The sequence below is a fragment of the Oncorhynchus clarkii genome, chromosome 32 (assembly GCF_045791955.1).
Source record: "Oncorhynchus clarkii lewisi isolate Uvic-CL-2024 chromosome 32, UVic_Ocla_1.0, whole genome shotgun sequence".
In the NCBI taxonomy this organism is placed as follows: domain Eukaryota; kingdom Metazoa; phylum Chordata; class Actinopteri; order Salmoniformes; family Salmonidae; genus Oncorhynchus; species Oncorhynchus clarkii.
This window is the reverse complement of record NC_092178.1, coordinates 37,842,978-37,981,772: the sequence shown is the minus strand read 5'-3', so window position 1 is coordinate 37,981,772 and position 138,795 is coordinate 37,842,978. Positions and strand designations below refer to the sequence as shown.

Genomic DNA, 138,795 nt, shown 5'->3' with positions numbered 1-138,795 from the left:
ACCCCTTGACTTTTTCCAAATGTTGTTATGTTACAGCCTTATTCTAAAATGTATTAAATTGAATGGGGGGGGGGGGGGGATTTTTAGAAATGTTTTTTTTTTAAGATATACCATTTACATAAGTAGCTGGGCGAGTTGCTGCACCATCCAACCTGGCAGAGTGTGAGAGGATCTGCAGAGAAGAATGGGAGAAACTCCCCAAATACAGATGTGCCAAGCTTGTAGCGTCATACCCAAGAAGACTTGATGCTGTAATCGCTGCCAAAGGTGCTTCAACAAAGTACTGAGTAAAGGGTCCGAATACTTATGTAAATGGTATATCTTTAAAAAAAAAAATCTAAAAATCTGTTTTTGCTTTGTCATTGTGATATCGTGTGTAGGTTGAAGTTGAAGAAACATCAAGGATGATCGTTGCAAACAAGATGCACCTGAGCTCAATTTCGAGTCTCATAGCAAAGGGTCTGAATACTTACGTAAATATAAGGTATTTCTGTTGTTTTATTTTTTTTGCTTTGTCATGATGGGGTATTGTGTGTATATTGCTGAGGATTTTTTTTAAAAGTAATACATTTTAGAATAAGCCTGTATCATAACAAAATGTGGAACAAGTCAAGGGGTCTGAATAGTTTCTGAAGGCACTCTAGATACTTTTAGGATGTTTTGAACATGGAGCGTGAAAGAGCTAATATACAGTGCCTTCAGAAATTCACACCTCTGGACTTTTCCACATTTTGTTTCAGCCTGAATTTAAAAATGTATTAAAGTGCAAATTATTATTTCTTATTGTTTTGTTCACTGGCCTACACATAGTACCCCCATAATGTCAAAGTGGAATGATGTTTTTAGAAATGTTTACAAATTAAAAATTAAGCTGAAATGTTTTGAGTCAATAAGTATTTAAGCCCTTTATTATGGCAAGCCTAAATAAGTTCAGGAGTAAAAATGTGCTTAACAAGTCACATAATAAGCTGCATGGACTCACTCTGTGTAATAATAGTGTTTAACGTGATTTTTTAAATTACTACCTCATCTCTGTATCCCACACATACAATTAACTGTAAGGGCCCTCCATTGAGCAGTCAATTTCAAGTGCAGATTCAACCTCAAAAACCAAGGAGATTTTCCAATGCCTCACAAAGAAGGGTACCCACTGTATTGGTAGATGGTTACAAAAAAAAAACAGCATTGAAAATCCCTTTGAGAATGGTGAAGTTGCCGGAGAGGAAGGAAATCGCTCAGGAATTTCACCACGAGGCCAATGGTGAGTTTTTAATGGCTGTAAGAGGAGAAAACTGGGGATGGATCAACAACATTGTAGTTACTCCACAGTACTAACCTAATTGACAGAGTGAAAAGGAAGCCTGTACAGAATAAAAAATATTCCAAAACATGCATCCTGTTTACAACAAGGCACTAAAGTAATACTGCAAAAAATGTGGCAAAGAAATTAACTTTTTGTCCTGAGTACTAAGTGTTATATTTGAGGCAAATCCAATACAACACATTACTGAGTACCACTCTCCATATTTTCAAGCATAGTGGTGGCTGCATCATGTTATGGAAATGCTTATAATCTATCAGGACTGTGGAGGTTTTCAGGATAAAAAAGAAACAGAATGGAAAAGCTGGTTACGTCTGCTTTCCACCAGACACTGGGAGATGAATTCACCTTTCAGTAGGACAATAACATAAAACACAAGGCCAAATCGACAACGGAGTTGTCCAAGAAGACAGTGAATGTTTCTTAAGTGGCTGAGTTACAGTTTTGACTTAACCAATTTGTCAGAGCTTGAAGAATTTTGAAAAGAATAATGGGCAAATGTTGCACAATCCAGGTGTGGAAAGCTCTTCGACTTACCCCAGGAAGACTTACAGCTGTAATCGCAGACGAAGGTGATTCTAACATGTATTGACTCAGGGGGTTGAATACTCATCTAATCATGATATATACGTAGTGTTTTATTTTTCATGAATTATTTACAAACGTTTGAATTTTTTCTTCCACTTTGACAGTATTTTGTGTTGATTGTTGACAAAACATCACAATTAAATCAATTTTACTACCACTTTGTAACAACAACATGTGGAATAAGTTAAGTATGAATACTTTCAGAAGGCACTGTAGACACCATTGACTTGCATTAGATTTGTGCCACCAATTATAAGAAGTTAGCATTTGAAGCCGTGGCCAACAAAACCAATGCATAGGTTGCCGTCATACCTTGTCAATAGACTGCTTACTAAAGAAACCAAGTGAATTTTGTAATTTGTGTGAACTATCCCTTCATCGAGGTGAGTGGGGATTCCTCATGTTTTTTTGTTTTTTTTACCTGATAGCAGCAACAGCACCTGGTAGCATCGGGATGTAGGATGGGACATAAACTTCAATGACTAATTTCTCTGAACAGGAAAAAGTAAAAACCTCAGCCAATTCTTTGGGAATACATTACACAGGATGAAGAAACAAAGCTTTAGAACTAAAGCTCCGTACTACTTGTCAGACACAGAGAACTGATACTATATACTTGTTGTTGACCTGGGATTGGCGTGGGGGGTTCCATTGGGGGCGTTTGACCATTCCTATGGATTCCTCATGTCTGTCTTATTGTTATAAAAAAACGTTTGGTCCAAGCTGGATGTTAGATACTATATTTATTGAATATTCTATGAAATCTATACATTAAAATGGCCAATTTAGATGCAATCAATTACCTTAGTTTTTCAGAGATCAAATTATATTTCAATAAAATAACGTTGCTGGAATGCTAATCTTATATGTTTCGAACAACAGAAACGATTCCAGAACAATCTGAGATGGTGGGTGTCGAAATCCTATTTTTTTTTGCTTTTTGGAGGTGGAACGATGCAAGACACAATTTAAGGATTATTGTAATGAGGAGGGGGGAGGGGGGGTATACAACACTGAGAGTCCCATTGCCCCTAGACCTAGCCTATCCATATCGAACCTCCAGGGTTATAGCTAAACTATATTGAACAAAACTATAAACGCAACATGCAACAATTTCAATTATCATACTGAGTTACAGTTCATATGAGGAAATCAGTAATGTTATATACATTCATTAGGCCCTAATCTATGGATTTCACATGACTGGGAATACAGATATGCATCTGTTGGTCACAGATAACTTTTAAAAAATGGGCCTCACAATGGGACCTTGTCACAGTATTTTTGTTCATTCAAATTGCCATCAATAAAATGCAATTGTGTTCATTGTCTGTAGCTTATGTCTGCCCATACCATAACCCCACTGCCACCATGGGGCACTCTGCTCACAATGCTGACACCAGCAAACCGCTCCCCAACACAACGCCATACACACGGTCTGCGGTTGTGAGGCCGGTTGGACGTACTGCCAAATTCTATAAAATTATGTTGGAGGTGGCTTATGGTAGAGAAATGAACATTCAATTAACTCGCAACAGCTCTGGTGGACATTCCTGCAGTCAGCATGCCAATTGCACACTCCCTCAAAACTTGAGATATCTGTGACATTGTGTTGTGTGACAAAACTGCACATTTTAGAGTGGCCTTTTATTGTCCCCAGTACAAGGTGCACCTGTGTAAAGATCATGCTGCCAGGTGGATGGATTATATTGGAAAAGGAGAAATGCTCACTAACGGGTGGAAACAAATTTGTGCACAACATTTTAGAGAATTACGTTTTTTGTGCATATGGAAACATTTCGGAGATCTTTTATTTCAACTCATGGAACATGGTACCAACACTTTACATGTTGCGTTTATATTTTTGTTCAGTGAAGTTTGTACTAGAGGTCGATGTGCTGGTCCAATGAAAGCATGGTAAACTTATTTTCAACCAACCATTACCTGGCAATACTTCATTCTTGATTTGGAAGGCACCGGTGTCTTATAAACATTTGTTTATAGTTCCAGGTGGAACTCCAAAAAAACAATATTAAATCAAATATGAAATTAACTTTTTGCACTGTGTGAGGAGGTTCCTCACCATCTTAGCTGCTAGACATCTTGCCTTTCCCAACATCTTTGCTGGAACTAGTCGTTTCTAAGCAACAATGTCACGTGTAGGAGAAGATAACAGCTAGTCACAGTGTGACGCAAACAACACAAACAAGATCTACACACATGCAGGAAGCATTTCTCAGACAGTACAAAAAGTGAATTTAGTATACTTCCTTGTTATTGGGGTTCCACCTGCTACTGGGAAAAAATAAGTTTATAAGATACCGATGCCTTCCAAGTTGAGAAATAAGGAAGTATCGTCAAGTAAAGTTTAACATTTTCCCCCTATCCATAACCCATCCTAAGCTAAACCCTGTACATAGTAGGCCTACGGGGATCTAACTAACTTTATCGCTCCTAATGCAGCCTAGATAATAGGCTACAATTTTGTTTAAAAATTTGAATAATTTTAGCTCTAACCCCAACAATTTGTTCTATAGTGATTTCTTTCAGGTCAGCCCCATAGACTCTCAGCAGATCTGCAGATAACATTAACACAGTTCAGTGAACTGGGACTATTTCAGCCACCATCACTCACTGAGCTAGGGCTTGGCAGACGTATCCTAACCAATAACTTATATAAACCCCAGATGACTGATAGGGTGCACTGTGTTGAAGCCATTGTGCCTCCATCTTGGCGTGCCTCCATCTTGGCACTCCCCCATTGTTCTAAAACATATTTTGGAAGCTACAGAAATGAACGTATTAACGTCTACATTCGTTTTGCCACATTTATTATATCACAGACACCTTAATGCATACTTTGAAATTATATTATGTGAGCTTAGCAAAAAAATAATAATGAAGAAATATGAAAAAAAATTATTGTCTTTTTAAAAATTATTACTAATGTGATATATTCTGATGTATTATTGTCTCTACCTTTTTACCCTTCGTGCTGTTGTCTGTGCCTAACAATGTTTGTACCATTGTTACTGCTTCTACCATGTTGTGCTGCTGCCATGTTGTGTTGCTACTATTCTGTGTTGACATGTGTTGCTGCCATGTTGTGTTGTCTCTCTTTATGTAGTGTTGTGGTGTGTCTCTTGTCATGATGTGTGTTTTGTCCTACATTTTTATTTTGAATCCCATCCCCCGTCCCCGCAGGAGGCCTTTTGCCTCTTGGTAGGCAGGCTGTCATTGTAAATAATAATTTGTTCTTAATTGACTTGCTTAGTAAAATAAAGGTTCAATAAAAAATGTACTGTCCCCACTACAACGCAAATACTTAAATACATGTAATTATGACCTTGAAACATTTAATTGAAGTACTGTAGAATTCCATTCATTCCTGTTCTCTATAGGAATTAATGGAATTCTACAGTATTTCAATTTAAATGTTTCAGTGGGGACAGTAACATCATGTGTGGTCAGACCTTGCATCCATAGCTCTGTCTGTGAATTTCCGAATGATTAGATTTCTCTAGCCGCATCCCTCAGCTTTTTACTTAAACAGTGGCAGTGAAGCAATTTGTTCTTGTTTCAACTGCTGATTGGCCCTTAAACGATTTTTTAATTTTTTAATCTTCATTTATATTTTTATGTATAGCTCACATATAATGTAAAAGTATGCATTAAGATGTCTGTAATAAAATGAACGTGTGAAAAACGAATGTAGACATTAATAAATGCATTTCTATAATAGCTTCCAAAATAAAAATGTTTACAAAGGAGGAGTACCAAGATGGCTGCGGGTAGCTTCAAAACAGTCATCCATGGATTATGATACAGGGTTTATACACATTGGTTCCAACACGCCCGAGCCTTTTCACACGGCGTAAAACGTCACTTAACAGTTTGATCCCCTCCCACTCTACCATCTTCTACTTCCATTCGGTTTGGCCAACTAAGAAACCGGGATAACAGACGCCTATTCCCGGCAAACATTTGTCATATTGCTCTGAGCAAACGGAAAAGTAAAATTACTGGTTGTGTTATATGCGGGCCCTCATCCCAACGAAAAGTAAGTCTTTCAGACGGGGGTAAGTGCTACAAGGGGAAGTATTACATTTCCCTCGAAAATGCAGAGAATTGGTGGAGATCGAGAGGCCGGATAATAATATTCAAATCAGACTGCAGCCCATTTTCATCAACATACTGGATTCTCTCAGGTGGCGTCTTCGGTATAGAGCAGAAGTGATTATTCTACAAGGGGACATACAGAACTCTTCAATATTCCAGGGACTGTAGGAGTTTCCACCTTTTCACACCGCGCGGTGAACAGGCCTACCTGTGTGTAAGATCAGAAGGTAAATTTGCCCACCGTTATATTTAATTAGATGTGATACCGGTTTTTGTTTCAGTTTTACAATTGACATTTCAAAACAGGCAATGTTATCACTTCGCCTTGTTTAGTATTTACAGATTCACTCAACCTTGGATAGCTAGTGGTCACGGAAGATGCGCCTATATTCACCCATCCTCAAGCGGAGCAAAGCGGATGTAGGCTAAATTAATAAGTGAAATCAGAGATCTGGTCCAACTGGATCGGCTTGTGCAACACACATATTTGAACGTTTTCACAAACTATTCAGAATGACGACCGAAACTCCAATCAATTCAAGTTTCCCCGAATAGGTGTAGGTTGATCTTGTCTAATCTCACGGTGATGCCGTTTGTTTAGGAATACGGCAATATATGAAGGTCATGGTTTGAAACAAAACCATGAACAATCGCACAATAACACCGATTGGAAACAAGAAGGCGTCTAAACGAATGTTTTGGATGTCCTTCGTTTGAGCTTTCATGGTTTCGGAGTAAATAGCCTAACATTACTGATGATGAAACGTAAAAAGTTCCACACCCCCAGAGAAAGTTTACGGAAATCTTGTTGAGATGGATGTGATTGTGGGCGTTCCACCCAAACCACTAATTCTTATGATTTACCGTGTTAAATAACAATAATATGTGAAAATAATATTTTTTTGTGAACAAATGTCATTTTGTCTTTATAACAAGCAGTAGCATTGCGTGGGTAAAATCACTGTCATACAGTACATGCTTTTATTTTTTGTTTTGCTAGGCTACCTAACTAACTTCAAATCCAACTCAAATTGTATTTGTCACATGCGCTGAATACAACAGGAAGAAGGCCAGCATCACGCAGTGGCCTCTTCACTGTTGAAGTTGAGACTGGTGTTTTGCGAGTATTATTTAATGAAGCTGCCTGTTGAGAACTTGTGAGGTGTCTTTCTCAAACTAGACCCTCTAATGTACTTGTCCTCTTGCTCAGTTCTGCACTGGGGCCTCCCACTCCTCTTTCTATTCTGGTTAGAGCCAGTTTGCGCTCTTCTGCAAAGGGAGTAGTACACAGTGCTGTACGAGATCTTCAGTTTCTTGGCAATTTCTTGCATGGAATAGCCTTAATATATAAATAAATAATAAATATGCCATGGTGGCGAAGTAATTACAATACAGCAATTAAACACTGGAATGGTAGATGTGCAGAAGATGAATGTGCAAGTAGAGATACTGGGGTGCAAAGGAGCAAGATAAATAAATACAGAATGGGAATGAGGTAGGTAGATAGCTCATCTGTAAACAGCCCATCTATGTACAGGTGCAGTGATCTGTGAGCTGCTCTGACAGCTGGTACTTAAAGCTAGTGAGGGAGATATGAGTCTCCAGCTTCAGAGATTTTTGCAGTTCGTTCCAGTCATTGGCAGCAGAGAACTGGAAGGAAAGACGACCAAAGGAGGAATTAGCTTTGGGGGTCACCAGTGAGATATACCTGCTGGAGTGCGTGCTACGAGTGGGTGCTGCTATGGCGACCAGTGAGCTGAGATAAGGCGGGGCTTTACCTAGCAGAGACTTGTAGATGACCTGGAGCCAGTGGGTTTGGTGATGAGTATGAAGCGAGGGCCAACCAACGAGAGCGTACAGGTCGCAATGGTGGGTAGTGTATGGGGCTTTGGTGACAAAACGGATGGCACTGTGATAGACTGCATCCAGTTTGTTGAGTAGAGTGTTGGAGGCTATTTTATAGATGACATCACTGAAGTCAAGGATCGGTAGGATGGTCAGTTTTACGAGGGTATGTTTGGCAGAATGAGTGAATGATGCTTTGTTGCGATACAGGAAGCCGATTCTAGATTTAATTTTGTATTGGAGATGCTTAATGTGAGTCTGGAAGGAGAGTTTACAATCTAACCAGACACCTAGGCATTTGTAGTTGTCCACGTATTCTAAGTCAGAGCCTCAACTAGTTTGAAGAAGGCCAGTTTTATTGCTTATTTAATCAGAACAACAGTTTTCAACTGTGCTAACATAATTGCAAAAGGAGTTTCTAATGATCAAATAGCCAATTCAAGTTTATTATTTTAAAAGGCTAACGTAACGTGTCATTCGAACACAGAAGTAATGGTTGCTGATAATGAGCCTCTGATTTTTCATAAAAAATCTGCTGTTTCCAGCTACAATAGTAATTTACAACATTAACAGCAAGTCTACACTGTATTTCTGATCAATTTGATGGACAAAAAATGTGCTTTTGTTTCAAAAAACGAGGACATTTCTAAGTGACCCCCACACTTTTGAACAGTAGTGCATGTCCCCATTACAAAACCTATTTCTTTCACTTACTTGCAGTTGTTGTTCATTTGTTCAGTCATTTCATTCTCAACCAGGATTTCATCAGTGAAGTTTCAGCCCTGTCCGTCCGTGACCTCTTTTGTCGTGGGTCCTCTTCTTCAGTGCGCACAGTCACGGTGTCTGTTTTATCTTTTCCAGCTGTGTGTAACATTTCACGTAAACCCTGTTTCTTGTCTGCATCAAAGTAGCGGTCATTGTACCTAGCATCGAGCATGGTGGCAACACAGTAAAGAGGCTCAGAGAGAATGCCACCAAACTGCTTGTTCACAACCTCTAGTAGAGTACTTTTACAAGTTTTAACCCCTGTCTGCAGTTCTGTTGAGCAGGCGTTTCAATGCCATGACAGAGGGTATCACGTCTGCTGCAGATGCAGTTGATAAGTTTATTTCTCGAGTCAGTTGTGTTCATGTTTTCAAGCACTAATTTTTGTTCCAGCAGGCTCTCAATCATGTAAAAAGTGCTGTTCCGGCCTCCCGGGTGGCGCAGTGGTCTAAGGCACTGCATCTCAGTGCTAGCTGTGCCACCAGAGACTCTGGGTTCGAGTCCAGGCTCTGTCGCAGCCGGCCGTGACCGGGAGGTCCATGGGGCGATGCACAATTGGCCTAGCGTCGTCCGGGTTAGGGAGGGTTTGGCCGGTAGGGATATTCTTGTCTCATCGCGCACTAGCGACTCCTGTGGCGGGCCGGGCGCAGTGCGACCTTCGTCTCTCCCGAGCCTGTACGGGAGTTGTAGCGATGAGACAAGATAGTAACTACTAACAACTGGATACCACGGAATTGTGGAGAAAAGGGGGGGTCAATGATTTATTATTTTAAAGTGCTGTTCCATCTGGTGGAAACGTTTTGCTTAAGCATTTTCGTCTTCACTCCAAGCTGCTCCTGTATTGCTTGCAGGCGGCTGTCTGCTAGCTGTCTGCTAGCTGTCTGCTAGCTGTGAGTGTTTATGACTTACAATCTTCCTACCTGTTGCCACTGTGTCAGATATGCTGCGTTGGGCCAAAACACCTTTGTTCACAGCCAGTTGCAGCGTGTGTGCCATGCATGGCAAACTGGCGACTCCACATTCTCCCAAAGCCTTTGTCATGTTACCACATAGCACAGCATGTACTTTGTTCTTGGGGATTTTCCAAGTTTCAAACATTTTCTGAAATACCATTGAAATGGCAGCAGCGGTATGAGAACCAGCACATTCTTGAGAAAGCAATATGGCTTTCCTCAGTACGAAATCCTCGTTGACCGAATGTGCTGTCAGACTCCGCATGCACATAGGGCTGATGTTGCTGATCCAAATGTCAGTCGTGAAGCTAATAGCAGCGACGCCCATATCAAATAGCTCGTTGATATGCGAAACATTAATACTGTCTAACTCTGGTAGGGCAACATCTGAAAAATAGCACCTACTTGGTAGTGTGTACCTGGGCTCGACCAGTCAGTGAAAGCCAACATCATCCACAACAGAGAACGTGTTTTTGTTTTTTTTCAGAGTTAGACAGCAGGTGCGGTGGAGTGAGCTCAGCAGAGAAAGGGAGGTTGAGAGTAGAGGTCAACCGATTAATTAGGGCAGATTTCAAATTTTCATAACAATCGGAAATCGGTATATTTTTGGGCGCCAATTTGCAGATGAAAAAATATATATATATTTTTTTATATATATATATGTATACCTTTATTTAACTAGGCAAGTCAGTTAAGAACACGTTCTTATTTTCAATGACGGCCTAGGAACAGTGGGTTAACTGGCTGTTCAGGGGCAGCACGACAGATTTGTACCTTGTCAGCTCGGGGGTTTGAACTTGCAACCTTCCAGTTACTAGTCCAACACTAACCACTAGGCTACCCTGTCAAGGGCAATGAATTCCATTATCTTGGCGTTAATGGATTTCGCCTTTTGAGTTGTCTCACTTAAATTTTCTTACTGCTCGACTTGAACTTCTTTAGTTGTTGGAAGTGTGCGCTTAGTTTTTTTTCTGCTATTGTTCTAAGTAGTAGCTGAACGTCTGTCTGTAATGCACTTTCAAATTAGTAATTAGGTTTGTGGTATTGAAAGATATCACTTTCTCCCCTCGGGAAATAATAGCAGCACAAATGTTGCATACGGCCTTTTTGTTATCTAGAGATTACGTGGCAGGCTGACCACCTGTTACGCAAGTGCAGCAAGGAGGCAAGGTAAGTTGCTAGCTAGCATTAAACTTGTAAAAAAAAAACAATCAGTCTTCACATAATCACTAGTTAACTACACATGTTTGATATTACTAGTTTAACAAGCTTGTCCTGCGTTGCATATAATCAATGTGGTGCCTGTTAATCACAGCCTACTTAGCCAAACGGGTGACGATTTAACAAAAGCGCATTCGTGAAAAATTGCACAATCGTTGCACCAATGTACCTAACCATAAACATCAATGTCTTTCTTAAAATCAATACACAAGTCTATTTTTTTTTTTTAAACCTGCATATTTAGTTAAAATAAATGCATGTTAGCAGGCAATATTAACTCGGGAAATTGTCACTTCCGAGATTAGGCTGGCATTACTAAAGTGCCTATAAGAATGTCCAATAGTCAAAGGTATATGAAATACAAATAGTATAGAGATAAATACTCCTATAATATCTACAACCTAAAACTTCTTAACTGGGAATATTGAAGACTCATGTTAAAAGGGACCACCAGCTTTCGTATGTTCTCATGTTCTGAGCAAGGAACTTAAACGTTAGCTTTTTTACATGGCACATATTGCACTTTTACTTTCTTCTCCAACACTGTTTTTTCATTATTTAAACCAAATTGAACATGTTTAATTATTTGCGGGCTGAAAGAGGGGTGCTGTCACACAGTGACTGGTTTGTTTGGAGTATCTCTAGTATAGCTGGCACTGAGGCTTCCCTGTGCAAATACTCTTTTACCCTTTTGTACCAAGAACTGTCATCGTAAGTGAAAAATACAAAGGTGCCACAGTAAATTGAGAATCAGGCCTTCTTGTTCACATGCCGTCTCTAACAAAACTAGCGTCCACAGGTGACAAAAGAAAACGCATTCAAAACCTGCCAGTAATGAGTAGCAGTGATGTCGTAGTGGCTCTGAGAGCCTTTCACAGCAGATCTCATTGCCTGTGTTGTAATTAAGCCTACACTGCATGTTGCCCACTCAACCAGTATCAATGCCTGCATCTCTGCCACAAGAGCTGCTCTGCACTGTCAAAGCTTGTAATTCAGCTAGCTAATGGATTCATCTGGGGAATGTCAGGAAGTCCTGCAGTAGGTGTTTGAAGCATCTATATATTCTTCTTTGTGTTCGAAGTTCTTACACACCAGGTCATTGCATTGTTGGATGTGTTGATGCTCATGTTTTCATGGCTATGTAAATCTGGATGGACGCACCTGCACACCAAGATCAACATGGCATAATAATCGCATCACAAATAGTCACATACAAATTATGGATGCAAATAGTAGTCCTCTTTGACCTATTGTCTAATGATATTTAACCTCTGCAATTTAAAGTAGCAATATGTCATTTTTTTCGCCAACCTGGCCAAGTTCATATTGAGATGTGAAATCATTGTACTTGAAAGCAAGTCTAAGAAGCTGTAGATCTGTTCTATGTGAGCTACTTCTATTCTATGTGAGCTACTTCGTTTCTTTAATTGAATAATTTTTGACATTTTCATTTTGGTATGGGATCTACCAAAGAAATGTCCTGTCAGACTGTACAAGGCTTTGGCCTTCACCCCATTTGTCTGAATGTTTCTTACATGTTTATCTCTCTTTTCCTTTTCTTTTTTCTCAGAATGTTGACCTGGCTCAGGGAGCTCAGTGACTGGGTCTGGCAGGACCGGCTGTGGTTCCCTGCTGGTCTGGGTTGGGCCGACCTCAAGGACCGGGATGGCCTAGTCTTCGCTAAAGGAAGTGATCTCTGGGTCATCTTCCCTATTGCAGTATGCTTCCTGATTATCCGACAGATATTTGAGAGGTCAGTACTCCAGGCCCAAGACGATATGTGCGTCCCGAAATGTTGAGGACAAAACCAATACCTCCCTCTCTTCACATTGCAGTGGCCTCGCTATGTTTCATTAGCTTGCTGTTGTTGTTGTTTTTTTAACCTGTATTGCTCAAATCTCATTTGCTTGTTCATCTAGCCTTGTTGACTTGTGTTCACTGCAACAACAACAACCAGACCTGATTTACAGTCCCTAACCACAATTTCCTCTCCTCCTTTGCCTCCTCTATGACTATCCAGGACCGTGGCTGTTAAACTTGCCTCTTTACTTAGAGTGAGGGAGAAACCTCGTGTCAGAGCTGCTCCCAACACCACACTGGAATTTTATTTCTGCAATGCGTCGAAGTTCCCCTCACAGGTAATTGGACAGCATCGCTATAATGCTGCATAAAGTTGTTTTAACGTCAACTCCTTCCTAATCCTCCACGTAGGAAACTACCATACAATTCCATTGACCAAATCCGAGTGACCATTCAGTTCACACAACTCCTTAAGTAGTTCAAATCCCTGCACAATTGCTACATTAAATCAACCATTATTTAAAATTGCAACACATTTGACAGTAATACAATTAAAGATACATTAGCGCTATATTGCCCTATAACCCCTGTCTCTCTCTGTCAGAGTTCAGTGGAGGAGTTAACTAAGCAGTCAGGTTGCTCGGTGCGGCAGGTCCAGAGGTGGTTCCGGCGGCGGAGGAACCAGGAACGGCCCAGCCAGATCAAGAAGTTCCGGGAAGCCAGGTACCCACAGCAGCCAAGTGGAAACCCACAATACTTTTGTGCTTTTACAATCCGAGATGTAGGCTACACTCATTTCTGTATTGAATATAGTTGAAATATATTGTCTTAAGCAAAGAAAGTAGAGTACTGCGAACTGAAATGAATCGTAGCAGAGCTGTTAGCAACAGCAGATAGGAGCAGGTGAACATGGTTGAATGGAACTTGCACCTGCCGACACGTAATTAATGAATGTCAAAACAACCCTTTATTTCCGACGTGGGCATATTTCTACTGTGGGTGTCGTGTGCCTTCTGTAAAATATTATTGTGATCTGCCTGTTGTTTTCATATTCACCTGCTCAAAATACAACCACCTATAGTTTACAGGTGGCTGTAGCTTATACTTTACTTTGTCTTTGAAGGAGCCCTCGTTTGTATTTTTGTGTGTGTGTGTATATGTGACATTGTTGTAAGCTGTGTGAAATTGTGTTCTGTTCATATGGGGTTTCTGTGCGTTCTCTTACAGTTGGAGATTTACCTTTTACCTTCTTGCTTTCATTGCTGGCCTGGGTGCCCTAATTGACGTGAGTACCGTGATTTACCGTCGGTATATATTTTCTCTAGCAATGCTTTGCCTCTGTTTTTGTACCTTTTGCTCTGGCGTTGTGCCATTTTGTGCTTTGTGTTTTGGTTTGAGACTGAAATCCTCACCTATGTGAATCTCTCCCCAGAAGCCATGGTTCTATGACATGGAGGAGATGTGGAATGGCTTCCCCACGCTGGTATGTACACTGTAAGACTGTCGGTCTCTAAATCATAGTTGTTTTTAAATGTTTAGTTGGTCTACAAATCTTTACAAAGTCCGTGTCTGACACATTTCGGGACAATCCCAAACATGAAGGTTTCCAGTACATGATTACAGCTTGGCATTTCTAGACACCTTTTTTTTATAAATGTCACAAATGTTTGCATGCACTACTTTAAGATGCTTTGGATAGAAGGATCTGCTAAATAGAATATATATATATATTTTTTAAATCAAATGTTTGTTCTTCCCTCTTACAGCCACTGCTGCCTTCTCAGTACTGGTACTACATGATCGAGCTGGGATTCTACATATCGCTGCTCTTCAGTGTGGCAACAGATGTCAAGCGTAAAGTAAGTGGAGCCAAATTCAGAAACAATGTCAATTTTACATGCGTACCATTAGAATGGCAACTGGATAGACCTTATCTTTGTGCGGAGGCCAGAGAGAGAGAGAGATATAAGCGACAGAGCTAACCACATCTCGGCAGATGTCAGTTTGGGTATCACAACTAAATTATATGACCTTTGGTTCACCACAAAAATTATTGTAGTTTCAGTTGCAAGCAATTTCTCTTCCCTGTTGTGTGCATGTCTCAGGCAGGGAGGGGTGTTCATGTGGTTTCTCAAGCTCTGTGCACGTTTTGTTTTTTTGCCCCTAGCACTACACAGCTGATTCAAATAATCAACTAGTCATTAAGCTTTGAATCGTCTATGTAGTGTTAGGGCAAAAAAATATATATTTGGGTCTCCCGAGGACCGAGTTTTGAAATGTTGGTCTCGGGCATTTGTGGGTTAATGTGTGACCGGCATATTGTGGAAAGGTATCGCAGTGGAGACTGATTGACCATGTTCTCCAGCCGTATTTATTTTCCAGCTGGTGAGCCCAAATGGAAAGTGGCAACTCTTCAAACAGTCAGCAGACAAGACTGAAATCCAGTCCTGTTTGTCGGTTGTTTTGACAGACACAAGGAATGAATAGGGCTGATCCAAAAACAATGGTTTTAGAGACTTGGTTGGCAGAACATTTGTGTCATTACGTTAGCTGTAATTGCTGTGGAACTCCAAATTGGACTTGTTAGTTTTTGTGTCCGCCTCAAGCTTATGGCTAGGGTGACGCTTTAGTTCAGTTGTAAGTAGGAAAAGTACACATGGATACATGCACGCATTAGCTATGTTTCCAGTAAGTTGGCCAGGGATTTTTTTGTTGTTGTCGACATTTGAAAAGGTTTCATAGAAAATACATTCTACAATTGCCTGCTACGGTGCGTTTCCATTGAACCGTCTCTTGTGTCAATAAAAACAGCTGGATGTCATGATGTCACAACTCCACCCCAAAAAAAAATGGTTGAATAAAAACGAAGTGGTTTAAGAGTTTCCATGATCAATTTAGGCAAATTGCACTTTAATAAATTGGCGACAGCCTGTATGCCCTTCCCCCAACTGTTTCATGTCTCAGGTAGCCCGCAAAAGCCAGCATTGTTAGAATGCAATTTGCCATATTCAAATAATGATCATGTGCCAACATACCAACGCGGTCCATTGCCATGGTGAAACTTGCACTCCTTTTTAGATCTGAAATAATTGGCTGGTGGAACTTGCTTCCGGCCAACTAGAAAGCAAGGCGAAGCGATACAGGCATTCTTGAAAGTCAAAGACAATCCTTGTCCTGACTTGAGTTTTGTAGTTGGAATTGTTGTTGTTGTTGACAACAGTAGGCATTTAGAATTAAATGTGGAGTGGAGCTTTAGCGATGTCACTTGCCCTGCGTAGGCCTACCTTAAGGTATTCGGCAATCCTCATTTATTTGAAAAGCACAGTTTCCATCATTAGTCACAAAGAAAGTTAGACCAAACGGTAATCCACCCGTTGAACAGTAACATTTTGTCGATCTTTAGAACACTTCTCCTATAGATGGCGTTTCCATTAAACATGTCGCAACGTTTTTTTGTTGTTTTTTTTGCGACCAGTTTTTATCGAATAAACCTGGGTCAATGATCCTGACACCTGCCACTCATTTGTGAGTACTGGATGAATCGGTATGCACACACTCTTACGCCGTCATTAATCAATAAGTGGTGAAACCAGGCGTCTGTAACAGTAGCTTAGAGGTGTCCCTACAGACATTTGAAGCTATGAACGTTTTGCTGATATTCAGCGGTGTTAAAGCTCTAATTTAAAACAACTGTCGTTCAGAACAACGCATCCAAAAGAAACTTGATAATCAAAGATGCGAGTGAGGAATGTCATGTCCCTGATGCCATATCCATCAGAACTAGAACACATTTCAGCAAGATTTTAAAGTGAACAACTACCCCCCCCCCCTCCCCCCTCCTGTTATTGACTGACTCAAGCTGATATTCAGTGCACAAAGTAAACACAACATTTGCGTAACTGACAAACTCCCCCTTACTCTCTTCCAGGATTTTAAGGAGCAGATTGTTCACCATGTGGCCACTATTCTGCTGATCAGTTTTTCGTGGTTGGTCAACTACATCCGTGCCGGGACTTTGATCATGCTGGTGCACGATGCCTCAGACTACCTACTGGAGGTACAGCCCCCCCCCCCCCCATACCCAATCTTATTACTCCTACAATACAATGTCACCATTACAAACCTAAAGAAACGATACCCATTCCATAATAAGTATAGAGGAATGTTATTACTATATGGACAGTCAAGGCCATTACAATTGTATTATAGTCATAAATGGTGCTCTACTCTCACTGGTCATAGTGTTGAGCCTGCCATCCAGAGGAGAATATAGGAAACGGCAACTAAATACTTAACTCACCCCCCCCCCCCCCCTCCCTTTCTGCTGTTCCTTTTAGTCAGCAAAGATGTTCAACTATGCAGAATGGAGAAAGACCTGCAACTACATCTTCATTCTGTTTGCAGCTGTGTTCATCCTTACCCGCCTCGTCATACTCCCTTTCTGGTAAGATGCTCAGATCTTGGATGACACTTCTCTGCATCCTAGGGGAGGGTTTCCCGGACATGCATTATGCCTAAACCTGGATTAAAAAGCATTTTCAACTGAGCTTTTCCATTGCGCTTGCCTTGTAGTCCAGCAGTAGGCTGAATCTGTGTCTGGGGAAACTGCCTCCGTATGTCTAAAGCACCCATAACTTTAGTGTAAAGTATTATTTTCTGGCATTTTTTTTCAATGATCAATTGTACAGGATGCAATGCATTCTAGTGATTTACTTAAGTCTTTGTCAAAATGCTTTTGACTTGCCCATGCAGATCTCTCTTGACTGGATCTGTCTTTCTTCCCCCAGGATCCTACATACTACGTGGGTGTACCCATTGACCATCTATCCCCCTTTCTTTGGGTTCTACTTCTTCAACGGGCTGTTGTTAGTGCTGCAGTGTCTGCACATCTTCTGGGCTGTCCTCATCCTGCGCATGGCCATCAAGTTTCTGCCTGGAAACGTACGTATTCACAAGCCTAAACACTCACTAAACCCTAAACCTCAACTAAATCTTGTAATAAATCATGTGGAAATTGAGCAAGTTGAGATGACTAAACTGCTTGGAGTAACCCTGGATTGTAAACTGTCATGGTCAAAACATATTGATGCAGGAGTAGCTAAGATGGGGAGAAGTCTGTCTATAATAAAGCGATGCTCTGCAGCCTTAACAACACTATCAACTAGGGCCTGTAGGACCTGCCTTGTTTTGTTACACCTTGACTTTTCAGTCATGTGGTCAGGTGCCACAAAAAAGGAAAATTGCAATTGGCTCAGAACAGCGCAGCACGGCTGGCCCTTGGATGTACACAGAGAGCTAATATTAATAATATGCATGTCAATCTCTCCTGGCTCAAAGTGGAGGGATTGACTTCATCACTACTTGTATTTATGAGAAGTATTGACATGTTGAATGCACTGAGCTGTCTGTCTAAATTACTGGCACACAGCTTGGACACCCATGCATACCCCACAAGACATGCCTCAAGAGGTCTCTTCACAGTCCCCATAGAGCCATGACTACATGGAACTCTATTCCAATTCAAGTAACTGAGGCAAGCAGTAAAATTAGATTTTAAAAAACACCTTATGGAACAGCGGGGACTGTGAAGCAACACAAACATTGGCATACACACACTATACTATACATACACATGGATTTAGTACTGTAGATACAGTGGGGAGAACAAGTATTTGATACACTGCCAATTTTGCAGGTTTTCCTACTTACAAAGCATGTAGAGGTCTGTCAATTATCATAGGTACACTTCAACTGTGAGAGACGGAATCTAAAACAAAAATCCAGAAAATCACATTGTATGATTTTTAAGTAATTAATTTGCATTTTATTGCACGACATAAGTATTACAGTATAAAAATGACAGTATAATTCATGTGGAATAAGCACACGGTTGTGTATTTATTTGGGATCCCCAGGGCAGCAGTTACTCTTCCTGGGGTCCAAACACATTAAGACACTTACATCGCACATAAATCAAAAGATAAAACAGTCCATCCTATAACGTTTATTACAACACTACATATCTACAATGTATAATACCACCATGCAACAATATTACAATGTGTCTGTACCTGTGTCTCTCTTCATAGTCCCCGCTGTTCCAAGATGTATTTTTATGTTTTTTAAATCTGATTCTACTGCTTACATCAGTTACCTGATGTGGAATAGAATTCCATGTAGTACTGTGCACTTCCTATAGTCTGTTCTGGAACTGGGGGTTATGAAGAGACCTCTGGTGGCATGTCTCGTGGGGTATGCATGGGGTGTCCGAGCTGTGTGCTAGTTTCAACAAACAGCTCGGTACATTCAGCTTGTCAACACTTCTTACAAAAACAAGTCAATGAAGAAGTCAATCATTTTGATCCATGAGAGATTGACATGCATATTATTGTTTGCTCTCCGTGTACATTTTAAGTGCCAGCCGTACTGCCCTTTTCTGAGCCAATTGGAATTTTCCTAAATCATCTTTCTTTACCTTTATCTTCACCTGAACACACGACTGAACAGTAGTCCATGTGCGACAAAACCAGGGCCTGTAGGACCTGCCTTGTTGATAGTGTTGTTAAGAAGGCAGAACTTTTATTATGGACAGACTTCTCCCCATCTTAGCTGCGTTTGTATGTTTTGACCATGACAGTTTACAATCCAGGGTTACTCCAAGCAGTTTAGTCACCTCAACTTGCTCAATTTCCACATAATTCATTACAAGATTTAGTTGAGGTTTAGGGTTTAGTGAATGATTTGTCCCAAATACAATGCTTTTAGTTTTAGAAATATTTAGGACTAACTTATTCCTTGCCATCCGATTTTCATTTGTCACTTCCTTACAAGCCTTTACCTTAACCAACAATGCAGTTCAAGAAATAGATTTACCAAATAAACTCAAGTTTAAAAAATAGAAGTATACAATCAAAAAGTAACACAAGAAAATGTCAACAATAACGATGCTATACACAGAGGGTACAGAGTAAATGTGCGGGGGTACAGGTTAGTCGAGGTCATTTGTAAAGTGACTATGCATAGAGGTGGATCAGAGAATCACCAGCAGCAAGAGCGACATCATTGATATATACAGAGAAAAGAGTCAGCCCGAGAATTTAACCCTGTGGCTCCCCCATAGACTGCCAGAGGTCCGGACAACAGGCCCTCCGATTTGACACAAATGAGTAGAACAGAGTGTGCGCAAAGTAAAGAATCCCACACATGTGCAGAACCCCCGGGATCCCCAGTTCCAGAAAAGTCTGATCCTCGACCTTAACTTAAATTCACTGGTTTGTAAGTCGCTCTGGATAAGAGCGTCTGCTAAATTATACATTTAAATGTACTCTCTCTCCTATCAGGATATCGTTGAAGATGAGAGGAGCGACAGGGAAGAGACTGATTCAGACGAGGAGGAAGAAGACCATGAGAAAACAAAAAATGGCTTTGTACAGAATGGCAATGGCCACACAGTGCTTAACAACAACCACCACCACAGCAAAACTGATTGATTTGTTACAGAGACACCAAGGAGGATGTGTCTGCAGCGGTGGCCTAGTCCAAGAGGCTACAGCAAGGCAGAATTGCTGGTGGAAAGGCCACACACACACACTCCGCTGAATAATATATACACAAATAATGCTAAAGATCACATGGACACACTCCTTACATGGGCCGGATGGGTTTCACTGCTCTGTAGATCACACTAGTTGGAGGGAGAGGATGGGGAGTACAGGAAAGACGGCAATAGAGCCAAACACATGGTTAAACTGTGCCTTAGCAACAAACTGTTATTCCCCATTTTATTTCTATCCGCCCCTCTAGTCCTTATATTGCTAATCATTCAATAAGGTGCCTAGCCCTACTCGCGGCTTCCCATCCTGCGTTATGGATAGCGCAATTACAAATTGTTGTTCACGGGGCATTCCTTTCTTGCATGCTTGGTTAACGCTCGGCGTACTGCTCGACTGTTCAAACGCTGCCTTCTCTGTACGCTGACTCCCGTCCCAAATAGTAAGCGCGCGACCACCTGACACTGCCAAGAGAGATGAGGTTCTCTTAATGACCACAGCTTGGTACAGGTCTGTGAAAGTGTTCAAGTCACCATGTCAGACCACTAAAGCATACAGTAGTGATAACGGAAAATGTATCGTTTTTTCTTTTCACCTGCCATTTTGTTATTGGATTGCAGTGGAGCAGTCGCTACAGTTATTGCCATGGCATTCCTATTCAACCTGGAATGTGCTAGTGTTAATGTTTTTGGTTTAAATGTTGTTGGGGGGGGGGGGGGGGAATATGGTGGTTAATTAAGTTTTAACTGTCTAAAGAAAATCGGTTTGCATTGTGTGAATATTTTGTTTTCGTTTATGCCGGTCACCAAATTCAATGGCCTTTTGGGGAGCAGAAATCACATGGATTTAAATAATACTTTTTAAAAATGTTTTCAAAATAACTTTTTAGTTATCGGATTTTATTTTGTTAATTTTTTTTTAGAGGTCCAGACACTAATCCAGACAACCAGAAACCTACCGAAACCAGTCCAACCCTTAATTCAATCGGACTGGAGGAGAATTCATTCCTTCAAATCAGTATTTTTTCCTGCCCATTCGTCCAAAGATGCACTTTATGGGTCGGCATAGACCCAATATAAAGAAAGATGAACGTCCAGGTCATACTGTGTTTATTTGAGTGAATTGGATTATGATTGGGGTTTACAATTACACTACAGTTAGTTTCCTATTTATTTCATTATGTTCACAAGTGCAAAGGAGCCCTTTTCAATTTATTTTTAACGCTTCTGATTCAATTCATTAAATTTATTGAAGCTTTAATAAAACGGGACACCAAAGTATGTTTTGCATGTTTTAGTTTCGCAAGTGCCTTAGCTATCTGTTACTTGAAAAAATAATAATAATCACCACGTCTCTTTGCTTTTCATTTTCTGTCTACCATCTTGCACTTTTTGTGAATTTCTTCACCTTCCTTTTGTCAAACTCTCCAACTACTTGACCCTGGTCTAAGGTAGTGCACTACACAGGAAATGGTGTACCATTTGGCATGCAACTTGACCTACCTACAGTGCTGTAACATGGTCTTTGTTCCCATTTACTTCTTCACGTCTCAACGTAAAGACCACTCCCTATAATGATCTTGTATGTTGCATATATAGTCCCCCTTCCCAAAAAAATGCTTTTCTCCTACTGCAGTGTTTTTATTTTGTCATGTTGCAAAGATATAAGATAAAGGTTATTGTTGATTTAAATGGTTGTTTCCTATGATTATTTCTTTATGAATAGCTTTGTGTGCTGCCTGGTTCAAAGTACAAACATTGAAAAGTATTTTTTTAAGTGGTAGATGATTGAATGCTCCCATCCAGCAGTCTCAATGGGAGAATCTCAATATCATACTACTCTGGTCCTCTCTCCTCGCCTCCCCAAAACCCATTGGAGGAAAGATCAGGGACCTCTGGCTTTCTCATCCAATGGGTTTTGGGAAAGAGGGGATGTGAAGAGTATGCAATTGAGATTCCCACAGAGTCTATTGGCAGTAAAAGACACAATAATCTTTAAGCGCTAATTTATGCTTGGTCCAAAAGTGTTGTCTGAGGCGCCGTATGGATCGTGCGACGCAATTGTGGCGACTCAAGGGGCACAAATTGCTGTGCGCCTTTCAAATGTTGTAACAATGTGGAGGGCGCCATAGAGCTCCGCATTGACATGATTTGTTGACAGTAGGTGAGGGGCGGGAGGTCCTGTATAAACACACTCACTGCCTTTACAACTTCCTTCACAACAGCTATGCACTGCTCGGCGAAGCGCAAGAAGAATTTACAGTGATAGGGCATTCATATTTCTTGCGCTTCGTGGAGCAGTGCAAAGCTGTTGTGAAGGTAGTTGTCAAGGAAGTGAGTTTGTGTTAATACAGGACCTTCTGCCCTCACCTACCGTCAACCAAGCATGTTAATGCGGACCTAACGTTGTCCTCCGCATCATTCAAAATTTGAGAGGCGCACAGCGATGCAGTACGGAGCTCAATTTGGCATTTGAGCGCTTCGGGAGACGCCGCACTTGCATCACACCATCCATACGGCACTTCCAACCACATTTTCGGATCAAGCATAAATTGGCTCTTAGTGAACGATTACTGCTGCATCTAGCATCCCCATCTTCTTTTACTCATCCTCCATACGGCTTTGTGGATGACAGGATCTTTTTCACTCATTTTGTCCTCCAGCCGGCTCTCGTTTTCTGTCGAACTTGCGTGCTCAATTGAGCCTGGGGACGAGGTCACTTATTCGCCAACATTACTGCCACTTTTGGGGCTTCTCCCTTTTCTACCTACTATATTTGTACTTTTGATATTTCAGGCATATGAATGAATATGCCTTTGGCCATGTTATTCATGGTTTGTTTACATGACCAAATGTTACTTCTCCTTTAGGGAGGAGAAGAGTAACGTGTCTCTCTGGTGGTGGTGGCTCCAGCAGTCTTTGGTTTAAGTACGCACATAAATGGTGTAAAGACAAGCTGTTGGGCGGATACTGTAAGATACGTTTTGGATCCTCAGGCTTGCCTAACAATGGTACAGTCAAGTTTGAAAAGCTTGTCAGCATTTGAGTGGCAGATTGTGTAGATGCAGATCCAGCCAAGAGATAGTGGTTGAACTATTGAAGAATATCGTTTTTCAATTATTTTCTTATCCATACGTCAATGAAACTATACTGAACAAAAAAAATGTTAACGCAACATGCAATAACTTCATTGATTTTACTGAGTCACAGTTCATATCCAGAAATCAGTCAATTGAAATAAATTCATTTGGCCCTAATCTATGGACTTGACATGACTGGGAACACATACAGTGCCAGTCAAAAGTTTGGACACAAACTCATTTTAGGGTTTTTCTGCATTTGTACTATTTTCTACATTGTATAATAATAGTGAAGACATCAAAACAACACATATGGAATCATGTAGAAACCAAAAAAGTGTTAAACAAATCAAAATGTATTATTTCAGATTCTTCAAAGTAGTGTAAGAATATTTTAAGATAACACACAACGCAGAGGACTAGAGGTCAATAGGGAATTGACGATCAATGGAAATAGTTGTTTTTCAGTTCAACATCTGTTTAGAATCTGTGTAGGGGTTTCAGTCCTGGACTCATAGCTACATGTGGCAAGTTTTCATTTGAATTGTCTACATTGGGCCTGAAACAGGATACTATTTGTCCAATTTTACTGCAAGGAATTCTAATTGGTCAATCACAGGCTAGGGTTGGGGGTTATAAATTATATCCTGTCCCTTTGGTGAAAAACTCATCAACTGTGTGTTGATCCAGGGGAAAGAGAGGGGGCTGAGCGCAACCCACCACGGGCGTCAACTCTTAATCTCCTGATTTATGGCATATCATATTCCTGGGTGAGTCTAGACCTATGTCATTTAACAGAGCCAAATCAAGTTCAAATTAGTGCATGCTTTGAGTGATACGTACAGTTGAAGTCGGAAGTTTACATACACTAAGGTTGGAGTCATTAAAACTTGTTTTTCAACCACTCCACAAATTTCTTGTTAACAAACTATAGTTTTGGCAAGTCGGTTAAGACATCTACTTTATGCATGACACAAGTAATTTTCCAAACAATTGTTTACAGACTACACTATATCACAATTCCAGTGGGTCAGGCGTTTACATACACTAAGTTGACTGTGCCTTTAAACAGCTTGGAAAATTCCAGAAAATGATGTCATGGCTTTAGAAGCTCCTGATAGGCTAATTGACACAATTTGAGTCAATTGGAAGTGTACCTGTGGATGTATTTCAAGGCCTACCTTCAAACTCAGTGTCTCTTTGCTTGACATCATGGGAAAATCAAAAATAAATCAGCCAAGACCTCAGAAAAATAATTGTAGACTTCCACAAGTCTGGTTCATCCTTGGGAGCAATTTCCAAACGCCTGAAGGTACCATGGTCATCTGTACAAACAATAGTACGCAAGTATAAACACCATGGGACTACACAGCCGTCATCCTGCTCAGGAAGGAGACGCGTTCTGTCTCTTAGAGATGAACGTACTTTGGTGCGAAAAGTGCAAATCAATCCCAGAACAACAGCAAAGGACCTTGTGAAGATGCTGGAGGAAACAAGTACAAAAGTATTTATATCCAGAGTAAAACGAGTCCTATATCAACATAACCTGAAAGGCCGTTCTTCAAGGAAGAAACCACTGCCTCAAAACTGACATAAAAAAGCCAGACTACAGTTTGCAACTGCACACGGGGTCAAAGATTGTATTTTTATGAGAAATGTCCTCTGGTCTGATGAAACAAAAATATAACTGTTTGGCCTTAATTACCATCATTATGTTTGGAGGAAAAAAGGGGGAGGCTTGCAAGCCAAAGAACGCCATCCCAATTGTGAAGCACGGGGGTGGCAGCATCATGTTGTGGGGGTGCTTTGCTGCAGGAAAATAGATGGCAAAATGAGGAGGAAAATTTTGTGGATACATTGAAGCAACAAAGGGCGGAACAGCTGCTCCGTATGTGAACATAAAAAATATTTTAAATTCACTGTCTAGGGATGTGAAGAACCATTACAAAGTAGTGGAGTGTAGGCAAGAGATAATAAAGAAATATTCTGTCATTGTTGACAAATATGGAACCTGTCTGATATACAAAAAGCTTGGGGACAAATACAAAGAACGTCTAACTCATTGACATTGCAGAGAGATAAAGAGAGTTTGAGAGCTCTTAGTGAACAGATAGAATCCTTAAAAGGAGAAATTCAACTATTGCAGGAGACACAGGTGAAAAAGTCAGACCTGTGGGCTCTCTGTTCCTTCCATCTATCCTCACACTGAATTGCGCAAGGCAGATCAGGTTTCAAGCATCTGGTCAGCACAGCCTGGCTTTGAGTCGACCGATTCTGACAGCGGTGACGAACTTTGTCTTAGGCCAACCAGAACACAGGCTGTTAAAGGAAGTAAAGCCAGACCTCCAGTGACAGTAATCACACATAAATCAGCATCTCCAAAACAGTTGGATGAATGGTCAAAGACTTTGAAGACGACATTTGAAGCGATATAAGAAACTCTACAATCTACATCCTTATGATGGGTTACAGTTATTAGCCTTTTTTTTGAACAACCGTGAACATGGCGTACTTGAAGAAAAGGTTTATGGAGCTGTGGGTGGTGAAGAGCAAGATGTGGCCGATGGATGGAGAGCCCTACATGTTTTCCTTAAGGTTCTGACCAATGCAACCACCAACTGGGGAGAGATAACCAAATGTGTCCAAAAACCAAAATAACTGTTTTTTGAATTTGAAGAAAGGTTTAGAGCCGAGGTGGTCAGACACAGTGGGTTACCTGACATGGAAGATGAAGATGCACTCAATTCCTCCAAAAATGGGGCAATCACCCATCAGTTGATACAATCTATACATGATGATTTGTTTCCACAACTACTGATTGGGAGAGACAAAACTACGGTGACATCATCGACAGGTTGTCACAGCTGGACAGAGACATCAATCAACATGATAAACCGGCTGTTATCAGAGTTGTGCAGGTTCCGAGTGAAACCAAACAACATGATTCGTTCAGCAGAAGAGAAACCTGGTGTATATCATCTTTGCGGGATTTCTGGTCAATTTCTGGTATTTTCTTTACTATCAAATGAGGAGAGACAAACTTATCACACAAGTCAGAGTTATACTTAAATCTTTCTTCACTTATTAATAAGGGAGCAGGTCAATACAATGCACACACATAAAATCAATCGATTGAGTGCTCTACGATAACGATGGCTGGTCGACAAATCACCCTCAGATGATTCGTTGAGAGCCCCGAGACAAAAGTACGTAGGTCTTTTATAGCCAAAATACCCCCCTTTCAACCTACATGACGAACAACAGATGTATAGAATGGGTCACAAGGTTAAGATTTGTATGAAAAATAGGTTGAGATTTGTATGGTTGAGATTTCTGCTGTAAAAACAGTACTCTTTGTGTAGAGACCAAGGTCTGGCCCTGGGGTCATCTCTTCCTGGTACCATATAGAACTTAAACATTAAATCATGCTCTGGAATGCGGTCTCTTTAGGTTTTATCACCCAAAAGAAATCATAAATCTCCTGTCAGTGTTATCTCCCAGAGGCCCATCCTCAGTAGAACACACACAGATGAGCATTCTAACAACCCCTTATTCTGTTGCATAAAACAACCATTTGATGAACTAATAGTATTATAACATAATCTAGTAATTTCCACCATAACCTGCAGGAACATCAGCACAGGTTGCGGAATTGGTGGCTTTGACAGAAGCATGCAAACAGGCTGAAGGAAAAACAGCTAATATCTACACAGACTCAAGGTATGCTTTCGGTGTTACCCATGATGGTAAACAAAATATGTACCAGACACATTAGGACTAAAATGGGAAGGTCCTTATCAAATTTTGCTCATAACGAGGTCAGCAGTAAAAGTCAAGGGAAAATCACGATGGATAAATGTCACTCTTTGCAAGGTTGTCCATGTTGATGACAAAGCGGAGCCTGGAGAATAGAGAACTTATTGATTAGCAATCGGGGGCCAATCTCGGGTGAAGAAGCATAGTAAGAGGGTCTGATAAGCTTCTATGTTGTACACCTCAGTCATCATATTAGGGATATCCAGGTGAAATGTCAAACTTTTTCCTGAAAATCGGGACATGCTTACTTAGAATACAACCTTACAGTGAAATGCTTACTTACTAGCCCCTAACCAACAGGGCAGTTTAAAAAAAATAAGAATAAGAGATAAAAGCAACAAGTAATTAAAGAGCAGCAGTAAAAAATAGCAATATATACAGGGGGGTGCAACTCAGACCCGCTACTCTGCGTCTCACAAAGACACAGCGGTTGGAACCAAAAATCTAAAATTTGGATTCATCAGACCAAAGGACAGATTTACACCGGTCTAATGTCCCTTGCTCTTGTTTCTTGGCCCAAGCAAGTCTCTTCTTATTATTTGGTGTCCTTTTGTAGTGGTTTCGTTGCAGCAATTCGACCATGAAGGCCTGATTCACACAGTCTCCTCTCAACAGTTGATGTTGAGATGTGTCTGTTACTTGAACTCTATGAAGCATTTATTTGGGCTGCAATCTGAGGTGCAGTTAACTCTAATGAACGTATCCTCTGCAGCAGAGGTAACTCTGGGTCTTCCTTTCCTGTGGCGGTCCTCATGGGAGCCAGTTTCATCATAGCGCCTGATGTTTTTTGCGACTGCTCTTGAAGAAACTCTCAAAGTTCTTGAAATGTTCCTGGATTGCCTGACTATTTCATAGTTTTGATGACTTCACTATTATTCTACAATGTTGAAAACAGTAAAAATAAAGAAACTCTGGAATGAACAGGCGTGTCCAAACTTTTAACTGGTACTGTGTATGCATCTGTAGGTCAAAGATACCTTTTAAAAAAATCGGCCTCACAATGGGCGTCACGGTATTTTCGTGCTTTCAAATTGCCATCGATAAAATGCAATTGCGTTTGTTGTAGCTTATACCTGGCACATACCATAACCCCACCACCACCATGGGGCACTCTGTTAACAACATTGACATCAGCAAACCGCTTGCCCACACGACGTCATACACGTGATCTGCGGTTGTGAGATTGGTTGGACATACTGACAAATTCTCTAAAATTATGTTGAAAGGCTGCTTATGGTAGAGAAATTCAAATTACATTCTCTGGCAACAGCTCTGGTGAACATCCTGCAGTCAGCATGCCAATTGCATGTTCTCCCAACACTTGAGACATCTGTGGCATTGTGTTGTGTGACAAAACGGCACATTTTAGAGTGGCCTTTTATTGTCCCCAGCACAAGCTGCACCTGTGTAATATTAATGCTGTTTAATCAGCTTCTTGATATGCCACACCTGTCAGGTGGATGGATTATCTTGGCAAAGGAGAAATGCTGACCAACAGGGATATAAACACATTTGTGCCAAAAAATTGAGAGAAGTAAGCTTTTTGTGCATATGGAAACATTCTGGGATCTTTTATTTCAGCTCATGGATTTTTTTGAAACATGTTTTATTTATTTAACTTTTATTTAACTAGGAAAGTCAGTTAAGAACAAATTCTTATTTACAATGACAGCCTACTGGGGAACAGTGGGTTAACTGCCTTGTTCAGGGGCAGAATGACAGATTTTTACCTTGTCACCTGGGGGATTCGATCTAGCAATCTTTCGGTTACTGGCCCAACGCTCTAACTATTAGGCTACCTGCCGCCCCAAAACATGGGACCAACCCTTTACAAGTTGTGTTTATATCTTTGTTCAATGTAGATACCATACTCTGTCTCTTTCCTCTCTCTCCCTCTGTTTGGCTGCAGCCTAAAGGCCTCAGTTAATTGCATAGGATCGGGATCACTTTACGCCTGCACCCTCAGCCTCTACTGTATATCATTCCTCTTGACTGGCAGCCTAACTGAAACAATCTCCATCGCTTCCACTGAAGCAATCTCAATTTCATCCTGGTCATGCCCCCTTGGCTACAGAATTTAATTGCTCATGTGTATCGTCTTTCTCTCTAGCGCATTTCCAACGCCAGGCCTCTTGTCTCTTGCTCCTCCTCAATCTTTGCCTTCATTCAAGTCAAGCTTTCCCTGCCTCATTAGTAACCCTTCAATCTTCCATGATGAAGCCACATGCGTTGACTCTTGATGTGGCTGGAGTTATTGAGGTGTCGAGTCTAGCAGGTAAACCAGGCTTAAGGTCTTTCTGACAGGGAAACAAAGGGCGGGGGTGTTTGATTCACATGTGAACTGCAGCGACTGTTATTCAACTCCTGTTAAACTATTTATGAAGACTTTAGCGCCAAGGGGAGGTCGCATGTGCCCACGGATGTGTGTGTGTGTCTGCATGTGTATGTGTAGAGAAGCATTTTGTGGGGTGCTCATTTTTCCTCTGATCGTGGCAGGATGGGAGGATGAAGATATTTGTAATAGAGGACTCAGGACTGTGTTATGTAAGAAAAAGCAATAAGAGAACTTAAGAGGGGAGCTCAAAGGGAGCGATACATGAGGGCGCTTGACGGTGGGGGTGGTTCATGTTAAAAGGGGTGCAGACAGGTAGGGAAAGGTTATGTGAAACAACAGGGAGATCGATAAAACTGTAATTTCTTCCTCCATGTGAAAGACAAGCAAGGACGGTGAGTTTTAAATCATTAGCACGGTTTGAAATACTCATACAGTAGTGAACAATGTGTACGTAATAATCAATGTTTTATGTTATTCAGATTCATAGGGAGTTATGCTCTTTCATTTGAATTCAATTGGGAGATTGTATTTGTTTTACCAAAAGTATGTGGACACCTCATTCCAAAATCATGGGCATGAATATGGAGTTGGTCCCCACTTTGCTGCTATAACAGCCTCCACTCTTCTGAGAAGGCTTTCCACTAGATGAACACTGCTGCGGGGACTTGCTTTCATTCAGCCACAAGAGCACTAGTGAGGTCGGGCATTGATACGGGCGATTGGGCCTGGGTCGCAGTCGGCATTCCAATTCACTCGCTTTGTGCATGGGGGCATTGTCATGCTGAAACAGGAAAGTGTCTTCCCTAAACTATTGCCACAAAGTTAGAAGGACAGAATCGTCTAGAATGTCATTCATGCTGTAGCGTTAAGATTTCCATTAACGCTAATCAACAGGAACTAAGGGGCTTAGCCCGAACCATGAAAAACAGCCCCAGACCATTACTCTCATCCGCCAAACTTTACAGTTGGCACTATGCATTGGGGTAGGTAGCCTTCTCCTGGCATCCACCAAACCCAGATTCGTCCGATGGTGAAGCATGATTCATAATTCCAGAGAATGTGTTTACACTGTTCCAGAGTCCAATGGCGGCAAGTTTACACCACTCCAGCTGACACTTGGCATTGCACATGGTGATCTTGGGCGTGCGGCTGCTCGGCCATGGAAACCCATTTCATGAAGCTCCCGGCAGTTATTGCAGTTCTGGTGCTAACTTTGCTACCAGAGGCAGTTTGGAACTTGATAGAGAGTGTTGCAACCGAGGACAGACGATTTTTACTTTTATGCACTTCAACACTTGGCGGTTCCGTTCTGTGAGGCCTACCTGTGTGGCCTACCACTTCGAGACTGAGCCGTTGTTGCTCCTAGTCGTTTCTACGAAGTGAAGTGTCTTCAAGCAGGGCCGAAATTAGACAAACAGACAAACTGTTGGAAAGGTGGCATCCTATGACGGTGCCACATGGAAAGTCACTGAACTCTTCAGTAAGGCCATTCTACTGCCAATGTTTGTTTACAGAGATTGCATGACTGTGCTCGATTTTATAAACCTCCCAGCAACGGGTGTGGCTGAAATAGCCGCATCCACTCATTTGAAGGGGTGTCCACATACTTTTGTATATATACTTTTGTATGTGCGTAGCTTAGTCTGTTGTTTAATTGAGTCCATTCGAGTGCTCTTTTGCCACAGTTAGAGATTTTCATATGTGTGCATTTTTATTCTAAGACTACTGCTAAGTACTTTTACTGTTTTGTGTAAATCAGTGCTTGACATGGGTAAGAGCTCACTGGAGCTGAGTACCGTCACCTCAAATGTTCTACTGCTTGAGCTCCTGTTCCTCTTATAGAACAGTAGTTCCCAAACTGTGGGGTGCACCCCCCCCCACCATTTTTTTTATTTTGTATTTTAAAAAATGAAGGAACTTAGTCCGGATTAGGTAGTGCATCATCAGTTCCTCTTGTCATGTTAGTCATTGCATACCTTTAGAGAGATATTTATAACTCCAGATCATATAGCTCATGTCAGTTAACGTTTATTTATTTTGTTTTTTTTAGCCCGTAGAGAGTTGTAATTTTTTTGTCACTCAAATATCACATGAATACATTAGACATGAAAAAATGTATAGAATTACAAGAAAATATGCTTTAAAACTGCAAAATGCAGGATGTTCCCATATGCTGGAAGGGTCCCGAGTGAAAAAGTTTGGGAACCCCTGTTAAAGAATATTAGCTCAAAAGTATTGTGGAGCTCCTACACCTAAATATAAACAGTACCGGCACCTATTTCAGTCCATGTCAAGCACGGATGAAAACACAAACTAAACGTATTAACAGCTATGAACTTTCATATGAAATGTATTCAAATTGTGTGATGTATAACCCACAAATATGCTAAAATAAACAATACTTGTCTTAAACGTGTATGCAAAATATTGAAAAGAGAAACACATTTAAGCATTATTTGGATTTTGGGAATACCTAGGGGTGCTCGTAAATACAAAGTGCTGTACTGGCCAGTTTTCTTTTTTTGTTGTTGTCTATTTCTTCTCCGTCAGAGCAACATTTTTGTATGAGTGTATGTATGTCTTCTTTGTTTATTCTCTGAGCAATATGTTAACAAGGGTACATGTACACCTCAGAGCTTGGTTAAGTTTAGGCTGATAATGATATTTCCTCTCTCACAGGAGGACACACGCTGGGCTGGGGCCCAATGTGGCGTTCACTTATGCTGCAAGTGACTCACTTTACAAGACTTAACTTGGATCTTTAATGAGATATCATACAATCATATGATTTACATTGCAATTTCATGACAAGACATTATCTACCTGAGAAGACTTTAACTTACCTGGCAACTGATCTCGTAGATTGGAAGACAAGTCATAGGAAAAGCAGCTAAGTCTCTGTTGTCTTCATTTATCCTGTTCATCCAGGATCTGCAACACAAGCTTACGAGCATCTCTCAAGCTACTACTGAGCCTTACCTTGATCAGCCACATGGACCAGCACCAGCCAGCTCCTTCTCTGTCCACGCTGGAGGTGGACGTGGACCTGGGCTTTGCTCTCTTCTTTCTTGCCCTCCTCTGCTTCTTCCTGCTGCTGACGGTGGTGCGCTGCGCTCAGACAGTGGTGGACCCTTATGGTGCCATCTCAACCTCCACCTATCAAGAGGAACAGATAACCAATTAAGACAAGAGTACCACGCAAAAAAAGAGGCACTCACAAACCATGTGCTGGAGAGAGTTAACATTCTGCTACTCACCATGCTGAAGATATACAGCAGGAATCCCTAAGCTTTATGACAAGATAGCCTAAATGAGGGATGTCATTTGACTTAGCAACAAACTTTGGTTTATTTGGGAGATGCATCAGAAATAGCTAATACCGTAGGGCAGGCCAGTGTATAATCCAAGATTATCACCGGGGAAAGAATACAAATCATTTCCACAATGGCAGCTGAGTTGCACTGTTCCTTTCTATCCTTTTGTAAATAAAGTTTTTGCATGACTTGTACTGTATCTATTTCTCTAGTCTGTACATTCCTTGATAAGTGATGAATGTTTAATGCATTTGTCACGTTCTGACCTTAGTTCCTTTGTTATGTCTTTGTTTTAGTATGGTCAGGGCGTGAGTTGGGTGGGTTGTCTATGTTCGTTTTTCTATGATTTGCTATTTCTGTGTTTGGCCTGGTATGGTTCTCAATCAGAGGCAGCTGTCAATCGTTGTCCCTGATTGAGAACCATATTTAGGGAGCCTGTTTTCTATTGTGTTTCGTGGGTGATTATTTTCTGTCTTTGTGTATGTCACCAGACAGGACTGTTTCGTATCATTCTCGTTGTTATTTTTGTTTTAGTGTTCTGAGTTGAATAAATATCGTCATGAACACGTACCACGCTGCGCTTTGGTCCGATCCTTGCTACTCCTCGTCAGAAGAAGAGGACGAGCGTGACAGAATCACCCACCACCAAAGGACCAAGCAGCGTGGTAACGGGCAGCAGCAGCAGCAGCAGCAGCAGCGATCTCAGGACTCCTGGACATGGGAGGAGATCCTGTACGGCAAAGGACCCTGGGCACAGGCTGGGGAATATCGGCGCCCCAAGGCAAAGCTGGAGGCAGCGAAAGCTGAGAGGCGGCGGTATGAGGAGGCAGCACGGCAGCGCGGCTGGAAGCCAGAGAGGCAGCCCAAAAATTTATTGGGGGGGCACACGGGGAGTGTGGCGAAGTCAGGTAGGAGACCTGCGCCAACTCCCCGTGCTTACCGTGGAGAGAGAGGGACCGGGCAGGCACCGTGTTATGCCGTGAGGCGCACGGTGTCCCTGGTGCGCAGGCATAGCCTGGTGCAGTACATAGTAGCGCCTCGTATAGGCCGGGCTAGGTTGGGCATCGTGCCATAAAGCCGGCTCAGTGCATCTGGTCTCCAGTGCATCTCCTCAGGCCGGGATACATGGCACAAGCCCTACGCATGGTGTCCCCGGTTCGCCAGCACAGCCCAGTGCGGGCTATTCCACCTCGCCGCACTGGCATGGCCACGGGGAGCATTCAGCCAGGTAGGGTTTTGCAGGCTCGGTGCTCGAGACCTCCAGTCCGCCTTCACGGTCCGGTCTATCCGGTGCCACCTCCACGCACCAGCCCTCCGGTGGCAGCCCGCCGCACCAGGCTGTCTCTCCGTTTCCTCCCTACAGGTGCTCCCGCCTGTCCAGCACTGCCAGATTCTTCCTCCTGCCCAGCGCTGCCAGAGCATTCCTCCTGCCCAGCACTGCCAGAGCATTCCTCCTGCCCAGCGCTGCCAGAGTCTCCCGTCTGTCCGGTGCTGCCGGAGTCTCCCGTCTGTCAGGAGCTGCCGGAGTCTCCCGTCTGTCCGGAGCTGCCGGAGTCTCCCGTCTGTCCGGAGCTGCCGGAGTCTCCCGTCTGTCCGGAGCTGCCGGAGTCTCCCGTCTGTCCGGAGCTGCCGGAGTCTCCCGTCTGTCCGGAGCTGCCGGAGTCTCCCGTCTGTCCGGAGCTGCCGGAGTCTCCCGTCTGTCCGGAGCTGCCGGAGTCTCCCGTCTGTCCGTAGCCGCCGAAGTCGCCCGTCTGTCCAGAGCCGCCCGTCCGCCAGGAGCCGCCGGAGCCGTCCGTCAGCCAGGAGCCGCCGGAGCCGTTCGTCAGCCAGGAGCCGCCGGAGCCGTCCGTCAGCCAGGAGCCGCCGGAGCCGCCCGTCACTCCGGTACTGCCGGAGTCATCCTTCACGCCTGCACTGCTGGAGTCTCCCGCCTGTCTGGTGCAGCCGGAATCTCCTGTCCATTCGGGACCCATTGCTAGGGTCCCCAGTCCGAGGTCAGCGGCGAGGGTCGCCGCTCGAAAGAGGCCACGGAGGCGGTTGAGGAGGTGGACAAAGACTATGGTGGAGTGGGGTCCACGTCCCGCGCCAGAGCCGCCAACGCGGACAGACACCCACCCAGACCCTCCCCTATAGGTTCAGGTTTTGCGGCCGGAGTCCGCACCTTTGGGGGGTTACTGTCACGTTCTGACCTTAGTTCTTTTGTTATGTCTTTGTTTTAGTATGGTCAGGGCGTGAGTTGGGTGGGTTGTCTATGTTCGTTTTTTTGTGATTTGCTATTTCTGTGTTTGGCCTGGTATGGTTCTCAATCAGAGGCAGCTGTCAATCATTGTCCCCTATTTAGGGAGCCTGTTTTCTATTGTGTTTCGTGGGTGATTATTTTCTGTCCTTGTGTATGTCACCAGACAGGAAGGACTGTTTCGTTTCGTATCATTCTCGTTGTTATTTTTGTTTTAGTGTTCTGAGTTGAATAAATATCGTCATGAACACATACCACGCTGTGCTTTGGTCCGATCCTTGCTACTCCTCGTCAGAAGAAGAGGACGAGCATGACAGCATTGACTGTATAGGGTTTAATGCCAGACAACCTTATCAGATTATGCAACATTTACTGTATTTAGAGTGGGTTGATACTCTTATTTTGTTTTACCAAAAATGTGGGAATCAGAACATGTGGAATTGTGACAATGTAGACAGAGATGCCCTCTACACTGTCCTATATACATTGAGTGTACAAAAAATCCATGATACACTGACCAGGTGAATTTAGGTGCAAGCTATGATTCCCTTATTCATGTCACTGGTTAAATCCACTTCAAATCAGTGTAAATGAAGGGGAGGAGACAGGTTCAAGAAGGATTTTTGAAGCCTTTAAACATGGATTGGGTTTACGTGCCATTTAAAGGGCAAACGGGCAAGACAAAAGATTGAAGTGCCTTTGAACGGGGTATGGTAGTAGGTGCCAGGCCTACCGGTTTGAGTGGGTCAAGAACTGCAACGCTGCTGGGTTTTTCACACTCAACAGTTTCCCCGTGTGTATCAAGAATGTTCCACCACCCAAAGGACATCCAGCCAACTTGACACAACTGTGGGAAGCATCAGAGTCAACATTGGCCAACATCCCTGTGGAATGCTTTCTGACACCTCGTAGAGTCGATGCCCTGACGAATTGACGAGGTTCTGCGGGTGAAATGGGGTGCAACTCAATATTAGGAAGGTGTCCCTAATGTTTTGTACACTCAGTATAGAAACGTATTGAAAGGGGCATCTCCTCCTCATGGACTGCACCAGATTGTTCCGTTTTTGCTGTGAGATGTTACCCCACTCTTCCAACAAGGCACCTGCAAGTTCCCAGACATTTCTGGGGGGAATGGCCCTAGCCCTCACCCTCCGATCCAACAGGTTCCAGACGTGCTCCATGGGATTGAGATCCCGGGTCTTCGCTGGCCATGGCAGAACACTGACATTCCTGTCTTGCAGGAAATCACGCACAGAATGAGCAGTATGGCTGGTGGAATTGTCATGCTGGAGGGTCATGTCAAGATGAGCCTGCAGGAAGGGTACCACATGAGGGATTAGGATGTCTTCCCTGTGACTCACAGCATGGAGATTGCCTGCAATGACAACAAGCTCAGTTTGATTGATGCTGTGACACACCGCCCCAGACCATGACGGACCCTCCACTTCCAAATCGATCCCGCTCCAGAGTACCTCGGTGTAACGCTCATTCCTTCGACGATAAACGTGAATCCGACCATCGCCCCTGGTGAGACAAAACCGCGACTCGTCAGCAAATTGCAGTCCTGTCTAGTCCAGCGACGGTGGGTTTGTGCCCATAGGCAACGGTGTTGCCGGTGATGTCTGGTGAGGACCTGCGTTACAACAGGCCAACAAGCCCTCAGTCCAACCTCTCTCAGCCTTTTGCGGACAGTCTGAGCACTGATGGAGGAATTGTCTGTTCCTGGTGTAACTCGGGCAGTTGTTGTTGCCATTCTGTACTTGTCCGGCTGGTGTGATTTTCAGATGTACCGATGCTGAGCAGGTGTTGTTACACGTGGTCTGCCACTGAGAGGACGATCAGCTGTCCGTGATGTCTCCCTGTAGCTCTGTCTTAGGCATCTCATTAGTACGGACATTGCAATTTATTGCCCTGGCCACATCTGCAGTCCTCATGCGTCATTACAGCATGCCTAAGGCACGTTCACGCAGATGAGCAGGGACCCTGGGCATCTTTATTTTGGTGTTTTTCAGAGTCAGTAGAAAGGCCTCTTTTAGTGTCCTAAGTTTTCATAACTGTGACCTTAATTGCCTACCATCTGTAAGCTGTTAGTGTCTTAATGACCATTCCACAGGTGCATGTTCATGCATCTTTTTAATGGTTCATTGAACAACCATGGAAAACAGTGGTTTTTTTTTAAACCCTTTACAATGAAGATATGTGAAGTTATTTGGATTTTTACGAATTCTCTTTGAAAGACAGGATCCTGAAAAAGGGACGTTTATTTTTATGCTGAGTTTAGCATGATTATTAGACAGGTGTACCTTCAGCTCGGCCTGGGGACAATAAAATTACACTCTAAAATGTGCCGTTTTGTCACACAACACCATGCCACAGATGTCTCAAGTTTTGAGGGAGTGTGCAATTTTTATTTTTATTTTACCTTTAACTAGGCAAGTCAGTTGAGAACAAATTCTTATTTTCAATGTGGGTTAACTGCCTTGTTCAGGGGCAGAACAATAGATTTTTACCTTGTCAGCTCGGGGATGGACCACAGAGTGAACAAAAAGCAGCCAATAAGTGCTCAGCATATGTGGGAACTCCTTCAAGACCTGTTTCCATCTCACCTCAAAGATGCTCTTGAGTTTGGTCAGCAACAATGTTCAGATATGCTGCTGCATTCAATCGTTGCTCAATTGGTATCAAGGGACCTAACGTGTGCCAGGAAAACATTCCTCACACCAGTACACTATTGCCACCAGCCTGTACCGTTAACACCAGGCAGGATGGATGCATACTGCAACAGGAATCAGGATTCGTCCGACCAGGCGATGATTTTCCACTCCTCAGATGTCCAGTGTTGATCGTGTGCCCACTGGAGCCGCTTCTTGTTTTAAGCTGATTGGAGTGGAATCTGGTGTGGTCGTCTGCTGCAATCGCCTATCTGTGACAAGGATCGACGAGTTGTGGTTTCCGACACCACAACACCACTGTTGCACTGTTATTTGTCCGTTTGTGGCCCTCCTGTTAGCTTGCATGATACTTGCCATTCTCCTTCGACCTTTCATCAATGAGCAATGGAAGACCAAAAAGATCATCAAGGACAACCACCACCCGAGCCACTGCCTGTTCACATCACCACTGTTCACCCCACTATTATCCAGAAGGCGAGGTCAGTACAGATGCTTCAAAGCTGGGACAGAGAGACTGGAAAAACAGCTTATATCTCAAGACCATCAGACTGTTAAATAGCCATCACTGGCACACTGGCTACTTTAGTACAGGTATATACTCTATTCTATTCTACTATATCTTAGTCTATGCGGATCCGACATTGCTCATCCAAATATTTATATATTCTTAATTCCATTCCTTTACTTTATATTTGTGTGGAGTGTTGTGAAATTGTTAGATATTACTGCACTGTGGAGCTAGAAACACAAGCATTTAGCTACACCCGCAATAACATCTGATAAACACATATGTGACCAATAAAATTTGATTTGATAAGCTGTTTTTGCCCCTCAGAACTCCGCTGACTGGATGTTTTTTGTTTGTCGCACCATTCTCTGTAAACCCAAGACACTGTTGTCATGACGTGGCCCTCTTTGGGTATAGCGAGTACCCTCCCCCGCTCTGTCACCACCTCTCTCTTCCCCCTACACCCAGGTTCTGTTGTCTTAGGTCATAAATTCCATGAGGAGACTCTCCTCAGGGTCAGGCAGTATAGAGAGAGGGTTTCACAGTAGAACAAAGGAACTTCTTCTACATCACAGAACTTGAGAACTGAACAATATCCTTGTTTTGGAGAATGTGTAAATGGTCGGTGGAGAAATCAGCTACGACCGGTCCGTTTTGTTTTATGATTGTGACCTCAGGAAAGACGATACAGCCACATTACCATAACTCTGTTTATACAGGAGCCTCCATTATGAGGCTTGCATCTAATTATTGTATAAAATGAATGAGTAAAGATTAAACTATTTGTGAAATTGTGCCATGTGATTTTAAACCGTTAATGTGAGAGAATTGTATCCACTATAAATGTTAGTCATTGGCCCTTCCCATGAGCACAGACATTGATCTGGCGTCATGGGACATCCCTTTTCTACTGTTACGAATACAACCCCCACCTGAAGGAATTCCCTTTAGACCATGCCTACCTCGGTCAGCTGAAGGAGCTAAGGTTGAGTAGAGACCACAAGAATCTCAGTATAAGCTAAGGTTGTAATGGTTGTTGTTAACTCTGAGACTATCGATTCCGACAGAATAAGAGCAACTCTTCGATACTAATTACTAGTCAGCAGCTAGGAATTATGTACCATTGAATGTGAAGACGGACAACTGCTGAAACATGTATTCTATAAGAACATTTCTGAATGGGACTCTGAAGTATCCATTCTAACCACGTAAGACTCCTTGGAAGCAGATGGAGAGACAAGCGGATGAACTTTCCAACAGAAAGACGGACGATTCCAATAGAGCTCACGACGACACACTTAGCGTAAAATATATATTGATTGCAATTATTCCCAAATGAGTGAGCGTTCATGTGCAAAGGATTAGCATTTCAATCAATATAATTATCAACTGTGTAGTGACTCTTGTCTTTCGCACCCTTTTCAGTCCACACCCACTTCCCTTTGTCTACCAAGTCGCCATATCGGCTTAGCCCACTAGGAAACATCCCCTATAATTTCCTTGTAACCATATGTTTGGTGATGCATTTCTGTGCTTAGTTAGTTAGTAAATAAATGATTAAGACAATTGATGTGTGGATGATTCATAGTGAAGGCTGGGTTCGTGCAGATAACCAACAATTTACGACGTTTGGAATGAGACTAACGTGAGGTAAAGAATAATTCATTAATTAGAAGACTAATTGATCAGACATTAAAATAATCTGAAGAGTTATATTAGGAAAATTATAACTTTGTCATCTGAAGATTTTCCTTGGGGCCCCGACTTCCTAGTTAACTACATTTACATGATTAGTTTAATCACGTAATTTTAATTACAGAGAATTGCTTTGATAAGATAAGTCTTCAATTTAATGATGCCAAAGACACGACACTATCGTGTGTGAAAAGCCCAGGAGGGTGGCCGTTTCTGATATACTGTATCCGGCGCACATGGCAACAACAACCATGCCACGCTCAGTAGCTTAGGTCACTCGTTTTGCCCATTCTACTGTTCAATAAAACAGTAACTGAATGCCTGTCTGCCTGCTTTAGATAGTGAGTCACGTGGCTGGCTGTCTGCAGGAGTTGATTTTAGAGCAAAAATATTTGAGTGATAGGCTCTTTTAAAATTCTGCACCTGCAATTTACCTGCAAATGTTTTATCATTACACAAAAATGAATGTGACCCCCTCCAAAAGCCAGACGGAGATTAGTAAATTAGACACACATTCGGTCCTTTATATAACTGTAGCAGTGGAGGCTGCCTCTTAATGTCTGGAGTGAATGGAATGGTATCAAACACAAGGAAATCATGTTTGATGTATTTGATACCATTCCACTGATTCTGCTACAGCCACGTCCTCTCCAATTAAGGTGCCACCAGCCTCCTGTGAACTACAGCATAGGCTAGCCTACCTGTCACAAGACAAATCTTGCCATGAAGATGTTGCATGCATTGTGAACTGCACTCCGTACTGAGATGCGCTGTCTGTCCCCACCCTGAGTGTTGATGATTGATCATGCAGGTATTTATTTATTTTTTATTTTACCTTTATTTAACTAGGCATGTCAGTTAAGAACAAATTCTTATTTTCAATGACGGCCTAGTTCAGGGGAAGAATGATAGATTTGTACCTTGTCAGCTCGGTGGTTTGAACTTGCAACCTTCCGGTTACTAGTCCAACGCTCTAACCACTAGGCTACCCTGCCGCCCGGTAATAGAAAGGTCCTAGAGATGCCAGGTTTACACATCGCATATTATTTACCAGTTCCATTTCATGTCATGCTGTTCACATAAATAATTGACTCATTACTCAGTTATTTATCCCGGGAAAAGGCAGTGAGTTTGGCCGGTAAACCTCGTTAACCTGGCTCCCGCTATTCCCAAACTCTATCCTGGGGCCTCCTGGGGCCTCCCCCTGGGTACACGTTCTGTCTTTCGCCCTAGCACTATACAGCTGATTCAAATAGTCAAAGCTTGATGATGAGTTGTTTATTTGAATTGGCTGTGTAGTGCTAACGCAAAAGACAGAAGGGAAAGCAAGGGTAAGCAAAACGGATTGGGATTGAGGGAGATGTTGTTTGAATGGGAACAGTCTTTGGCGTGACCCTCAATCCCAATCCGTTTTGCTTTATTCTTTCCTCCACCTCTTATCTTTTTCTCAGTTGCTGCTCCTGAAGAAGGCACAGCTACAGACAGTGACACAGAAGATGTGAGAACTAAGCCAGATAGGATTCAAATGTGCTCACACACACACACACACACACACACACACACACACACACACACACACACACACACACTTCTACGTGTGTGGTCTCGGCCATGCTCCTGACATGCTCTTCTCTCATTCTTCCTTAGTACAATGACATGGCAGATGACACGGAGAGCATGCCATCTTCTTTAGCTGTGACCACCCCTACTGTAACTGTTGTCCCAAGTGAAGCCTCAGGCTCTAGTGATACCCCAGCAACTCGCCTTGCACAGTCAGAGTTTGAACCACCAAGTCCACAAGAAGACGACGACGATAATACTCCTCCATCAAAATCCAAAAAGGTTTCAACAAAACATCCAGAGGCCAGCAAATGTGGACGGCTGAGAAAAGGTGAAAAGAGGAGAGAATCTCCCCAAGCCAAACACAAATTTGGGTGCTACATTGAAGACTTGGCTCCTGCCCCTACAAATCCTTCTGTGCCAATGAAACCACAAAAACCCAGAACAGGTGACTCCTCTGCATCAACAAAACAGCTGAACTCGAGCAAAGCTGGCACAGCTTCCCCACCAAAATCACAAGAGCCCAGCAAGAGTGACAAATCTGCTCCCAAACTACAAGAGGCCAGCAAAAGTGGTTCCACTGCCCCATCAAAACCACAAGCGGCCAGAAAAGGTGAGTTATGCTTTGCATTAATGGACTGACCTTGTTTTACATTGATCTTCTCTAAATTGCTTTCTACCTCATGTCAATGATATCGTTAATGATGATCTTTAGTGCTCATGGTGATCTTCTCGCTCCCTGATTTAGAAACAGCCACTCTGTTTGTGGTGACCAGCGTGTCGCAAGCTCTGACCCATGCACCCAACCCTGCGACTCAGCCACCCCCTTGTCCTCATAGAGGAGGAGATCAAGATTGACACGATGGTCCTGGCCAGGAGGAGGACCAAGACCTGGCACCACGGCAGGATTACAGAAATCAAACCAACAGGTAAGAACTCACCCAACCACCGGTTAGTCCTGTTATTGTATATCATTAAATGTCCTTTACAGATTTCTTAGTTTTCTCCATGCTCTCTATATCTCAACCATTGATGCTCCACAGAAAATGGAGGTGGACTTTAGCGAGAAGCATGCTGTCAGGGACACCACATAGCCTTTGACCACACCGCTTCGCTGGAGCAGCTGTACGTGGACGTGCGATTGGTGGCCAAGTTCAAGGATGTCCACCAGTCCTTGTTCTGCTCTGGCATTCTGGCTGAACTCCCCAACCGAAAGAACCGCATGAGGTATGAGCGTAAAGATAGTGTGTGACTGTGTGTGCAGGGCCGCCTGCTCATTAGGCAGGATTAGGCGACCGCCCATTATGGTAGCTTGACGAGGGCAGTATTTTCTGAGCTAAACTGACCAAGACGCACCTCGCAACAACACATGATTCTGTCCAAAAACAACAACAATTTCTCTCAACCAGTGGCATATGGGCTTTTTAGGTGAGCGCTGATGCCGCCCTTTGACGAGCAGTACCCACTTAGGCAGGGACACAATATTGAACTTGTCCGTTCGCAGCGCGCCTCTCCAGGGTGCTCTTGGAGAAACGCATCGCTACAGTGCTCCACCAACATTCCGTGAAAAAACCTATTGTGTATCCGTTGTAGCATGTGATATATAGCATGTGATAAGAGTATTGCCCAGCACTGCCAGAGCATTCCTCCTGCCCAGCGCTGCCAGAGTCTCCCGTCTGTCCGGTGCTGCCGGAGTCTCCCGTCTGTCAGGAGCTGCCGGAGTCTCCCGTCTGTCCGGAGCTGCCGGAGTCTCCCGTCTGTCCGGAGCTGCCGGAGTCTCCCGTCTGTCCGGAGCTGCCGGAGTCTCCCGTCTGTCCGGAGCTGCCGGAGTCTCCCGTCTGTCCGGAGCTGCCGGAGTCTCCCGTCTGTCCGGAGCTGCCGGAGTCTCCCGTCTGTCCGGAGCTGCCGGAGTCTCCCGTCTGTCCGTAGCCGCCGAAGTCGCCCGTCTGTCCAGAGCCGCCCGTCCGCCAGGAGCCGCCGGAGCCGTCCGTCAGCCAGGAGCCGCCGGAGCCGTTCGTCAGCCAGGAGCCGCCGGAGCCGTCCGTCAGCCAGGAGCCGCCGGAGCCGCCCGTCACTCCGGTACTGCCGGAGTCATCCTTCACGCCTGCACTGCTGGAGTCTCCCGCCTGTCTGGTGCAGCCGGAATCTCCTGTCCATTCGGGACCCATTGCTAGGGTCCCCAGTCCGAGGTCAGCGGCGAGGGTCGCCGCTCGAAAGAGGCCACGGAGGCGGTTGAGGAGGTGGACAAAGACTATGGTGGAGTGGGGTCCACGTCCCGCGCCAGAGCCGCCAACGCGGACAGACACCCACCCAGACCCTCCCCTATAGGTTCAGGTTTTGCGGCCGGAGTCCGCACCTTTGGGGGGTTACTGTCACGTTCTGACCTTAGTTCTTTTGTTATGTCTTTGTTTTAGTATGGTCAGGGCGTGAGTTGGGTGGGTTGTCTATGTTCGTTTTTTTGTGATTTGCTATTTCTGTGTTTGGCCTGGTATGGTTCTCAATCAGAGGCAGCTGTCAATCATTGTCCCCTATTTAGGGAGCCTGTTTTCTATTGTGTTTCGTGGGTGATTATTTTCTGTCCTTGTGTATGTCACCAGACAGGAAGGACTGTTTCGTTTCGTATCATTCTCGTTGTTATTTTTGTTTTAGTGTTCTGAGTTGAATAAATATCGTCATGAACACATACCACGCTGTGCTTTGGTCCGATCCTTGCTACTCCTCGTCAGAAGAAGAGGACGAGCATGACAGCATTGACTGTATAGGGTTTAATGCCAGACAACCTTATCAGATTATGCAACATTTACTGTATTTAGAGTGGGTTGATACTCTTATTTTGTTTTACCAAAAATGTGGGAATCAGAACATGTGGAATTGTGACAATGTAGACAGAGATGCCCTCTACACTGTCCTATATACATTGAGTGTACAAAAAATCCATGATACACTGACCAGGTGAATTTAGGTGCAAGCTATGATTCCCTTATTCATGTCACTGGTTAAATCCACTTCAAATCAGTGTAAATGAAGGGGAGGAGACAGGTTCAAGAAGGATTTTTGAAGCCTTTAAACATGGATTGGGTTTACGTGCCATTTAAAGGGCAAACGGGCAAGACAAAAGATTGAAGTGCCTTTGAACGGGGTATGGTAGTAGGTGCCAGGCCTACCGGTTTGAGTGGGTCAAGAACTGCAACGCTGCTGGGTTTTTCACACTCAACAGTTTCCCCGTGTGTATCAAGAATGTTCCACCACCCAAAGGACATCCAGCCAACTTGACACAACTGTGGGAAGCATCAGAGTCAACATTGGCCAACATCCCTGTGGAATGCTTTCTGACACCTCGTAGAGTCGATGCCCTGACGAATTGACGAGGTTCTGCGGGTGAAATGGGGTGCAACTCAATATTAGGAAGGTGTCCCTAATGTTTTGTACACTCAGTATAGAAACGTATTGAAAGGGGCATCTCCTCCTCATGGACTGCACCAGATTGTTCCGTTTTTGCTGTGAGATGTTACCCCACTCTTCCAACAAGGCACCTGCAAGTTCCCAGACATTTCTGGGGGGAATGGCCCTAGCCCTCACCCTCCGATCCAACAGGTTCCAGACGTGCTCCATGGGATTGAGATCCCGGGTCTTCGCTGGCCATGGCAGAACACTGACATTCCTGTCTTGCAGGAAATCACGCACAGAATGAGCAGTATGGCTGGTGGAATTGTCATGCTGGAGGGTCATGTCAAGATGAGCCTGCAGGAAGGGTACCACATGAGGGATTAGGATGTCTTCCCTGTGACTCACAGCATGGAGATTGCCTGCAATGACAACAAGCTCAGTTTGATTGATGCTGTGACACACCGCCCCAGACCATGACGGACCCTCCACTTCCAAATCGATCCCGCTCCAGAGTACCTCGGTGTAACGCTCATTCCTTCGACGATAAACGTGAATCCGACCATCGCCCCTGGTGAGACAAAACCGCGACTCGTCAGCAAATTGCAGTCCTGTCTAGTCCAGCGACGGTGGGTTTGTGCCCATAGGCAACGGTGTTGCCGGTGATGTCTGGTGAGGACCTGCGTTACAACAGGCCAACAAGCCCTCAGTCCAACCTCTCTCAGCCTTTTGCGGACAGTCTGAGCACTGATGGAGGAATTGTCTGTTCCTGGTGTAACTCGGGCAGTTGTTGTTGCCATTCTGTACTTGTCCGGCTGGTGTGATTTTCAGATGTACCGATGCTGAGCAGGTGTTGTTACACGTGGTCTGCCACTGAGAGGACGATCAGCTGTCCGTGATGTCTCCCTGTAGCTCTGTCTTAGGCATCTCATTAGTACGGACATTGCAATTTATTGCCCTGGCCACATCTGCAGTCCTCATGCGTCATTACAGCATGCCTAAGGCACGTTCACGCAGATGAGCAGGGACCCTGGGCATCTTTATTTTGGTGTTTTTCAGAGTCAGTAGAAAGGCCTCTTTTAGTGTCCTAAGTTTTCATAACTGTGACCTTAATTGCCTACCATCTGTAAGCTGTTAGTGTCTTAATGACCATTCCACAGGTGCATGTTCATGCATCTTTTTAATGGTTCATTGAACAACCATGGAAAACAGTGGTTTTTTTTTAAACCCTTTACAATGAAGATATGTGAAGTTATTTGGATTTTTACGAATTCTCTTTGAAAGACAGGATCCTGAAAAAGGGACGTTTATTTTTATGCTGAGTTTAGCATGATTATTAGACAGGTGTACCTTCAGCTCGGCCTGGGGACAATAAAATTACACTCTAAAATGTGCCGTTTTGTCACACAACACCATGCCACAGATGTCTCAAGTTTTGAGGGAGTGTGCAATTTTTATTTTTATTTTACCTTTAACTAGGCAAGTCAGTTGAGAACAAATTCTTATTTTCAATGTGGGTTAACTGCCTTGTTCAGGGGCAGAACAATAGATTTTTACCTTGTCAGCTCGGGGATGGACCACAGAGTGAACAAAAAGCAGCCAATAAGTGCTCAGCATATGTGGGAACTCCTTCAAGACCTGTTTCCATCTCACCTCAAAGATGCTCTTGAGTTTGGTCAGCAACAATGTTCAGATATGCTGCTGCATTCAATCGTTGCTCAATTGGTATCAAGGGACCTAACGTGTGCCAGGAAAACATTCCTCACACCAGTACACTATTGCCACCAGCCTGTACCGTTAACACCAGGCAGGATGGATGCATACTGCAACAGGAATCAGGATTCGTCCGACCAGGCGATGATTTTCCACTCCTCAGATGTCCAGTGTTGATCGTGTGCCCACTGGAGCCGCTTCTTGTTTTAAGCTGATTGGAGTGGAATCTGGTGTGGTCGTCTGCTGCAATCGCCTATCTGTGACAAGGATCGACGAGTTGTGGTTTCCGACACCACAACACCACTGTTGCACTGTTATTTGTCCGTTTGTGGCCCTCCTGTTAGCTTGCATGATACTTGCCATTCTCCTTCGACCTTTCATCAATGAGCAATGGAAGACCAAAAAGATCATCAAGGACAACCACCACCCGAGCCACTGCCTGTTCACATCACCACTGTTCACCCCACTATTATCCAGAAGGCGAGGTCAGTACAGATGCTTCAAAGCTGGGACAGAGAGACTGGAAAAACAGCTTATATCTCAAGACCATCAGACTGTTAAATAGCCATCACTGGCACACTGGCTACTTTAGTACAGGTATATACTCTATTCTATTCTACTATATCTTAGTCTATGCGGATCCGACATTGCTCATCCAAATATTTATATATTCTTAATTCCATTCCTTTACTTTATATTTGTGTGGAGTGTTGTGAAATTGTTAGATATTACTGCACTGTGGAGCTAGAAACACAAGCATTTAGCTACACCCGCAATAACATCTGATAAACACATATGTGACCAATAAAATTTGATTTGATAAGCTGTTTTTGCCCCTCAGAACTCCGCTGACTGGATGTTTTTTGTTTGTCGCACCATTCTCTGTAAACCCAAGACACTGTTGTCATGACGTGGCCCTCTTTGGGTATAGCGAGTACCCTCCCCCGCTCTGTCACCACCTCTCTCTTCCCCCTACACCCAGGTTCTGTTGTCTTAGGTCATAAATTCCATGAGGAGACTCTCCTCAGGGTCAGGCAGTATAGAGAGAGGGTTTCACAGTAGAACAAAGGAACTTCTTCTACATCACAGAACTTGAGAACTGAACAATATCCTTGTTTTGGAGAATGTGTAAATGGTCGGTGGAGAAATCAGCTACGACCGGTCCGTTTTGTTTTATGATTGTGACCTCAGGAAAGACGATACAGCCACATTACCATAACTCTGTTTATACAGGAGCCTCCATTATGAGGCTTGCATCTAATTATTGTATAAAATGAATGAGTAAAGATTAAACTATTTGTGAAATTGTGCCATGTGATTTTAAACCGTTAATGTGAGAGAATTGTATCCACTATAAATGTTAGTCATTGGCCCTTCCCATGAGCACAGACATTGATCTGGCGTCATGGGACATCCCTTTTCTACTGTTACGAATACAACCCCCACCTGAAGGAATTCCCTTTAGACCATGCCTACCTCGGTCAGCTGAAGGAGCTAAGGTTGAGTAGAGACCACAAGAATCTCAGTATAAGCTAAGGTTGTAATGGTTGTTGTTAACTCTGAGACTATCGATTCCGACAGAATAAGAGCAACTCTTCGATACTAATTACTAGTCAGCAGCTAGGAATTATGTACCATTGAATGTGAAGACGGACAACTGCTGAAACATGTATTCTATAAGAACATTTCTGAATGGGACTCTGAAGTATCCATTCTAACCACGTAAGACTCCTTGGAAGCAGATGGAGAGACAAGCGGATGAACTTTCCAACAGAAAGACGGACGATTCCAATAGAGCTCACGACGACACACTTAGCGTAAAATATATATTGATTGCAATTATTCCCAAATGAGTGAGCGTTCATGTGCAAAGGATTAGCATTTCAATCAATATAATTATCAACTGTGTAGTGACTCTTGTCTTTCGCACCCTTTTCAGTCCACACCCACTTCCCTTTGTCTACCAAGTCGCCATATCGGCTTAGCCCACTAGGAAACATCCCCTATAATTTCCTTGTAACCATATGTTTGGTGATGCATTTCTGTGCTTAGTTAGTTAGTAAATAAATGATTAAGACAATTGATGTGTGGATGATTCATAGTGAAGGCTGGGTTCGTGCAGATAACCAACAATTTACGACGTTTGGAATGAGACTAACGTGAGGTAAAGAATAATTCATTAATTAGAAGACTAATTGATCAGACATTAAAATAATCTGAAGAGTTATATTAGGAAAATTATAACTTTGTCATCTGAAGATTTTCCTTGGGGCCCCGACTTCCTAGTTAACTACATTTACATGATTAGTTTAATCACGTAATTTTAATTACAGAGAATTGCTTTGATAAGATAAGTCTTCAATTTAATGATGCCAAAGACACGACACTATCGTGTGTGAAAAGCCCAGGAGGGTGGCCGTTTCTGATATACTGTATCCGGCGCACATGGCAACAACAACCATGCCACGCTCAGTAGCTTAGGTCACTCGTTTTGCCCATTCTACTGTTCAATAAAACAGTAACTGAATGCCTGTCTGCCTGCTTTAGATAGTGAGTCACGTGGCTGGCTGTCTGCAGGAGTTGATTTTAGAGCAAAAATATTTGAGTGATAGGCTCTTTTAAAATTCTGCACCTGCAATTTACCTGCAAATGTTTTATCATTACACAAAAATGAATGTGACCCCCTCCAAAAGCCAGACGGAGATTAGTAAATTAGACACACATTCGGTCCTTTATATAACTGTAGCAGTGGAGGCTGCCTCTTAATGTCTGGAGTGAATGGAATGGTATCAAACACAAGGAAATCATGTTTGATGTATTTGATACCATTCCACTGATTCTGCTACAGCCACGTCCTCTCCAATTAAGGTGCCACCAGCCTCCTGTGAACTACAGCATAGGCTAGCCTACCTGTCACAAGACAAATCTTGCCATGAAGATGTTGCATGCATTGTGAACTGCACTCCGTACTGAGATGCGCTGTCTGTCCCCACCCTGAGTGTTGATGATTGATCATGCAGGTATTTATTTATTTTTTATTTTACCTTTATTTAACTAGGCATGTCAGTTAAGAACAAATTCTTATTTTCAATGACGGCCTAGTTCAGGGGAAGAATGATAGATTTGTACCTTGTCAGCTCGGTGGTTTGAACTTGCAACCTTCCGGTTACTAGTCCAACGCTCTAACCACTAGGCTACCCTGCCGCCCGGTAATAGAAAGGTCCTAGAGATGCCAGGTTTACACATCGCATATTATTTACCAGTTCCATTTCATGTCATGCTGTTCACATAAATAATTGACTCATTACTCAGTTATTTATCCCGGGAAAAGGCAGTGAGTTTGGCCGGTAAACCTCGTTAACCTGGCTCCCGCTATTCCCAAACTCTATCCTGGGGCCTCCTGGGGCCTCCCCCTGGGTACACGTTCTGTCTTTCGCCCTAGCACTATACAGCTGATTCAAATAGTCAAAGCTTGATGATGAGTTGTTTATTTGAATTGGCTGTGTAGTGCTAACGCAAAAGACAGAAGGGAAAGCAAGGGTAAGCAAAACGGATTGGGATTGAGGGAGATGTTGTTTGAATGGGAACAGTCTTTGGCGTGACCCTCAATCCCAATCCGTTTTGCTTTATTCTTTCCTCCACCTCTTATCTTTTTCTCAGTTGCTGCTCCTGAAGAAGGCACAGCTACAGACAGTGACACAGAAGATGTGAGAACTAAGCCAGATAGGATTCAAATGTGCTCACACACACACACACACACACACACACACACACACACACACACACACACACACACACACACTTCTACGTGTGTGGTCTCGGCCATGCTCCTGACATGCTCTTCTCTCATTCTTCCTTAGTACAATGACATGGCAGATGACACGGAGAGCATGCCATCTTCTTTAGCTGTGACCACCCCTACTGTAACTGTTGTCCCAAGTGAAGCCTCAGGCTCTAGTGATACCCCAGCAACTCGCCTTGCACAGTCAGAGTTTGAACCACCAAGTCCACAAGAAGACGACGACGATAATACTCCTCCATCAAAATCCAAAAAGGTTTCAACAAAACATCCAGAGGCCAGCAAATGTGGACGGCTGAGAAAAGGTGAAAAGAGGAGAGAATCTCCCCAAGCCAAACACAAATTTGGGTGCTACATTGAAGACTTGGCTCCTGCCCCTACAAATCCTTCTGTGCCAATGAAACCACAAAAACCCAGAACAGGTGACTCCTCTGCATCAACAAAACAGCTGAACTCGAGCAAAGCTGGCACAGCTTCCCCACCAAAATCACAAGAGCCCAGCAAGAGTGACAAATCTGCTCCCAAACTACAAGAGGCCAGCAAAAGTGGTTCCACTGCCCCATCAAAACCACAAGCGGCCAGAAAAGGTGAGTTATGCTTTGCATTAATGGACTGACCTTGTTTTACATTGATCTTCTCTAAATTGCTTTCTACCTCATGTCAATGATATCGTTAATGATGATCTTTAGTGCTCATGGTGATCTTCTCGCTCCCTGATTTAGAAACAGCCACTCTGTTTGTGGTGACCAGCGTGTCGCAAGCTCTGACCCATGCACCCAACCCTGCGACTCAGCCACCCCCTTGTCCTCATAGAGGAGGAGATCAAGATTGACACGATGGTCCTGGCCAGGAGGAGGACCAAGACCTGGCACCACGGCAGGATTACAGAAATCAAACCAACAGGTAAGAACTCACCCAACCACCGGTTAGTCCTGTTATTGTATATCATTAAATGTCCTTTACAGATTTCTTAGTTTTCTCCATGCTCTCTATATCTCAACCATTGATGCTCCACAGAAAATGGAGGTGGACTTTAGCGAGAAGCATGCTGTCAGGGACACCACATAGCCTTTGACCACACCGCTTCGCTGGAGCAGCTGTACGTGGACGTGCGATTGGTGGCCAAGTTCAAGGATGTCCACCAGTCCTTGTTCTGCTCTGGCATTCTGGCTGAACTCCCCAACCGAAAGAACCGCATGAGGTATGAGCGTAAAGATAGTGTGTGACTGTGTGTGCAGGGCCGCCTGCTCATTAGGCAGGATTAGGCGACCGCCCATTATGGTAGCTTGACGAGGGCAGTATTTTCTGAGCTAAACTGACCAAGACGCACCTCGCAACAACACATGATTCTGTCCAAAAACAACAACAATTTCTCTCAACCAGTGGCATATGGGCTTTTTAGGTGAGCGCTGATGCCGCCCTTTGACGAGCAGTACCCACTTAGGCAGGGACACAATATTGAACTTGTCCGTTCGCAGCGCGCCTCTCCAGGGTGCTCTTGGAGAAACGCATCGCTACAGTGCTCCACCAACATTCCGTGAAAAAACCTATTGTGTATCCGTTGTAGCATGTGATATATAGCATGTGATAAGAGTATTTGACCTTTTTCTGTAGCCTACGGGCTGGGCTGTCACACATTTGATCTCCAATGTAATGAGACGGAAACTTTTTACATCATGCATGTTTCCCCGATCAAATAGCCTAACCTAAATGACACCAAAGCGAATAGAACATGTGCTGACATGTTAACAAACATATCCTTAAAAACAGGACATGTGAAAGTAAAATGGACAATAAGGTTTCATCCCATGGGCTAAATTGTCATGATCAGTGGTTTCAAGTTTGTATCCATGAGCTGGTCATAGCTAAAAAATTAAATACTTCTGCATTTCCCGCTGTGTAAACACATTGCAAATAGGCTCAGGATAACTCCTGATCAAGTTGGGTTGCTGATATTCAGAGCTAAAATAGCCAAATGGATTCATCGTGGGATTCAGGAATAATAAAGCCAATACAACGGCCTGTTTTTGTCAAACGGTGGGCCCAGGGTCATTGCCAGGATTTTGGGGCTGCTTGGAAAGGCTGTTCAACCTGTCTCGGCATGTAGAAATTGGCCAGGTCGCAGTTGTAAATGAGAACTTGTTCTCAACTAGCCTACCTGGTTAAATAAAGGTCAAATAAAAAAAAGATCTTAGTTCTTTAAGTTTCAGTTTACTGAAGGCACGTTCACCTCCAGCAACTGTTATAGGCATTGTACAGAAGATTCACACCTCTCCAAAAACACCCTGTAGCTGCATCTTGTGGATGGCATTTAGGAACTCTACAGGAGGAAGACCATCTGGAAAAAGTGGCAGCGTATATCGTCTTTAGATCTCGCACTTCATTTTCAAATCCATCTGAGATCTTTGGAGTACTTGTTTCTCAATTTGTGGCAAGCTACACATTTGGTTTCCAGTCATTTTCCTAAATGTACACATTGGTTAAAGTCCTCACATATAGCTGCCATCGTGTGGAATCTCTTGTCCAAATGACTGATTATACTATCCAGGGCTATATAAAACACTGTGTTGCAAAATCCATTGTCTGACTTCTGTTCCTTTGCTATGTCATCTTCGGTCTCATCGGGGAAATGCTTTCTTTTTTTTTATTTTCTGGCGGCTCCTTTGTTCACTGTGAAACTGAGCATTTGCACCCATTTCATTTGCCACCGTGGAGGCTTCTGCCAGAAGAGCGTCACCATTGATTACGCAGAGCCTGTATTTCTTCCTGTAGCGCCTTAATGTGAGCTGCTTCAGTGTCCAGAGGAATATTTCCTGACGGAAGAATTAGGCTTCTATTCTCAATACACTGCAAAACTTTTTCCCAGAAAGTGAGCAGGAGGATTGCCTTGAAAGACATAAAGTAGCTTTTTCAGACCTTTTGCCTCTGATTTGGCTTCGTTTGTCAGGCTGCAGGTAGCAAGAAGCATGTCTAGGGCCATCTGTCAAGATGGTAAATGAGTTGCCGCTGGTCGGACCGCAGCAATACGTGCACTCCATCAAATAGTGTCTGAAAGGCGGTTATGACAGCAGCCAGTCTTTTCCTTGAATGGCCCATCGCTCTGGGCTGGCACTGAACAGATGGTTCACACAGCCCCCCAAAAAGTTGATACTTCTGGGCACGGCTGAGCTGCATGTACACCCACAAGATTAGGAGTATGGTAGGCACAAGGTATGTGGCCAGTGGATTCTTCAGTGGTTTTATACTGTGTGCTTGCACTCAATCATTTTAGAAATGCTCTGGTAGTTTGTCATACAGTCTCCTCCATTTCACTGATGATATCTTATAGCCATCCGTACTATTCAGAGAACTGGGTGATTGTTTACTTTGCTCATGAGAAAAATAAACACATGGAATGCAATATTATGCCTTTACACTCTTACTATAAATAAGCCAGTCTCTCTGTACCTTTTCTCTTCTGTTTGCGGACTTACTGTACTGTAAATAGTTGGGGAATGGCTTGTCATCTGTGTCTGGGGGCATGATTTTGTACAGTTCTGTCTCCTCACCAAACCTGTTGGCTAGTCTGCGAACAATAGCTTATTTTTCATGGTATTGTACTTTCTCTGGCCACAGTGCTGGGTAATCTAAAACCTCATCTTCCTCACTTCAAATCTGTCCACACTCTTCATTTCCCTTATTGCTTGTTCAGTCTCTTCTTGTCACTCCTTCACTGGCCCTTCTGCTACTCTTTAACTCCTCTTCCTCCTCCCTGCTCTCCTCTGCATCAGTCTGTCTGACAGCTTTCTGCTGAGATTGTGCCAACCTGGGGCTCTCTGGGCACTAGGAGGTGAGTAAACAAAGGGAATGTTAGGGTTAATGTTCGCTCCTACAAAGGTTACCATACAAAAAAATCTACTACTAAAAGTAAAAATGTTTTCATTATAGTATCCATATCAAATAGAATACGTATTTAAGTGTGTCTAAGTCATCATGTGCCTAACTTTACAATAAAAAATTGGTCTAGTTATGCTGCTGCTGCTACAAAACAACTTCCTCACCCCCAAGGTCCGTTATACGTTATATATGGTTATATGTTTTAATTTATCCAATTTTTTTTTTTTTTTTTGTCTAACATTTTTTAAATGATAAACAAATAATTTTCTAAACATTTAGGGGCCCCTACCAGGATAGGGCCCCATGAATCATGTTTCCCCCCCTTAATGGCCTCCCACATAGATGGACATTCCTAAAATTCAAATTCAGGCGACACTGTAGGATATACCTCAGTAAGGATGGACCGACGCTGATGCCCTTTGGGTGTCTTTTTTTGATGTTCACGGACAATTCATTTTGTCCGGTTTGGAACAGCCTTGATTTGGACCAGAACATAGACGTCTCTAAATGACGTCTTTTCAACTTCATTCATTCAGAACCCAAAAAGGATTTCAAAGTCTGGAAAAATAAGTATTTTAGTTGTCTTTTTAACGTCAATTTTCTTTGGTCTCGCTTGTAGACGACGCACAACAAGCTGCAGTCGATCTGCTCTACCTCGACCCTCCTCCGGACTCCCCTCAAACCCCACGTTGATGGGCTGGCCTGGTCTGTACCGGGCCATGGGCGGGTTGGGGGTACACCTTGATGTAATCCTTGATGAACTCCCTGTTGGCCTCATCCTCTATGTCCTCCCACAACCTCCGGCAGAACGGCAAGGACCGGCCCCGTGTTTGTTTGTGTGTGATTTAGCTATTGTGGGTGTGGTTGGATGATGATATATGGAAACATAATGCTAAATATGATTCATCATTGCCTTAGTAAAGCTCTGTTGCGCTTCCCCTTGTGTTTCAGGTTCCGGATCTTTTTTGATGACGGCACACCTTCCTATGTAGGCTTGCCGGATCTTCACATTGTTTGCAGACCACGTAAGAACAGCCTCGGACAATTGTTTTCTATCTTTAACGTATACTCAATACTTCTTGGCTCAATTCTGTTTGATCCTCCTACCAAATGTAAGATGTCTAATTCAGATCCAACTGTTCTCTCCTAGTTGTTAACTCCACCTGTGTGACAATACATGTATATTCCAATGTAATACTCTTTTGAGTTATATACATTTTTCAATTTGTTGGCTTGTATGGAGCAACAAAACTCATACTGTGGCTGTTGTCATACAACAAGTTTAATCTGCAAATGTAGGTGTTGGTGAGACACTTGCAGGGAAACGCACATACATACCCACACAAACTAAGCCTATTGTTTCTCTCTATCGTCTTAAGTGCCAAAGGTTGTGGGAGGACATAGAGGATGAGGCCAACAGGGAGTTCATCAAGGATTACATCAAGGTGTACCCCCAACCCGCCCATGGCCCGGTACAGACCAGGCCAGCCCATCAACGTGGGGTTTGAGGGGGGTCCGGAGGAGGGTCGAGGTAGTATACAAGGTGAGAATCTGTAACCGCTTACGCTGTAACCATTTAGTGAAGTGATAGTGATTGACTTGCAGTATATTGTGCTTGGTATTCTGGTTATGCTTACCTAACTAAAGTCTAGTTCTTCACTGACGCACATATAATGCCAATCCTTTTTTCCTGTGTGTGTGTGTGTGTTCTCAGGATGACGAACATAAGGAATGGTTGTATCGAGGCTCTTTACGCCTGGAGCATATGGCCAACATGAAGAAACGTGTTGAGGAGTCAAAGGATAAACCAACAGTGACATGGCCCAACGCTGGCAAATATCTGTCTATCAGTCTCTCTTTACCCCGCTGTCTCTGTGTTAGTGTGTCCTGTAGATAAATATGAACACGTCTACAGCCTTGTCTGTCTGACTGAATGGGCATCGAAGTCAGCCGTCTGTTTCCTTACATGGTGTGCACGGTACTTTGAATCATTCCTGTATTTGGATTCGTATAGTGGACAACGTGTTTATTTCGCGAGTGCACGCTCTCTTTGTCCACCACCCAGGGGGGACCAGTTTCGACTGCTAATACTATCCACACGACCAGCACGGCCGCTGCCAGCAAACCTCACGTCACCGCCTCAGCACCCTTAGGGTGAGTACAATTTATGTCTCTGTGTTTATACTGTGTTGCTGTACTATTTTAAAAAGAGAGTCTTGCACAAATTTCATGAATATGTATTTCCTGCATGCATTTATAATGAGGTTTTATTAGGGCTGGCAGGTGGCCTAGCGATTAGAGCATCGGGCCAGTAACCGAAGGGTTGCTAGTTCGAATATGTGACGGCTCGGGATTCGGGAGTTTAGGGAGTTTTTCCAAAACCACCGTGCTTCTACACCTGCATTGATTGCTGTTTTGGGGTTTTAGGCTGGGTTTCTGTACAGCACTTTGTGACATCAGCTGATGTAAGAGGGGCTTTATAAATAAATTTGATTGAAAGCACTTAACCATAATTGCTCCTGGGTCACCGTCAATAATGGCTGATCCTGCTCTTGGGGGGGGGGGGGGGGGGGGGATATGCAGAAAACAAATTCCCATTTCACACCACACGCTTGTCTAGGTTACACACTTGTACATGTGTGAAACAGGACAAATATAAGCACTCCCTATTTGACCTTTAGTCCTTTAGTCCATCCTTGTTTCAGAACGGCAACATTTCCTAGTTCGTTCATTCTCCCTCAAACCCATGTCATCTTCTCCCTGATCACGTCAGGAGGCCCTATGGCCAGAACCGTTCAACCGACTGTTATCACAGCTAAAGGTTCAGTCACCTTCACCCTCCACCGTTGCTGCCCAGCCTGCCTGGAATGCATCCGGTCAAAGGTTGAGGCCAAGCACCGTGGACTCAACCCGCTGCTCATCCCCCTGCTCTGCGAGTTCCACCGCATGAAGTGCCACCGCCGGGTCAATAACAAGGTGGGGGTGGGTTGAAGTTTCCCTAGATGTTGATCTTAGGTCAGTTTAGCATTTTCCTCTCTAACGGTTAAGGTTAGCATGGGGTGAGGGGGCTGATCCAAGATCTGTGCCTAGGGGTAAACTTCTCCCCAGGTCAATTAGGTGAGCACCGAGATGACTGGTCTATCTGGAATGTCATACTTCATGATACAGAACTCTGCCATTACCTATAGTGATGACTCCGCTGCTGGTGCTACATCGTGCCAGACACTGCTATTTTTAACTGGAGAGTTGGGAGCAGAGCAAATGACACATTTCCAATGTAACAGATGGAAAATTATGCATTCTGTTGTCATCCTATAGTCATACTGCTTGTAGTTATTAAAAACTCTGGTGTGGTTATGTTCTCTTTGTGTTTTCTCACCTTCCTCCGTCTTTCTCAGACGTATTTCCACATCTTCTACCAGTCGCCGTGTGGCCTCTTACTTACACTGGTGAGCCGGAACTAGGAACCCAACCTAACCTGACAGACAGACTGCTGTTAAGGTTGACTTCTGTTGATTACATACACTACTAGTCTTTTGTCTGTTGGGCATCCTTTTAGTGCTCAATGCCCAAGACCTCTTCTAGTGTTACTCTCTTCCATTCTCTCCTTCTACTATTGCAATGTCTTTCTTCCGGTTGTACTGCACACAATGCTCACAACTTTTCCCTTTGCCATCTCTCCCCTTAGGGATAACTTAGGGATAATCATGAACAAGAAGAGTTTGGGGACAGAGGGCAACGTGTACGTGGTCAACCTGAACCACATAGAGGGAGCTGAGAGCAAGGAGGGTTACGAGAGTGAGACGTGCTGCTCCGACAATGAGTCAGGTACAGACACGCAGAGAGCCTGGACTCACCGGCAACTATAGGATAGATTTTATGTTATCTGTGTATTATCTTTTTTTTGAATGCAAAAAAAGAAATTGGGTTTCCATTTCGATTCATGAGTTGTAAATGCACATACCCAGTGGACACACAGGGAGTGCAAAGAGAAGCAACAGAACTGAGCATCTCTAATGTTGCGGCCTCTGTTCCCCATCAGGTTCAGAAGAAGAGTCCATAGAAGGCGTCAACAGTGAGCATGATGACTGTGATGACGAGGGCAAGGATGAGGAAGAGGGAAACCCCGAGAAAGAGAGGCGACGTATGATGATGAAGAACTCTGATGACGAAGCTGAAGAAGAACCCGATGATGATGAAAATTATGAGGACAAGGACTACGATGTCAGTGAAGATGATGGCGACTCTGACTTCAGGCACAATGTCTCCTCTATGGAGAGGAGCTACGTCACACGCAGGCATGCCAAAATACTACAGGAGGGTAAGAGGAAACTACAGTATATACAGAGAAGTATATATACGGAATGAAAAACAAACATTGAGGGCAACGAAAAGGTTACTGAGGTTTAGTAGAGTATTCATTCTTATTTGGTTTGATAAATGTTGGTTTCTCAAAATACTGTCGGAAGGTAGAAAAATAAAGCACAGACACAAATATAGACGGAAATGTGTTCATGAACTCTCCACTTTTATTTCTGAATTTTTAAAATAAGTTATAGGACTTTGGTTCCCAGACTCATCAAATGACTCACAAAATGACTCTCTAGACCCAGCGAAGAAATCGGGCTCTGACGCCAAGTCTTCTGACCTGCAGGACGGTACAGCAGAGGGAAATGACAAGCAGGCCTCAAACGCCACAAGGCGTTTCTTTGATGGCGAAAAGTCATGCTACATCATTGACGCAAATCTGGAGGGGAATGTGGGTCGCTACCTCAATGTGAGTCATGAGGAGGAATAATCAGAGGGTATCGTGTTGGATAGTATGCCGACTGTATGATTTGCCCTATACCCATACTTATCAGAGATCCGTCAACTCAGCATCTTACCCAGGTTACAATAAAGGGCAGGACTAAACAACGAATTTCATCCTCCAATTTCATCCTCCTACTCGTCATGAATGGGGATAAAAATTGTCATGAAGCTCACATCCACTGTGTCTCTCTCCCTACAGCATAGCTGCCACCCAAACCTGTTTACGCAGAATGTTTTTGTGGACACACATGACCTTCGATTCCCCTGGGTGGCCTTCTTCACCAGCAAGATTGTGACCTTCTGTTATGACTCATGGGATATTATATATTGCTTGTGCTAATGGTTGGTCTTTTGAGAGGCAAAGCCAGGATTAATACGGGTTCTGCTCATGTCTGTGGCTCTATAACAAATGCCCAGGGGGACTAAAGCATGTGCATTCTAATATGCACTTCTGTATATTGATCATAATATTGTCTCTGTGTTTTTCAGGCGCATCAGAGCTGGTACAGAACTGCCGTGGGATTATAAATGTGAGCTTGGTGTGAAAAGGTCGTCAAGAATCCTAAATTGTCGCTGTGATCGAGTGTAGGGAAAAGTTAAGAATGCCCTTTACATCTTCTTCCAGCTTCACCCCTGAAGTAAATTTAGGAATATACTGTAGGAGATGGTCTAGTTGTTGTATTTTAAACCATGCAGAGGTTTTTGTTCATATTACGATTCTTAAATTGTGCTTGAATAAATTAATTCTGAAGTATTGTCTCCTAGTTAAATAAAAAATATTGAAATGTCCTTTTCAGCATTCCTAATTTATTCTGCCCCAAATAATATTTCGTTAAACTATATTCTCACATTTTCCTTAAATGTTTCCAAAGAAAATGTTTTGTAAATGTATTAAACCATCAAGCAGTTGTGGAGGTCTGAACAAAGACAGTTGTGAGAGAGAAATTACATATTTACCTGATTTGTTTGATATTCATAGTTAACGATTTATATAGTTAACAAATAGTAAGACATTTCTGTTCTGTTAATGCTGTGTTTCTGTAAAGGGATGGTTTCCACTCTAGCTTCCTCCAGTTAGTCTGGGCGTATTGTCAAGAAATGGGTTTTGCGAGAGATCGCTTGAGCTGACAGTGACTTGGTGATAACCTACAGCTGGCATTCCATAGACAATATGTGGTGTGTGTGACCCGAGATGGAGATAGCCTGGAAGTGTTTAGAACCATCCCTCATTGTCTCATCTTCATCCTTGCATCTGGGAAACTAAGCCGGGTTGGGAGTAAAACAACATCCCGTGCAGATAACCAGGAGATGAACCCAAGGTGGCTTGTGGTGCCCCCCACCTGATCAGCATGGGAGGGATGGAACCAGCCATGACTAAGCAATTTTAGTGTCAGCTATATAAGAACTCTGCATTGTCTGTAAAGGTTAAGCTCTCGGCAACACACCTTCGTGTGCGGTCGACTGCTTCATTATTGCAATAATTAATAGATATTAAATAAAGATGATTGTTTGAAGAAATGACAATGTGTCTCTCAGTATACATGAATTTCCACAACACAGTACAGTAAGTCTTTGGTCTGGCTGCGGCTGGAAGAGTGGGGTTGTTTCAGTAGCTATGTTTCCAATAACTTGTCCATTTATTTTGTTGAAGACATTTAGAAAGTTTGCATAGAAAATAGAAAATAGACAACTGCCTGGTAGGATGTGTTTCCAACAGGGTAGTGGTAAAAATACTGCAGTCCAGACAGATCATAAAGTAATAGGGCTGACTGTAAAAATGTGCAGTGATGAGAAGTTCCCACTGATGGTTATTAGAAATTGAATAATTAATTGTTATTGCATGATTAAAAATGTTTAAAGACTATAAATTCTGTTTATTGGAATTTAGCTACCTCTAACAGAGAATATGGGAAATATTGGGAACTGACATTTTAAATCTGTACAGCCTGTATTACTTATGGGGAGCAGCTTCCTTTTAAGGTGTGAGGTAACTGAGCTCTCTGATATCACCGATATTGAGCATCTTGATCTTAATGAGAAGGCTAAATTGAATGCTTTTACAGCAGTGGTTCCCAAACTTTATAGTCCTGTACCTCTTCAAACATTCAACCTCCAGCTGCGTACCCCATCTAGCACCAGGATCAACACACTCTCAAATGTTGTTTTTTGACATTATTGTAAGCTTGCCACACACACTATACGATACATTTATTAAACATAAGTGTGAGCTTTTGTCAACCTGGCTCATGGGAAGTGACAAAGAGCTCGTATAGGACCAGGGCACAAAAAATAATAATCAATAATGATGCTCTTTATTTAGCCATCTTACATATAAAACCTTATTTGTTCATCAAAAATGGTTAATAACTCACCACAGGTTAATGAGAAAGGTGTGCTTGCAAGGATGCCAATAACTCTGCAATGTTGGGTTGTATTGGAGAGAGTCTCAGTCTTAAATCATTTTCCACACACAGTCTGTGCCTGTATTTAGTTTTCATGCTAGTGAGGGGCTGAGAATCCACTCTCACATAGGTCTCACATAGGTACTAAGTATTTAGTCAGCCACCAATTGTGCAAGTTCTCCCACTTAAAAAGATGAGAGAGGCCTGTAATTTTAATCATAGGTACACTTCAACTATGACAGACAAAATGAGAAAAAAAATCCAGAAAATCACATTGTAGGATTTTAAATTAATTTATTTGCAAAGAGGGAGAACTTGCACAATTGGTGGCTGACTAAATACTTTTTTGCCCCACTGTATGTGGTTGCAAAGGGCATCAGTGTCTTATCAGCGCGATTTGCCAAGGCAAGAAACTCTGGGCACAGCCCTATCCAGAAATCTGGCATTGGCTTCTGATTAAGTGGACTGGAGGCAGGGCATGAAAGGGATAACGAATCCAGTTGTTTGTGTGGTCTGTTTTGGGAAAGATCTAGAAGAAAAAGAAACGCACACCTATTAAGACGAGGTGCTGGCTAGCGGAGTGGAAACTTGAAAATAAAAGAGAGCCGCACACTCTTGGAGCTCAGATGCAAAAATGTAATACCAACGTTTCGACAGCCAAGCTGTCTTCATCAGGGTATGGATGACTCGTTTATATAGTGTCAAAAGACACAGGTGTCTGTAATCATGGCCAGGAGTGGCCTAATATCATTGGTTAATAATCAAATATTAAAATGTCATACAAAGAACTGCATACAAACAAATGGATAGCATACGATCATAGATTAATTTGACTATACAAGTTTACACACAATTACAATGGCAAAGTCACAGTAATCACAAGAATGGCTTCAGATCAAAGTCTACGTTGAGACCGAAGGGCGCAATGGTCTTTAAATTAAAGATCCAGGCAGCCTCTCGTTTTAACAATAAATTATCAAGGTCACCCCCTCTCCTAGGGAGGGTGACATGTTCGATGCCAATATAACGCAGAGACGAAATCGAGTGGCCTGCCTCCAAGAAGTGGGCCGCAACTGGATAAGTAAAGTTTTTACACCTAATGGTGCTACGATGCTCTGAGATACTACTTTTAATTCGCGCTTTGTTTTACCTACATAATTTTTACCACAAGGACAAGTTATAAGATAAATAACTGCCTTTAGTGGAGCACGTAATAACACCTTTTATTGGGATCGATTTCCCTGTTTGTGGGTGTTTGAAGGATCTACATTTATAAGTGCCATTGCATTGAGCACAGCCATTACATTTGTAATTTCCATCCAGTAGGGGCGCAAATAGACGTTGTTTAGGAATATCTTGGGGTGGTAAATCAGAGTTTACCAATTGGTCTCTGAGATTTCTGCCCCGCGAGAATACGACCAAGGGAAGGTCCAAAAACACATTACTGAGACTATCATCGGATTTTAGGATGTGCCAATGTTTGTGAACAATTCCCTTAATTTGTTCAGAGCACTTTGAATAGCGGGTAGTTAGAACGCAAGAATGCGTCTTTTTGCGAGACTGACCTTGAAAAAGGTCATGTCTCGTTTTGTTTTGAATTTTCTCAATGGCAATATTAATCTGATAATTCTTGTAGCCCCTCTCCTTGAACTTTCTTTGCATCTCAGCCATATTTCTGTCGAAATCGGACTGTTTTTTGCAAATTCTTTTGATTCGACAGAATTGGCTGTAGGGCAAACTGTTTTTCAAGGGAAGTGGGTGACAACTGTTTTGGGAAAGAACCTGCGTAATTGCGTACCCAGGTCACCCAGGTGCTTCGCTATATCACATTTGTCCGTAAGCTTGAGTTCATTTGCACACAAAAAAATCATACAATGATGGAAAGACCTGTGTGCTTTCCTTGTTAATGCAGACAGAAAAGAGCTCCAAATTCTTAATCATAGCCTAATTTTTGTCCTGCACATTGAATATAGTTGCGGAGAGTCAATCCTGGATTCAGATCATTCAGGCAAGAAAAAACATCACCCAGATAGGGCAGTCGTGTGAGAAACTCGTCATCATGCAAGCGGTCAGACAAGTGAAAATTATGGACAGTAGAGTGAACTTTAAGCTCGTCTCTCAATTCCAAAAAATGTGTCAATACCTTGCCCTTTGATAACCAGCGCGTATGTTGTAAAAGCGTTACATGATCGCTGCCCATATCATTGCATAATGCAGAAAATACACGAGAGTTCAGGGGCCTTGCTTTAACAAAGTTAACCATTTTCACTGTAGTGTCCAAAACCTCTTTCAAGCTGTCAGGCATTCCCTTGGCAGCAAGAGCCTCTCGTGGATGCTGCAGTGTACCCAAGTGGCGTCGGGAGCAACTGCTTGCACGTGAGTTACCACTTCACTATGTCTGCCTGTCATGGCTTTGCGCCATCAGTACAGATACCAATACATCTTGACCACCAAAGTCTGTTCGATGTTACAAAGCTGTCCCGTACTTAAAAAATATCCTCTCATGTTGTCCTTGTTTCCAGTGGTTTGCAGAAGAGGATGTCTTCCTTAATTGACCCCCCATAAACATAACGGACATACAGTTGAAGTCGGAAGTTTACATACACTTAGGTTGGAGTCATTAAAACTAGAGGTCGACCGATTATGATTTTTCAACGCCGATACCAATACCGATTATTGGAGGACCAAAAAAAAGCTGATTTTTAAAATGTATTTGTAATAATGACAATTACAACAATACTGAATGAACACTTATTTTAACTTAATATAATACATCAATAAAATCAATTTAGCCTCAAATAAATAATGAAACATGTTCAATTTGGTTTAAATAATGCAAAAACAAAGTGTTGGAAAAGAAAGTAAAATTGCAATATGTGCCATGTAAGAAAGCTAACGTTTAAGTTCCTTGCTCAGAACATGAGAACATATTTTTCTACAACTTGGAGTACACCTGTGGTTTATTCAATTGATTGGACATGATTTGGAAAGGCAAACACCTGTCTATATAAAGGTCCCACAGTTGATGGTGCATACCAGACAGAAGCCACTCCTCCTTTGCCTAAAGGCACCTGAAGGACTCTCAGTACACGAAAACCAAATTCTTTAGTCTGAACTTTTTGGCCTGAATGCCAAGCATCACATCTGGCACCATCCCTACATAAAGCATGGTGGTGGCAGCATCATGCTGTGGGGATGTTTTTCAGCAGCAGGGACTGGGAGACTAGTCAGGATCGAGGGAAAGATGAACGGAGCAAAGTACAGAGAGATCCTTGACGTAAACCTGCTCCGGATCGCTCACAACCTCAGACTGAAGGTTCACCTTCCAACAGGACAACGACCCTAAGCACACAGTCAAGACAACGAAGGAGTGGCTTCGGGACAAGTCTCTGAATGTCCTTGAATGGCCCAGCCAGAGCCCGGACTTGAAAAGGCACATGACAGCCCACTTGGAGTTTGCAAACTTTCTTTATTGCCACAAATTATGATTGCCGAATACTTTAAAACTATAAGCTCAACTCTACATTTAATTGTAAATGCCTACTGCTTGCAACATTTAAATGTAAATGTTTAAATGTGAATCCCAGAAATGTCCCATACGCATATCAAGAAGCTGATAAAACAAAAACAGCATGATCATTAAACAGGTGCACCTTGTGCTGGGGACAATAAAAGGTCACTCTAAAATGTGCAGTTTTGTCACACAACGCAATGCCACAGATGTCTCAAGTTTTGAGGGAGCGTACATTTGGCATGCAGACTGCAGGAATGTCCACCAGAGCTGTTGCGAAATAATTTAATGTTAATTTCTCTACCATAAGCCGCCTCCCACGTAGTTTTAGAGAATTTGGCAGTATGTCTAACCGGCATCACAACTGCAGGCCACATGTAACCACGCCAACCCAAGACCTCCACATCCGGCTACTTCACCTGCAGAGAACGTGTATGGTGTCGTGTAGGGGAGTGGTTTGCTGATGTCAACTATGTGAACAGAGTCCACCATGGTGGGGGTGGGGTTATGGTATGGGCAGGCATAAGCTACAGACAACAAACACAATTGCATTTTATCTATGGCAATTAGAATGCACAGAGATAACATGACGAGATCCTGAGGCCCATTTTCGTGGCAGTCCATTGCTGCCATCACATCATGTTTCAATATGATAATGCACGGCCCCATGTCACAATGATCTGTACACAAGTCCTGGAAGCTGATAATGTCCCAGTTCTTCCATCGCCTGCATACTCACCAGATATGTCACCTATTGAGCATGTTTGGGATGCTCTGGGTCGAAGTGTATGACAGCATGTTACAGTTCCCGCCAATATCCAGCAACTTCGCACAGCCATTGAAGAGCAGTGGGACAACATTGCACAATCAACAGCCTGATCATCTCTATGTGAAGAAGAAGTGTCACGCTACATGAGGCAAATAATGGTCACACCAGATACTGACTGGTTTTCTGATCCATGCCCCTACCATTTTGTTGAAGGTATCTGTAACCAGTCATGTGAAATACATAGATTATGCCCTCATTAATTTATTTAAATTGACTGATTTCCTTATATGAACTGTAACTCAGTAACTCAAATGTTGTGTTTATATTGTTGTTCAGTGTAGATAAGAAATGTAACAATCGTTTCTAAAGGGATATTTACTACAGGAAATCAATTCCTTCTGCCATATTTAGTTGGGCTACATGGTTTGACGTGAACTGGCGCCATGCTTGTCTCACTTCACAGAAATGTACGGTGACCAATAAAGTAAAGGAGATCTCCTTAAAGATTATCCATAGATTCTATCCGTGTAATAGCTTGATTTCTAAATATATTCCTGATGTTACAGTGAATGCAGTTTTTGTGAACTAGAAACAATCTATTGAACACTTACAGTGCCTTGCGAAAGTATTCGGCCCCCTTGAACTTTGCGACCTTTTGCCACATTTCAGGCTTCAAACATAAAGATATAAAACTGTATTTTGTGAAGAATCAACAACAAGTGGGACACAATCATGAAGTGGAACGACATTTATTGGATATTTCAAACTTTTTTAACAAATCAAAAACTGAAAAATTGGGCGTGCAATTTCTGTCTTTTGTGTTTTGTATGTTACTGTTTAATTTAAAATGTTTCCCTTACCCATTTAGAGGCAAATTTCGCAATTTGCGGTCCTGTAGATCTGATCTGAAAAAAATATTGTCCTGTAAAAGAAACATTATTTTTTACCCGACATGTTTTTAAAAGTTGCAAGGCAGAGGATGAGCGCTAGTAGCGTTTTTACTAACCATCATGATCTCGCGAGCTTACGTTCTGTGGGAAAACAGACGTAAGCTCGCGAGACCGTGATTGTTCGTATGAGGCTACATCGCTAGCAACAGATATAGATAGGATTCCAATAGTGAGAAGGGAAGCCAAAACGAGCAATTGCCAACACGGATTTCCTGTGGGATAAACACACAGGCCTGGCTGCTAAAACGGTAAACAATACATTGTAAATACACGTGTGCATGTAATTGTATTCGGGTTTCAATGACAAGGTAATCCATGCGAGTCAAAGTACAGTCAGTTAGAATCAAAGCTAACAAGTAGCTAGCTAACAAGTAGCTAGTAAGATGGCGGTCAAAATTAGCTAGCATTAGGGAGCTAGGTTATGAGCTAACGTTAGCGGCATATTTTCAGAAATAGCCAAACAGTTATTTATTTCGACAAAAATGACAATTTATGCGATTCTTCGCGAAAGCAGTTCGTGTGAAATGGGAGCATTTCTGCGAAATATCAGGTCATCGTTTAGTAGCGAATTTAGCATAGCCTTCGTTATGCAGCCAACTCGACTGAATTCTGACGTCGTAGTTAGTTAGCTATATTTGTTCTGAGTCAACACATTGCCATTTGTTGTCATGATGGCTAGCGAACTGACTTAGTTGTCAAACTACACATTTGTCATCCCATGTCTTTTTTTTTTAGTTATCATATTTCGTTAAACTGTCAGTGATTAACCCACGTCATTAAGTTACTTATCTAACATTTGCATTTAGCCAGGTAACATCAACCAGGTACGTCAGCTAACGTTTTTCTTAGCTACTGTTGTTATTCTAAGGCCATCCAACCTAGCTACGTTTTTGTTATTGAGTGCAGTAGGCTAACGTTACTGTACTCTTGACATTTGACTGGCTTAAGACTTGTGATCGTGAATACTACCTAACCACCAGTATTTTTATTTAACATTTGTTTAACTAGGCAAGCCAGTTAACAACAAATTCTTATTTACAATGACGGTCTAGGAACAGTGTGTTAACTGCCTTGTTCAGGGGCAGAACGACAGATGTATACCTTGTCAGCTCCGGGATTTGATCTAGAAGCCTTTCGGTTACTGGCCCAACGCCACAATATAGAGTTTGTTTCAAAGCCTTCAAATGTACAAATGCAAGTCCTGTTTAATTGTATACCTCCCCACCACCTGTTCCTCACCAGGTTTGCGTTGGCTACGTTTCTTCCTTTTCCCCACAATGCAGCTGCTTATGTATCCCACCCTCCTTTCTGAGTGTAATCCAACCCCTCACCAACTGCAATGAGAATACCAAGTAACAACTCTTGTCTTGTCACAGATGCCACACTCAAGACGGTACCCGTCCTCAGAACTGGCCAGCCGGAGCAGCTATCAAGACCGAGACAGAGGACGCAAGCAGAGGCACCGCAGATCGCCCTCTTTTTCCTCTAGCAGTGACCGGGAAAGGGACAAAGACCGAAGGGGGCGGGGAAACAGACAGGAGGGAAGCTATGCTCGCTCTAGGAGGTGTGTTTTCTATGGTTGTATTATATTTGTTCAGTTGCATACTTAATGATTTGCTATGATAGCTTTTGTACTGTATGATACTTTATCTGGTAGAAATGTTTTCATAGTCTTGAAATCTCAGTAGATTCATGTACCTGTATGGCATTCATTTAATAATGTGTAACCGGAGTTTAAGCAATGTGTCTTCTTAAATGGTCAGACAGCATTGCTCTAACCCATTGTGTTGGCCCACTTTTGCAGCTACAATAATCGCTCGGCAGACCGCAGGCCGTACGACCGACGCTACTGTGAGGGCTATCGGCGCCTGGACCAGAGCCGCGAACGAGACAGAGATCGCGGAAACAGGGAAAGGGAACATGGAGGAGCAGCAGTCGATAGTTACTACGCACCTGACTTATCACCGAGCATGTGTGACTACCGACGGGGTCGTGAGAGGGAACAGGACGAGTCATACCGAAGGAAGGGCAGCAGGCGTAAGCACAAACGAAGGCGGCGTAGAACCAGGTCCTATAGCCCATCCTCGTCGGTGAGTACAGCCCGGCCCGAGCTTGTCCTTTAACCCTCCTACTCTTTCTATCTTTCGCTTCTCTCTCTCCCTCATGTCTTTCTCTCTTATTTCTCTCCCTCATGTCTTTCTCTCTACTTCTCTTTAACCTTCTCTTGTCCACAGCTCCTGGACTTGGTAAGTAGTACAATCTTTTTTGTTTTGTTTTTGTCAGCAGGATTTTAGTTTTTTTTGGTTTTAGTAATTAAATCCAAATGTGCTTTCTACAGTCTTTTCATAAAATGAGTTGTGTAGTGAGACATTGTGGATAAAGCATCAGCCACATTTTTATCCTTCTGCATTAAGTAGACATGAATGAGAGGTGACCATAGGTTGGGATGTATCACTGATTTTAATCTCAAACTATTTCTGCTTCATTTCCTTATCATTTTCAGTTTATTTGTTTTCTGGGAAGTACTCTGCTTAATTTTAAGTGAGCAATATTATAATTTGTAGATATTTTTGCTCTTTTATGAATTGGCTTTTTATTCATGAATGGATATGCAGGTTGCTTCCTTATTTGTAAGCAGCACGAGTTAAAAGGTAGAGGGGGAGAGAAGCAGAGGACGAAATGTGATCTTTGACTTGTTCCCTTGCACTATATCCCTATCGTTATATATTTCCTCACGTGGTGTCATACGAATCGCCCAATGACCACCACAACCACTACGTCAACTACAACACCACCCTCCTCCTCCCTCCTCTACCTGTGCCGCCTTCCATCGCCGTGGCTACGGCTGCCCCTGAAAACCCCCTGTCCCCCTGTCGGTCGTGTCGTGACCTGCTGATGCCGTGGGGGCTGCAAACAGCGGAGCGACAGCCGGACGCGGGCACTGAGTGTGAGGGACGACGAGGAAGGGCACCTGATCTGTCGGAGTGGGGACGTCCTGCAAGAGAGATGTACTCACTGCCACTACTCTATCGTAACCCTTCTCCATATGAGTATTTAAAACCATAGAGCATTCACTGACAGGGGAGTGCCTGATGATGATGCCATGGTAGAATGTTGTTCGCTCTAGCTCAAAAAGCAGGGTGGATTGCACACAATGTTGAGGATAGCGGTTTTAGATAAATATTGCTCGTTGTGTTGAAGATATCTAGCTGTGGTATGTTTTTATATCGGAGATATTCAACAAACAAAAAAATATCTTCTCCTACCACCGCATTTCCTCAACTTCTTAATCATCTCTTGCGCTTTAGTTTAAATTCAAGTCCAGATCTACAATTTTTTTTTTTTTTTATGCATTTAATTAGGCAAAGCAATTATGAACGTTTTTAAATATTTTTTCCAATCCCTGATATCTAGCCCTTTCCCTCAACTAGCATGTCTATCTAGTAAACATTCATTGGGCCTCTACAACTTAAGTTGTCTGCAGTGTTGCAATTTTTTCCTTTGACAGTTGCATCTTTTTAATGCTACACTTCATAGTAAATTTAAGCGCATGATAAAAACCAGTTATCATGATCTCATAACACCCACACAATTAACATAGTTTTACCACTTTCTAGCTCATATCCCTTGCATAACATGTATGTTATCTTCAGTGATTCCCGTTTGGAACCACCACCCCCCTAAGTCTACACATTCACACTTATTTCAGGAAAAGTTTAGCTTGAGTGTGTCTTTTTAATTACATAGGTTAACCAGTAAAACCAAATGCATTCCTCACACTCCCTTGCCCTAAAATAGGCACACCACCACATCTGTAGGGAATATACTTTTGTTTTCCTTCCTATAAGCTGCTGGGGGGCACTCAAATTTACTCCCTCATCTCCCCCCCCCTGTTAGTATGTGGACCCCAATTATCATAGGTTATCTAGGACTGTGGAAAAGTAAATTATTTTTTTATAGACATCCCATTTGTCCACAACCTGAAAAGGGGAATGGGCGCTAGCATTGAAACGCCTAACTTTTTTTGCCTTGGTTTCCCTGCTCCTGTCCACATGTCTAATTCTTCTCTTCCCTTCTTTCCCGCTTTCTCCCTCTCTCTCTCTCTGTCTTCCAGATGAGATTGTCAGCACTCTGGGGGAAGGCACCTTTGGGAGGGTGATGCAATGTATTGACCATCGCCGGTATGTATCTGCATTAAAAATAACTGCTAGAGATATAGACCTCTGTGTAAACTCTGTCTGTGTCCCAAATGGCAGCCTATTAGCTAATCTAGTGTACTACTTTTGATCATAGCCCTGTGGGTCCTGGTCAAAAGTAGTGCCCTATAAAGGAAATTAGGTGCCATTTGGGACACAGCCTCTGCCTATATCACCCTCCCATGTAATTATGGATGAGTGGTGTGGCTCTGAGTTTAGCTGGCTGGGCAATTATACCCCATGCAAATGTGTGCCATGCTAATGTCCCTGCCTGGGCTCCCTGAAGCATGATGTGAGTTTGAACTTAAATGTGATTAAAAAAACAAACGTCATTATGGGAACATAAGATGTTGCATAATCAACATGAAAAGGCAAGAATTTACACATCACAATTGTTTTCTTCTATGAAGTAAGGTGGACGTTCATAGTTATAGAATTGGACAAATTTATCATGTTTAGAGATTGAAAAAGCAGGTTTCAAAAGCAATCTTAAGTGTATCCGTCAGTCTTATTTTAGCTACCAAACCTGTGACAACAGGTTTCCAAGCAACAGCACTCTTGGTTAATGTAGATTAACCTCTAACAAGACTCACTTCAGGCAATAAGAGCTTTGCGTTATAAGGTATTCCCTAATGTAGGGAATTCCCCATAAGGTATTCCCACTTTGTTTCTTAATATAAGTGCACGTTTTTGATATTCTATTCGCTTGTGTAACTTGCTCTGTGCAACACGCTAGTTAGTGGGTCTTCGCAAGTTGTCAATGTGCCTAAAACATTTGTTAGGCTAGCCTTTATTACTCATCGCTAGCTAAATCCACTGAGGTAGGGTATATCTTCAGACTTTTGCTCTAATATAGGGTGGTACCAGTGGTGGAGTGTAGATCAGAGGAAAAGCCTGAAGAATATTCAAAAAACTTGTCTGACTGTACCTAAGGTTAGTGCTATGAGGGATCCTTGGGATGTCCATACCTGTAGCCTTACCATAACCATTTATCTTTCTCATTTATTGTGTTTTACAGGGGAGGAGCCACTGTTGCTCTGAAGATCATAAAAAATGTGGAGAAATACAAGGAAGCAGCTCGTCTGGAGATCAATGTGCTGGAGAGAATCAATGAGAAAGACCCGGAAAACAAACAGTGAGTATACCTACTACTTTGACCACTGGTGTATTGTTCGTTACCAGTGAAGGGAAATATATATTCAACAATTTAAGATTTTACTGAGAACCAGTTCATATAAGGAAATGGGTAAATGTACATTTCATTAGGCCCTAAACTATCGATTTCACATTACTAGGAAAACAGATATGCATCTGGTAAGGGAAAAAAGTAGAGGTGTGGATTAGAAGACCAGTCAGTATCTGGTGTGACCATCATTTGCCTCATGCAGCGTGACACATCTCCTTCACATAGAGTTGATATTGGCTGTTGATTGTGGCCTGTGGAATGTTGTCCCACTCCTTCAATGGCTACGTGAACTTGTTGGATATTGGCAGGAACTGGAACATGCGATCGATCCAGAGCATCCCAAACATGCTCAAGCCCTTAACTAACCAACAATGCTGTTTTCAGAAAAATACCTAAACACCATAGGGCCCTCTTTGACATATAAAGTATGTCAAAGATAACGGACCTATATGTTTTTAGGTAATGTCATCTTTGACCACCAACAATCACCAAAATAAAAGCTAGCCAGTTGGGGAGAATTAAATTCCCAAATCAATGAATTTAGCAGGTATGAGCAAAAGATCAAAGCATTAGCCATGGCAAAATGCTTTGAATTGCAGGAAATTTGCTTTAAAACGGCAACATTTTCTTGTCTCGGCTCCATGGAGAAGTTTGTGAAATTGGCTTACCAATGTAAAACATTGGGGGGGCCTCTAAAATGTTCTCAAATCAAGCAGTGCTGAACATGCCCATTTCCACACCCACCATCTAAGCCCTTTTTTGATCAGAAAAAATGCCCTGTCTCGATCCTGTATCATTTCGTTGTTGTTCGATTATGTTAGCTTTTAGTGTTATTTAATATGAAACTCCTCTTTACTCCCAGCCTGTGTGTGCAGATGTATGACTGGTTCGACTACCACGGACACATGTGTATCTCCTTTGAGTTGCTGGCCCTCAGCACCTTTGACTTCCTCAAGGAGAACAACTACCTGCCTTACTCCATCGCCCAGGTCCGACACATGGCCTACCAGCTATGCCTGTCTGTCAAGTGTAAGTTTATTTATATATATATATATATATATTTATTTTTTTTAAATGGCCTTTTATTTAACCCGCTAAGTCGTTGAGGGCATGTTCTTTCACATTACCGGCCTGACATAAGTACACTCAGATGCTATGATGCTACCAGTCATCTAGTCATAATTCTTATTAAAACAGCCTGGCTGTCAAGTGTACGTGCACTACAATATTACGTTACTGTCTTGTTTGTATGGCCTTTTATTTAATCAAATTACTTATCAAGAACACATTCACTTCAACAATTTCAACATGACCTACCGTTAACTGGTCATACAGTGGATCTGCAAAGTATTCAGACCCCATTTACTTTTCCACATTTTGTTACATTACAGCCTTATTCTAAAGTTTTTTTCCCCCCTCAATCTACACACAATACCACATAATGACAAAGCATAACAGGTTTTTAGAAATGTTTGCAAATGTATTACACTTTTTAGTAAACTATTACATTTGCATAAGTATTCAGACCCTTTTACTCAGTACTTTGTTGAAGCACCTTTGGCTGCGATTTCAGTCTCGTCTTCTTGGGTATGACGCTACAAGCTTGACACACCTGTATTTGGGGAGCTTCTCCCACTTTTCTCTGCAGATCCTCTCAAGCTCTGTCCGGTTGGGTGGGGAGCATCACTGCACAGCTATTTTCAGGTTGCACCAGAGATGTTTGATCGGGTTCAAGTCCGGGCTCTGGCTGGGCCACTCAAGGACATTGAGACTTGCCCCGAAGCCACTCCTGCATTGTCTTGGCTGTGTGCTTAGGGCTGTTGTCCTGTTGGAAGGTGAACCTTCGCCCCAGTCTGAGGTCCTGAGCGCTCTGGAGCAGGTTTTCATCAAGGATCTCGCTGTACTTTACTCTGTTAATTTTTCCCTTGATCCTGGCTAGTCTCCCAGTCTCTACCACTGAAAAACATCCCTACAACATGATGCTGCCCCACCATGCTTCACCATAGGGATGGTGCCAGGTTTCATCCAGACGTGATGCTTGGCATTCAAGCCAAAGAGTTAAATCTTGGTTTCATCAGACCAGAGAAACTTGTTGGCTCTCGTGCCTTTTACTGAGGAGTGGCTTCTGTCTGGCCGCTTTACCATAAAGGCCCGATTGGTGGAGTGCTGCACAGATGGTTGACCTTCTGGAAGGTTCGAACATCTCCACAGAGGAATGCTGTAGCTCCTTCAGTGACCATTGGATTCTTGGTCACCTCCCTGACCAAGGCCCTTTTCCCCCGATTCCTCTGTTTGGCTGGGCAGCCAGCTGAGTTCTAGGAAGAGTCTTGGTGGGTCCAAACTTCTTCCATTTAAGAATGATTGAGGCCACTGTGTTCTTGGCGTCCTTCAATGCTGCAGACATTTTTTTTTTTTGCCACCTTTTTTTAATGAACCCCAGATTTGTGCCTCGACACAATCCTATCTCGTAGCTCTGTGGACAATTCCTTCGACCTCATGGCTTGGTTTTTGCTCTGTCAACTGTGGGACCTTATCTAGACAGGTGTGTGGACTCCAATCAAGTTATAGAAATGTCTCAAGGATGATCAATGGAAACAGGATGCACTTGAGCTCAATTATGAGTCTCATAGCAAAGGGGCGGAATAGTTACAGTACCACTCAGAAGTTCGGACACATATTCATTCAAGGATTTTTCTTTATTTTGACTATTTTCTACATTGTAGAATAATAGTGACGTCAGCTATGAAATGACACATGGAATCATGTAGTAACCAAAAAAGTGTTAAACAAATCAATGTTTTATTTGAGATTCTTCAAAGTAGCCGACTTGATGACAGCGTTGCACACTCTTGGCATTCTCTCAACCAGCTTCATGAGCTGGTCACCTGGAATTCATTTCAATTCACCGGTGTGCCTTGTTAATTTGTGGTATTTCTTTCCTCAATGCGTTTGAGCTAGTCAGTTGTGTTGTGACAAGGTAGGGGTGGTATACAGAAGGTAGCCCTATTTGGTAAAACACCAAGTCCATATTATGGCAAGAGCGGGCTTCATTGTCGGATTGCTGCAAATAAACCACTAATTAAAGGACATCAATGAGAAGAGATGCTTGGTCCAAGAAATGCAAGCAATGGACATTAGACCGGTGGAAATCTGTCCCTTGGTCTGACTAGTCCAAATTTGAGATTTTTGGTTCCAATAACCATGTCTTTTGGAGACGCAGAGTAGGTGAATGGCTGATCTCTGCATGTGTGGTTCCCACCGTGAAGCATGGAGATGGTGTAGGGGTGCTGGTGACACTGTCTGTGATTTATTTAGAATTCAAGGCACACTTAACCAGGATGGCTACCACAGCATTCTGCAGCGATGCGCTATCCCATCTGGTTTTGGGCTTAGTGAGACAATCATGTGTTTTTCAACAGGACAATGACCCAACACACCTCCAGTTAGTGTAAGGGCTATTTGACCAAGGAGAGTGAGGGCGTGCTGCATCAGATCTGGCCTCCACAATCCCCTGACCCCAACCAAATTGCGATGGTTTGGGATGAGTTGGACCGCAGAGTGAAGGAAAAGCAGCCAACAAGTGCTCAGCATATGTGGGAACTCCTTCAAGACAGTTGGAAAAAGCATTCCAGGTGAAGCTGGTTGAGAGAATGCCAAGAGTGTGCAAAGCTGTCATCAGAGCAAAGGGTGGCTACTTTGAAGAATCTCAAATATAAAATCGATTTTGATAACTTTTCTTTTTGGTTACGACATAACGTGTTCATAGTTTTGATGTCTTCACTATTTTTCTACAATGTCAAATAGTAAATTTAAAGAAAAGCCATAGAATGAGTTGGTGTCAGCTTTTGACTGGTACTGTATGTAGAGAAGGTATTTGTTTAAAAAAAAAATGTAATGCATTTGCTAAAATGTGTAACCTGTGTTCACTTTGAAATGTTTTATTTAATACATTTTAGAATAAGGCTGTGACGTAACAATGTGGAAAACGGACGAGGTCTGTATACTTTCCGAATGCACTGTAAGTCTCACTCCAACAACCCCTATATAGATCTCCCCTTGAGACAGAGGTTGGAATAAAAGGCCACCGTTGTTTACAATAAGAAGCCTTTAGCCACATGAGGGCATTGTTGGTTCAAACACCTGTCCGAAGAGGAGTGCTCTTTTCATTCACCACCATTGAATGTGAATGTCTTGTTTGTTAGGATATTAACTGGGATTTTCTCCTCACAGTTCTTCATGATACCAAGCTGACACACACAGACCTGAAGCCAGAAAACATCCTGTTTGTCAATTCCGACTTCACCATGACCTATAACGTAGAGAAGGTGAGACGAGAAGTCATGCCTCAGGATAATGGGCTTTCTTCAGAGCCTGTTTTGCGTTCACCAAGGCTGCACTACAAATGGCACCCTATTTCCTAATAGTGCACTACTTTTAACCAGTGCCTGGTCAAAAGTAGTCTACTTTATAGGTTAAAGGGTACCATTTGGGACGCATCCTGAGTGTCATAGCAGGCCTTAAGTGCAGATGATGACTTGGCCTAAATGTACCAGAGCAAAACAAATGAAGCATTTTCTGTTTGGATACAGGTATGGTTAATGTCAAGGCTACTAGATATCAGAAATGGAGTAATCAAGGCATCACTCACTGGCCCCTTTCTAAAAGTTGACCTTTTACTTGTTTCATGAGGTTTGAAATTAGTTCAGTGATAGTGTAAACTTTATTTATTTATAGGACGTTTTCTGTTTTTAAACCATGTCCTTTTTCACCTTCCGGCCTACAGAAGCGCGAAGAGCGGACCGTGAAGAGCACGGATGTACGGGTGGTGGACTTTGGCAGTGCCACGTTTGACCACGAGCACCACAGCACCATCGTCTCCACACGGCACTACCGCGCCCCAGAAGTCATACTAGGTGAGTGACTTCAGTTGGCTGATCAATTGGATGAGGACTAGGGCTGTTACAGTGACCGTATTACGGCCACACCGGTGGTCACGATTCACGACGACAGTCAAATTCCACATTACCATTTAGTCACGATAATTAGGCTTCTCCAAGCTCTGATGCTGCCTATGGTAGGCTACTAATGACCAAACTTGCTAACTGCCTGGTACTCAGCACTCTATTGTCCCTCTAATCACTGACATCAATGCAAATGTTTTCAAAAATGTAATCAAACACTTCGTTAGAGCCCATGAGTTCATGTTGTGCAACATTTTTATAGGCTATGTGATGGCCTCTTAAGAAGAGGGTCCCATCAGCTTTCTAGGCAAGGCTTACTATATTTATTATTCAACTTTCCTAATATTAAGCACATCGTAAAGAGAAGCAACAGGAGTATAGCCTACCTGGCAGGCATGAAAATGAACCACGGGGAAAGCGTGCACAATTCGCTAATTAAGTGCATGGATGACATATTTTTTTAGAGACCGATCCATGATAATGGGTCATTCTAAATCGAAACAAATTTCACACATACAGTGCATTCAGAAAGTATTCCGGCCACTTCACCTTTTCCACAAAATGTGGAAAGTGAAGGGATCTGAATACTTTCTGAATGCACTGTATATTATTTAGTGTATGTAAAGAAAATATTAAATTAAGAATAGGCTAATATTCACCCATCACATGATGATGATTAAATGTCATGGTCAAAACATATTGATGCAGTAGTAGCTAAGATGGGGAGAAGTCTGTCTATAGTAATGTGATGCTCTGCCTTAACACTATCAACAAGGCAGGTCCTACAGGCCCAAGTTTTGTCACACCTTGACTACTGTTCAGTCGTGTGGTCAGGTGCCACAAAAAAGGACTTAAGAAATGTGCAGTTGGCTCAGAACAGGGCAGTACGGCTGGCCATTGGATGTACACAGAGCTAATATTAATAATATGTATGTCAATCTCTCCTGGCTCAAAGTGAAGGAGAGATTGACTTCATCACTACTTGTATTTATGAGAGGTATTGACATGTTGAATGCACTGAGCTGTCTGTCTAAACTACTGGCACACAGCTCGGACACCCATGCATACCCCGCAGACATGACAGGTCTCTTCAGTCCCCAAGTCCAGAACAGACTATGGGAGGCGCACAGTACTACATAGAGCCATGACTACATGGAACTCTATTCCACATGCAATAAAATTCGATTTAAAAAACAGATTAAAAAAACACCTTATGGAACAGCGGGGACTGTGAAGCAACGCAAACATTGGCACAGACACATGCATACACACACGATTACATACGCACTCTAAATACACATGGATTTAGTACTGAATATATGTGGTGGAGTAGGGGCCTGAGGGCACACAGTGTGTTGTGAAATCTGTGAATGTATTGTAATGTTTTAAAGGTATTATCAAGTGCTTGTCACATTGTGAATGAGAGACTGATGAAGTGTGCACAGCCTGCGCAATAAACAAAGCCGAGCTAGTGCCTTTTCGTGACTTTTTTCAAATCATTATTCTCATGCAGCTTTAGTGTATTAAAAATCTAAACATATAGCCCAACATTTTGTCACAACTAACGTTACATGGATAACTCTAAATTAAGCATATAGGAGTACCTATTTCTTTGTTAACCGCTTAACATAGAATAGCATGTGTGCACTCAAATTGTTTGGAGAAAATATTATATTTAATTCCGTTATGTTCAATTGTATTCTTCGTATTATAACATTTTAATCAAATCATGTCTGCTAAATGAACTAGTGTAGCCCACAGCCATATGGCATAACCAGATCCGGGCTTAACATGGACAACTAAGAGTATGCTATTCTGTTCTTCTGAAATAGACATTTTCTTCATATCGTGCTTCTTTAGACCGGTCTAAAATAAATAATTGATTTATTGGGAAGGTGTAGGCCATATTACATGGATTTATGATTTATTAGACTGTTTAATGTAGATGTTCTAAAGGTCAGCATCAGTGGCTTGTAGGCAATGTTTGGAAGCCAGGAGATGCCAAATGTGTTTTGTTAATTAATGGTCAAATTACTGTGACTGGCAGTTATTTGCTTGACAATGTCATGACCGCCACAGCCCAAATGAGGACTATTCTAAACTAAGGCTGGTGTAGCCACTACGTTGGCAATGAACTGCTATAGTCTGTCTGGTTGGGTGAGGAAGGCTATTCTAAAACAGGGGGGGGGTGTTCCTTGGCAGTCGCGTTGAACTGCCATACCCTGCCAGTTCTGTTCCAGTCAGGTAGACACTGAACAACTCAGTCAGACACTAAGTGCAGTTGATCGGCTTAACCTCGCTCAGTAGTGCATGAGATAATTAGTTGAGTGTGCTTTGAGCAGGGTTGATTTGTCTTTTCACGTCATTTTAAAAGCTCAAGGTGTACGCTTACCCTTGGCCATGTTATGTGGCTTGGTTAAGGCCTCCCTTGTTCTATCTAAAGAAACTCAAAACCTGCACACTCACCCTCTTGATCCGAAGTGCTAGTTGTGAAGTGACGGACAATGTTTAGGCAGAAAGCTGCTGTGTTGTAATTTGAGTTGTTGCTTTTGATAAATCAAAGCACTGGCGCTAGTGTCTTAAATTGAGTTTTTCCTGCTGTTTTTATTAGGTTCCACCAGCCTACACCAATTCAATATGTGTTGAATAATAAGCAGCCATTTCCTGGACACAGATTAAGCCTAGTCCTAGACTAAAAGATGAGCTAAATGGAGAATCTCAATTTAAATACTTTTTAATCCAGCATTAGGCTTAATCTGTCTCCGGGAAACCACCCCGAGGAAATGTTACTTTCCACCCATTATGTGTTTTGTCCTGCAGAGCTGGGCTGGAGCCAGCCATGTGATGTGTGGAGCATCGGTTGCATCCTGTTCGAGTACTACCTAGGCTTCACCCTGTTCCAGGTAAAACCCCACTTCACTTCCCAACCCATTTCTGTCTATGGCGACAGCTGCCTTCCTAGATTGGTCGATTCAGGTTGACGGGAAGGACTGAACAAAGCCCAGAATAGCTTGCTGCCTGGTCACTCGGATTGGTCAGCCCGGAGTCGGACCAGTATCACACCAACATGTGTACCCACAAATACATTTGCACACGTGCAAGAAAACACGCACATGTTGAGCCGGAGAGAGCAGCAGGGAGAGACAGCTGCTAATCCTATTGAGGATCAACCCTTGGTTGAGGTTGTCCTCTGTGTTCTGAGTTTTGCTTGGCTGTGCTTCTAACACCATAGATGCTAGCTCACACATTCTATTCAAAGCTCTCAACTTCAGCCACATTTTACTCAGCGTTTATTAAAATTGTTTCAAGATAGGTGAGCGCTCTGATAATGGTCTGTTTGCATCGCTGATATCCACAATCTACTTTTATGGCTATTTTATACATTGAATGAGAAATAGCCATGGTGAATCTTAATTTTATCACCATCTTGTTTGTTCATCCCTTCCTCAGACTCATGATAACAGGGAGCATCTGGCTATGATGGAGAGAATACTGGGGCCAGTGCCCTCCAGGATGATACGCAAGACGAGGTCAGAGCTCACACACACACACACACGACCAGGTGCATCTGTGTAGTTAGTTGCAGGTCAAAAAGCAATCCAACACACACACCCATAGCATCAAAGTGAAGTTTGGTCCATGCCACATTTTAAAGGGCCTTTTTGTTAGCGATGTTTGTCATTATGTCTTGCGTCGAACCCCGTGGCAACTCTTTCCAGGGTGCTGCCCCTGCATGCACGTGCACACAAACTGTTCTTCAAAGGATTTTTATTTCTGTATGCCACGCCTCAATCTTTGACAATTTCTCAACTCAGGAAGCAGAAATATTTTTACCGCGGCCGTCTGGACTGGGACGAGAGCTCGTCAGCTGGGAGATACGTGAGGGAGAACTGCAAACCCTTACGGGTAAGAGAGCAGCTCCTTTTCCCTCCTTGTGTAGCACCCCACTACTTTATCTTCCTTGACCTCTACCTCTCATTCACCCTCTCATATCGGATTAACCAGACAAATTAACCCTAACCCTGACTCTAGTATCAACGGTTCCTGATTTTCATTGTTATGCAAATCACATCTCTGTATACCATCGCTCTTTCTGTCTCTCTCTCTCTCTCAGAGATACCTGTTGTCGGAGGCTGAGGAGCACCATCAGCTGTTTGACCTGATTGAGAGCATGCTGGAGTACGAGCCCACTAAGCGCCTGGTTCTGGCCAACTCCCTCAGACACCCGTTCTTCGAATCTGGGACAGCAGGCGATGCAGTGGGGGGGAAGAGCTGGGAGGGCAACCGCGACATCAGCCGGTGACCCAGGGCCTTCATACTCTTAAGGATAGAGGGATTTAAGGTGGAGCAGACAGATATGACCACTTAAGGTGGTGTATCACAGCATGAACCTGTTCCCTCCTGCTTACTATACTGCCCCACCTCCACAGCCAGGAGAGGGGCTCATGCTGGCAGCTAGAAGAACTTCAGAAAAGGACAGTCCTCTTAGTCCTCTCAGCTTCTACTCCCAACAGAAGACATGACGAGATTATTATTATTATTTTTTTGCCCAACCTTAAACTACCCAGCTCCAGTCTTCCGCATGTAAAGAAAAGGACCAGTCTGGTCTAGGTCCGTTTAAGTGGAACACTAGTGAGAGCAAGAGGGACCCTCGCTACATAATCAAATATTGTGACCCTTTCGTTTGATGTCAGACAATTGGCGAAGAGGGGCATTGTAACGTGGTTCGTTCTTCCATTTAAAGAGCACTATTTATTTGGAAACCATCGATCTGGACTAATGTTAGCCAACTGGATGACATCTTTTGTCAATGACACACCACATTGTTTATATAGGCCTCTCCTATTGCTATATTTATTTCTGTTACATAAATGCTTTCGAGGAGAGGGATTATGCTGCCATATTAATGTAATAATAGTACTCACGCCTAGACGTGTTTTCGCAGCTGGTCATCTTGTCTGGGGAACTGACCCACACACAACGCAAACTGCCTTTTATACTTTGTGATAGGCTCAGGCTTGTGGTCTGAGAGCGCACGTACCCACAGGGTCATAGTAGTCATGTGTGGCATCCCAATGCCACATGCACACAGCAGCACAGTTTACAGTATTTATTATGAGACGCTGCTGCTGGTCATCTCCTTGTACAGTACTTTTTGTATGAGATTTAAATGTGTAAACTGTATATATGTATGATTGTTTAGAATTAAAGTTAAGTCCTCCTTTGCCAGGGCTTATAGTGCTGTTAATGTCAGCTTTGGCCTCTGGCACAGTTATGCGAAGGCTTTTTGTCTTCGATGCTTGACTGTGTCTTTGAATCCCTGATTTATCTTGTGACTGTAGCCCTTAGGAGGACTTGTGTGTGTGTGTGTCTGGCAAAACTAGTGTTGGCATAAGATATAGCAGGCTGTCAGGAAACCCCTTAATAACCCTGGCCTATTGCTCTATTTCATAGTATTTTATTACCAACTCTACTACTACTAACCAAATTAGTATGTAGCGCTACAATCTTCATTTTCCTTCATTCTGATCTTCTCCCCACCTCAACCCTATTAGAGGAGGTCCAAGGTCCCTTCCCCCTCAGATGTTCTCCGCCAATGTGTTTTGAGAAGGAATAGGTAGAATGCAAGGAAAGATTGAGGTTCACTCTTGGAATCTCTTCTGAAGTCTGCCATAAGTCTGCCATGTCCATATCTGACAGAGCAGGCTCACCCACCGGAAGGGCCAAGGACAAGGGGATCCGCTGTGGCAGCCGCCTGGCAGGTGTACTTAACGTCATGGGTACTCCTCTGTCTGTCACTAACTCGTCATCTCTACTACCTTAGTCTCTTTGCCTCACTGTCCCTGGCCTGCTTTCCCTCACTCCATCTGTTTCTCCCATCTGCTACCATAAAAGTTAGAGCAAAGCTTAGCAAAGCAAGAATCTGTAGAGATATGCTGGTAAACTAAGGCAGACAAAGTTCATTCAGACCCCTTGACCATTTTACATTACATCCTTATTCTAAAATGTAACCCCTGCCCTTCCTCATCAATCTACACACAATATCCCATAATGAAAAAGCAAGACATTTTGCAAATGTATTTAAAACAAAAAAAAGCCTGGTTTGGTGGATTGCTGCAGAGATGGTTGTCCTCCTGGAACGTTCTCCCATCTCCACAGAGGAACTCTGTCAGAGTGACCATCGGGTTCTTGGTCACCTCCCTGACCAAGGCCCTTCTCCCTTGATTGCTCAGTTTGGCTGGGCAGCCAGCTGAGTTCTAGGAAGAGTCTTGGTGGTTCCAAACCTCTTCCATTTAAGAATGATGGAGGCCTCTGTTCTTGGGGACCTTCAATTATGCAGAAATGTGTTGATACCCTTCCCTAGCTCTGTGCCTCGACACAATCCTGTCTCTGAGCTCTACGGACAATTCCTTCAACCTCATGGCTTGGTTTTTGCTTTGACATTCACTGTCAACTGTGGGACCTTATCTATAGACAGCCTTTCCAAATCATGTCCAATCAATTGAATTTACCACAGGTGGACTCCAAGTTATAGAAACAGCTCAAGGATGATCAATGGAAACAGGATGCGCCTGAGTCTCATAGCAATGGGACTGAGTACTCATTTACATAAGGCATTTGTTTAAATTTTTATTTATTTATCTTACCTAAAAATTCTCAACTTCTTTCGCTTGGTCATTATTTAGTATTGTGTGTAGATTGAGGGGGAAAATGTAATACATTTTAGAATTAATTTAATGTAACAAAATGTGGAAAAGGGGAAGGGGTCTGAATATACTTTCCGAATGCACTGTATATGTAGCAACCAAGGCAGACATTAGGGTGAGAGTTAAGTTCACTGGATGAACAAAACTATTAACCTTTTAAACGTCTAGCTATAGAAATAAATAAAAAATAACCCAAACAACCAAGTTTTATAATTGAGATTTTGTATTACCAACAGTATATTTCCATCAGTCAATGTATAGACATGATCAGATACAAAGTGGTGGAAGGCTGATGGGTCATGGTTAGACGTTTCCACATAGGATCTTGACCTGTTATTGCATCAATGAATCGGTTTACTTCAATTGGCAGCTATTCTAAAGAAAATGGTCCCCCCCCCACTCTGATATTGAAAATAAACTGAACTAACCAAATTTAAGAAATGGGAACCGGTCATTCCAAGTCATCATTGAAATCAACATGACATGCTTGTTTCTTTCCTACACTGGTTTGTTTGCGACCCTGTAGGTTCTAATTAAATAAGTAGCGCTTACGTCTTCAGCTAATCTGCCTGAGAAGCTAGGAGGGTCATCTGTTAAATCCCCATAAGAGGGACTAGTGCGCATTTGTCCGGTAAAGTGGCTAGTCTCAACCTCAAACAATGCTGTCACTGTGAGGAATTATTTGGAGTACTTGACTTTATTGGATACTGCAAATAGACAATATTTACAGGTATGTGCAATTAGAAAAGGATGCACGTCACACTTGAAATTGCCTTGCATAGATTTTAGTTTTGATAATGTATTTGTAATTATTTATCTGTATGTGTTGGCTGTATTCTAAATAATGTAGTTGACATTGGTTCTATTGTCGTTGATAATGCCCCCCTTTTTAAGACTGTTCAGGTCAACTTGCAATCAGAGACACTGCATGCATTTAGTTGTGTCGTTTCCCTCCTTTTGAACTCCCAACTCAATCATTATCCTGTCTTTGCTGTTGACAGGTCTGAAGAACAGCCCATCAGTCAAGTTCCTCCAGTCAGTCAGCTGAGAGATACTGAAACGCTACTGTAGTGCTCAAAGCAGCACACACACACAACTAGATGGATCTTATGGTGGATCTTAAGTCCCTGGGTGATCCCATCAAGCAGTTCAGCGACTATGTGTCAGGGACGGGGACCAAACCGGACAACAAAATAGGCACCAAAAAGAGCACAGGGGCCAGACGGAAGAGCGTAGTCGTGAGCACAGGGGCCAGACGGAAGAGCATAGTTGTAGTCCGGAGGCACAGCATAGTCAGGAGGAAGAGTGTCCCTTGCGCCAAAACTTGCACCAAGCAGAGAGCCGTACCAGACTCCTGGCTCAGTGCATACCAGGCTGACATTCAGAGAGAACGGTAGGGATGGTTGGCCATTGTTTTTAGTAGATATAAAACCATTAAAGGCCAGTTTCCTGGAAGGAAATTAAGCCTAATCCTGGACTAAAGAGCACTTTCAATGGAGATTCTTAATTGAGCATGCTTTTTAGTCCAGGACTAGGCTAAATCTGTGTCTGGGAAACCGACCTGTAGAGCTTACATAGATAAGTATCAAACTTTTAGGTATATCTGCTTGGGAGACTAACAAAATGCCACTGAAGCATCTCTAATGTTTATGTATTGTGCTACTGTAGGAAACTGAGAGAGAAGAAGATTGCAGAAAGGTCCATCAGAAGGAGGAGTCAGCATTTCAGGAGCCAGCACTGCCTCCCAAAGGTAATTGAGTCTGTGTGCATGTCATGTGTGACTGGTCATAATAACAGAAGGTCACTCATTCAATAGGCATCTGATCCGAGAGTATATCAATTTAATTTTGAAGGAGTAATGGGTGAAACTTGAATCACAAGAGACCTATTGTAATTGAATTGACCTATATCTCTTGTTTATATGAAGGGATTACAAGTGTACTGTTGGCCAGGATTTTAGACTTACAAAAGGCATAATTGAACCTTTCTTTTTTTTGTTCTATCTTCATGTAGAGTAAGACAAATGCCAAGAGGAACCAGAAATCTGTGAAGGATGATTCGCTGTTTGGTGCCTTCCAGGGGCTCAGTCTGAACGTGACGGGAGGTGCCCAGAGCTCGATGGCCTCAGGCGGGGACCAGTGTAAAATAATGTGAGGCAAAAGACTTGACTCATATAACCTGGCCTAGGCTTCCAGGGCCGAGGCAACATATCACCTAACACTTTAATCTCGTTCACCAGCAGGCTCTCTGTTGACATGTGTATGGGATAACAATTGAGACTGGGGACGAGGTTACCTACACTTTCCCTTGAGACATTCTGAGAAGACTGAACTACGGGGAAAAACAACAGGTCTTGTGTGTTGATGAGAAATCACAATGAAGCCAAAGTTTTAAAGGTAGACTCAACAATATGATGTAGATGCAGAAAGTAAACAGAATAGTGGGTCAATTTACGCAACAACTAAGTGCAAGGCTGTTGGGTCCCGTACCTACCACGTTGGGCTCCTGAGTGGCGCAGTGGTCTAAGGCACTGCATCTCAGTGCTAGAGGCATCACTACAGACCCTGGTTCGATTCCGGGCTGTATCACAACCAGCCGTGATTGGGAGTCCCAAAGGGTGGCGCACAATTGGCCCAGCGTTGTCCGGGTTAGGATTTGGCCGGGGTTGGCCGTCATTGTAAATAAGCAATTTGTTCTTAACTGACTTGCCTAGTTAAATAAAACCTCTTTATTTAACATGGTATTTGACAGTATCAAAATTGTCTAAGAAAAAAAAAAAGCATGCATTTTATCAATTTTGGGTTAGGCATAAGGTTAGCAGTTAGGTTAAAAATCACTTTTTAAGAAGAGAAATTGTACAAATAGGTGGAGTTTGACTTTGTTGCTGTGGTAACTAGTTACGACTAACAGCTTGAAGCAAACCTGTGTGCATGTGCAAATACTGTGTGAGAGCGTCATCTTGCATCTCCCTATATCCCAATATCTGCGGTGCTGCTCATGGCAACGTCATTTTGCTGAGTCTACCTTTTCAGTTGGTTTATTAAAGATGCTAGTGCACTTACCCCCTTCATATCAGACACCACAAGCTCTGGGAGCCATGCGCCCGTCATCAATGTCTATTTTTATTTTATTTAATAAATAATTTTGACAGTAACCCTCAAGTCAATCATAAACCTTTTCAATGTCCATATGTATTAAGAAGCTAAGTGTTTGTTTTTTGGGCTTCAGAAATGTGACTGAAAAAAGTGCCTCAGGCCTTGTAGCAACTGTAATGACTGCCAATAATGTACTAGCTGCTAATGTAATAACTTTTGCATTCATAAATGAAATAAATGCCGATAATGTAATAAATATGCTGAACGCATAACAAGGTTTTTGCGCACAATGTAATAATTATTACATTGGTTAAAGTTACACTATTCACAATGTAATATTCACTCTTTTTATTTTCGTGCTTCAGTAATAGCTGACTACACACCAAACCACATTTCTGAATCCTAGATCTAAACCTGATTTTAGCAGTAATATCAATACACACCCACAGCCCCAGTCAGTCAGTGAATCTGCCTGTGTAAATGAGGGAGTGAGTGAGCATGTGCGCACACAAATGTATATTTTTTTTCAGGGGGGGGCTACTACTAAAATCTCAACTAATATGCAATGTTTTTTTAATAGATATAACCCTGAAATGAGTCAGGTGATGTCCCCGGAACAAACTAAGTACTAGACAAAAATGTGGGACCATGACTACTTTAGGCAACCATTTTGTGAAGTTCCGGGGACATCCTAATGACACATTTTTGTTAGCAGGGACGTTCCCTTGGGACCATCATGCAAATGACTAGTAAAATGAAAGTCCTGAGAACGTCCTAAAAAGGTTAGTGACATCTTGGTAACTAAATATTGTTCTGAAGGCAGCTGTGTAGAGTGGGTCAATGTGAGAAAAGGGTCAATATCAGGGGATAACTTTATCTATACAATGAGTACAGAAATCATTAACACCTGCTCTTGGCTCCCAAGTGGCGCAGTGGTCTAAGGCACTGCATCTCAGTGCTAGAGGGGTCACTACAGACCTTGGTTTGTTTCCAGGCTGTATCACAACCGGCCATGATTGGGAGTCCCACAGGGCGGCTGGTTAGTTAGGCCGGGTAGGCCATCATTGGAAATAAGAATTTGAGACATGGATTTGTACAGTATGTGTGCCATTCAGTGTGAATGGGCAAGACATTTAAGTGCCTTTGAACAGGGTTTGATGCCAGGTGCACCGGTTTGTGTCAAGAACTGCTACGGTGCTGGGTTTTTCACACTCAACAGTTTCCTGTGTGTATCAAGAATGGTCCTCCACCCAAAGAACGGACATCCAGTCAACTTGATACAACTGTGGGAAGCATTGGAGTCAACATGGGCCAGCATCCCTGTGGAACGCTTTTGACACGTTGTAGAGTCTATGCCCTGACGAATTGAGGCTGTTCGAAAGAGCAAATGGGTTCTATGGAAATAATGAATGCCTTGGAAGATGTGTTCCACGACACGTGTCGCTAGCGGAGAGGAACTGACATTCCACAGTGTAGCACTATTTTCCAGAGAACGCATGGAGCCCGGAGTTGATTATCCCTTTTATACCGATGGCTATAATTTAACCACTAGAAATTTTAATTTGCTGATAAATGTGTTCAACATCCACTGAAGTAGCAATCAAGTTTACTAGACAGCTACAGTAGTTGGTTGCTGTGGAAACAAACAGACTTGCTAGTTTAGCTAACCAAACCATCAGTCCTAGTTTGCCTTTATGAAAATCGAGTTCAACAATACCAATACTGTTTTCAATTCGACTTTTGCTTTCAAAAGCATCTCAAACAAAACATGTCAAAATTAACTATAGCCATTGAATTCTACCATGGCAATATACAATGAGTGGGTGTAATCCTGGATGCTGATTGGTTAAAACCACATTCCAGCCGGTGTCTTTTCCACAAGTTACCACCAGCTAAAGCTATGAAGTTGAAATGCTTATTTACTCTGTTCCATCTCCGCAATCCACTGTCTCATCAGCCCAGCCAGGCAATTTATAAACTTGATCTCCACTATAAAAAGCATGTAGACATTAACTCCCATTTTTCTTTTCGACTAGCATTTGGTTTTCAACAGCAGCGATTTGTATAAACCTAGCTGTCTGTCTCTCCAACATTTGCAATATTGAAATTCGATCTCTAGCTGTCCCATAGCAATGAACATGTCAGGATGAGATGGACAGCTTTTCTCAGCCAGTCGAAATCATGAATCAGCTGGCATCATTTTTATGGATATATATATACAAAGAAATGTCAATAGAAAACAGGTCAAACTAATCTAAATGTAGCTAGTTTGCAGTCTTTCCAGCTTCCGTTTGGAGTGATTGTGTTGGCTGTGTTGTTGGCTAGCTCCTCTGAACAAGTGTCCTTGACGAGAGAGCACATGTTCTATGCCAGGCAAAATTGCGCATCATTAGCTCATTGTTATGGATCTATCCATATAAATGTCACTGGAAAACCGATCAAACAAACGCAAATGCAGCTACTTTGCTTTTATTCTGGCGGGACTGTGTGACATGACTGTAAATTAGCTGTGGTTGGCTAGCTAGTAAGCAAGTGATTAGGAACGTTGCCAGCCAGTATCGCAATGGAACATTTTAGAACGAATGACTGGAGCGATCGCGTCCATAGATGCAGAACAAAAATACTTAACGAGTGGGTCGCGTCTCTGGCAACCGAACCGATAGAACGAATGCTTGGGTAGCAAGCAACCTTAGATTTGTGTCGGGACAAAATCTCGTGGAAGTATGAATACATTCATCAATAATTATTTGAACGTTGGTAACCCACTGTCAAATAGTGACTTCGTCTCAAACAACACCCATGCCACTATATCCTCCAAACACTGGCTTCTAGGGCATTATCGCTTAAGTAGTGCACGCTCTTGAACGCCCTTAAAGCCAGTCAGTACTCAACAATGCCATGGTATAAAATGTAAACGTCGATGCATAATGTAATAATTATATAGTTAAACTTCATGTGCAAAAACGTTATGTTATGCGTTCAGCATATTTATTACATGATTGGCAAGTTATTACATTAGAAGCAGCTGTTACATTATTGGCAGTTTACATGATCAAATGCAAAAGTTATTACATGATCAGCTTCTACAAATTCAACTGACTGAAAGTACATATCTGAAAGTACATAAGTACATATCGTGAACAAATGCCGTGGTCAATGCTACTGTAACCGGTGCTATACTGCACCGCTGTAACTCTGCGTTGTGTGTGGTTGATTGAGACTATAAAACGTGGACTTTGGATATCAGGTAGTTTTAATCAAGTAGAACTCACTCTCTGCATCCTGCATCTGCATCCAAAAGGAAATAAAACATTTGTAGAGCACATATGTTCTGAGAATCGTCGCCTCTTTCTACAACAGATGCACAATAGGAGGGACTGGGATCATTCGAGGAGCTAGCCATCGTTCACACATACAATAGCCTGCTAATTCCTTAGCTAGCTATTAACCACATGTTGAATTCAGAATGTTGATATCATCCTAAAAAGTACAATTACAAGTGCATCTTAACAATACCATCCACTTATGAGTAACCTCTAAATATACATCATTATTCATGAAAACACTGTGTATGACTTTGTACTTAAAATAATCAAACTTTCCTGAAGACAAAAAAAGCGTGCCTACCTCTCTCAGTGCGTCAAAATGATTTGAGCACGCAGGGCAAAACGTAAGTACACACTCCCCTTCTCCCAGGATGCAGGCATGCATAATAACAAATCAACACGACATATTAATACAGGAACCTGGTGAAATTCACATAGTACTTTAACAACTGTTACACTACGACACACCCAATGCTACGACGGCACCAGTGCAATTAGTGGAGCTTACTGAAGAAGTGTTCAAAAGCGCATATCAGACCGAGAGCCTAACGCTTTTCACGTAGTTCTTTATGAGTTTTAGTTTATAAAAACGATCTTACCGCAGAGGCAACAGTTACATGGATGGTAAAAAAACAGCTTGATTGCCGTAGCAACATCAGGGAAACTGGGCAGAAGGGTGTGAGTGCTTCAAATACAGCCGCTCTGCAACATCTTTAGTTGAGCCTCTCATCAGGTGCGGACTTAGTGATTTGGAGGCCCCATGCAGAGACCAGTCTGAACCAGAGAAGGATATTGAAAACGCAGACTGAAAATATTTGAAATTCCCTTCACTAGTAAAGCTATTTGCATCACCACATGGAAGACAAGGAGGAAGGAAAATAGATACGAGACAGACTATTGCTATTATTATTTTTAAATTCCTTTGATTTATTAGATGAATATTTCTACATATGATATTTATTGTAAGGTCTCCTCTTAGGATCCTCTTAAGTGCTGGTTTGTGTGTGTGTGTGCGATTGAGGCTGCTGAGCTTTTGTGTCCTGCAACCTATCAAGATAGACCTGGAGAGAGGGAGGGCAGAAGGTACTTGACAGGTTAGAAACTGAGATTATTTCATCCACTTCTGATATTCACCTTACACATCTTCCCTCATGTTTTTTAAAATTATCGTTACTTTACTCTAAAGTTAAGACAGAGAGAGAGAGAGATACAGAGAGAGGGTGGGAAGTAGCCTAGCAGTTAAGAGTGTTGGGCCAGTAACCAAAAGGTTGCTTGTTTGAATCCCTGAACTGACTAGGTGACATGTTAAAAGAAAAAGGTTTTGCCCTTGAGTAAGGCACTTAACCCTAATTGCTCCTGTTAGTGGCTCTGGATAAGAGGGTCTGTTAAATGACTCAAACGTAAAATACAGAGATAGGTGCACTCCTGCCATCAGACTGTAGAAGACACAACATAGTCCACAAGAACGTACACATCCTTACACATTTAAAACAAATTAATAGTTATTTTACTTTACTCCTAAAGTTTTGAGTTTTGTTGGTCCTAAGGGTTGAGAAGAAATGAGGGAGACAATTCAGACGGGGATGAGGTAGGATGAATGAGTACTCACCCTGGTCAGTAAGCGGAGGCAGCAGGTCAGTGGAGTAGCTGAACTCTTGGAATGCAGAAACTGAACGGTCCTGGACAAACTCGGCCATCAGGCTCTCATCCACCAGGGTCATGTTGGCAGTGACCTCATCAGGGAGGACCACAAACATCATGACATCATCCTGCAGGGAGAAAATAGAGAAGGGGAGAGATCAGATCAATAAGATTTTTTTAAATGAACAGTAAGAAGTATTTTCAACTTTTTATACCAGGTTGTGAGAGCAAATTAACTGTGCGGCCCAGGTCTGAGTTGAGTCCCAATTTCACTGGCTAATGGTTCTGGATCATCATGGAAATGCTAGTGAGTGCCTCCCCATCTAGCTGGAAGTCCCCCATCCCTCCACTTTGACTGAACTGAGTTATTGATCTATATATACACGCAAGTACGTACGTGTAAGAGCCAATATATGAAGCTTAAAAAACAACTTCAGGAGATGAAATGAGGCCTTGAACCCCAGCCCAAATGCCTTTGAACCAGGCCAGAACTTCTTTGCAGGGGCTTTGTCAGAATGCGATCCACCTCGCCACCAGTGTGGTTGATTTACGTCAATGGTTGTGCCTGTTTTGAATCTTTCCGCAAGGTGGCGCCAACTCTCCATATTTTGCAAATGCTCAGTTGGCCCTACAACGCTCATGTGGTTTTAAATTGGTGCCGATTTTTTTTTATTCCACTAACGAAAACCCTCACTACTCAAATTACTCAACAAAAAAATCTACAAAATTGCAACAACAAAAACAAAAAGCAGCATCAGCTCTACTTTAATACACAAGTATTGTCCGTGTCATTTTTCGTAGTTGTCGCTACTAAATTTGAGGGACTGTGTCCCCACTTTGAGGGAATACAATATCTCTGATCTGTTTTGGGCCCTTTTTGACAAGATCACACCTCAGTTAGACAGCCCCTCATGCCACAATGCAGCATCATCACTTACACACTCACGCAGCAGGTCCACATGCTGATATCTTTGTGACTCTGGGAGAGCAAGGGCTGGGAAGAATCAGACTCTGAATCCAGCTGTGCTGCTGCTAGTGCTCGCCAGTTGTAGGCTACTGGTGATGATGAGCCACCAACAGCAGCTGGGGCACTAATACTACCACAGATAGAACAATGGATAGAGCACGTCGCCTGGATTCTGGCCGATTCAATCATCTTTAACGGACAACATTTCTTGAGGGTTTGAACAAAAAAAGGGTTCGATATTTCGTTCCTACTGGTAAACCGGTGTTAGAGTTGTGGAGTTGCAATATCAACAGACCCTTATCTATGGTTTGTATTGGCATGCATTAATCAGGACTACTTTTAAATTGTGTGCAGCGCAATTGAAATATTGGCATTGGGCCTAATGCACAATGTCTCAGGAAATACTGTCTGGATAGGCAATACTCGTTATAGAAAACAGTCAGGCCCGCAACCCGGACCTACAGGCCACAAAAAGTGCACGTGCTGGTTGTGTTTATTTATTTTTTTGGGAGGGGGGTTCAGCTTTTTCGGAAGATGGGCCAGGGACTCTGAAGTCCTAGCTTCAGTGGGAAGCTGGTTCTAACATTGGGGTGCCAGAGAAAAGCTTGGATTGGGCTGCGTGGGAGCTGGCCAAGAGACCTGAGGAGTGCTTGGGTTTGGGGTTTGATTGTGGGGTTTGAGCAAAGCTGGAAAGTTGGGAGTGATTAGTGCTTTTTGAAGTCTGTTTGATTATTTTTTTAAATCATGGTTTTCAATTTCATTTTCGATAATTGTTTAAAAACATTAAATGCACCTTGTATTATGTGGGTTGAATGCTGTAACAACACAGAATAAAACAATTATTAAAAGTCCAATGATGATAGTGCCCATTACTGCTTATCACATAATAATTTATTAACAATATTTCAACTGTGTAGATTACATTTGATGACTTCATTTCCTTCCAAGTCATCTCGTCGCTAAAGAGCTGCTGCCTCTGCTGTCTGACAAAATCACCATTTTGTAGTTCTTCAAATACATAAGGCATACTTTTATGACTGCTGAATATACCAACTATTAACCACTTAGATCGTGTATTTTCAGGTAGAGATACCTTGTGAAGCAACATATGATCTCACCATCGGCATTCTCTCTTCAGTAGCAGGCGTAAAAGAAACAGATCGGACAAGTAGATGCGCAATGAATTAGCCCTAAACTATGTAGAATATTGGCCTGTTGGAAACGACATCACACAGTTCAGGCTGGATCGGATTTGTCTGTAGAGAAACTGAGCTATGTGCGCATTGAGCTCACAGAAAAAAACCTGAACGAAATGGAATTCAAATGATTTAACCGACATTGGTCAATTAGTTGTTTAAAAAACAAAAATAACTGGAATTTTGGTTAATCGCTCAGCACTACAGTTCAAGCACGGCTCGTGATGCAGGTTCACCTAGCCTATACAGGAAAGTTGTAAATTCTAAAACATTATTGGTAGCTGACTAGTATGCTGTTGCATCGAACATTTGTTTCACAATCTGCAATGTTTGAATTTCCAACTTTCAATTACTGAACAACCGGCCAGCAGTCACAAAATGGCAGCTTTGCTACAAAGCTATAGCTTTTGAGAAATGTTTAAAATGAGAACATTATGACCAAATAGGCCTACCAATAAACATTTATCCATAAGCTAAAGCAAAACTATACATGCCCTGGCACCCAGCACCTCGACTTAATCGGTGTGCGTTTCTTTTTCTTCTAGACCACAGAAAGCCTAACATCGACTCGATAGGCATGCAGAAAGAAGCATAGACATGTCCCAATTTAAGCACCACGGACAACAACCGTTAGTCTATACTTTGTGAGTGGCTGGCTGGCTAACACAGTAGACATTATATTTTAGGGGTGTGGGGACTCCGACATTGTGGGTGTCCAGAGAATCTGGAATGTGAAGATGCATTTCAATGCTTTATCTTTTCTTTATGCCTCTGTAGCCGAAGAGAACACTTTGGTAGTCATTTCTATATGTATTGCCATGAGTTTAATATCCTCATGTTGTATCCTATATGTGCACACTTGATAGTTGTCATTGAATTGATTTACAACTTATGCACTTTTAGTAAATATACATTTGTATAATTTTTTGCTCTGTCACAATTTAGTCTAGTTGTCTTTGACAAATGAGTAATTGAATGTATTTTCAATTAATGATTATTAAAATACAAAATGTTGAACAAGACTAAAAACTTGGGCTCATCATGCTTCACTTACAGGCAAGAACAAACTGACAAATGCCTTTGCTTTGATCACACTCACAGACGACCTGACTATCTCCTAAGAATATCTTGGACATTTTTATTGTTATAGTATAACGATTACAGTTCAACGGACAGAAAAACAGCTCTCACAAACTAGGCTTCGAATTTCCATGGTACTGTAGATTGAGTGAAACACTGCTGCAATTAAACATTTGATATGGATTCACAATGCTACTGCTAATTAAAGAACACTACTAGGGGTTAGATGATAGGTATATGATCACGACCAATGGTCAATTGGGGTAACATATTTTAATGTATTGGAGAAAACAAAGTCAGAGGGGGTATCATCATGGGAATAGGAGTGGATTTTTTGTCTCTGTCCCAAATGACACCCCATTCGCTATTTAGTGCACTTATTTTCCCTGGGACCCATATGGCTCTGGTCAAAAGTAGTGCATTATATATGGATTGGGTGCCAATTGGGACGCTCCTGTGTAGTGGAATCCCAACTCACTGTGGGTTTGAAATTGTGATGAGCAAATCACCGGGGCAGCCCAGTGGTTAGAGTGTTGGACTAGTAACCGAAAGGTTGCAAGATCGAATCCCCGAGCTGACAAGGTAAAAATCTGTTGTTCTGCCCCTGAACAAGGCAGTTAACCCACTGTTCCTAAGCTGTCAATAAAAATCAGAATTTGTTCTTAACTGACTTGCCTAGTTAAATAAAGGAAAAAAATAATCTGGATGGCAGGATACTTTGAGATATGGGGATACTCTCTTCCTCACTTTACAACCACTGCACCTGAATAGAGGAGTAAACTACTCCCATTGTCCTCCAAGAGTGGCTGGATATTCTCTTTGTGTTTCACAGTAAAGGGAAAATTCCTTAATAACATGTTATAGCATCTTGTACCTATTGACGAACACAAATACAAGGCAGTCGCTAGCTAAGGATTTCATTATTCTACCCTCAACTAGATTGCCTCGTTTCGGAGTCAATACTTGGTAGACCACAAAATTGGCTTGTTACAAACAAGCTTTTATTTAAAGGTTAAAAAAAAGAGAAAAAAAAAGAAAACACAGCACAAAAAGTCCAGTCAAACTAAGGTGGATACAGAAATGGAAGATTGCCTGTCATCTTGTCTACTTTGAGGCCAGTAAGTGTGATGGTCCCATGGAGGTTGCAGATCACAATTATGTACATAAAAAATAAAAAATAAACGAGCACAAAACTACATTTCTCAGGAGGCTGGATGCACTGTCAAGTGTAAGTAAGAATGTTGGGCTGAGTCTCGATTTCACCAACCTTCTCCCGAAGTGTACGCTTGCTATGGTGGAATTTTTACAATGGTGGAAACTCCCTCCAGCCAACGCTTACACACCACTCATATGCTTTTAAAACATCACGTGGAGTGTGCCAGTATACACTTCTGGAAAAGGGTGAAGAATCGGGATGTAGCCTTTGGGTAGTATCCTTAACCCTCACATCTCAACAGACGTCACTCTCTCTGCTCCATCTTGACTTTAGGAGGCTTCAGGAAGGACCGGGGTTTCTTCTCTTTTTTAGCCTTGCTCTTGCCTGCCTGGAAACTCCTCCAACTGTCCACTCGCCCATCCCTTGTTTCCTTGTGAAAATATAAGGTAGAGTCAGCGATGCACTAAGTAAACAGCAATATCGGGGACGACTTCTGAAACCTGCTTCACCCTGCTGCTCGTGGCAACATCATACCCCTGAATCAGTTAAAACAACTGAAGAGCTAGTTATTCAACAGTATGTACTCAGTCTCTCCTCATCCCAGGGTATTTTGGGTGATGATCAAAGTTCTGCTCAAAACATTACCACCCCCCAAAAAATGACTGAAATGTATTTACAACCTTTTTTCAACATACCTCAAAGTTTTTCTGCCATTCCCTCTCTCGCTTAGCTTTCTCTGCCGTCTCAATCTCTTCCTCTCTTGCCCTTTTCCTGAAAAGGAAAACATGAAACATTGAATTCCATTATATTCCCTCCTTAAGGGCACAAAAAGACAAGCACAAAGACATTAATTAAGGGCCATGTACAGTGCATTCGGAAAGTATTCAGACCCCTTGACTTTTTCCACTTTGTTACGTTACAGCCTTATAAAAAAATAAATAATCTATTCCTAAGAGCTCTGGAGCAGGTTTTCATCAAGGATCTCTCTTTACTTTGCTCCGTTCATCTTTCCCTCAATCTTGACTAGTCTCCCAGTCCCTGCTGCTGAAAAACATCCCCACAGCATGATGCTGCCACCACCACGCTTCACCGTAGGGATGGTACCAGGTTTCCTTCAGATGTGACGCTTGCCATTCAGGCCAGAGTTCAATCTTGGTTTCATCAGACCAGAGAATCCTGTTTCTCCTGGTCTGAGAGTCCTTTAGGTGCCTTTTGGCGAACTCCAAGCGGGTTGTGCCTTTTATTGAGGAATGGCTTCCGTCTGGCCACTCTACCAAAAAGGCCTGATTGGTGGAGTGCTGCAGAGATGGTTGTCCTTCTGGAAGGGTCTCCCGTCTCTACAGAGGAACTCTGGAGTGCTGTCAGGGCTCCTGGTGACCTCCCTGACCAAGGCCTTTCTCCCCCCGATTGCTCAGTTTGGCCGGTGGCCAGCTTCAGGAAGAGTCTTGGTGGTTCCAAAATGATTCCATTTAAGAATGATGGAGGCCTGTTTTCTTGGGGACCTTCAATGCTGCAGAAAGTTTTTTTCCCCCCAGATCTGTGCCTCGACACAATCCTGTCTCGGAGCTCTACGAACAATTCCTTCCACCTCATGGCTTGGTTTTTGCTCTCAATGTCAACTGTGGGACCTTATATAGACAGGTGTGTGCCTTTCCAAATCATGTTCAATCAATTGAACTTACCACAGGTGGACTCCAAATCAACAGGATGCACCCGAGCTCAATTTCATGTCTCATAGCAAAGGGTCTGAATACTAATGTAAATAAGGCATGTTTATTTTTTTAAATAAATGTGCAAACATTTCTAAAAAAGCTTTTCTCTTTGTCATTATACATTATTGTTTTCCTCCCCAATTTAAATCATATCATCGCTGCAACTCCCCAATGGGATCGGGAGGCGAAGGTCAAGCCTCCTAAACATGACCTGCCAAACCGCACTTATAAACACCCGGCTGCTTAACCCAGAATCCAGCCACACCAATGTGTTGGAGGAAACATTGTTCAACTGACGACAGTCGTCAGCCTGCAGAAGCCCGGCCCGCCACAAGGAGTCGCTAGAGCACGATGAGGCAAGAAAAGCCCCGCCCCCCCGGCCAAACCCTCCCTTAACCTGGACGACGCACGGCCGGTTGTGATAGAACCTGGGATCGAACCTAGGTCTATAGTGACGCTTTAAACCACTGCCCCACTCGGGATCGATGCCTTAGATCGCTGCGCCACTCGGGAGACCCAACATTGAATAGGTTTACATGCACACTAATAATTCAATATTGAATTGATTATGGCAGTGGGCAGATTATGCAATAGTCATGAAAACTCCTTACTCTGCATAAGTTTAAAGCACACACCGATAAAACCTGGTTTTCTGATCAATCTTTCAAATTATTAGGACATTTAAACACCTTCAAAACGGTCTTCCAGCGATGTACTTGATCTGCCATATGCTAGCGCCAGCCGAGCGAGCCTCCCTCTTCAGTGCCAGTGAAGTGTGTTCGGAACAAATATGCGTCCCAAAGATGTGTTCACTGCGGTAGATTGTTTATTTTCATCAACGATTTGGTTTCAGATGGGTCCACGTAAATAGGATTATAAAGGAAATAAATCGTTCTTCTTGCAAAGCATGTAAACATTCTTAAATGAGCTATTATATTAAATCTGACTATCTACAACAATCACATTATTGTGTGCATGCAACTGCACACGCTGTGAGTCTTCTGTGCTGTTCTGTATTTCATGGACAATATACAGCCTTCAGAAAGTATTCACACTCCTTGAATTTTTCCACATTTTGTTGTTACACAACTTGAATTTAAAATGAATTAGATTACGTTTTTGTGTCACTGGCCTACACACAATACCCCATAATGTGAGTGGAATTATGTTTATCGATTTTTTTATTAATAAAAAAATGGTAAAGCGGAAACATGTTGAGTCAATAAGTATTCAACCCCTTTGTTATGGCAAGCCTAAATAAAGTTCAGGAGTATACATGTGCTTTACAAGTCACATAAATTGCATGGACTCACTGTGTGCAATAAGTGTTTAACATAAAATGTAAATGACTACACCACACATACAGATAATTGTATGGTCCCTCGGTCGAGCAGCGAATTTCAAACACAGATTCAACCACAAAGACCAGGAATGTTTTCCAATGCCTTGCAAAGGGCACCCATTCGTAGATGGGTAAAATACAAGTAGACATTGAATATCCCTTTGAGCACGGTGAAGTTATTACACTTTGGGTGGTGAATCAATACACCCAGTCACTACAAAGATACAGGCGTCCTTCTGAACTCAGTTGCCGTAGAGGAAGAAAACCAATCAGGGATTTCACCATGAGGCCAATGGTGACTTTAAAACTGTTAGAGTTTAATGGCTGTGATAGGCGAAAACTGTGGATGGTTCAACAACAGTTACTCCACAATACTAAGTGAAAAGAAGGAAGCATCCTGTTTGCAACAAGGCACTAAAGTAAAACTGCAAAAATAATGACTTTACGTTCTGAATACAAAGTGTTATGTCTAGGGCAAATCCAAAACCACTGAGTACCACTTCACATTTTGAAGCATGGTGGCGGCTGCATGTATGCTTGTCATCGGCAATGACTAGGGAGTTGTTTTTAGGATAAAAAATAACCAGAATAGACAAAAGCACAGGCAAAATCATAGAGGAAAATCTGGTTCAGTCTGCTTTCCAACAGACACTAGGAGACAAATTCACCTTTCAGCAGGACAATAACATAAAACACAAGGCCAGATATACACTGGAGCCGCTTACCAAGACGACGCTAAAGTTTGGATTTAAAACCGGCTTGAAAATCTATGGCAAGTTGACTGAAATGGACCCATTACCTTTCATGCATGTCCTTGGCTTCCCGCTCCTTCCTCTTGATTTCAAGCTCTGCAAACAGCTTCATAGTCTGCTTGTACACCGCCTGCCTGAACTGACGATCAAGAAAATAGTGGTTTCCTTAGTAAAATAACAATAAGCCTAGTCTCAAAAACAGCCTGTTACAATCTGTTACAAGTTATATTTAACCACTTGTCAATACCATTTCTGGGTCATCCTCTTCCAAGAATTGAGGCTTCCCATCCTTCTTCAGCTGTTTCTTCTTCTCTTTCATCTGTTGCAATTTTTAAAAAAAAGATACAGTTGAAGTGTCATATGCTGTGGCAATACATTAACTCAACTGTAATCGTGGCATCACTAGTATTAATACAATTGTACAGTGAATCTATGTCCCAAATGGCACCCTATTCCCTTTATAGTGCATTACTTTTGACCAGAACCCTATAGGTCATGGTCAAAAGTAGTGTACAATATAGGGAATAGGGTTCCATTTGGGAAGCTACTGTACCCAGAGGGACAGGTGGTTAGTTACTCACATTATGCTCAACATATTCCCTTCCTGCTTGGATCACATCAACTGCCCTCTTCTTCTGTTCTGGGTCTAGCAGGTTTTTGTATGCCTTGTCCACAGCTAGAAATACAGTGGGATTGGGGTTGTTAAGAACTCTTTGAATGTATTCGTCTAACTGATGTAGACATACTGTTGACGGCAATTATATTTCTACCTTCAAAGGCTAGTTGTGCTCTGTCTGGATCATCCTGGTTCTTGTCTGGATGGACCAAGATGGACAACTGAAATGGGAGGAGAAATTAGTTGGCATTCATTAGTGTGAGAATCAACAATATCAAATCAAAGTGTATTTGTTAAATACACAGGACACATTGGGGTGTAAATGGCAGTGGTGGGAAAAGTACCCAAATTGTCATACTTGAGTAAAAGTATAGATAGAAAGTTACTCGAGTAAAAGTCACCCAGTAAAATACTACTTGAGTAAAAAGTCTAAAAGCATTGGATTTTAAATATACCTAAGTACCAAAAGTACATTTATTTGATCAAATATACTAAGTATAAATCATTTCAAATTCTTATATTATGCAAACCAGAAAGCAGAATGTTCTTGTTTTTAAAATGTATGTATAGCTAGGGTCACATTCCAACACTCAGACATTAGTTACAAAAGATGCACTTGTGTTTAGTGAGTCCGCCAGAACATAGGCAGTAGGGATGACCAGGTGTTCTCTTGATACGTGAGTGAATTTCACAATTTTCCTGATCTGCTATGCATTCAAAATGTAACGAGTACTTTCTGGTGACAGGGAAAATGTATGGAGTAAAAATAACAATATTTTCTTTAGGAATGTAGTGAAGTAAAAGTATATATATTTTTAAAATAAACTTAATTGAACCTTTATTTAACTAACCAAGTCAGTTAAGAACAAATTCTTATTTAGAATGACGGCCTACCAGGGAACAGTGGGTTAACTACCTTGTTCAGGGGCAGAAGGACAGATTTTTACATTGTCAACTCGTGGATTCGATCCAGCAACCTTTCGGTTACTGGCCCAATGCTCGCCCCAAGTAAAAGTTGTCAAAAATATAAATAGCAAAGTACAGGTACCCCCAAAAAACTAGTGAAGTAGTACTTTAAAGTATTTTAACTAAAGTACGTTACACTACTGGTAAACGGTGCAATGAAATGCTTTAGTTGCGAGCTCTCTCTCTCAACAGTGCAGTGAAACATGAACTCAAAATAATAACATAAGGCAATAAGTGGTGCAATACAAATAAGGCTGTAGAACATTAAAGATGGAATCTGCAGTGTGCGGAAACAGCGCCACTGCCGCCCCAACACCTTTGTTATTGTTGCAGAGCTGAGGAGTGCGAGCAGAATAGTAAAGAAAATCGCAATACGTAGTGCTCTTCTATGTAGAGTCTGACCGATAAATCAATTTTATTGGCCAATAGCCCTTCACAAAAATAGTTGCATTGGTCTTTATTCCACAGATAAAGCGGCGGTATTATATACATTGAAATAACAAATACGTCTGCTAATTTGCAGTCTGTTTTTTCCCTAGGGGGTGCTCTGTGTATTGCTTGTTGAACATAATTCTGCCCTAAAACACGAGGTGAGAAGAATAGGCCTTATTGATTTTTATTTAACTGGGCAGTGACGGCCTAGGAACAGTAGGTTATTAGCCTTTTTTAAATAAGTAAATCATCAAAAGTGCTCTATACCAAGCAAGTAGCCCTGTCCTCATCACTTCCAGTGAGGGAAAAAAGTATTTGATCCCCTGCTGATTTTGTACGTTTTCCCACTGACAAAGAAATTATCAGTCTATAATTTTAATGGTAGGTTTATTTGAACAGTGAGAGAGACAGAATAACAACAACAAAAATCCAGAAAAACGCATGTCAGAAATGTTATAAATTGATTTGCATTTTAATAAGGGAAATAAGTATTTGACCCCTCTGCAAAACATGACTTAGTACTTGGTGGCAAAACCCTTGTTGGAAATCACAGAGGTCAGACGTTTCTTGTAGTTGGCCACCAGGTTTGCACACATCTCAGGAGGGAGATGTGAGGCCTAGCCAGTCTCCAGACCTTAATCCCATAGAAAATCTGTGGAGGGAGCTGAAGGTTCGAGTTGCCAAACGTCAGCCTCGAAACCTTAATGACTTGGAGACGATCTGCAGAGGAGTGGGACAAAATCCCTCCTGAGAAAGTTCTGCTTATAAAACTCACAAAAAAAAACAAAAAAAACAACAAAAAAAGAGTAGTGAAGGCACTGTTTGTTATCAACCAAATTAGGTCGATGTTACTCCAGTCTCTATTGCAGAATTCAGCCCTTTTGACAGCATATACAGTGTTCTCCCACTTAAAAAGATGAGAGGCCTGTAATTTTCATCATAGGTACACTTCAACTATGACAGACAAAATTAGAAGAAAAAAAATCCAGAAAATCACATTGTAGGATTTTTAATGCATTTATTTGCAAATTATGGTGGAAAATAAGTATTTGGTCAATAACAAAAGTTTATTTTCCACCATAATTTGCAAATAAATTCATTAAAAATCCTACAATGTGTTTTTCTGGATTTTCCCTCCTCATTTTGTCTGTCATAGTTGAAGAGTACCTATGGTGAAAATTACAGGCCTCTCATCTTTTGAAGTGGGAGAACTTGCACAATTGGTGGCTGACTAAATACTTTTTTGCCTCACTGTACTCAAGTAGATTTAAAAATTCACACTAGTCCCCTCGTTCGGTGATTGCCGTTTTCGGGATGTGACAACGGAAAGCCAGCAGGCAGACCTACGGTATGTTTTAGCAGGGAAGTTTGGTAGGGTGACCTGATTTGTAACTATGAAAATAATTTTGTCAAACAGATCGTGAACCAAAAAGTGTACGTCTTATTCTAGAGGGGCGTCAATAAATAGAAAAATAATTGGGTTAGGGTGTAGAGCAAGATTTACATCATCTTGTCTTCAGGATATCTTATTATTGATTTACTTTTAGTCTGATCAGTGGAACAATTCTTAACAATAGGCTAAAATATAGGGTAATTACTGTTCTTGTCAGTAAGAACAGTACTTTTATTCCCCACACCTATTGTATTATTCCTCTTCTTCACAATTTTGCCAGTGTAATCACATATGCCTACTTGTGTCTTTGAAAATTACGCGTCTCCTTCCTGAGCGGTATGACGGCTGCGTTGTGTTTATACTTGCATACTATTGTGTGTGCAGATGAACGTGGTACCTTCAGGCATTTGGAAATTGCTCCCAAGGATTAACCAGACTTGTGGTCTTGGCTGATTTCTTTTGATTTCCCCATGATGTCAAGCAAAGAGGCGCTGAGTTTGAAGGTAGGCCTTGAAATACATCCACAGGTACACCTCCAATTGAGTCAAATGATGTCAATTAGCCTATCAGAAGCTTCTAAAGCCATGCCATAATTTTCTGGAATTTTCCAAGCTGTTTAAAGGCACAGTCAACTTAGTGTATGTAAACTTATGACCCACTGGAATTGTGATACAGTGAATTATAAGTGAAATAATCTGTCTGTAAACAATTGATAAAAAAAATTAGACGTCCTAACCGACTTGCCAAAACTATAATTTTTGTTAACATGAAATGTGTGGAGTGGTTGAAAAACGAGTTTGAATGACTCCAACCTAAGTGTATGTAAACGTACGACTTCAACTGTACATATAAATAATCGGTGACCTTTGCCTCCCTAAAATTGGTATCGGATTTCAAAAACCTATATCAGTCGGGCTCTACTTTCTTCATGCATGCAATGATGACAGAGGGTAAAAAAAACAGTGTTCGTTGTTTGCAGTAACTTTGTTGTTGTAATATTGCAAATGGATGTGGCTGTTTCACTATTAAGAATATCAGCTATAAAGATATGGTGGGAAATATAAAACTATAGAATGTACAGTATTTACTATGGAATGTACTTTCAATGTGACAGTTATTTACTGTAGATAAAGTGAGCAGTACAATTAAATAACAGCAATGATGGTAGTGAGTGAAAGTGTATATGTATGAAAGTGTGAATGGGTGTGTCAAGAGTCAGTGCAAATAGTATTTTAATAGGGTGTGGGTGACTAGCAGGTACAGTATGTGCAGGTGGAAAGCTAGGGTTAGCTGTTCAACTGTGTTATGACCTGGAAGCTGTGTTGGAACCGGTAGGTCTAAGACCGGACCCTCCGGTACCCACTGTCAGATATGTAGTATACCTACCGCTCTGAACCTCTTCTTCAACTCCTCATCTGTTGCCTCTGGATCAATTTGTAACACCTGAAATTCAAATTAGGCATTTCACTGGAAGCAAAGTTTACATTGCATAGCTTAAGCAACACAGATCTGTATTTACCTCAAGCGATTCAAACAGCTAGACAAAGTTGCCGGTGTTGTACAAAGGATGTTGCAAGACCCACTGGTTGATCCTTTAAAAAAAATAAATCTGTGATACCTACCGCAGCCCTGCTCCTCCACATTTAACACCCATCCTGCCAGTCACATTCCGTTAAAAGGTCCCCAAAGCACACACATCAAATCAAATTTTATTTGTCACATGCGCAGAATACAACACCTTACAGTGAATTGCTTACTTACAAGCCCTTAACCAACAACGCAGTTAAGAAAAATAAGTGTTAGGCAAAAAAGATTTTAATAAGGTGTGGTGTTGCTACTATGCTGTGTTGTCATGTGTTGCTGTCATGCTCTGTTGTTGTTTTAGGTCTCTATTGTCATGATGTGCCTTTAGTCCTATATTATATATATATATATATATATATATATATATATATATATATATATATATATATATATATATATATATATATTTATATATATATATATATATATATATATATATATATATATATATATATATATATATATATATATATATATATATATATATATATATATATATATATATATATATATATATATATATATATATATATATATATATATATATATATATATATATATATATATATATATATATATATATATATATATATATATATTATATATATATATATATATATTATATATATATATATATACATATATATATATATTATATTATATATATAATCCCAGCTCCTGTCCCCACAGGAGGCCTTTTGGTAGGCCATCATTGTAAATAAGAAGTTGTTTTTAACTGACTTGCCTAGTTAAATAAAAATGGTACACTACTCCCTTTCCTTTGAGAAACACACTCTTGCACTTTACCATCTCGCCCAAATACAACAGTCACACAAAGTTATCATTTAACTTCTGACACTAATGCAGCACCTTCAACAAGTATCTCAAATGGGTTGAAACCTGCTACGAAGCACCTGTCAGCACAACACCTAAGCCATTATGGCAAGAAGCTTGAACCTCTTAATGGGGTTGCTGGTGTTGTACTAAGGACACTTCAATGCAGTTATAAACAAAAACCTTGTCACAATAATAATAGATCAACTACAGCTGCATGTGACAGGAACTAGCCACTTACCTCAAACGGGTTTAAATTGAAGTAGGATGACCCAGGTCTGAGCAGCCTGTCTATTTGCTGCTTTGAGGTTAGCACAGAGTCTCTTTTCTCTATCTGCTTTACCTGTTGAACAGAGACATGCCATATTAGTTAGGGTCACAGAAGTACAGTCATGGTCATATTAGCAAGCAAATAGATATTTACATCATCTTGGTCCCTTTCACTGGCCAGCTGGCATAGCATTATCTGTCATGACTCATGAGTCCACTTGGGGAAGGTTGGATAGATGGAACTGAGCATGTTTACATTCATGCCAGAGATCCAACCCGCTTGCTTACAGCTGCACTAGGGTCAGACAGGCTTCCTGTCTAGATTAAGACACCCCAGAGCTGGTGTGAGATATGGCTCAGAAAATGAAACTCCATCCAGGGATGAGAAATGTGTTTTACTCCTAAAATTGTCCCATTACCCTAACCGTTACACCGTAAAGATTGAATGATTTCTAAAGACGAGTAGTCTTTCAATCTTCTTGGTGTAACAGTTGGCATAATGGGACAATTCGGAGTACTATACAACGTATTTCTCATCCCTGGATTGGGATATATTTTCCGAGTCATATATCTTAATCTACACAGGAAGCCTGTCCAACCTAGTGCAGCTAGCTGTAAAGAGGGTCGAATCTGCTGTGCTGGCTAGCAAGAGCACAAAACAGATCAAATACTCAACCATTTCACCACCGTTTAAATGGGAAACAAAATTCCTCTACACTGATAGAATAGCCGCGTAACAAACTATATGCGTGTCATGATCACAGAGAAGTGTACTGGCGAATCAACAACACTACCCGGTTAGCGTTAGCACTTGGTAGCTTAGCTTAGCTAGCTAGCACGTACACACACCGTGTTATGCGAGCTAGCTAGCCCAGTTAACGTTAGCTAACTTTAGCCCCTCTAGCTTTTTAGCTAGCAGATGTTTGTAGGCCTCATAAATGCAGGTCCATGGGACGAATTATCGGTATTTGTCAAATTCATAATGTTAGGTTACATATCAACACACTGAGTAAGATGTATTTCCTAAATGTATCTTACCTCTGTGTAGAAATGATTGAACAAATCATCCGGACCACTCTGGGTAGAGGGCTCTCCTCCAGCAGCCGCCATCTTGGCTAAGACTTCATTCATCTGACGTCACAATATCCACTATCACATGACTGTCAATGCAGTTTTGGAGTTTTTGCGCTCAAATACATTTATACAAATAAAAAAATAGGGACTTTCAATAAATGTCAATGAAATATATAAAACATATTGCAAATATGTATTGTTTCAGATTGTCCTTTGAAACATTTTCCAAACAATTCAATAAATTGCGTTCAACATAGATAGCTGATGTAAAAGCTTACACTATAACACTTTAAAATGTTTTAAAAATGTTGATAAAAAACTTGAAAACAGGTTAAAATATTTATTATTTTGCTCAAAAAATTATTCGGGTGTTCAAAAATATACCACAACATTTCCACCAATGATCCTGCACGGCCGATGAACAGAAAAAGCAGTTTTCAGTCGGACAATTCAGAGTATCTGTGCGTGTTCCTGGGAAGTGAGCTCTCATCAGATTCCGAGTCGGTGAAGCGTCCTCCACGCGACGGTCTCCAGAGTCCATAGAGAAAGTCTTCTAGGGTGGTAAGGCGTGTGTCCAGAGCTGTCAACTTCTGCTTGATTACCTCCTGTAGCCTGAATCCTTGATGAAACATCGACTGCATGTCCGCAGTGTACTGCAGCTGAGGCGGCAGCGGTTGAAATTAACATTACCAATACTATCTCAATCATTGTTGCAAGTTATATACATTTGTCTCCAAAATAGGAATTAAGATCACGTGTACTGTCTACTAATGATACTGTATGGATAAATATCTTAGAAACCCCAGACACATCTATGATGAAACGTATTGGTCAGTCACCTGGTTTTGATTCCTCTTGATGATTCTAAGGCTGATGAAGAGGATGATCAGCAAGATCACAATTAGAGCAAAGGTGACATTGGGCCACTCATGAAGTGCCCAGAACATGGCATCACTGCAAGCGCCATGGACAGATGTGTCCCGAATGCCCACTTGAGGGAACTCCATTCCAACTTGTGACCACGAGGGGATCCCACAGAGATTCATGCACGCCATCTCTGATAGATAGTGTCCTCTTTTTCTTCTCCGGTCAATTGACGAGGCGCATGCTCATGAGAAACCAAAATCGGTATATGCAGACTTGAGAATTTGAAATTCCACAACCTCAACCCCTATTGTGATGTAATAGTGCTAGACAACTGTGAAATATGTCATAAAAGACTACATGTTCAATAGAAATAGGCACTGTTGCTTTTTGCCAAGCTAAATCATCACCGTACACATACATCACACCAGTCTTGAAATCCCAAAGAATAAGTCAATTTACTTCAACGAAACTGTATATAAACAATTAAAAAAAAGGTTTATCAAAAGTTTAAGAACATCTACTAATTCAAGGGTTTTTCTTTATTTTTACTATTTTCTACATTGTAGAATGATAGTGAAGACATCAAAACTATGAAATAACACACATGGAATCATGTAATAACCAAAAACAGTGTTAAACAAATCAAAATATATTTTATATTTAGATTCTTCAAAGTAACCACCCTTTGCCTCGATGACAGCTTTGCACATTCTTGGCATTCTCTCAACCAGCTTCATGAGGTAGTCACCTGGAATGCTTTTCCAAAAGTCTTGAAGGAGTTCCCACATATGCTGAGCACTTGTTGGTTGCTTTTCCTTCACTCTGAGGTCGAACTCATCACAAACAATCTCAATTGGGTTGAGTTCGGGTGATTGTGGAGGCCAGGTCATCTGATGCATTACTCCATCACTCGCCTTCTTGGTCAAATAGCCCTTACACAGCCTGGAGGTGTGTTTTGGGTCATTGTTCTGTTGAAAAACAAATGATAGTCCCACTAAGCGCAAACCAGATGGGATGGCATATCACTGCAGAATGCTGCCGTAGCCACGCTGGTTAAGATTGCCTTGAATTCTAAATAAATCACCAACAGTGTCACCAGCAAAGCACCTCCTCTCCTCCATGCTTCACGGTGGGAACCACACATGCGGGGATCATCTGTCTCACAAAGACACGGTGGTTGGAACCAAAAATCTCAAATTTGGACCCATTAAACCAAAGGACAGATTTCCACCGGTCTAATGTCCATTGGTCATGTTTCTTGGCCCAAGCAAGTCTCTTCTTCTTATCGGTGTCCTTTAGTAGTGGTTTCTTTGCAGCAAATCGACCATGAAGGCCTGATTCATGCAGTCTCCTCTGAATAGTTGATGTTGAGATGTGTGCTACTTGAACTCTGTGAAGAATTTATTTGGGCTGCAATCTTAGGTGCAGTTAATTGCCAATTTCTGAGGCTGGTAACTCTAATGAACATATCCTCTGCAGCAGAGGTAACGCTGGGTCTTCCTTTCCTGTGTCGGTGGTCCTCATGAGAGCAAGATTCATCATAGGGATTGATAGTTTTAGCAACTGCACTTGAAGAAACTTTCAAAGTTCTTGAAATTTTCTGTATTGACTGACCATCATGTCTTAAAGTAATGGACTGTTGTTTCTCTTTGCTTATTTGAACTGTTCTTGCTATAATATGGACTTGGTCTTTTACCAAATAGGGCTATGTTCTGTATACCAAACCTACCTTGTCACAACTGATTGGCTCAAACGCATTAAGTAAAGAAATTCCACAAATGAACTTTTAACAAGGCACACCTGTTAATTGAAATGCATTCCAGGTGACTACCTCACGAAGCTGGTTGAGAGAATCCTAAGAGTGTGCCAAGCTGTCAAGGCAAATTTGATTTAACTAGGCAAATCACTTAAATTCTTATTTACAATAATGGCCTACCCCCCCCCCCCCCCGGGTCTGTAGTGTCACCTCAAGCGCTGCAGTGCCTTAGACCGCCGCTCCACGCGGGAGGCCCTGTAAAAAGCCCTTTTGAATGGATTTCACATGACTGATGTGAGCAGCCACGGGTTGGCCTGGGAGGACCTAGGCCCACCCAATTGGGAGCCAGGCCAAGCTAATCAGAATACGTTTTCCACCCACTAAAGGGATTTATTACAAACAGAAATACTCAGTTTCATCACTTGTCCGGGTGGCTGATCTCAGACAATTACGCAGGTGAAGAAGCCAGATGTGGAGGTCCTGGGCTAGCATGGTTACACATGGTCTGCGGTTGAGGCCAGATGGACGTACTGACAAATTCTCTGAGACAACATTGGAGGTGACCTATGGTAGCGAAATTAACATTACATTCTCTGGCAACAGCTCTGGTGGACATTCCGCAGTCAGCATACCAATTACACAACCCAGCACAAGGTGCTCCTGTGTAATAATCATCCAATTTAATCAGCTTCTTGATATGCCACACCGGTCAGATGGATTATCTTGGCAAAGGAGAAATCACTAACAGGGATGCAAACACATTTGGGCACAACATTTGTGAGAAATAAGCTTTTTGAGCATATGGAAAATGAGATCTTTTATTTCAGTTAATGAAAAATGGGGGACACACACACAGCCCAACTTTCCCCTCATATTTTATTGTCTCTGGCTGGTGTCCAGCAGTCTGTCTTCATGTTATCTGGTGGAGCAGCCACAGCAGTGACAGTGCCTGCCCCTTCTGCCACGGACAGCTCGCTTGACCTCCTCCAGGGCCTCCAGGCGCTGACTGGCCTCCCTCACCCTTGCTGCCAGGCTCTCCTTAAGTTCCAGGCCTTGATATAGCTGCTTAGACAAGGCATCTGCCTCAGACCACTCCTGGATAGGGATGTCGACACAAAACATTAATGACCAGAAGAAATCCACAGATTAAATAGTGTCAATACAAATAAATATTTATACAAATGTAAGATTTCATATTTTAGAAAATATAATTTTTACCTTCCATTTACATATTTTTCTATAAGCATGGTAGCCAGCAGCAGCTATGACAAAGACTAGCAGCAGGGGTGAGAGGTATGGGGACAGGAGATCGATGTAGTAGAGTAGCCTTGGAGTTCTCTCATCAGCCTGGGCTCGGAAATATGCCAGGAGTTCGTCAGGGGAGATGTCAATGCCCACTGTTGCCCAGGCTGGGAGTTTGGAGAAAATAACAGAGGTCTCCTTAGGAGGGCTGGAAAAGGGCCACATAGAGAAAGCCATATCAAATATCAGACATTCCTGTGAAACATAGCATAGGTTTGGCAACAACTCAATAGAGTCTTGAAAACAAATCGGAACGCTAGGTTATCAATGGAATCCTATTGGAATATTCTATGCAAATGTCAGTGAATAACAATTATGACATCACATCTCAGAGCATGTTCAATGGATACCAATCAATACCTCTTACACTAATATAAATGAAGGGCTCCAATTTCCAATGATAGATGTATAATACAGAATAAAATAGAAAAAGAACAAGACCTTACCCATAAGTCCACTCCATCTCGAATGAGCCCAACCTAACTGGTCCACAGGAAGGGCAGGGTGAGGGCTAGCTTGAGGGAAGCTCCCCTACAGTCTGGTGACAGAAGCAACATATAAAACACAACTACTCTTATTAAATATAATCCTTTAAAATTAGACATTAATACAAAGCTAAATTGTGTACAACATGAATAAAATATCGCTGGTGCAATATAAGGCACATCAGTAAAACAAATAGACACTGCCCTCCTGTGGATTTAAAATGTAAAGACCAATTTCCAGGCACTGTCTTTTGTTGTCGCTTGCCCAGCAGTTGACTAAATTGTAATCTTCAAAGGCATTGGGATCAGTGTAGTTATCAATTACCACAGTAGTAAAAGGTACTCATCATACAGAAAGCCAATGTCAGTTTAGAATTGCCCAATAAAAATATGCTTGGTTAGAGAAAATAAAAGGAATTCTAGTCCCCCTTGCTTCCGTTAAAGAAAGCTGCCTCTAGAGATTAAAGAATGCGACAGTGACAGCTGAAGCGATTATCACAACAGGGTGTAGCTAAGTGTGTCCCAAATGGCACCCTATTCCTCATGTAGTGCACTGCGTTTGACCATGGCCATAGCGGCTGTTTGAAAGTAGCGCACCATATAGGGAATTGTCCAAGTGACAGGTGTTGGGGGCTTAGGCCGATCTCCTTTATAGAAAAGCCTCGAGTTGAACTGTCTACTTTTGTCCATTTCATTCCGTAGATTAACAAACTAATCTACTTCTGAGTAAATGTGGCCAATTGGCTTTAATACTGTGACTTACCACTTCTTGGTCAATCAGGATGACTAGGCTACATCCTAAGTAAGGGGGCTAATAACTTCAAATCATTTGTCAAATCATTTGTCTTCTAGACTTACAACAACGCAATTATTTAGAAGCTTCATTACCCTAGTTTGAGGATGCAAGGACTGATGTGGTTGACACTGACAAAAATAATCAATTGAAATGTAGGCCTACATCACTCACGGTAGTATATTAGTAACAACAATAACAAGGAGCATGGCATGACTGTGGCTGGAAGTCCCCCCCCTTTGATTTTAGCAGCAGTTGTAGGTGAGGAGAGACAGTACTCAACTAGCTCACCCGGGCCTTTTGTAAGGAACACCGTTCAGGGTGAGTTCTTTCCTCACTCAAGCGATGCCGCTCTCGCTTCACCACCTGGGTAAGTTGGAATAAAAGGACAAAAGATAAACACAAATAATAATATAAATGAAACCGAAGGCATTTGCTCTTAGCATTTCTCTATGGAACAACAGCAGGGCTTGAAGGGTCATTGCTACAGCAGCAAAAGACAAAAACGTACAGCAGCAGCACAGACATTACTTTCATAATTTGTGAATCATTTTTATCCTTTGGAGGTTCCCAGTCTGTAATAAGAAATTACTGAATAATTGGGCCTCATGGTGTTTGAGTGGAGGTGAGTTGCAACTGATCCAGTGCCTTCAGGGAAGGGGAATGTATTTGAATTCTCAGTTGTTCTGGTCTTCCTGTAGAGTCCAATGTAAATGATTGCAAGGTAGAAATTTCTGCATCGTTGTACAAAATGTACAACTATTGTGTTCATTTTTATTTTATTTGTATACCTTTAGAACCTTTACCAGATCATAAGAGGGTGGCATATCCTGGAAAATAAAGGGTTATAATCCTTTTTTATTCAGTCATTCAAACATCATTTGTGCTCTCTGTCATCCAGTCTTTCGCTATTTGACAATTTCATTTTGAATCTTTATTTATTCTTTGAGCAAAAAGCTGACAAAATCTCGTTCCAAATGTGAAATTTGAGGTAGGTTTAGGAGTAGACTCAAATACTGAATGACACCATTGAATTTGAAGGTATCTGACAATTGAATAATGCTCAACTGAGTTTTATTGAAACGGAACAAACGTAAAAGTTATAAATACAAACATCAGAACAAACTGCAATGGCTTTTAAGGTAAGCCAAACCAAACTAACGGGCAAGTTCAAAGAAAACATAGGAAGTTATAATAATAATAATAATATCAGTTTTAAAAAACACAATTGATCTACCTCTAGAAATGCTTGACATACACTTAACATTACAAAACGTTCAATTTTTCTACTTCCTGTGGATTCTTTTCTCCATCACGGCAAAAAATGAATATGAAGCTCTAGCCATAAGCAATTATTTACAAGCAAGTCACTATGCCACTATTAGAAACCAGAAATAAGGGGAATACAGGTAGGGGAGGGAGGGGCTTGGACACAAACTTTCCTGCAAGGCAAGATCATGATTTTAATGTCCTCAGACTTTTGAAAATGAATTGTCCACATTTAAAATGCTCTTTGTTGGCTTTAAAATAAACAAACAAAATGTTGGAAGGTAAAAGTGATGTGTGTTTTAAGACATTTGTCCCATGTAACCGTAAGAGTAAGAAATGATTCAGCAAAACGGTTACATTCACATCTTCAGGCCAAAATGCAATTCCAGCCAATCATGTGCCAATTCTGGGGGTGTCTGTCCATTTTTTTCTCAGTGAATTTGTTTTTTCCGCGAGGGATGAAGAATAAAAAGTCAATCAAAAAAATTGCGCCAATCTCCTTGTTTTCTCCCCCTGTACTTTTTGTTTTTATTTTGCCAAATACCTTTTTTGATGCGTCTACTTCCACTGCTGCCCATAAGAATCCTGTGAAAACTCCAGGGTGTCATTACTGTAACCATAGTTACCGGAATAGTCGGCCCCTTGCTGCAGGGGCTGCTGGGCGATGGGCTGGGACCCCCAGTTCTGCTGGTTGATCTGCCGGCGCTTGGAGTCAGGCTGGTTGAAGACATCCGCCTTCCTCTTCCCGCCCACATTGCCCCCGCGGTTCCCCCTGGCTCCTCGGGTACCTCGGCCCCTCTGTGGTTGGAATGGTCCCCCACGGCCCCCTCCTCTGCCACCCCTGGGCCCGCCGATGGGTGGCCCCCTCTGGGTATAGCCCCCTCGGCCCCGTGTGGGTTGTGCTCCGCGGGTCCTGGGTGGGCCTCCCCTGCTGGGGCGGCTGCCACGGCCCCTCATGCTGTACACATCGTCGTAACCGTAGTACGGGTCCTCGTAACCGCCGCGGTAGTCATGATAGTCGTAGCCGTAGTAGTCATCGTAGTAGTCCTCGTAGCTGTAGTAGTCTGGGGGGTAGGCGGCGTAGCCACCGCCCCCTCTGCCACCACGGCCCCTGCCCCTACCTGGTGGAGGCATGCGTGGCGGTGGGTAGTAGTAATAGTCATCATACCTGCAGAATACAAGAATAACACATAAGGTTCAACGTAATCCCATGACAGGAGATCTACTCAGATATTAGTCAGGTACAGTCTCTCTGTGACCTCACCCTGGGTTTCTAGTGGTCTGGCGCTGAGCCTGCCTCTCTTTCCTTTTCTTGTCAGGGGGCTTGGCCAGGACTATCTCAATCTCCTCTCCCCCCAGCTCCTTCCCATTCATTTCTGCCATTGCCTGAGGAAAGCAGAACATTTGTATCACACATACGAAGGTAAAACATTTGTATTTTTTGAAATGAGAAAATAAGGACTAAGGGTAACCCACCTTCACAGCTGCGTCCCTGTCCTCAAAGTGAACAAAGGCGTAGTCTTTGAGCTTCTTCACCCGCTCCAGCTTTCCAAACGCAGAGAAGGTCTTCTCCAGTAGCTCCTCTGTGACCGGGGTGGCTAGCTTCCTGACAAACAGGACTTTCACCTGATGACACAAACATTACAGTTCAACTCCATATTAATCTCAGTTTATGCAGAGAGGTCATTGTAAAATGAGAGAGTGAGTGTGGGAGAGCGAGTGAACAAGACATGACTTACCTTCGCCATGACATCTGGGTCGGGCTCAGCGACCGGGTCAGCCCACTCCACAGTGACCGGGTTCCCCCACACCTTCACCTTGCCACTCATCAGGCGGCGACGGGCCTGGGCTGCAGACTTGTGGTCCTCGTACTCCAGGAAACAGAAGCCACGGTTCTTCTTCTTGTCGTCCGGCTGGTGGTAGAGGATCACTTCCTGAAGCCCCTCTGGAGGAAGAGGGAGACTGGCGTCACATGACTGATATCTGACCAATGACAACCCACAGAACATAAAACAAAATGACTTTCTGACCTGTGACTTTGCCAAAGTCCTCCAATATGCTCTCTCTGGTCTTGTTCTTTGGGATTGATCCAACAAACAGGCGGTTGTTTGCGACAGATATGCACACTCCAAGGTATTTCCCAGACCGGATTTCATAGTTATCACACTGAAAACAAGAATCGAGGTAAGATGGCTTAAGAGCTGTCATTTTATTGCGAGGAACTGCAGTCCTCTTTTTTTCTTCCTTTTTTTCTCGTTTTGTCCTTGAGGAACTGCCGTCAACGTTTATAAGCCATAAAATGTGCATTCTCCCTACTTCCACTTAAGCTGCAATTAATGAGTATAGCAAAGTGTTCCGTTGTTATTATTAGCAGCTTGTCATTTTTAGGGGAATATTACACTCTGGTCATCAGAGTAATAACATGAATTGGTGCATGAGACAGAAATAGTACAGTGTGACTTGAAAGACTGTCCCCTTTTCTCAGCAGAGGGAGGGAGAGCACAGTCAGGAGAGAGGCAACCTCACCGCTGCTCGCCCCCCCCTCAGACTGATGCAGGCCATCAGTCTAGTAAAAAAAAAGTAACACAAATGATCTATTAGCAGTGTGATCATATGTCATTTTTTCAAATATAATTATAAAATGGTCTGAGAAGAACATTGGCTGGGCAATTCAAGCATAGTCAATATGCAGTGATAATGTATTGGGCCTATAGCCTATTGCACAAATATCATCGAGGAAGAACTGTTTAATGAAAAAAAAACAACATCTGAACGATAGATCTCAGATTGCATTTTGACTCAGAATGTGATCTGGAAAAGGTTGGTAACCACTGCCCTAGACTAAAAAAAAAAAGCACACTCAATGGAGATTCTCTATTGAAAGTGATTTTTAGTCAAGGACTAGGCTTCATCTGTGTTTGGGAAACAAGCCGCTTGGTTCTTAGAAGGTGAAGTAAGACTTGACTGACTGCAGGGACTTACAAGTTTCACCGCCTCAGCTGCTGCATCCTTGCCGCAGAAGGTGATGAAGGCGTATCCCCGGTTCTGACCCGACAGAGGGTCCATCATTAGCCTCAGGTCCCAGATTGTTCCCGCCTTCTCAAACAATGGCACCAGCTCGTCTTCATACAGATCTCTGGGGATCTTTCCCACAAACACCTGAAGGCAGAAAACAGAGCCTAGATCAGTGAGGGTTCCACAATGTAATCAGATCAGCTCATGATACTTCAGCAGGGGAAGTCTGCTGTAATGCTGCTATAAAAGTTTGCCACAATGTTATAAATGGTACATCTTTACCTCAGTTCCAATCCCAGGCTGTGCTCCCTGGAACACTTCCTCTGGTGGGGGCCCTCCATATTTCCTCTGTCCCGTGGTGACGTCCAAGGTGTATCCTGTCCGCTCCAACAGAGCCTGGGGAACATGTAGACGTCAGCATAACCAATACACAACATGAGCGGGAACACAAAGTTTGAGGGCAAACTTTCAACCACAGGATTGTCATCATGGTTTCCAATTTTCAACATAAGACAAACCTTGTCATCAAATCTTCAACGTTATATCCAAAATCAGATTTTTTTTTAGGTTTGACAGCACCTCCTATGGGATAATTAGTCCATCTACAGCTATCCCATCTGGTCTCCCATCCAGGGTTAACCGAGCACAGCCATGCTTAGCTTTGATATTTGTCACCAACTACTACCAATGTGCTTGGGTGAGAAAGATTGAAAGATGTCTTACCAAAATATATTAATTGTTGCTATCGAAGCCATTTCAAAAAGGGTAGGTTTAACAGAGGAAATGTAAGCTTACTTTATATAAGTCACAGATCATCAATTACACTATTTAGGCCTGTATAGCATTTGGGAAGTCATCAATAGCTATTGTGCTACAACTTTAGACACTATTAGAACATTTTGGAAAATACTCTTCAAAACTTTAAATTTGTCTTAATGTTTTTGTGGATATTTCAGATAGTAGGATTAGGCTTTTGGTCATTTGATTCACAACAGCAAGGAGGGATTTTTCCACCCAGCCACGCATGCATCATTTCTGTTTTATAATGATGGTCAACTAAGGTTTGTTCAAATTTCTCATTAGATTTGTATATCTCGCTATTGTGTTCTCTCGCACGCTCTCCAAAAACAACTTAAAACTTTGAGAATGCATGCTAAATTTCTCCTACCGCGCTAAACTGAAACTGGGTTAATAGGCCATGTCCCAATACCAAATGGAGAAAAAAAATATACACAATTTGAGCTTTTACAACAAGACACTGGAGTGTCCATTATAAAATGTAATTTAGCTATTGGCCCAGAATATCCGACATTCAAGAGAGAAAAAAACAAGTTTGCACTGCTTTGGTAATACTCTTAGCTCTACCTACATTGTTCTCTTGCTTTGTGTAAATACAACATGAGATATTCCTACTTGCTATAACCTATACGTAATTTACTCAGAATGTCAACCATGCACTGCCCTGCCTGATCCAATTCTGTTCGGGGTAATAGTTTGAACAGTGATTTTTTACTTGTCCATTCTGAATGAAAAATGATACACACACTCTGGTTGTCCAACCATTTACTTATTTCCTTGCCCCAGGCAAGCCGTAATGTTGAGCCCTGATTCACATCTCCAACTAAATCAAAAATAAAAAGAGTAGGATTAAGACAGTGGCTCAAGAATGAAACATCTCCTTTAAAAATGTTGATATTTGGTTGCGTGGTCAATGGTGCTGAGAGATATTTTCCATTTAACTAATTGACTGATGTCAGTTCACTTATTTGAATTCAATTTTTTGCCCAATGCGCATTTTCCCACTGTAGTTTTTCTAGAGATAAAATCAGATGTAGCCCTAACTGTGATATGTAGTAGGGAGTTTCCAACAGGCCAATATTCAACATAGTTTAGCACAGATAAGTGGTAATTAACTACAATGACCATAATCTATTGCACGCCTACTTGTCTGGAAAACAAGAAGAGAGAATGCGTGATCGAGAGGGATGAAGTAGTTGCATCGCTAGGAAGCTCTACTGGAAAACACATGACTTAAGTGATTGATAGTTGGTAGGGCTGACTCCATTTAGTCGACAGGTTGTTGGGCGACTAAGATTCTTTTAGTCGAGCAGTCGCAAATAAATTATGGCACAGGAGACACTGGTCTGATTCACTCCTGTCTCAGTGGACTAATCCATTGTGGGGACTACACACCAGCAGTACATTTACCATTAATTCATTTAATTTCTAATTTCCAACTTTTGTTTGGTAACGGTAATTTATGTTAATGCATTCAATATATTATTAGTCTTTTACAGTTCTCATTGTCGGTATGGACAAGTTGTTTGCGGCGCACAACCTAGGCTACACTTGTGAGGAATACGTTTATTCCGTTCCATTTACAAGTTGTCAATTTCTTATTGATTTTTATTTGTAACGCTCCTGCCAATGTCGAGTAAGGACGCGCACCTGATTATGCAGGCTACCTGGCCTGCTCGCAAATGTAGGGCCATAAATGTGCAGATCTGAAAGTATTTCTGATTGAGACGCTCCACAGTGGTGGCAAGTTAAGACAGAGTTGAGAATGACAATAGTTCCTAAAAACTTTGATAACCACTCAGCGTAATAAAAAACAATTAGTCATGTTCTGATTCCGTGGAAATGTCAAAAATAGGCCTACCAGATTACTTCTTATCATTCGCGCAAATAGCCTACAGCTGTGTCTGTCCAGAGCTCACTGGCGCTGGAAACTGAGGGACCAGACTATTTTACACAACGTTGCAAGTTTGCTAGCACGAGCTTCAGAACGGACCAAGTTGATACAATGTTTCCTAGACCCTTGCATACAGGCCATGCATAGCCAATTTGATTTAGAGGAGATATATATATATATATATACACACACACACACACACACACACACACACACACACAGCTCAAAAAATGAAAGGGAACACTTAAACACACTTAAACAACACAATGTAACTCCAAGTCAATCACACTTCTGTGAAATCAAACTGTCCACTTAGGAAGCAACACTGATTGACAATACATTTCACATGCTGTTGTGCAAATGGAATAGACAACAGATGGAAATTATAGGCAATTAGCAAGACACCCCCAATAAAGGAGTGGTTCTGCAGGTAGGGACCACAGACCACTTCTCAGTTCCTATGCTTCCTGACTGATGTTTTGGTCATTTTTTAATGCTTGGCGGTGCTTTCACTCTAGTGGTAATATGAGACAGAGTCTACAACCCACACAAGTGGCTCAGGTAGTGCAGCTCATCCAGGATGGCACATCAATGCGAGCTGTGGCAAGAAGGTTTGCTGTGTCTGTCAGCGTAGTGTCCAGAGCATGGAGGTGCTACCAGGAGACAGGCCAGTACATCAGGAGATGTGGAGGAGGCTGTAGGAGGGCAACAACCCAGCAGCAGGATCGCTACTTCCGCCTTTGTGCAAGGAGGAGCAGGAGAAGCACTGCCAGAGCCCTGCAAAATTACCTCCAGCAGGCCACAAATGTGCATGTGTCTGCTCAAACGGTCAGAAACCGACTCCATGAGGGTGGTATGAGGGCCCGACGTCAACAGGTGGGGGTTGTGCTTACAGCCAAACACCATGCAGGACGTTTGGCATTTGCCAGAGAACACCAAGATTGGCAAATTCGCCACTGGCGCCCTGTGCTCTTCATAGATGAAAGCAGGTTCACACTGAGCACGTGACAGACGTGACAGTCTGGAGATGCCGTGGAGAACGTTCTGCTGCCTGTAACATCCTCCAGCATGACCGGTTTGGCGGTGGGTCAGTCATGGTGTGGGGTGGCATTTCTTTAGGGGGGCCGCACAGCCCTCCGTGTGTTCGCCAGAGGTAGCCTGACTGCCATTAGGTACCGAGATGAGATCCTCAGACCCCTTGAGAGACCATATGCTGGTGCGGTTGGCCCTGGGTTCCTCCTAATGCAAGACAATGCTAGACCTCATGTGGCTGGAGTGTGTCAGCAGTTCCTGCAAGAGGAAGGCATTGATGCTATGGACTGGCCCGCCCGTTCCCCAGACCTGAATCCAAATTGAGCACATCTGGGACATCATGTCTCGCTCCATCCACCAACGCCACGTTGCACCACAGACTGTCCAGGAGTTGGCGGATGCTTTAGTCCAGGTCTGGGAGGAGATCCCTCAGGAGACCATCCACCACCTCATCAGGAGCATGCCCAGGCGTTGTAGGGAGGTCATACAGGCACGTGGAGGCGACACACACTACTGAGCCTCATTTTGACTTGTTTTAAGGACATTACATCAAAGTTGGATCAGCCTGTAGTGTGGTTTTCCACTTTAATTTTGAGTGCGACTCCAAATCCAGACATCCATGGGTTGATAAATTTGATTTCCATTGATAATTTGTGTGTGATTTTGTTGTCAGCACATTCAACTATGTAAAGAAAAATGTAATAACAATATTTCATTCAGATCTAGGATGTGTTATTTGAGCAGTATATGTGTGTGTGTGTATATATGTATATATATATATATGACATACTAATATCTGATATTTTCCTTGCCAAAATAAACTATACTAAGACTTAATTTTAGCAGCCTTTTAAGCATTCTATTACAGTTAAATAGTTGTAAATATTTTTTTTTTTTAACTGACTTGCCTAGTTAAATAAAGGTTATACACGTAAATGCCAACAAAATACATTTTTGGTCTGTGTATGTCCCCAGTACCAGTAAAACATAATCAAAATCTATTTCTTTCACCTACTTGCTGTGCTGTTTTATTGGTCATTTGTTCAATCGTTTCATTCTCAAACAGGATTTCTCATACTATGGAATCCATTTGGGTCTTTGCATGTCAAATAAGCTTGTTGACCAATCAGGACCTGAATATGACTGCATGTCACATAATAATTTAACGTGTTCATACATTTGTTACGTAGTTACACATTACACTATCACTTGTACTTCATGTCACAATGATTTATCGATGCATATGCTATGATGCTGGTAAAGTTGTCTTGCGCACCTACAGTGCTGGTCATTAAAAAAAAAAGCTAGTTCAAGGATGCAAACAATGCTCTTCCCCAAAAACATAGCAAAATGATAGCTACTGAAACCGATTATAACTATATAGCTAGGTGTCATCTAAAATAACCCTAATTTATAAGACAGTTTTTAGTTGATTAATGGTGATCGGACACAATCATGTGAAGCTAGCCACAATAAGGATTAGGCACAATAGTGGACTTTGCGGTTCGCATTCAAAATAGAAGTGTCATTGACAGTAATGAAAATGAAAACAAATAGTAGAATTATGCCACAATTGAATAGATCATGCTAAACGGGGCTGGAATGCTAAAAACAAAAAGTTAATAATTTGTTAATTTGACAAAATTCTGTTAAAATCACACTGGATGTATTATACCTTAGAATTGCAATGGGGGCATACTTATCTCACTGTACAGCCTTACCTATGGATTGTGGATAAGGTTACACATTACACAGAGGTGGAAAATTTCCGTGGGAATATATGGGAATTAATATTAATAGCATTTAAAATGTAATTTAAAAAAAAATCTACATTGGATATATTTACCATATCATATGGAGACAGAAACCTTTTACCTTATCATAAGTAGACAATTGCAAATGATGAAATCCTTTGAATAGAAATAAAAATATTTTTAGTTACGAATTGAACTTGAATTAAATGAGTTGACTCTTCACATGGGATGATTTCACTGAACAACAAAAGGGAATATGATCCATTGCATCTCCCAAAAACATTTTTAACATACATCTGTAAAATTATAGTTTAGGTTGTCTTCCTTTCAAGCTTCCATGTCTTCTCTCTGGACCTCCTCAATGTCCACCTCTTGAACATCAGACTGAGGCCTCAACTTCACAGTCACTTTCTAACCTTGTTGAGGATAGCTCGTTGTCAGGCTCAAAAAGCCCAAAAATGTACCCGGATGGCCACCAACGGTAGTGATGACACCATAGGCCTTGTTGATCTCACCAGCATACTGGGGTCCGACATGTACGCTATTGGCATGTATGGGCTTCAGGCAGAAGTCGGCACGCTTTTTGATGCATTTCAGACCTGCAGTTCCCTCTGCTTGGAGGAAGTGGGCAGGGCAGTACAGATTTCTTCTCTTACATCTGCAAGCAGAAACATCAGACAGGATGGCATTGTCTCCCTCAATCCGTGAAATGGCTACTGCTATAGGTTTCAGGAGTTTCAGGCTGCTTTACCACCCTCTCCCAAAACACATAATCCAGGAGGATCCTCTTGATGGGGCTGTCCATATCGGCAGACTGTGATATGGCCATTTCTTGGACTCCTTCCCCTCCAGGAGACTGTCAAACATGACAACACCACCCCAACGGGTGTTGCTGTGTAGCTTCAATGTGGTGTTCTTATTCTTCTCACTTTGCTTGGTGAGGTAGATTGTTGCTAGAACTTGATGACCCTTCACATACCTAACCATTTCCTTGATGCTCCTTGAGGAGCAGATTCAATGCATGAGCAGCACAGCCAATGGTGTGATGTGATGGTAGGACTCCTCCACTTTAGACCAAGCAGCCTTCATGTTCGCAGCATTGTCTGTCACCAGTGCAAATACCTTCTGTGATCCAAGGTCATTGATGACTGCCTTGAGCTCATCTGCAAATGTAGAGACCGGTGTGTCTGTTGTCCCTTGTATCTGTACTCTTGTAGAACTCTGGATGAGGGGTGGAGATTAAGTTAATTATTCCTTGACCACAAACATTCAACCACCCGTTAGAGATTATTGCTTTCTCTATGATTTGCTTGAACTCCACATCCAGCAAATTAGTAGATAAAGCATGTCTGTTTGGAGGGGTATATGCTGGGCAAAGAACATTCAGATAGCTCTTCCAATACATATTGCCTGTGAGCAGAGATGAACCAGTTGCATACACAGCTCGTGCAAGACATTCATCAGCATTTCTCTGACTACGTTCCTCCATCGAGTCAAAAAAACATCTGATTCCAGGAGGACCATAAGCTGTTGCTATCGATAAGGTGTCTGATTCATCATTGTCACCTCAAATAGAAGTAGAGACTTTTGTCAGAGGTTGCTTGTTGTGAGCGCTGAGGGACCTTTATGCACTGACAAATGATTCTGCATCTTTTTTCATTCTTCACATATGATTTGGCACAGTATTTGCAAATGTACACTGCTTTTCCTTCTACATTAGCTGCAGCAAACTGTCTCCACACAGATAGTGCCCGTAGCATTTTGCTGTAAAGATAAAAAAATATATACACAATTTCATGTACAGATAAAGAGTTAAGCAGTTAGATTCAAATAACTCCTTTGTAAGATAAAAACATTTAAATGAAACATGTATGGAAACACTTAGCAGGCTCGAGCAAGTTAAAACCCACATGGTAGCAAAAACTAACTAGCAGAAATTGTTAACAAGTTAGAAATGATTTAAACTCACTTTGCTGTAGGCTACTATTTACTAGTTAACAAAAAAATGTCATAAAATATATTCACCCCACCCATTATTATAATCAAAACTTACCAGAGAGCATGCAGTCCTTAGCTCAGACAGTGTAGTGGTTTGGGCTCAATAGCATCTCATAGTGTGGAAGATCTTGAGAATCAGCTGTACATGTGATGGAAGAGTGCACTGTGCATGCAGAGGTTTGCAATTTCACTGAATTGGGGATAGTTTAACTAAAACATGCCACAAGACCTAGAATTGCATTGTGTATACCACAAAAAAGGTTCACTTTTACATGCTAACCTTTTTGAGGAATTTAAGCAAAATCCCCAAAATTCCCAGGCTTAACTTCCCATGGAAAATTTCCAGAAAGTTTCTAAACCTTTGCAACCCTAATTGTGGATCAATGACATGGGGTATCGTTCTACCCAGAGAACATTAGTGTCGTAGCTCTTATTACGGGACTCTGAAACAACTGAATTGAGCTACATTTGTCAATCTGTGGGTATTGAACACTATTCCAGAGGAAAAATACTGCGTGAATGTTTGGGAATCTGATAACATTGGGAAAAAATATATTGGGTATTGAGTAGACTGATACCCCATTTCATTGATCCCCAATCCCTAGGTAAAGCTGTACAGTGCAATATGAATGTCATTACACCAAATAGGCTGACTGGGAATGTGATTTCACAGTCACAGTCCAGCGATATCAGCAACAATGTTAATATTTGCATAAACTCGTCACAGTTGTGTTGTGGGTGTCACCAAGTGGACTGATACCCCATTTTATTGCTTCACATTCCAACCATGTTTGACATTATCTAGTCTAAATATGGCATGATTCCACCAATTGTAACCTGCATCACTTGCAAAGAGGTACTTTTATTTTGAAGGCAAAATGCAAATTCCACTTGTGAAGCTAGCCACAATAAGGATTAGGCACAACTCATAATACAGTCTGGTCAAGCCTCACTCGTCAGATGAAGCTAGCTTGCAGCTTATGGCAACAGGGGTAGCTGGCTAGCTATTTATTTTCATGAACTGAAGTTCAATAAGCTAGCTACCTCAGAAGCTACGGTCAAACAAATGATGCTTTATTACCAACGCGGTATTGTACACACATCGTTCATGGCCGGTGTTTGCAGACCTTTTTGTACAGCTTTGACAGTGCTACTCATAGTAGTGGTAGAACTGCGCCATTTCATAGTGATATTTAACGTACATCTTTTTTGAAATGCAAAGACCCAAACGGCGTTCCATAGTATGTTGTGAAGCTAATAGCAGTGACGCTATTACTGTGTAACTCCGGTTGGGCAACATGTGTACCGGTGCTCGACCAGTCGGCGAAAGACAACATCACCCACGACAGTTGATTGTCAAGGGCAATGAATTCCATTATCTTGGCTTTAATGGATTTCGCCTTTGAGTTGTCTCGCTGAAATGTTCTTACTCTTTCAAATGACTGCTCAATCCACACAGCAGACATTGTGGGCTAGGTTAGGAATGCTAGGTATGCACGTCAGCATTGACATCGATTTTGCACGTCGTTAAAATAGACATCGGGCCAATACCGACGTTGGCATTTTTGTCGGCCGATTCTGATATGTTCACTGGTATATCGTGCATCCCTAGTGCATTTAATGTCAGAATTTTACAAATAATTTATATAATTGAACCGCCCTCAAAAAGCAATAATTGCTCAACACTAGTTGCCAACCAAACACAATTCAATACTACTTTTGTAATACAGTAAAAATACTAAAGTTAAGTCTCTTAAACTAATGTAACAGTATTTATTCAACCTTAACATTAGTAAAACATCCATGGCCACTTTGAGGTTACTGTAACTAAATGTAATCATAGAAAGTGTGCATGTTCAAGACAGCATACAAAGGTGGTAGGTCTGTGGAGATCTTCACAATTGCTATAATAATCTGCACAGAATATTGAACAGCCTTGATCATATATATATATATATATATATAAATACATACATACATACTGAACAAAAACAACATGTAAAGTCTTGGTTCCATGAGCTGAAATAAAATATTAAATGTTCCATATAAACAAAAAGCTTATTTCTCACAATGTGCACAAATATGCTTCCATCCCCATTTCTCCTTTGTCAAGATAATCCATCCACCTAACAGTAAATCAAGAAGCATGATCATTACACAGGTGCACCATAAGCCACCTCCCAGCATTGTTTTAGATAATATGACACCACACCAGCCTACGTGTAACCTAGCATGCCCACTTGTAACCACGACAGCCCAGGACCTCCACGTCTGGCTTCTTCACCCACGAGATTGTCCGAGACCAGCCACTCGGACAGCTGATTAAACTGAGGAGTATTTCTATCTGTAATAAAGTCCTTTTGTGCAGAAAAATGTATTCGTATTGGCTGGGCCTGGCTCCCCAGTGTGTGAGCCTATGCCCTCCCAGGCTCACCCATGGCCATGGCCAGTCAAATGAAATCCATAAATGAGGTCTAATGACTTTACTTCAGTTGACTGATAAACTGATGAAAATAATCATGGCCTCTAAACCTTCAAGCTGCATACTGGACCCTATTCCAACTAAACTACTGAAAGAGCCGCTTCCTGTGCTTGGCCTCCTATGTTGACCATAATAAACAGCTCTTTATCCACCGGATGTGTACCAAACCCACTAAAAGTGGCAATAATAAAGCCTCTTGAAAAAGCCAAACCTTGACCCCAAAAATATTTTAAAAACTATCAGCCTGTATCAAGTCTCCCATTCCTCTCAATTTTTTTTGAAAAAGCTGTTGCCCACAACTCACTTGCCTTCCTGAAGACAAACAACGTATACGAAACGCTTCAGTCTGGTTTAGACCCCATCATAGCACGGAGACTGCACTTGTGAAGGTGGTATATTATCTTTTAAATGGCGTCAGACCGAGGCTCTGTATCAGTCCTCGTGCTCCTAGACCTTAGTGCTGCTTTTGATACCATCGAGCACCACATTCTTTAGGAGAGATTGGAAACACAAATTGGTCTACATGGACAACTTCTGGCCTGGTTTAGATCTTATCTGTCGGAAAGATATCAGTTAGTCTCTGGATGGTTTGTCCTCTGACAAATCAACTGTAAATTTCGGTGTTCCTCAAAGCTCCGTTGTAGGACTATTGTTTTCACTATATACACTGCTCAAAAAAACAAAGGGAACATTTAAATAACACATCCTAGATCTGAATGAATGAAATATTCTTATTAAATACTTTTTTCTTTAAATTGAATGTGCTGGCAACAAAATCACACAAAAATTATCAATGGAAATCAAATTTATCAAACCCATGGAGGTCTGGATTTGGAGTCACACTCAAAATTAAAGTGGAAAATCACACTACAGCCTGATCCAACTTTGATGTAATGTCCTTAAAACAAGTCAAAATGAGGCTCAGTAGTGTGTGTGGCCTCCACGTGCCTGTATGTCCTCCCTACAACGCCTGGGCATGCTCCTGATGAGGTGGCGGATGGTCTCCTGAGGGATCTCCTCCCAGACCTGGACTAAAGCATCCGCCAACTCCTGGACAGTCTGTGGTGCAACGTGGCGTTGCTGGATGGAGCGAGACATGATGTCCCAGATGTGCTCAATTGGATTCAGGTCTGGGGAACGGGCGGGCCAGCCCATAGCATCAATGCCTTCCTCTTTCAGGAACTGCTGACACACTCCAGCCACATGAGGTCTAGCATTGTCTTGCATTAGGAGGAACCCAAGGCCAACCACACCAGCATATGGTTTCACAAGGGGTCTGAGGATCTCATCTCGGTACCTAATGGCAGTCAGGCTACCTCTGGCGAACACATGGAGGGCTGTGCGGCCCCCCAAAGAAATGCCACCCCACACCATGACTGACCCACCGCCAAACCGTTCATGCTGGAGGATGTTGCAGGCAGCAGAACGTTCTCCACGGCATCTCCAGACTGCCACGTGCTCAGTGTGAACCTGCTTTCATCTGTGAAGAGCACAGGGCGCCAGTGGCGAATTTGCCAATCTTGGTGTTCTCTGGCAAATGCCAAACGTCCTGCAAGCACAACCCCCACCTGTTGACGTCAGGCCCTCATACCACCCTCATGGAGTCGGTTTCTGACCAGTTGAGCAGACACATGCACATGTGTGGCCTGCTGGAGGTAATTTTGCAGGGCTCTGGCAGTGCTTCTCCTGCTCCTCCTTGCACAAAGGCGGAGGTAGCGGTCCTGCTGCTGGGTTGTTGCCCTCCTGCGGCCTCCTCCACGTCTCCTGATGTACTGGCCTGTCTCCTGGTAGCGCCTCCATGCTCTGGACACTACGCTGACAGACACAGCAAACCTTGTCACATCTCGCATTGATGTGCCATCCTGGATGAGCTCACTACCTGAGCCACTTGTGTGGGTTGTAGACTCAGTCTCGTGCTACCACTAGAGTGAAAGCATTGCCAGCATTCAAAAGTGACCAAAACATCAGCCAGGAAGGATAGGAACTGAGAAGTGGTCTGTGGTCCCCACCTGCAGAACCACTCCTTTATTGGGGGTGTCTTGCTAAATGCCTATAATTTCCACCTGTTTTCTATTCCATTTGCACAACAACATGTGAAATTTATTGTCAGTGTTGCTTCCTAAGTGGACAGTTTGATTTCACAGAAGTGTGATTGACTTGGAGTTACATTGTGTTGTTTAAGTGTGTTTAAGTGTTCCCTTTATTTTTTTGAGCAGTATATATATATATATATATATATATATATATATATATATATATATATATATATATATATTTACCTCTCGGTGATGTCATTCGGAAACAATGTTAACTTTCACTGCTATGCGGATGACACACAGCTGTACATTTCGATGAAACATGGTGAAGACCCAAAATTTCCCTCCCTAGAAGCCGGTGTTTCAGACATAAGGAAGTGGATGGCGGCAAATGTTCTGCTTTCAAACTCAAACAAAACAGCTTGCTAGTTCTAGGTACCAAGAAAAAGAGATCTTCTGTTGAATCTGACAATTCATCTTGATGGTTGGACAGTCGTCTCAAATGAAAAAAACTGAAGGACCTCAGCGTTACTCTGGACCCTGATCTCTCCTTTGACGAACACATCAAGACTGTTTCAAGGACAGCTTTTTTCCCCATCTACGTAACATTGCAAAAATCTTTAACTTTGTCCAAAAATGACGCAGAAAAATATATCCATGCTTTTGTCACTTCTAGGTTAGACTACTGCAATGCTCTACTTTCTGACTAAAGCACTAAATAAACTTCAGTTAGTGCTAAACACGGCTACTACGTGAAAGAGAGATGCAGACTCTGTCTCAACCTTTAAGTCTTTATTGAAGTCTTTATTCAAGACCCGTCTGGGGGTATCGTCAAACGGGGTCAGTGTCACCTGACCACTCCTGTCTTAGCCTCTAGTATTTATGCTGCAGTAGTTTGTGTGTTGCGGGACTAGGGTCAGTCTGTTATATCTGGAACATTTCTCCTGTCTTATCCGGTGTCCTGTGTGAATTTAAGTTCACCCTCTCTAATTCTCTCTCTCCCTCTTTTTCGCTCCCTCTGAGGACCTGCGCCCTAGGACCATGCCTCAGGACTACCTACACCTGCTCGCCCGAACATCTCATTCCAAAATCATGAGTATTAATATGGAGTTGCACACCACCCTTTGCTGCAATAACAGACTTCACTGTTCTGGGAAGGCATTCCACTAGACATTGGAACATTGTTGCAGAGACTTGCTTCCATTCAGCCACAAGAGCATTAGTAAGATCGGGCACGGATATTGGGCGCCAAACTTTACGCCACTGCAGCCACAGTTAATGTGCTGACGTTGCTTCCAGACGCAGTTTGGAACTCGGTATTGAGTGTTGCAATCGAGGGAAGGCATTATTTTTTTAATTATTTTTTTTATACATGCTTCAGCTCTCAGTGGTCCTGTTCTGTGAGCTTGTGTGGTCTACCACTTCGCTGCTGAGCCGTTGTTGCGCCTAGACATTTCCACTTCACATTAACAGCACTTACAGTTGACCGGGGCAGCTCTAGCAAGGTAGAAATTTTACAAACTGACTTGTTGGAAAGGTGATATCCTATGACAGTGGCATGTTAAAAGTCACTGAGCATTTCAGTAAGGCCATTCTACTGCCAATGTTTGTCTATGGAGACTACTGTGTGCTCGATTTTATACACCTGTCAGCAATGGTTTAGCAACGGCTAAAATAGCGGAATCCACTAATTTGAAGTGATCTCCAAATACTTATATATATATATATATAGTGTATCTGCTGTTGTAAATGTAAGACCTCACTGTGAGGCACATCTGTCTAGGTTGAACATTATAGATTTTAGACTGTAGTTTGTTTAGGCGATTTTAAAGCTAACTAGCTACTTTACATGCTGATATTGTCTATGGTATTGTGAGTAGCTACATTTGCTTGCTACATACCTAGCTAGCTAGCCAGCCAGCCCAGAGAGCATTGCCAATTTTGTCGTCGACTTGAGCTGCAATAGATCGCCACAACAGTTTTTCATGTTGCTACCAACCTTATTATAAACACCAAAATGGAACATTTGATCACAAAAAAAATATTGTTTCCAGTGTTATATAAACACTGTAAATTAAAGGAATGAGTGATTTTCAGGTGTATTTTTCATTAAAGTTTAATTTGTGTCTTTCACTTTTGTACACCAGCTTCAAACAGCTGAAAATACTACATTTTTGGTTACGTAAAGTATATTTCACAGCGGTTTAGATGATTCTCTACACTATACTTTGTTTTGTCAAACTGAAATTAGGTATTAGAATTTCAGCAACCAGTAAATGGCAGAGCCATTAAGAATTGTTGTGCATTGACAAGCATATTTATCTCGAATAGAAAACTACAAGCCGACTAAGTAAATAGGTAAACTATTCTATTATGGGGTTGTCCGATTTTGTATTAACATTACATGGCAAAAATAGTCGCACAGGGCAGGGTTTCATAAAAGCATCGTAGTACTAAGATCATCTTTCGTCCATTTAGTTTCAATGGAATTAAGATGTTAGTGCTACAACGCTTTTGGGAAACAGCCCTGGAAAGTTACATCTTGAGCAATAAGTATAGGCTTTGAATGACTTTTCCAGCAGCTACAGTGGCCCCATGTGGTAAAGCATGGCGCTTCCAACACCAGGGTTGTGGGTTCAATTCCCACAGGGGACCAGTAAAAAAAAAAAAAAAACATTCTTAACAGTATGCACTCACTACTTACTATAAATCACTCTGGATAATAGCATCTGCTAAATTACTAAAATGCAAAAGTACACTAGGCTACACACCACTGTTTGAGTTGAGTGCTGAGCATTATAAACAATTGAATTCCCTTTATCTGAACATCAGTGTCGGCAACAATCATGCATGGCCGGTCAGTGCATACAGGATTACCGAGAATTTGTTTTTATGAAACATTTGGGAATTTATTTAGCACAAAACAGACACTTCCGTTGGTCTATTAGGCCATGTCATCACCAAACCTGCAATAAAAGTCTCTGTGGAGCTGGTCTACACTGATCTAAAAAAATTATCTTTACCTTGATCTTGGACTCATCGGGACCCTTGGTGGATTCTTGTACTTTACTTCCTTGCTTTTCCCTCTGTCTGTACGTCTTCATGACTCCACAAAGGAAAGCACTTTTGTTCTAGAAAGCAAACCACGGGACAGATGATTCATGTATTGGTGTTATGAGCAGAAGGAAATGTATAGCCCCCTCCATGTCAACTTCTGACTAATGCGTCATCATCCAAACTGACTTATATTCATTCCTCTCCCCCTGTAACTCACCTGCACATGGGACAGGTCACTTTCTTTGAACTGCAACAGTACAGACAGCGCTCCCTCTTCATTGAACTCCCGCAGAGCATCAATGGCCCTCTCATCCAGGTCAGCGTACGCCACCAAGCCTGAGGGTACAAGACAGATTCCTAACATTACAACCTGGCCTTTCTCCCCTTCATGGAACCTCAAGCAATATCATCACGCTTCTTTGGAAAACGGATTAGACTCAGCCATTGTATGACCGATTCCCCACCAGTTGAGAATACGTTGTCGAGACTCTCGGCCACTTTCTGAGGCAGTCCAGCGTCGATGAGTGTCTGGTAGTTCTCTGTGTGCTCGTCTTCGGCAGTGACTTCCATAGGCTCCTCTTCCTCCCTCACCAGGGAAGAAGTACCATTCACCTCAGCGGCAGCAGCCATTCTCTTGAGAGAAAGGGGAAAAGACCAGATAAGACAAAAACAAGATTTCAGTAAGAATGTTCCACATTAGAACATATGTTTCAGGTGCCCTTTACAGATCAAGACTAACAACTTGTATGGTACATAAACTTTCCCTTTCATAAAATACATTGGGCACATTTTTTCCTATTGCAATAGTAACTTCATGTAATCTAGCTAAACCTCTGCAAGTATTGTAAATAGATCAACTAGCTAGTTCAGATTGGCTAAGATACTATAACTACACTAGAAAATCTGAACCATTCATTTTAATGCAGACAACCACGATGTCTGAAAAATGAAATACCTGGGGACAAGTGAACAGTAAGGTTATATTGGGAGGAAGCTGGTTAGTGAACTCCAACAGACAGTAAACAAAAACAATGACTATGCTAGCTAGCAAACATGTTTTTGTTGAAGCAAGCTTAGTTGGTGGTGTGTATTTCTTGGTTAAACATCGTCCCGCCCCCTTCCAATAATAGCAAGCTCAATTACTGCAGCTAGCTACAGTACATAACTAGATTTAGTTAGCTACATTGTTAGACGAATTCGACTGAATTCACAATTTGGAACATTTACACCAAGCAAAATAAACGTTTAGCGTTAGAAATACGAAAATGTAAATCAAAATAACGTTAAGGTTCATACGCTTTGCCAAGAAAATAAAAAACAGGGCTAGCTTAGGCCTTGTTAGCATGCTGGACACCTTTCAGCATTCAAACAAACCACCCGCCAAAAGAGGTGAAAATGAATAATTAGCAAACGCTTACCTATCTTTTCTAGAAATATAACAGTATCGTTAAATGTATTATTCAACAATGAACCAAAATAGATATGCACTATGGTCAATATCAATAATATGTTTGAGTCTACCCACGAGACAGTTTTCGAGACGGCCCAGTCGCTCGCACACCACTCGGCGACGAAGGAGTACGCCCCCACCTAACTACGTAGAACCTCACAATCTTAACCAATCGAAGTGGTTAATCGCAGATTGACATTACTTTCCACCAATAAAAGTCCCATATTTCCAGACAGAACGCCTAGGTATTGTACATCAATGACTGTATCTATACACTCAAAATAAGCACATATTTGGATTTCGATACTGCACAATGCTGTGATTGAATTACAGTATAAACGTACTGAACGGAATGTGACAAATTCTGTGCAGTTTTTGGTACGAGGTCTTGGCGATGGAAATCAGATATGTGGAAGAGATGGGATTATTGTTATCATTGTTAGAACTGGTTCGGATTTGAGATTGGGTTGCCTGTCACAGATAAATGTGTGCAGCTAACGCTTTCAGAATATTGTACACCTGAAATCAAATACTCATCTGTCATAATAAATGCGCCTGATTTCAAGATTAACATTCTACAGTGGTATTTAAAGTAATCACAAAAAACTCCCAATCAGAAAACAACTTTAGTGCTTTATTAATGCTTTGAATGTGACTCACATACAACCACTTCCAACTGCCTACGAGCATTTCATATTATTCTGTATATAAATCAGAGACACTCCATTTAGATACGTTTCGTATGGTATGTATTCATTTGTGGATGTCCATCACCCATTTCGTATGATATGTTACGAATTTGCTAAACGTACAATGTAGCAAATTAGCAAAATTGACAATACGTTACGAATTTGAAAAATGTTACAAATGTTACAAATACATACAAGTATACAAGTATGATATCCAGGCTGTATCACATCCGCCCGTGATTGGTAGTCCCATTGGGCGGCGCACAACTGGCCCAGCGTCATCCAGGTTTGGCCGGGGTAGGCCGTCATTAGCTAGCTAGCTGGCTAATGTTAGCTAGCTGGCTAACTTTAGCTAAGGGTTAGGGGTTAAGGTTAAGTTTAGGAGTTATGTTTAAGGGTTAAGGTTAGGGGAAGCGGACACTAACATGCAAGTAGTTGCAAAGTAGCTAAAATGAAGTAAGCAGTTGAAAAGTTGCTAATTTGCAAAAGTTGTGATAAGATTCAAACTCACAAACCTCGGGTTGCTAGACGTTCGTGTTATACAAAACACCAGTGGCGATTTTAGCATGTAAATCTTGGTGGGACAAAACACGGTGACAAACAGTGCCCGCAAACTGTTAGGGCCTACATAAAGCTGTCCTAACAGCTACACCTGTCTATCAGCAGAGCCTTATCTGGCAGCAAAACAGTTAATTCACCTTAATTTCCTGCCTTAAAAAAAACAGCTCATATGGCTGACTTGCTTAAACAAATGTGGTTTCAACTGACAATTGAGATGTACAAACTGGAATACCGGGACGACAAGCAGATAACAGGCAATCTGTCAGAACAGAACAGAACACTAGGCAAAATTAAGAGGGGAAAATAGAGTAAATTTTTTAGGGTAAGGCACATGGGCTACTAACAGCGTACTACACAACATAGTATAACTTTCTTAGCTACAGTATACATATCTCTCTGGCATATTACATCATTTATGCAGCAGCTTGTGGACTCAGCTTGTGCTGTGCTCACTTGATCAGGAAGGTGGCGCACCGGTCCTTTGTGGGCAAATTTTCAAAGTCTGGCATTCTCTGGATTTATGGTGCTTTCAAAACAACTGGGAACTCTGAAAAAAACAAGGTCAAATCATGATGACATCAGGGATCTTCAGGTCGTAGCTCTAGAAAGAGGCCCGAGTTCCCGACATTCAATTCCGAGTTGAACATTCAATTCCGGATGAACGTTCAAAACTTATTTTCCCAATCGGAGCTCGTTTTATTTATTTTATTTTTGTATTTATATATTTTTGTTACTTTTACCCTTTTTTCTCCCCAATTTGTAGTTACAGTCTTGTCTCATCACTGCAACTCCCATACGGACTCGGGAGAGGGGAAGGTTGAGACGCAATGCCCACTTAACCCGGAAGCCAGCTGCACCAATGTGTCGGAGGAAACACGTGCACCTGGCTACCGTGTCAGCGTGCACTGCGCTCGACCCGCCACATGAGTCTCTAGTGCGCAATGGGACAAGAACATCCCTGCTGGTCAAACCCTCCCCTAACCCGGACAAGGCTGGGCCAATTGTGCACCGCCCCATGGGTCTCCCGGTCGTGGCCGGCTGCGACAGAGCCTGGACTCGAACCCAGAATCTCTAGTGGCACAGCTAGCACTGCCTTTAGACCACTGCGCGCCACTCGGCAGGCCGGATAGGCACTTCTAATGTAACTCTATGGCAGCACCCAAGGGGCTTGAATTTTCGAGCTCTACCCTTAGATTTGGCGGTGACGTAGTGTCCCCATGAGTACATTCCCAACCCCTACACTCCATATTTTCCGCTGGCTGCCCCATCACCACAGAATGCACTGAGCTAGGCTGAAACTCCTGCATTTTGGAGCTGCCTACACAAGAAAGCAAAAAAGAGACCATGTCGGTATGCAGCTTTATTAACTCAATGATTTTTTTCCTTTTTTTATATTTTTTACATGGTTTGCAAACTGATATGTGACAAGTATTACTGCTAAAATAACATTCTAAAAATGAGTGGCTGAATGACGGGTCGCCACTGCAAAACACCCACCCATACCAACCACTCTACTTTTGCCTTATGTAACCATCTGTAACCATACCAAATGTAAAATATACTAAATAGTTGTTTACTATGTTACGTCTAGTCTATGAGACCAGGCTGACAAACACCAAATCAGGCAATGAGTGATATATGGGATAGGTAGTAATGTAAGCCGTGTGAACAGGACTGAAGACTTAGTTTAGTCATCATGTTTCAGCTTCTTGATGTTGCCTTTGTGACAGGCAATCTCACGCTGCAAGCGCTCAATCTCTTTCTTACTGTGGTCAATCTCCTCTTCATGGTGCTTCCATAGGGCATACAACTGCTCCTTCTGCCTGAGGAGCGAGAGGGAGAGAAAAGGTTGGTTGATTGATTTCTCTAACATGGCTTAAGTAAAACCAGGAGTGTATTCATAATGCCAAATCTGTTGCAAACGTTTGGCAACAGAAACCATTTACTTCAAACAGAAAACGTTTTGTATTGAAAACAAGAGTTTGTATTGGACAAATTCAGGTAGACCCCTCCCAAAAAGGATCATCCCACAAGTGTCACAGGTGAATCTGAGTCCAGGTCTCCCATGGGGAAAGTCGAACAAATCAAGGCGTCAGCATGCTTCAGTTGCTAGGCGAACCAAACGAGTTTGCGCGCATACTCCCTTAAAACCTCTTCAGGATCGTACTCTTTAAAAAAAAGTTTTTTCGCCAAATCTAACACCCTGTAGGCCAGGACCTGAAGCAAGATAATACAAACAAAAAAACGTGTTTATCATGAAAGGCCATACTTTCACACAGGAGTATAGGTGTAATTTAGATTTTGGCCACCAGATGGCAGCAGTGTATGTGCAAAGTTTCAGACTAATCCAGTGAAGAATTACATTACTGCACAATATTTTGTATCAAGTCTGCCAGGAGTTTGCACAAATGTGCCGAATTTGTCAATTTTTACATATTCAAGTACATAACTATAGAGAACATACAAAAATGTATTGATAATAAAACATTTAAGTTTACACACTCCCAGGAATGTCATACATGATGGATCATTAGCTTATACACTAACTTTCACACATCTAGATGGCCGGGCGGGGTGGGTGTGGAGCCAGAGACAGCAATGGGGTCAAAGTGTAGATCCCAGTTCCTACATTTGAACATGAAAAGGAATTTTATCAAACAAAACTATCTCTGGGACCCTCAGGATGACAAATCAGAGCAAGATTACTGAATATAAGTACATTATTTATCTTCAGAGGTGAATGTATCAAACCAGTTGCTGTGATAAAAGTTGTTGTTGTTGTTGTGCACTCTCCTCAAACAATAGCATGCTATTTTTTCACTGTATTATATACTGTTAGACACTGCACTGATATTAACAAGAATGTAAGCTTTCTGCCCATATAAGACAAGTCTATGTCCCGTAAGGTTGGCTGTTGTATACAAAGTCATTCTAGTCACATTAACGCACGTTAGCAACAACCGTCCCGGTTTAGGGATACCCGCCCGTCCCATAGAGGTTAAAATACCTTCGATTGAAAAACAAGAAAAAAGCGGCAATAGCAGTTTGTCCATTTTGAGTCGCCGTAGCCAGTAATTCGCTTACCCAAAATACTCCTAATTAATTCAAGAAATCTGTCAATAATTTTTAAATTTTTGCCAAGGAGATACAGTGCCTTGCGAAAGTATTCGGCCCCCTTGAACTTTGCGACCTTTTGCCACATTTCAGGCTTCAAACATAAAGATATAAAACTGTATTTTTTTGTGAAGAATCAACAACAAGTGGGACACAATCATGAAGTGGAACGACATTTATTGGATATTTCAAACTTTTTTAACAAATCAAAAACTGAAAAGTTGGGCGTGCAAAATTATTCAGCCCCTTTACTTTCAGTGCAGCAAACTCTCTCCAGAAGTTCAGTGAGGATCTCTGAATGATCCAATGTTGACCTAAATGACTAATGATGATAAATACAATCCATCTGTGTGTAATCAAGTCTCCGTATAAATGCACCTGCACTGTGATAGTCTCAGAGGTCCGTTAAAAGCGCAGAGAGCATCATGAAGAACAAGGAACACACCAGGCAGGTCCGAGATACTGTTGTGAAGAAGTTTAAAGCCGGATTTGGATACAAAAAGATTTCCCAAGCTTTAAACATCCCAAGGAGCACTGTGCAAGCGATAATATTGAAATGGAAGGAGTATCAGACCACTGCAAATCTACCAAGACCTGGCCGTCCCTCTAAACTTTCAGCTCATACAAGGAGAAGACTGATCAGAGATGCAGCCAAGAGGCCCATGATCACTCTGGATGAACTGCAGAGATCTACAGCTGAGGTGGGAGACTCTGTCCATAGGACAACAATCAGTCGTATATTGCACAAATCTGGCCTTTATGGAAGAGTGGCAAGAAGAAAGCCATTTCTTAAAGATATCCATAAAAAGTGTTGTTTAAAGTTTGCCACAAGCCACCTGGGAGACACACCAAACATGTGGAAGAAGGTGCTCTGGTCAGATGAAACCAAAATTGAACTTTTTGGCAACAATGCAAAACGTTATGTTTGGCGTAAAAGCAACACAGCTGAACACACCATCCCCACTGTCAAACATGGTGGTGGCAGCATCATGGTTTGGGCCTGCTTTTCTTCAGCAGGGACAGGGAAGATGGCTAAAATTGATGGGAAGATGGATGGAGCCAAATACAGGACCATTCTGGAAGAAAACCTGATGGAGTCTGCAAAAGACCTGAGACTGGGACGGAGATTTGTCTTCCAACAAGACAATGATCCAAAACATAAAGCAAAATCTACAATGGAATGGTTCAAAAATAAACATATCCAGGTATTAGAATGGCCAAGTCAAAGTCCAGACCTGAATCCAATCGAGAATCTGTGGAAAGAACTGAAAACTGCTGTTCACAAATGCTCTCCATCCAACCTCACTGAGCTCGAGCTGTTTTGCAAGGAGGAATGGGAAAAAATTTCAGTCTCTCGATGTGCA

At 42.3% G+C, this 138,795-nt stretch overlaps 5 protein-coding genes across 10 annotated transcripts; 3 read left to right on the top strand and 2 right to left on the bottom strand.

The window, feature by feature from the left end:
* Positions 1-5,812: 5,812 nt before the first annotated feature.
* LOC139392278 (ceramide synthase 2a) lies at positions 5,813-21,853 on the top strand. Of its 2 annotated transcripts, none has more exons than XM_071140146.1 (11): positions 5,813-5,969; positions 12,383-12,565; positions 12,833-12,950; positions 13,217-13,335; positions 13,840-13,897; positions 14,045-14,095; positions 14,379-14,471; positions 16,541-16,669; positions 16,950-17,056; positions 17,400-17,553; positions 19,953-21,853. In XM_071140146.1, the coding sequence occupies exons 2-11, from the start codon at positions 12,384-12,386 to the stop codon at positions 20,100-20,102; spliced, it is 1,161 nt and encodes a 386-aa protein (XP_070996247.1). In that variant the 5' UTR covers positions 5,813-5,969; position 12,383; the 3' UTR covers positions 20,103-21,853. The 2 variants fall into 2 exon arrangements, with proteins under 2 accessions (XP_070996247.1, XP_070996246.1); XM_071140145.1 differs by having other exon boundaries at positions 5,813-6,255.
* A 19,620-nt stretch (positions 21,854-41,473) lies between these two features.
* Positions 41,474-63,918, top strand: LOC139391963 (SET domain bifurcated histone lysine methyltransferase 1a). The gene is given in 25 exon segments (XM_071139569.1): positions 41,474-41,990; positions 42,217-42,306; positions 42,472-42,612; positions 43,332-43,559; positions 50,135-50,181; positions 50,335-50,860; positions 50,996-51,075; positions 51,077-51,176; positions 51,291-51,474; positions 55,101-55,174; positions 55,529-55,539; positions 55,541-55,600; positions 55,602-55,662; positions 55,802-55,987; positions 56,222-56,303; positions 56,855-57,125; positions 57,548-57,576; positions 57,838-57,977; positions 58,192-58,470; positions 58,757-58,926; positions 59,161-59,249; positions 59,451-59,540; positions 59,542-59,599; positions 63,680-63,739; positions 63,886-63,918. Coding segments are annotated over 25 exon segments (3,606 nt in total).
* A 2,790-nt stretch (positions 63,919-66,708) lies between these two features.
* On the top strand, positions 66,709-82,178 carry LOC139392444 (CDC-like kinase 2a). 3 transcript variants are annotated; one of them, XM_071140435.1, is made up of 13 exons: positions 66,709-66,841; positions 67,970-68,157; positions 68,398-68,683; positions 69,511-69,601; positions 70,708-70,774; positions 71,808-71,924; positions 72,838-73,004; positions 76,206-76,300; positions 76,759-76,888; positions 79,757-79,839; positions 80,387-80,466; positions 80,752-80,842; positions 81,051-82,178. In XM_071140435.1, the coding sequence occupies exons 2-13, from the start codon at positions 67,970-67,972 to the stop codon at positions 81,237-81,239; spliced, it is 1,584 nt and encodes a 527-aa protein (XP_070996536.1). In that variant the 5' UTR covers positions 66,709-66,841; the 3' UTR covers positions 81,240-82,178. The 3 variants fall into 3 exon arrangements, with proteins under 3 accessions (XP_070996536.1, XP_070996538.1, XP_070996537.1); XM_071140437.1 differs by lacking the exon at positions 69,511-69,601 and having other exon boundaries at positions 66,741-66,841; XM_071140436.1 differs by lacking the exons at positions 66,709-66,841; positions 67,970-68,157; positions 68,398-68,683 and having other exon boundaries at positions 69,290-70,129; positions 70,279-70,774.
* Positions 82,179-94,986: 12,808 nt separating this feature from the next.
* Positions 94,987-107,136, bottom strand: LOC139392118 (dnaJ homolog subfamily C member 8-like). The gene is made up of 9 exons (XM_071139839.1): positions 107,044-107,136; positions 105,977-106,078; positions 104,704-104,760; positions 100,681-100,747; positions 100,492-100,586; positions 100,158-100,229; positions 99,958-100,049; positions 96,800-96,875; positions 94,987-96,534 (listed from the first exon to the last, which is right to left on the bottom strand). The coding sequence occupies exons 1-9, from the start codon at positions 107,134-107,136 to the stop codon at positions 96,409-96,411; spliced, it is 780 nt and encodes a 259-aa protein (XP_070995940.1). The 3' UTR covers positions 94,987-96,408.
* A 6,203-nt stretch (positions 107,137-113,339) lies between these two features.
* LOC139391678 (heterogeneous nuclear ribonucleoprotein R-like) lies at positions 113,340-133,192 on the bottom strand. Of its 3 annotated transcripts, none has more exons than XM_071139110.1 (11): positions 133,036-133,192; positions 132,082-132,250; positions 131,835-131,953; positions 131,584-131,691; positions 116,849-116,962; positions 116,534-116,710; positions 115,582-115,717; positions 115,291-115,496; positions 115,028-115,177; positions 114,816-114,937; positions 113,340-114,719 (listed from the first exon to the last, which is right to left on the bottom strand). In XM_071139110.1, exons 2-11 carry the CDS (start codon positions 132,245-132,247, stop codon positions 114,110-114,112), a joined length of 1,908 nt encoding a protein of 635 aa, XP_070995211.1. In that variant the 5' UTR covers positions 132,248-132,250; positions 133,036-133,192; the 3' UTR covers positions 113,340-114,109. The 3 variants fall into 3 exon arrangements, with proteins under 3 accessions (XP_070995211.1, XP_070995212.1, XP_070995213.1); XM_071139111.1 differs by having other exon boundaries at positions 133,139-133,183; XM_071139112.1 differs by having other exon boundaries at positions 133,143-133,183.
* Between the last annotated feature and the right edge of the window lie 5,603 nt (positions 133,193-138,795).

Bases quoted from the DNA above. Each gene is read 5' to 3' on its own strand.
- LOC139392278 (XM_071140146.1), top strand. From the start codon at position 12,384: ATGTTGACCTGGCTCAGGGAGCTCAGTGACTGGGTCTGGCAGGACCGG. The intron at 13,898-14,044 runs GTGAGTACCGTG...ATCTCTCCCCAG, and splicing joins GCCTGGGTGCCCTAATTGAC to AAGCCATGGTTCTATGACAT. The intron at 14,096-14,378 runs GTATGTACACTG...TCCCTCTTACAG, and splicing joins GGAATGGCTTCCCCACGCTG to CCACTGCTGCCTTCTCAGTA.
- LOC139391678 (XM_071139110.1), bottom strand. From the start codon at position 132,247: ATGGCTGCTGCCGCTGAGGTGAATGGTACTTCTTCCCTGGTGAGGGAG. The intron at 115,178-115,290 runs GTAAGTCATGTC...TTGTGTCATCAG, and splicing joins ACCCAGATGTCATGGCGAAG to GTGAAAGTCCTGTTTGTCAG. The intron at 114,720-114,815 runs GTGAGGTCACAG...TGTATTCTGCAG, and splicing joins CAGACCACTAGAAACCCAGG to GTATGATGACTATTACTACT.
- LOC139392444 (XM_071140435.1), top strand. From the start codon at position 67,970: ATGCCACACTCAAGACGGTACCCGTCCTCAGAACTGGCCAGCCGGAGC. The intron at 68,158-68,397 runs GTGTGTTTTCTA...CCACTTTTGCAG, and splicing joins AGCTATGCTCGCTCTAGGAG to CTACAATAATCGCTCGGCAG. The intron at 76,301-76,758 runs GTGAGACGAGAA...TCCGGCCTACAG, and splicing joins TGACCTATAACGTAGAGAAG to AAGCGCGAAGAGCGGACCGT.
- LOC139392118 (XM_071139839.1), bottom strand. From the start codon at position 107,136: ATGAATGAAGTCTTAGCCAAGATGGCGGCTGCTGGAGGAGAGCCCTCT. The intron at 106,079-107,043 runs GTAAGATACATT...TCTGTTCAACAG, and splicing joins TCAATCATTTCTACACAGAG to GTAAAGCAGATAGAGAAAAG. The intron at 96,535-96,799 runs GTATGTTGAAAA...TATTTTCACAAG, and splicing joins AATGGCAGAAAAACTTTGAG to GAAACAAGGGATGGGCGAGT.